The following is a 144,179-nucleotide window of genomic DNA, read 5'->3' as shown; positions in this document are numbered from 1 at the left end:
AATCAAGTAGATGATCGATCGTTAAACACATCGTTATAGACAAATACAGACAGATACAGACATAAGCATGTTAAGACCATAAGACCATAAGACATAGGAGCGGAAGTAAGGCCATTCGGCCCATCAAGTCCACTCCACCATTCAATCATGGTTGATTTCAACTCCATTTACCCGCTCTCTCTCCATAGCCCTTAATTCCTCGAGAAATCAAGAATTTATCAATTTCTGTCTTGAAGACGCTCAACGTCTCGGCCTCCACAGCCCTCTGTGGCAATGAATTCCACAGACCTACCACTCTCTGGCTGAAGAAATTTCTCCTCATCTCTGTTCTAAAGTGACTCCCTTTTATTCTAAGGCTGTGCCCCCGCGTCCTAGTCTCCCCTGCTAATGGAAACAACTTCCCTACGTCCATCCTATCTAAGCCGTTCATTATCTTGTAAGTTTCTATTAGATCTCCCCTCAACCTCCTAAACTCCAATGAATATAATCCCACGATCCTCAGACGTTCATCGTATGTCAGGCCCACCATTCCTGGGATCATCCGTGTGAATCTCCGCTGGACCCGCTCCAGTGCCAGTATGTCCTTCCTGAGGTGTGGGGCCCAAAATTGCTCACAGTACTCCAAATGGGGCCTAACCAGTGCTTTATAAAGCCTCAGAAGTACATCCCTGCTTTTGTATTTCAAGCCTTAACATCGCATTGTTCTATGAATGGATACATTTCCTGCGTCAGTGACCATCAATGGTTTTTAGTTTCGGCCTATTCATATAGTAATTTACAGTAATTGGTTTTCCTGCAGTTATGTATTGCCGATCCCATCTGTAGTTAATCTCATTATCTATCCCTATTGTCCTTATCTTTAAGCCCTGGCTGGCTTCCTGTAAGATTTGATTCCTGCATGTTTAACTTTGGATATCTGTCTGTCTTTTATGTTTTAATCTCAGGTGGCTGTCTGTACTGAAAGTCAGTGTCCGTTTAATGTCTCTTTCCCAGGTGACTGTTTGTGTGCCAGGCAACCATCTTATGTGTACCCATCTGTATATTTTTCCTCCTTCACATACTATGGTTTCTGTCAAGCAACTGCCAAAATTGATAGAAAATGAGGTGACATTGATTCTGTTTTAATTATTGCCTTTCAGAGCCTCACAACCCTGGGTGTAAAATGTTTGCCGAAATCTTGCTGGCACTTACGCTGGTAGGATCTAATGGTCCCGCTGACTCCATACCCCTGCCATGAGTTTCTCAGCGGCAAGGGATATATTCAACAGGAAACCCTGTTGAAAATGGTGGGACCATAAGATCCCACCACCAGCAAGCAGCACACTGCTTCCCACCATCACAAAACACACAGCGGAGAGGGAGAAAAATCCCACCCATTTGTCCTGTTCTCTGTCATAAATCTTATATGTTTAATCTGATATTTATAATGCCAATATGTATATATATATTTATCCTTATATCAGTAACTACATCAATATTTAAAATTTTAGATTTTAATTCGGCGGTGGGAAGCTGTTTAAATAAGTTTAAATGTAATTTTTACTTTTAGCTAAAGGTGTAAAACTGTTAAGTGTGATTTCCTCTAACAAGTAGCGTAAGGAGCATTTCTGTAAACATCACAGGATGATGCTGACCTACATACATTGAGATGTTAGGTAATGATAAACTTTTGCAGAGTTGTTCTAAAATGTGCTGCTGAGTGAACCTCCAATTTATGCATATTTAACATGCGATAGTCTGATCTATTCACCTGCCTTCTGATCACAATGGGTCAAATTGGTTGACATTGGATGTGTGAAATAGGTTCATAGCGAATTAGCAGATGATTATTTTTAAACAGATCTGTTTTTATTTTTCATTGACTTATTACCAAAATGTTTCATTTCAGAACAAGTAAAAGTGACAACAGTGAGACTACAAAATGTGTATCCCAAAAGAATTTGCTTGGTATAGCTTGGTAAACTTCAGTGGAAAAGCAAACCAGCCATGGTGGTGCAGACTAATATCATCCCCTTTAAGCTGTGTGACAGGGTGATGACGTCTAAGGGATGGCTAGATTTTTTTGATAATGACACAGCTGTTTGAAACTGGCTTTGGTTTTTGTATAAAACTTACACCCATTGTTTTGTAGGTAGCTGACTGATATATGAGTACATCTTCACCTTCACCACCTCAATAGTAATTTGGCAGGGAAGTGTAGCTTGCTCAAGATTTGTCTATCTCTATGTATCAATTGAATCACTCACATATGTTGTTTTAAAGCAAACTAAGTTTACTCTTTTATTTGTTTATGGGATGTGAGAATCCCTGGCAAGGCCTGCATTTGTTGCTCATCCCTAATTATCCTACATAGAACATAGAACAGTACAGCACAGAACAGGCCCTTCGGCCCACGATGTTGTGCCGACCTTCATCTGAAACCAAGATCAAGCTATCCCACTCCCTATCATCCTGGTGTGCTCCATGTGCCTATCCAATAACCGCTTAAATGTTCCTAAAGTGTCTGACTCCACTATCACTGCAGGCAGTCCATTCCACACCCCAACCACTCACTGAGTAAAGAACCTACCTCGGACATCCTCCCTATATCTCCCACCATGAACCCTATAGTTATGCCCCCTTGTAATAGCTCCATCCATCCGAGGAAATAGTCTTTGAACGTTCACTCTATCTATCCCCTTCATCATTTTATAAACCTCTATTAAGTCTCCCTTCAACCTCCTCCACTCCAGAGAGAACAGCCCTAGCTCCCTCAACCTTTCCTCATAAGACCTACCCTCCAAACCAGGCAGCATCTTGGTAAATCTCCTTTGCACTCTTTCCAGCACTTCCACATCCTTCTTATAGTGAGGTGACCAGAACTGCACACAATATTCCAAACTGTACAGGTCCTGTACAGTTGCAGCATAACCCCAACCCCGTGTTAATAAAAGCTAACACACTATAGGCCTTCTTCACGGCTCTATCCACTTGAGTGGCAACCTTCAGAGATCTGTGGATATGGACCCCAAGATCTCTCTGTTCCTCCACAGTCTTCAGAACCCTACCTTTGACCCTGTAATCCACATTTAAATTTGTCCGACCAAAATGAATCACCCCACATTTATCAGGGTTAAACTCCATCTGCCATTTTTCAGCCCAGCTTTGCATCCTATCTATGTCTCTTTGCAGTCTACAACAGCCCTCCACCTCATCCACTACTCCACCAATCTTGGTGTCATCAGCAAATTTACTGATCCACCCTTCAGCCCCCTCCTCTAAGTCATTAATAAAAATCACAAATAGCAGAGGACCAAGCACTGATCCCTGTGGCACTCCGCTGGCAACCTGCCTCCAGTCCAAAAATTTTCCAACCACCACCACCCTCTGTCTTCGATCAGATAGCCAGTTACCTATCCAATCGGCCAACTTTCCCTCTATCCCACACCTCCTTACTTTCATCATAAGTCGACCATGGGGGACCTTATCAAACACCTTACTAAAATCCATGCATATGACATCAACTGCCCTACCTTCATCAACACACTTAGTTACCTCCTCAAACAATTCTATCAAATTTGTGAGGCACGACTTGCCCTTCACGAATCCGTGCTGACTATCCCGGATTAATCCGCATCTTTCTAAATGATCGTAAATCCCATCCCTAAGGACCTTTTCCATCAACTTACCAACCACCGAAGTAAGACTAACCGGCCTATAATTACCAGGGTCATTTCTATTCCCTTTCTTAAACAGAGGAACAACATTCGCCACTCTCCAGTCCTCTGGCACCATCCCCGTGGACAGTGAGGACCCAAAGATCAAAGCCAAAGGGTCTGCAATCTCATCCCTTGCCTCCCAAAGAATCCTAGGATATATTTAATCAGGTCCAGGGGACTTATCGACCTTCAGTTTATTCAAAACTGCTAGTACATCCTCCCTCCGAACATCTACTTCCTCCAGCCTATTAGCCTGTAACACCTTCTCTTCCTCAAAAACATGGCCCCTCTCCTTGGTGAACACTGAAGAAAAGTATTCATTCATCACCTCGCCTATCTCTACTGACTCCATACACAAGTTCCCACTACTGTCCTTGACTGGCCCTAACCTCACCCTGGTCACTCTTTTATTCTTCACATAAGAGTAAAAAGCCTTGGGGTTTTCCTTGATCCGACCCGCCAAGGACTTCTCATTGCAAACCTCTATTGCAATTATATCCTTTCTTCAGTAAGGAGACCAAAACTGTACACAGTACTCCAGATGTGGCTTCATTAAGGTGCATCAATAAGCCTAGCGTTTCTTAACGACAGCATAAGAATTCATGAAAGTTGTTTCCCCTGTGCCTTTGAAGTATATGATTGTGAGTTATGCTGTACACCACAGGGATTGTCATTTACTCCATTGCAGAGTGCAGTGTAGATAATGGCACCTGAGTAGTGGTTGCCTTGCTATACCTTGTTGTGCGATCAAAATGCTCAGACAGCAATCTTCACATTTAAGCAGAAAATATGAGTTTCTTAAAGCTTTCTGAGAGAAAATGACATTTCAGGTTTACACAGATCTGAGAGAGATTTAGCTCATGTATTTTCAGTTCTTGAGCAGAAGTTGAGTTGAATCAGAGCGGAAATACACTTATTGGTAATCTCTGATCTGCTGCTACTGCAACTTGTGTAACTGAAACCATTCGTTCTTATTACCCATCCACTATTACTCACTCTGTGGTTTGTGCAGGGTGTCTGAGTATGTAACTCCACTGGTTATCCGTAAGTTAGTGTTTGGGGTGTAGAGTGTTCTGCAGTATAAGGTTTTCTTGGGGCCACCAGCTCTTGTGTTCTGAGAAAAAGGAACAGAAAATTGAAACACTGCCTCATTTAGTTACCTGTGATGTTGCTCATTTTCTGCATTGTGCCTGTGCTGCAATCACATAGTGACAAACATCAGGGCCTGGCATTTCCATGGAGTAGTAATTAGAGTCAGATTTGAACTTCCCAGGCAATTGCTGTGCACTCCTTACCTGGGGCATGAAGGCAGTGGGCGGGGGCTGATTCCCCGTCACATCGTTTGGGTACTACCCCAGTTACAATGCCCTGGAGTTTGAAAGTTATGGGCCGAGGTTACTCGCCACAACCATAATACAGTAGCTTGGATGGATTATTATTTGTTTTTTGGAGCAGAAACTTCATAAACTGCCCAGCTTAATGGCCAAACTTTATGCTAATGAAGCACTGTTGACAATTTCTCTGCACCATTGCAATATCATTGGGAAGTTGCTGGGTTGGATGGAACTGGTGACAGCTCTTACATGCTGTGCGACTCCTCAAACTGGAGGAGAGCTCCCACACTACTAACATATTACTTCCTGTGTACATGTCATCCCAATGTACACATGACCACCCAGTCTACATCTGCTTCATTTCTGTAAGGACAACCGGTACTACAGGCATATGACAATGTTGGACAGTGGCACCAGGTCATTAACTAGTCACAATGTACAGCACACAAACTTGGGCTGTTTACCTGGTGCAAAACCGATCTTGTCATTTCCCTGCTCCCCTTTTTAAAGAAAACAGCCCATATGTGCATTGAGTCAGTAAATCATCCTGGCGCTTGGGATTTGATCTGCTCAGGAGCCCCAAACATGCAATTGTGCCAGTTGGCTGTGCTTGGGATACACTCAGGACGTTGTCCACTAGGTAGGTGGCCTCAAGTATTCTTGTGATGCGTACAGTGGCTAGACTGCAGGGCTTGTTGCATTGGTGTCTGGAGAGGCGTCCATCTCCACCAATGCAGGGGGTACAGATTGTGGGCTTGGTCTGTTGGACACTGTGGTAGTTGGTGGTACTGGTTGAGGTACCTGTAAAAAATGACTCCGGTTCCTGACATAGAGAGCACTGCCTGAGACAACCACATAACTGTTTGGTTGTGGGCCATGACTGTGGACCACTGCCAATTTATCATGGCCACTTGTGGTCTGCATAAGTTAGTGTTTGAGGTGTTTGGGGTGTTAATGTTTGGGACCACTGCGTGGTCTGTTTCTAGAATGCAGAGTCTGCAAGTGTTGCTGACATTATACCTTTTTCCTCTTTGTCGCCATTTCATGAGGGTTCCACTCACATTTGTTTCCACTCTGGGTAGAAAAGGGCCTTAGGGACAGGAATCATGGTTCTGGTATGTCTGGAGAACATTCTCTGTGCTGACAAGGGCAGGTCCTCCCTTGACAAATCTGCAGATTGAGTAGTGCGGCATGGAAGTCCGTGTTGTTATGGAGACATTTTTCCAGAACTTTGCTGAGCGTACTGCCCACTCTGCCAAATCACTGGACTGTGGGTAGAGGGGGCTGCTTGTGATATGTTCAAAGTCCCATATGTGTGCAAAGTCCCTGGAGACAAATTGCCGGGCGTTGTCCACCATTATCCGCTGGGGAATGTTATGTGTAGTAAAGTGTCTCTTCAGCTTTCCAACAGCTATGTTGTTTTTCATGTCAGGCAGATAGTTGACATCATACCAGCCTGAGTATGAATCAACATGGACAAGATGCGAGGCGGAATTTTCCCAAAAAATGAATGTGTTATTTTGAGTGAGAAAACCAGTGCGATCTGCACCAGTGTGTCCGATCGCAATCATCCTACACTTAGTGAACTGAAAAAACCCCAAATGAAACACGCCATGGGGTTCCCAGCCATGTGACTCACCCAAACTGGCTCGCAGCTGTGCATGGGTAGATGCATTTAAACGCACAACCTGCACTCTTTGCCAGTCATGCAGGAGGATGGCAGCATGGAGAATAGCTCAATGTTTCATAGAGGCAGACCTGACAAAGTGCCTGGATCAGTGTAAGAGAGATGTGGAGATGCCGGCGTTGGACTGGGGTAAACACAGTAAGAAGTTTAACAACACCAGGTTAAAGTCCAACAGGTTTATTTGGTAGCAAAAGCCACACAAGCTTTCGGAGCTCTTAGCCCCTTCTTCAGGTGAGTGTAAGAGAGGCAGGCCACCCTGTACCCCCGCGTGGGTGGAAGACCCAGAAGAAGGGAAGCAAATGCAGCCTGGGATGCAGTGGCTTCAGCAGTCAGCATCTGACACTGAGGATTATCATCCAATGTCACAAGAAAATGAATGAGCTTGTTGGAGCTGCAAGGGTGAGTGTCCATCTGTCAGATCCTGGCATCTGCCCCATCTGTCGCACCTGGAATGTCCAACTCAATCCACTTCCTAACATCCTGTGGCCTACCAGCACCCGATCCCCCAGCATCGTCCTCAAATCCCCCTGGCACTCCTCGTCACAACCCCTTCCTGTCAGGCACTGTGCCAACATAAGCCACCTGTTCCACCTTGGTGGGTGGAATTAACTATCCACTATCTGGTGAGCACCACACAGCTGCTGATGCACAGGAGGTGGGAATGTCTGAGGGATCGGACAGGCAGAGGTTTGCTGGATCCCAGGAAACAGCTGGCCCCAGCCAGATGCCTAGCCCCTGGACAAGGTTCTCTCAAAGCTGCTGGAGGTGCAGAGGCAAAGCTGGGGACTCAAGGAGGGGGGGGGGGGGTGTCAGCAACATTCTGGCAACTGAAGCTGCTTTGAGGAGCCCCGCAGCCTTCAGGCGCAGATGTTGCCAAAATTGTGTAGCACCCAGGTCAACACTGCAAGGGTGGCAATCTCAGTGGAAAGCCTGCAGCAGGAATTTGTTGCCATGGGTGGCAGGGTCTAAGGCATGGCCAAGTGGCTGAGGACCATGGCTGCAGGCTTCGAGAGCATGGCCCAGTCACAGAGGGCAATTGCAGAAGGGCTCCAGAGCTTGGTCCAGATGCAAAAGTCCATTGATGAAGGCTCTCGTGCCATGGTGCAGATGATGTTGGACCTCCAGAACTGGCAGTGCCAGGTAACACAACAGCATGTGCCAGTTTGGGCTGAACTCTATGGCGCTCATGTAGACAATAAGGGTGGCTGTAAGAAGGCTCTCATTGAGGAACACTTGTAGTATGATTTCTGGGTGTAGCCACGCGGATGCCTGGTGCAAACTAACCTCCAGGAATGGCATGCAGTTCAGACAGAAGGAAGCACTTCAGAGTTTATGCGTTGTGAGGAGCTGTGTTAATATCTGAAAAGATCCCTTGATTGAGGCAACAGCTGCCAGACCTGGTGCTTATAACTGTTGTGGAGCCTGGGATGGAAGGTCAAAAATAACCCATAGAGTCTTTCAAGCAGATAGAGAATAGAGTAGCCAGTGTGACATTAATGGGCTTGCAATTGGCATCAAAGGCAGCCCCTCCAGGGCCTCTCAGCAGCCAGTGAGAATACTCGTCACATGAGCCTCAACACAGCGGTGGTCCCCCACCTGTCGACCTCCAGTCCCACCAAGTACCCTCAAGCCCCTGCACCCTTGAAGGCCCCTCACTCCCCACCATGGCAGTGACTGACCCCTTTGCACCCTGGAGGGTGGTGCTGAGCGGTATTCACCTCCTCGCTCACCTTCGCAATCCATGGTGCCTGGGCCTCACTTCAAGGGACCAGTAGTGATTTGTGCACATGTGACTTCCTGCTGGTGAGTTGGGAACATTCTCCGAGGGTGGGGGGGCATGCCGAACTCGCTAATGAGATTGAAATCAAGTCAATCTCATGCTAATCAGCTTTGCGCTCTTTCTGGGCAATATCCAGTTTGCGTTAGCAGAAAAGGAATTGGGAAGATTGCAAACCATTTGATGCCAGGCACAAAGCCTATCTTTGGGCCCGCACACAATTTTCCTGGGTTAGCATGATCCATGCCAGGCGCAATGTGGCTGGAAAATTGTGGCTGCTTTTTGCCATTCTATTCCAATATATCTTCACATGAGTGACCATGGAATGCCTGGGACCTCATGGAGATGCAGTGGTTCTTTGGTTTGAAGAGGCTTGTGCATGTTGCATGGTGTACATCTGGAAATGTCTGTCTCTATGTCCATGTACGTTGAGCGCTAATACATGGTTTCCTTTTCCCTACACTTAGCTGCTTCCAAACCTGGGTGACCTTGTTGGAGTTTTTGGGCATAATATCTCTGCAGGGAAGTAGGATGATGAATGTCCCTTGTCCAGAGTTGAGCAGGTTAGATTGGTTGGCTATGCTAATTTGTCACTTGGTGTCCCAGGATGTGTAGGTTAGATGGATTAGTCATGAGGAATATGTGAGATTACAGGGATAGGGCGGGGGAGAGGACCTGGGTAAAATACACTGTCAGAGAGTGTAGATGGGATTTAATAGTAGAAGGGACTAGATTAGGAATTAGTGATAGGAATCAACTTTCATAGAAATTCATAGAAATCCTACAGTGCAGAAAGAGGCCATTTGACCCATCGAGTCTGCACCGACCACAATCCCACCCAGGCCCTATCCCCATATCCCTACACATTTACCCACTAATCCCCCTAACCTACGCATCTCAGGACACTAAGGGGCAATTTTAGCATGGCCAATCAACCTAACCCGCACATCTTTGGACTGTGGGAGGAAACCGGAGCACCCGGAGGAAACTTAATATCAGTAAACAGCTGTTCTATATAAGTAACTGAATTATATAAACATTTTTAATATGTTATAAGACTTTTTTAAAAGGGTTTCTTTATATGAAAAAAATTAATGTTGAATATTCACTCAAGGCCAATGTGCAAGATAAATTTGAACTCAAATTGCTCAGTTCTGGTCGCCTCATTACAGGAAGGATGTGGAAAAGATTGAAAGGGTGCAGAGGAGATTTACAAGGATGTTGCCTGGATTGAGTGGTATGCCTTATGAGGATAGGCTGCGGGGTAGGTACAGGGGAGATGTCAGGGGGAAGTTTTTCACTCAGAGGGTGGTGGGCGAGTGGAATCGGATGCCGTCATTGGTGGTGGAGGCAAACTCAATAGGGTCTTTTAAGAGACTCCTGGATGAGTACTTGGGACTTAATAGGATGGAGGGTTATAGGTAGGCCTAAAAGGTAGGGATATGTTCGGCACAACTTGTGGGGCCGAAGGGCCTGTTTTGTGCTGTAGTTTTTCTATGTTTCTATGTTTCAAATGAAAGATGCAGCAAATTAATAAATAGGCTAAGAAACACAATGGACTTTTTGATTAAGAAACTGAAACATAAAGTATGAAATATTCTGGGACAAAAGCCAGACTGCAAGGTCAATATCAGATATAAAAAAAAACAGTTAGGAAAATTATTAACACATTATAATTTGTAGTTGAGAATTCTGATTAATTCTAAATACCTAACATGAGGATAATTGGCAGCTAATGTTTTAATATGTGGTTTGAGAATAATACAAAATATTTAAGTAACATCTTAATAATATTTCTAAGAAATGAATTTGTATCATGCCAGTAAAATGAAAGATGTATTCATGAAAGATACCAGCACAAGTCAGGCACAAACAATGCAGCAAAGTAAATTACCCATGCATATCCAGGCTGGGGGATAATGCCAAAAGATAAAGGTGCCTTCATTTGGTATTAGAACCAGTTTAAATTGGTTAGAGAAATGCTGAATCATAAGAAGCCATTTTTGGGAGAGAACTTTCGTAAAACAGACAGACAAATGACAGACATATATTTGAAGGTGTCGTAAAATAATTTATTGAAGGTCATCATTAGATTGACAGAACAGTGAATGAATGAAATTGCTTTTAATTAAGTGATGGGCTCATTAATCTGATAACAAAAAGTATAACTATTTTACTTTTTGGCATGAAATCTGAGAACTGCTGCTTCACAGCTCCAGGGTCCCGGGTTCGATTCCCGGCTTGGGTCACTGTCTGTGTGGAGTTTGCACATTCTCCTCGTGTCTGCATGGGTTTCCTCCGGGTGCTCCGGTTTCCTCCCACAGTCCAAAGATGTGCGGGTTAGGTTGATTGGCCATGCTATAATTGCCCCTTAGTGTCCTGGGATGCCAAAAGATAAAGGTGCCTTCATTTGGTATTAGAACCAGTTTAAATTGGTTAGAGAAATGCTGAATCATAAGAAGCCATTTTTGGGAGAGAACTTTCGTAAAACAGACAGACAAATGACAGACATATATTTGAAGGTGTCGTAAAATAATTTATTGAAGGTCATCATTAGATTGACAGAACAGTGAATGAATGAAATTGCTTTTAATTAAGTGATGGGCTCATTAATCTGATAACAAAAAGTATAACTATTTTACTTTTTGGCATGAAATCTGAGAACTGCTGCTTCACAGCTCCAGGGTCCCGGGTTCGATTCCCGGCTTGGGTCACTGTCTGTGTGGAGTTTGCACATTCTCCTCGTGTCTGCGTGGGTTTCCTCCGGGTGCTCCGGTTTCCTCCCACAGTCCAAAGATGTGCGGGTTAGGTTGATTGGCCATGCTATAATTGCCCCTTAGTGTCCTGGGATGCGTAGGTTAGAGGGATTAGTGGGTAAAATATGTAGGGATATGGGGGTAGGGCCTGGCTGGGATTGTGGTCGGTGCAGACTCGATGGGCCGAATGGCCTCTTTCTGAACTGTAGGGTTTCTATGATCTATGATTTGAAAGCCTGCTAGTGCATTCGCTGTGTAGGTGGAACCATTGATCTCCCATTTTGGCCAAAATGAGATTTGTCTTGTCCTAATTGTATGTTTGCCTGAATATTTTTAAATTTGTAATGTTTTTGATTCTAACATTTCAATGTTTTAATAAAACTAGTTTAATTGAAGAATTTCATTGAACTGAACAAACTTTTTTGGCTTTGTGAAATGAAATGTTTAATAAAAAGATTTAATCTTTAAATTAATCAGGCCACCTTCCCACAACAGAGAGTCAGTGCAGAGTTGATCGGCCATATGGTCTCTTCTGCACTGTAGGGATTCTATGAATATCTGACCATGCAGTATCAGTCCATCTTGCACAGTTAACCTCTCTCTCATAGAGTCACTACAGTACAAAAGGAGGCTAGTCGGCCCATCGAGTCTGCACCGACTACAATCCCACCCAAGCCCCATCCCCGTAGCCCTCATTTACCCTGCTAATCCCCCTGACAATAGGGTCAATTTAGCATGACCAATCAACCTAACCCACACGTCTTTGGACTGTGGGAGGAAACCGGAGCACCTGAAGGAAACTCATGCAAACATGGGGCAAAAGTGTGTGGTGATATAAACAGGGCCTAGCTTTAAGGCTGATAAAATTGGATATCCTAAATTAAAGAATTAGGCACATGGAAATCAAACACAGTCAAACCGCAGGCAGGCCAATTGTACAATACACAAACGTGTCTGGGCCTGACCCATCAACCACCCATCAAAGGTCGTTACACTCTACTTGAGACTTAGCAGGAGATCATGGCCCCTCATTGAAATGCATCGGTCTATTGTTAGAAGCCCAGATCGGGCCAGACTTTCTGTCACCAAGAGATCCTGTAGAAACCTTATCTGATAACAAGTTTAACAACATGGAGATGGACACCTGGGGGCGGACCCTGGTGTCCTGTCAGGCAGACATCAAGAAACCCACTGGGTATTGGAACCCCCTCCTGGGACCTCATTGGCCAGAAGCCAGAGAAGTTTCTGGAAAGGCAAGCAGGCTGGGGGATAAAGGGACACATTTTCAGACACACAGGAGTGAAGACTCGACAGGGGAGACAGCTGTGTCCATTCGGAAGACTGACCAGAGAAGGAAGGAAGGAAGAAGCGGCCATCGAGACTCACCTTCGTGACGACAGACCAGAGGGACTCAGAAAATCGGACCTGCAGTTCAACCAAACCATCTTTACGGGTAGTATACTTGAATCTGCTGGGGTATCCTCTTGTTTTATGTGGGTAATTTAAGGGTTAATAGTGTTATTTAATAAACTTGTTGAATCTTTACTTGTGTTTGTCCTTTGTCCACCTTGCAAATAAGGGCACCGGGGTAAAACCTTGGAGTAAGTAAACTGGTTGAAAGTATCTGAGAATTAACAGGTACAACAGTGGCACCCCAGATGGGACTTCGATAAGAAGTGACACGTTGCTCCGAAGTCGAACCTTCAACCCGGTATTCTCCAACACTCCGTCTGAGCCTGAATTAAGAGGGCAGATGCCCCACGTGACGGCCAGTCTTAAGTGAGTGAAGGACTAATACAGATTCAACCAGTAAATTGGGCCATAAACCCGGTGTCTGTAACACAAGGTGGACAAACTGTGTAGTCAGAACTAGAACAGTCTAGGGAATTTGGGTAAAATCTACGGGAGGGAATTTAGTACCTTACCTATACTCAAGTGACGAATCCTAAAAGGAAACAATCATGGCCAGTCATGCTGCATGGGAGGACCTCTGGGATTGGGGTTCAAATGTCCAAATCCACCCATGGGTCCGCATTCTGTCACAACTGGCCGTAATAGAAATCCTACTTATGATAGTGTACCTAACCATCCTCACATTTAAGTGCGCCCGGTGGAAGACCGCGCGCATACAACAATTGGAAGCGGAGGTAAGCACAGGGGAAGAAAGGAACCAGATTAACATGATACACATGAGCCAATTCCAGGCTCAATGTGATAAAGCCTACCTAAAGGCACAGCGTGCTGTCCGTGAGAGAGAGGCTGTGCTGCAACAGGTAGAGGAAGTTAAATGTAAATGCAGCGACCTACAGGCTGCAGTAAAAGTTTTGCACCAAGCAGGAAAAGTAAATACAGCCCGTGCAACAGACCACTCCAAATGCCTGCACGAGATTGAAGATTTAAAAGCACAACTAGCCATAAAAAGGGGTGTAATGTGTGCATACACGACTGAAACAGGGGATAGTGACCCGGGGTAGAGTGGGGGGATTTAGAAGAGGATGCCTGCCATTATGCAACAGCTAGCGTCACTGCCGACTGGGGATCCCCACCTCCCTTCCCAGTAGTGGAACCAACGGCACCACCTAATCCAGCCCCCACCTGGGGAAACTCAGTCTCAGCTCCTAGTCCTTTAACCAGCCCAATAAGCCCAGTCACTAATCCGGCTCCTGTACCGATGAATCCGGTCACCACCCAACGACAGGACGGACAGAACCACAATGTGACTTATGTAACTCCATACACCATGACACAGCTCACTGACATAGCTAAAGCGATTGGAGTATTTGAACCCTCCGGGGATCCACATGCTCTCTTTGACCAGGTTACCCAATATCGTATTTTAAACGGTCTAGATGAGGCAGAAGAGGTTAAACTTATTCTGTTATGTTTAAGTCCTGCCATCCGTTCCGCCCTACCCGAACCCCAGAACGTGGCCGGGGGAACCCTACCAGAAATGAAGGCAGCCGTTCTGGCCGCCATGGGCTACAATAGGGATGACCCGGTACAAGGCTTAAACAATTGCCAACAAAAGAGAGGGGAGCACCCGACAGCCTATGCTGGCCGACTATGGAACCAATTTGTTGCGGTTTTTGGCCAATTAAATCGAGTCCAATTAAATGCACACCACCGGCCCACATGGATCCGGACCCTGATAGCACACGCCACCGAGGGGAGTCGGAAAGCCTGTGAGAATTTTGATCCCGATGATAATACACACACAGAAGCCTGGGCCATCCGCAAAATGACTCGTGTGTGGGAACGGGAAGTCAGACAAACAGACACCCCCAAGCCCACAAAACACGGATTGATGAACCCAATCCACACAGACCTGGCCCCGGTTTGGCGTAACGAAGGGGGAGGTGGAAACAGGGGACTGGGAAACTCACCCCCATATACCCCTGCCAATCATCGATACAGAAAACCGCAGCCCCGCCCAAAACCCCGATATATCCCCAACCCCAGGTACAGGGAACAAGACAAAGCCACGTCCAGATATCCACCCCCACAAGTGCAGTGTTACAACTGTGGCCAGATCGGCCATTTCGCCAGGGAATGTAGAGCCCCGCCCAGCCAGACCCCACGACCGCCCCAACGATTTCACAGAGGAGAACCCTAGCGCCGTGGCTTACTGGTTGGCCTGGGATAGCCGACTCCGGTCGGTGCGTAGTGCCTTAAGAAGGGGAACAGAGACTTCCCCGGGAATTATAGACCGGTGAGTCTCACTTCTGTTGTCGGCAAGATGTTGGAAAAAATTATAAGGGATAGGATTTATAGTTATTTGGAGAGTAATGAATTGATAGGTGATAGTCAGCATGGTTTTGTGGCAGGTAGGTCGTGCCTTACTAACCTTATTGAGTTTTTTGAGAAAGTGACCAAGGAGGTGGATGGGGGCAAGGCAGTGGACGTGGTATATATGGATTTTAGTAAGGCGTTTGATAAGGTTCACCATGGTAGGCTTCTGCAGAAAATGCTGATGTATGGGATTGGGGGTGATCTAGGAAATTGGATCAGGAATTGGCAAGCGGATAGGAAACAGAGGGTGGTGGTTGATAGTAAATATTCATCATGGAGTGCGGTTACAAGTGGTGTACCTCAGGGATCTGTTTTGGGGCCACTGCTGTTTGTAATATTTATTAATGATCTGGATGAGGGTATAGTTGGGTGGATTAGCAAATTTGCTGATGACACCAAAGTCGGTGGTGTGGTAGACAGTGAGGAAGGGTGTCGTAGTTTGCAGGAAGACTTAGACAGGTTGCAAAGTTGGGCCGAGAGGTGGCGGATGGAGTTTAATGCGGAGAAGTGTGAGGTAATTCACTTTGGTAGGAATAACAGATGTGTTGAGTATAGGGCTAACGGGAGGACTTTGAATAGTGTGGAGGAGCAGAGGGATCTAGGTGTATGTGTGCATAGATCCCTGAAAGTTGGGAATCAAGTAGATAAGGTTGTTAAGAAGGCATATGGTGTCTTGGCGTTTATTGGTAGGGGGATTGAATTTAGGAGTCGTAGCGTTATGTTGCAACTGTACACAACTCTGGTGCGGCCGCACTTGGAGTACTGTGTGCAGTTCTGGTCCCCACATTACAGGAAGGATGTGGAGGCTTTGGAGAGGGTGCAGAGGAGGTTTACCAGGATGTTGCCTGGTATGGAGGGGAGATCCTATGAGGAGAGGCTGAGGGATTTGGGATTGTTTTCGCTGGAAAGGCGGCGGCTAAGAGGGGATCTTATTGAAACATATAAGATGATTAGAGGTTTAGATAGGGTGGATAGTGATAGCCTTTTTCCTCTGATGGAGAAATCCAGCACGAGGGGGCATGGCTTTAAATTGAGGGGGGGTAGTTATAGAACCGATGTCAGGGGTAGGTTCTTTACCCAGAGGGTGGTGAGGGATTGGAATGCCCTGCCAGCATCAGTTGTAAATGCGCCTAGTTTGGGGGCGTTTAAGAGATCCGTAGATAGGTTCATGGACGAAAAGAAATTGGTTTAGGTTGGAGGGTCACAGTTTTTTTTTTTAACTGGTCGGTGCAACATCGTGGGCCGAAGGGCCTGTTCTGCGCTGTAATGTTCTATGTTCTATGTTCTAACCCTGACCTATGTCATTAGAAGGATCTGCCAGACAATGCATCACAACCCCGGTGGATGCCTCCGACACCCCTTTCAGCCTCTACCCCCAATTAGACTGCGGACTGGAAGCATGACTGTGTCACACCTCCCCAACTTGGGTCTGCAACACTGAATGGGATAGTGTAGGGAGACCCCTTGTAAAAGGCAAAGTAGGAGGCCGCCCCATCGAGTTCCTATGGGACACAGGGGGATCCCGTACCACTCTTAACGCATCCCGTGACCTCCGCTGCACTTGGTCTACCAGGAAAACAATAATGTTAAGTGGCTTTACGGGACATTTACAGGAAGGCTTGGAAACAGACCCATTAGAATTTCGACTGGGTAATATCATATGTCATCACCCAGCTATCTTGGTTAAACTCCACCCAGAGGCAGAGCACATTCTAGGCTCCGATCTGATGAGGAAATGCAACCTGTCGTTTGACCCTGCTAACTGTTGCATTTGGCAAATGCCAACCACCTGTCCATCCCCAGTCAAGGTAGCCACCGGCAGATACGTAGACCGAATATCGACCTTTGGAGAATTGTGGATCAGGCCCACAGAAATGACGGAAGACCCTGAAGCACAGGGTATATTAGCCAAACACAGACAGGCATTTGCCAGTCACAAGCATGACTGCGGCCGAATAACAGGGGAGGTAATCATAGGAGGTCCCGGCCCTAAACCCCAAAGACAGTACGGCTTCCCTAAGCAAGCCGAAAGGGAAGTGGCCAAGGTGATTAGCAGTTTATTAAAAGAAGGAGTCCTGCGCCCTGTTGCTTCCACTAACAACTCCCCCATATGGCTGGTAAGGAAACCGGACGGTTCCTGGAGGCTCACAATCGATTATCGAGCCCTAAATCAGACCACCCCCATCACAGCTCCCACAGTGGCGACTAGCCCAGAAGCCATGATGAAACAAGCCCCACACGCAAAACTTTTCAGTGTTGGACATCAGTAATGGCTTCTGGTCAATTCCCTTAGATCATCACTGTCAATACAAATTTGCCTTCACGTTCCAGGGACAACAGCACACCTGGACGTGTTTACCACAAGGTTTTCATAACTCCCCCTCCATATTTCACCAGCGCTTAGCAAAAGGCTTGGAGGGATTCTCCAGACCAGAATGTTTGGTACAATACGTAGATGATCTCCTCTTACAGACTGAAACAAGAGGGGAACATCTAAAGTTAGTGGATGAACTGCTGAACCTCCTCACTACATTAGGGTTAAAGGTAAATCCCTAGAAAGCCCAGATCATGAGATGACAGGTCTCTTACTTGGGTACAGTAGTGACTGAGGGAAAGCATGAGATAGAAAGGAAGCAAATCGAATCTGTAACACACCTTCCCTTACCAAAGGATGTGAGCTCCCTGCGCTCCTTTCTGGGCTTAGAGGGGTACTGCCGCAACCACATAGACGGTTTCGCCACTAAAGCCGCTCCCCTGTCCGAACTTTTACGGAAAAACACCCCGTGGGTCTGGACTGCGCGACACACACAAGCAGTCTCAAACCTCAAACAATCCCTTGCACAAGCCCCTGCCTTACAGGTACCCAACCCGGAACTCCCTTTTGCCCTTGAAGTAGCGGCCACTGACAGCACACTAGCTGCCATGCTCCTCCAAGAACGGCACGGACGACTCGGCCCAATTGCTTACGCTTCCCGCATACTAACTCCGGTTGAACGAAGTTTTTCGGTGTGCGAAACCCACTTATTATCAGTTTTCTGGACAGTGCACCGCTTTAACTACATAGTCAGCTTGAACCCCCTCACTATACTTACAGAACACACCCCCATACAACTACTGCTGAACGGCCGAATTAAAGATGGGACGGTTAGTCAAAACCGTATTGCACGGTGGACACTCATGTTACAGGGTCGAGACATTGCGGTCAAACACACCTGGGTCCCCACATTCCTGGCAGACAACCTAACCTACGTCGGGGAGCCCCATGAATGCCAGGTTCCGGCAATAAAAGACCCCAAGGAGCCATTTTTGCCAAAACAAAAGGGGGGAGGAGCCAGGGGAATCAGCCAAACCCAGTCTCAGGACAGTTTAAAAAATTTTGTCGATGGGTCATCCATGGTGGAAGAGGGAAACAGGAGGACAGGATGTGGGATATACGTGGAAGACCAAGAAGGCAAGCCCCTGAGGGAGATAGCCTTAAAACTTCCAGCACACATGAGTGCACAAGCTGCAGAACTGGCAGCGATAGCATACGTAGTCAGCCATCCTGAGCTGTTCCCCACACCCGCGGACATACACTCCGATAGTATGTATGTCTGCAACAGTTTAACAGACTTCATGCCCCTATGGGAAGTAAGGGGATTCATATCTGCAGATGGGAAACCTCTACCATCAGCCCCACTGTTAAGATTTATTTTCCAGGCTGCCCAAGACCGCGAGTATGGCATAATTAAAGTAAAGGCCCACCACCGCACCTCCCCACTTGGGAACATAAGGGCGGATGAATTAGCCAAACAGGGTGCTCAAGAGGGGGAATTTTGGCAACCAATAATTACAGAGCGAATTGAAGGTGTGACTGTTAACCAGACCAAGGTTGAAGACCTAAAACAAGCCCAGAGCAGTGACCAGGACCTGAAACAAATTCAGGAAGGGGCAAACCCGCCTCCTTTGGAAAATGGCGAGACGCAATATCGGTACAGGATGGGCTTGTCCTGAAGGACAGCCGATATGTGGTCCCAACCAAGGACCGTAACCAAATCATTTTCCAAACCCACGATCTACAGGGCCATCAAGGGGCAGGAACTACAAGTGAGCGAATCAAAGGATTGTGTTGGTGGCCAAACCTAGAACATTATTACGTCAATATTTGTATCATCTGCGCACAGAACAATCCTGATAAATATGCCCACAAAGGGGAACTGAGGCATACTCGCCCTGTGGAAGGTCCCTGGACAAATCTCCAGATTGACTATATTGGTCCCCTACCGCCCGGAGTGGCAGGTTACAAATACATCCTGGTCATCGTAGACACTTTTAGTAAATGGGTGGAAGCTTTTCCAACCCGCACTAACACGGCCAAGGTCACAGCTGACATCCTAGTGCAGCAGATATTCACTAGGTGGGGCCTTACCAGCAGTATCAACTCAGACCAGGGCACTCACTTCACTGCCCAGGTAATGCAACGCGTAATGGAATTGTTCGGTACAAAGCAACAATTCCACATTGCTTACCACCCCCAATCTAGCGGTGTAGCAGAGAGGATGAACCGTACCCTCAAAGATATGATCCGTAAGACCGTTCAGCAGAACAATCACTCCTGGAACAAAGTCCTTCCCTTCATATTAATGATAGTGCGCAATTCCGTATCTAGTTCCACCGGATTCACTCCCCATGTCCTCATGACTGGGCGACCTATGCGAGGAATTGAACCTTTACTCGGGCTGGATCTGTCCGGGCCCGAAGTCACGGCCCTCACCCACGAAAATGCCGTGAGAGCCATCCTAGAAAACATACAGGCCGTACAACAGGCTGCAGCCGTTAAGATAGGCAAACGGAAGCAGCAAAGTAAGGCCTATTTTGATGGTAAGGTAAAACCCATCGAATATGAGGTTGGGCAACAGATAATGCTTAGAGTCTTCCAGCCAGGAACGTTCTTGTCCCCCAAATATGCCGGACCCTATCCAGTGGTAGACAAGGCCAGCCCCTCGGTATACAAGGTCATGGTAGACCACAAGAAAGCCGGGTGGTATCATGTGAACCAAATGAAGGCATTCGGCTCCCAGCAAAATTTTCATCAATACCATGTCACCCTGGAAGGAGTCTTTGAGTCACAAGGAAGCCCCAACCCTCACCCCACAGCACCGGACCTAAACCACGGTCCACAACCTGTACCCCAGGTTATCAACCCCCACCCAGTATCCCCAGGAACAGCACACGCAACCTCGGTCCCCGCCCCAATTTACAGGGCTTCAGGAATAAAACCCCGGCCCAGGGGACCCCGACGGAAAGGATGGGGAACCCACAAACCTTACCCCCTGGTACCGGGAATCCCAGAAAAGTTTGACCCGGCGCTCACTACCAGAGGTGGTAATGCAGTGAGTACCTGGCAGCCAAAGCCCGCCCACATCGGTTCCCTCCACTAAGAAAGAATCAGGACATCACAGTCCAGATTGTAAATAGCTTTATCCGTCCACTCCACATATCACCCAATTGAAAAGGGTTTCTTATCTGCCCACATTATGCTGCATCATAATCTTCCGACACACCACAGTTTGGTTGGGAGATGAAGAATCTATTGTTATACCGTGCCATAGTCCTCCAACAACAAGGACACGTGCCATATACCCAACATTTTATTTTCACGCTCTGCAAACTCCTTACCCCACTACTCTTCGTATGACACGATTGGGCCTATTATTCCTTTACTTATTTCTTTGGTTTTATTTTATAAAAAAGAGGAGTCATACGACATTCTACTAAAGAAAAGGAAAAGAGAATCAGATATTAATAAGAATTAACAGGTGCTACCTTGATCTTCCCCAGAATGAACTACATACTTCCCTGTTATCTGGGACTCCTTGTCTCAGACCGAACCACAGACACCACACCAACCAAAGACCAGAAGATCAGCCTACGATACCCCGGATATACGTGGTTCACCCCACGCCCGATGGAAGTACACTCGTCAGAGGTCAACCTTTTGGCACCCCTTAGAAACTTTCTGGAAGGGGACTACAGAACAATATCTAAAGAACGTAAACTCTTGCAGAATAAAAGACTTGATTTAGATGCAGCAAAAGCAAGACTGAAGAAGGCAAAGGTCTCAGAGGCCCGTTCAGCAGCAGAACAGGAAATACGAATTACACAAAGTGAATTTGATCGCCAGGCAGAGATCACAAGACTTTTGCTTGAAAGAATTAGCAGTACACGTGCTCATCACCTTCGTTGCCTGCATGACTATGTTGATGCCCAGTTGACCTACTACGCTCAGTGTTACCAGTATATGGTTGATTTACAGAAGCAACCTGGAAGTTTTCCAACGACGTTTTCTTCCAACAACAATCAGACTACTCCGGCTTCCCTATCATTCTAAGGAATTTCGGCAAGGGCCTTCCGACATCGGGAGAGGCTCTACAATCAAGAGCCTTGATACTCTCCCATCTTGGTCACTTGTCATTTTGTACTGTTTATTGCTTTGTTTTGTATATACCCAATTGCTTATTGTTTTTCTAAAATGATTTTACTTCATTTAAATTTGTTAGTACTATTGTGGGTTAGGGATGATACTGTCAACTCCAGATTCGGGGTACTTGCTTGTTCAGATGGTTTGGTGAGAATTGTGTGATCCGGTTCGCTGACGCTCATTGGATCAAGAGGAGGGAATGTGGTGATATAAACAGGGCCTAGCTTTAAGGCTGATAAAATTGGATATCCTAAATTAAAGAATTAGGCACATTGAAATCAAACACAGTCAAACCGCAGGCAGGCCAATTGTACAATACACAAATGTGTCTGGGCCTGACCCATCAACCACCCATCAAAGGTCGTTACACTCTACTTGAGACTTAGCAGGAGATCATGGCCCCTCATTGAAATGCATCGGTCTATTGTTAGAAGCCCAGATCGGGCCAGACTTTCTGTCACCAAGAGATCCTGTAGAAACCTTACCTGATTACAAGTTCAACAACATGGAGATGGACACCTGGGGGGCGGACCCTGGTGTCCTGTCAGGCAGACATCAAGAAACCCACTGGGTATTGGAACACCCTCCTGGGACCTCATTGGCCAGAAGCCAGAGAAGTTTCTGGAAAGGCAAGCAGGCTAGGGGATAAAGGGACACATTTTCAGACACACAGGAGCGAAGACTCGACAGGGGAGACAGCCGTGTCCATTCGGAAGACTGACCAGAGAAGGAAGGAAGGAAGAAGCGGCCATCGAGACTCACCTTCGTGACAACAGACCAGAGGGACTCAGAGAATCGGGCCTGCAGTTTAACCAAGCCATCTTTACGGGTAGTATACTTGAATCTGCTGGGGTATCCTCTTGTTTTATGTGGGTAATTTAAGGGTTAATAGTGTTATTTAATAAACTTGTTGAATCTTTACTTGTGTTTGTCCTTTGTCCACCTTGCAAATAAGGGCACCGGGGTAAAACCTTGGAGTAAGTAAACTGGTTGAAAGTATCTGAGAATTAACAGGTACAACAAGTGCAAACTCCATACAGAGGCTGGAATTGAACCTGGGTCTCTGGCGCTGTGAGGCAGCAGTGGTAACCCACGGGGCATTACCGGTGTCACAGGGATCACACATGTAATTGTGCAGAGCTCCTGGGGAAGCTCTATTGACATCAATTCTGAATCATCGTGATGTCAATGTATTCCTCATGATCTGCTTGGTCAGTAGTGGGTAGGAAAGCCCTGGAGAGGGCATCAGCAAGGTACAGCTCCTTACCATGTTTGTAAATGACACTGAGGTTAGAGTGTTGTAACTTGAGCATCATCCACTGCAGACGTGCTTACACAGTACACAGAGGCTTTTTAAGGTGGCAAAGTGGAACAGTGGTTAGCACTGTTGCTAACCGCCTCGGGTAACTGTCTGTGCGGAATTTGCACCTTCTTCCTATGTCTGCGTGGATTTTCTCCGGGTGCTCTGGTTTCCTCCTACAGTACAAAGGTATGTAGATCAGGTGGATTGGCCATGGTAAATGCACAGTGTTATAGGGATTGGGCAGGGAGAATGTGGGTCTCTCTTTTGGAGAGGTGTAGATTAGATTTTTTAAAAATTCATTTACAGGATGTGGGTATCACTGGCTGGGCCGGCATTTACTTCCCATCTGTAATTGTTCTCCATTTCAGAGGGCATTTAAGAGTGGATCTGCTTTGGATCTGAAGTTACATGTAGGCCAGATCAGGTAAGGAAGGCAAATATAGATAGGCTGGAAAATTGAACAGAGAAATGGCAGATGGAATTTAATCCGGACAAATGCAAGGTGTTGCATTTTGGTAGATCCAATTCAGGTGGAATCTGTAAAATAAATGGCAGAAGCATCAGGAACATAGACACACTGAGAGACCTGGAAGTACTGGTCCAAGATCCTCAAAAGTGGCAGCACAAGTGGAAAAGGTGGTGAAGAAAGCACATGGCATGCTTGTCTTCATCGGCCAGGGCATCGAGTACAAAAGTTGGCAAATTATGTTACAGTTATATAGAACATTGGTTAGGCCATATTTGGAATGCTGTGTCCAATTCTGATCACCACACTACCAGAAGGACATAGAGGCTTTGGAGGGAGTACAGAAAAGATTTACCAGTATGTTGCCTGGTATGGAGGGGGGTATTAGCTATAAGGAGAGAAACATAGAAACTAGAAGCAGGAGTAGCCATTTGGCCCTTTGAGCCTGCTCCGCCATTCATCTTGATCATGGCTGATCATCAAATTCAATATCCTGATCCCCCTTCCTCCCATATCCCTTGATCCCTTTTGCCCCAAGAGCTATATCTAATTTCTTCTTGAAATCAGACAACATTTTGACCTTAACTACATTCTGTGGTAGTGAATTCCACACATTCACCACTCTCTGGGTGAAGAAATTTCTCCTCACCTCAGTTCTAAAAGGTTTACCCCTTATCCTCAAACTATGACCCCTAGTTCTGGACTCCCCCACCATTGGGAACATTCTTTCTGAATCTATCCTGTCGAACACTGTTAAAATTTTATAAGTTTCTATGAGAACCCCTCTCATCTTTCTAAACACCAGTGAATATAATCCTTACTGATATAATCCTAACCGAATTGGATCTACCAACTGGTTAGGTGCATTGACCCAAACAGACGCCGGAGTGTGGCGACTAGGGGAATTTCACAGTAACTCCATTGCAGTGTTAATGTAAGCCTTACTTGTGACTAATAAATAAAAAACTTTAAACTTTTAATCTCTGCTCATATGACAGGCCTTCCATCCCAGGAATCAACCTGGTAAACCTTCGCTGTACTCCCTCTATAACAAGGACATCCTTCCTCAGATAAGGACACCAAAACTGCACACAATACTCCAGGTGTGGCCTCACCAACACCCTATACAATTGTAGCAAAACATCCCTATCCCTATACTCAAATCCTCTCGCTATGATGGCCAACATACCATTTGCCTTCTTTACTGCCTGCTGTATCTGCACGCTTACTTTCAGCGACTGATGCTCGAGGATTCCAAGGTCTCATTGAGTATCCACCTCTCTCAATTTACACCTATCCTAGTAATAATCTGTCTTCTTATTTATTGCTACCAACGTGGATACCTCACATTTATCCACATTATACTGCATCTGCCATGCAGACACCCACACACTCAGCCTGTCTAAAGCATCTCTGAATCCTCCTCACACTCACCCTCTCACCAACTTTGTATCATCTGCAAATTCAGAGATGATATAAACAAATTCAGTTCCCTCTTCCAAATCATTAAGATATAGCATGAACAGTTGGGGTCCTAGCACAGATCCCTGCAGAACCTCATTAGTCACTGACTGCCAATCAGAAAAAGACCCATTTATACCAACTCTTTGCTTCCTATCTGCTAACCAGCTTTCTATCCATCTCAAGACATTACCTGCAATCCCATGTGCTTTAACTTTGCACAGTAGTCTGTTATGTGAAACCCTGTCAGAAGACATTGAATAAACTGGGATTGTTCTCCCTGGAAATACGGAGGCTAAGGGACGACCTGATAGAAGTTCATAAAATTATGAGGGGCATAGATAAGGTGAACAGTTGGAAGCTTTTTCTAAGGGCTGAAATGACAATTACAAGGGGGCAAAGTTCAAGCTAAGAGGGCAAGGTTCAGTAGAGATGTGTGGGTGAAGTGTTTTACACAGAGGGTGGTGGGGGCCTGGAATGCACTGCCAAGTGAGGTGGTTGAGGCAGATGTTAGTGACATTTAAGACTTATCTGGACAGATACATGAACAGTCAGGGAATAGAGGGTTGGTTTAGATAGGACAACATGATCAGTGCAGGATGGTGGGCTGAAGGGACTGTTCCTGTGCTGTACTGTTCTTTGTTCCCTGTACCATTCTTTGTTCTTTGTTCCTTTCCTAAAGGACATTAGTGAACCAGATGAGTCTTTACAACAATTGACAATGGTTTCATGGTCATTGTCAGATTTTTAATTCCAGATTTTTATTGAATTCAAATTTCACCATCTGCCATGGTGCGATTTAAACCCGGAACCCAAGATCTTGCCCTGGGTCTCTGGATTACTAGACCAGTTACAATACCACTCCTGTGTTATTGACATGTCATTTCCTGTGTACACATCAACCTAATGTACACCTGACCACTCAGTCTACATTTGGCTGTTTAGCCTTGTTATCAGGTAATCTCCTATGCCGGTTTTATAGCACTGAATTTATTACTGCTCTCCAAAACAACAGACTCAAGGTGTGAGATAAATATATATATGTAGTATGTTGGGTTTAGGGTGCGGACTGTCCTTTTAAGAGCATGGGTCAGGTGACCCCTGGACTATTAGCTCCACCTAATGTGGGGGTGACCCCTGGCCTACTAGTTCTGCCTAGTGTGGGACCATGTTGGGCGGTCTTAGACCTGACTGTGAATCAGTGCACACCTGAAATAACAGCTCCGACTGTTCAAGTTATCAAGCCTAGCTTGTGATTCTTTATACCCCTTAGTCCACAGCAGCCAACATATTAACTGGCAACGAGACTGCTTTGCGGCCTACATATTCCACTGGCGTTTCATTCTGGCAAAGGGGGAGGAGATCGTGCATCATCCCGGGACTTCGAAGAACGGCACTGAAAAAAGGAGAAAGAACCACAGTGTAGTGACCCTGTGAAGAACAGGTAGGAATATTCAGACCATGTCACTTCAGTCTGAACTGTTCGTTCAGGGGAGGGAGGACTTGCCTGGGAGCCAGCTGAAAACATCGGGGGAAGTGTGCACCAAAGATATTTGGACCCCATGTGGCTATTGGCGGCAGCAGAAGGAGGTTTTGGGCCTAGACTCATGTGGAAACAGATGCCAAGGGGACATGGGAAGCGGATGCCAAGGGGAACTTGGGCTGTGGGTGGCTGCCAGCAACAGTGGGAGGAGGCTTTGGGCTTACACGCGCTTTGCGCAAGGCTGTAAAAATTTGAGAAAGTGTTAAGAGAGCAATGGTGTGGTTGTCATGTCACTTGGTCGTTTCCCCTGTTTTTAATCGAGATATTTTAGCTTCTGTATTATAGATCAGTTTCACAACTTGATCTGTACTCCCTGAATACAGGGAGCACATATATGAATACTTATATGTTTTGAAAATGTGCCCAGAATTGGAAACAAAGAACCATTCTTAAGACTTAAGTGAGAGTATGAATAGGAGGATTAGGCAGATGAAGGCGTGGCTTGAGAGCTGGTGCAGGGGGGCAGGGATTTAGATTTTGGATCATTGGGATCTTTTCTGGGGAAGGGCTGACCTGTTCAAGAGGGATGGGTTACATCTGAACTGGAGGGGGACTAACATCCTGGCGGGGAGATTTGCTGGAGCCACTCAGGAGGGTTTAAACTAGTTTGGCAGGGGGGTGGGATCCAAAGCAGTAGGGAGACAGAAGAGAAGTTTGAGAACAGCACAGAAGTTAAAGAGAGCACATTAAGTAGGAAAGGCAGTGTCAGTAATCCTAGTACCAGACAGATCAGGCAAAAGCAGGATAGAGAGCAAGGGAAGTCCAGATTAAACTGCATTTATTTCAATGCAAGAGGCCTGACGGGCACAGCAGATGAACTCAGGGCATTGATGGGTACATGGGACTGGGATATAATAGCAATTACTGAAACATGGCTAAGGGAGGGACAAGACTGGCAGCTCAATGTTCCAGGGTACAGATGCGATAGGAAAGATAGAACAGGAGGTAAGAGAGGAGGGAGAGTTGCACTTTTGATTAGAGAAAGCATCACGGCCATACTGAGAAGGGATATATCCGAGGGTTCGGCCACTGAGTCAATATGGGTAGAACTCAGAAATAAGAAGGGGGAAATCATTTTGATAGGGTTGTACTATAGGCCCCCAAATAGTCAGCAGGAAATTGAGGAGCAACTATGTAAGGAAATTACAGAAAGCTCCAAGAAAAATAGGATGGTAGTAGTTGGAGATTTTAACTTTCCCAACATTGACTGGGACTGCCATAGTATTAGAGGGTTGAATGGAGAGGAATTTGTTGAGTGTATTCAGGAGGAATTTCTCATTCAGTATGTGGATAGCCTGACTAGAGAGGGGGCAAACCTTGACCCCCTCTTGGGAAATAAGGAAGGGCAGGTGACAGAAGTGTTGGTGAGGGATCACTTTGGGACCAGTGACCATAATTCTATTGGTTTTAAGATAGCTATGGAGAATGATAGGCCTGGCCCAAAAGTTAAACTTCTAAATTGGGGCAAGGCCAATTTTGATGGTATCAGGCAGGAACTTTCAAAAGTTAATTGGGGGAGTCTGTGGAAAGGCAAAGGGACGTCTGGTAAGTGGCACACTTTCAAAAGTGTGTTAACCAGGGTTCAGGGTAAACACATTCCTCTTAGAGTGAAGGGCAAGGTTGGTAGAAGTAGGGAACCGTGGATGACTCGGGATATTGAGGCCCTGGTCAAGAAGAAGAAGGAGGCACATGAGATGCATAGGCAAGGGATCAAGTGAATTCCTTGAAGAGTATAGGGAGTGTAGGAGTAAAGTTAAGAGAGAAATCAGGAGGGCAAAAAGGGGACAGGAGATTGTTTTAGCAGATAAGGCAAAGGAGAACCCAAAGAGCTTCTACAAATACATAAAGGGCAAAAGAGTAACTCGGGAGAGAGTAGGGCCTCTTAAGGATCAACAAGGTCATCTATGTGCGGATCCACAAGAGATGGATGAGATCCTAAATGAATATTTCTCATCAGTATTTACTGTTGAGAAAAGCATGGATGTTAGGGAACTTGGGGAAATAAATAGTGATGTATTGAGGAGTGTACATATTACAGAGAAGGAGGTGCTGGAAGTCTTAAAGTGCATCAAGGTAGATAAATCCCCGGGACCTGATGAAGTGTATCCCAGGACATTGTGGGAGGCTAGGGAGGAAATTGCGGGTCCCCTAGCCGAGCTATTTGAATCATCGATTGTCACGGGTGAGGTGCCTGAAGATTGGAGAGTGGCAAATGTTGTGCCTTTGTTTAAAAAGGGCTGCAGGGAAAAGCCTGGGAACTACAGGCCAGTGAGCCTCACATCTGTGGTGGGTAAATTGTTGTAAGGTATTTTGAGAGACAGGATCTACAGACATTTAGAGACGCAAGGACTGATTAGGGACAGTCAGCATGGCTTTGTGAGTGGAAAATCATGTCTCACAAATTTGATTGAGTTTTTTGAAGGGATAACCAAGAAGGTAGATGAGGGCAATGCAGTTGATGTTGTCTACTTGGACTTTAGCAAGGCCTTTAATAAGGTACCGCATGGTAGGTTGTTGCATAAGGTTAAATCTCACGGGATCCAGGGTGAGGTATCTAAATGGAAATTGGCTACTTGACAGAAGTATTTTTCAAACTGGAGGCCTGTGACCAGCAGTGTGCCTCAGGGATCGGTGCTGGGTCCACTGTTATTTGTCATTTATATTAATGATTTGGATGAGAATATAGGAGGCATGGTTAGTAAGTTTGCAGATGACACCAAGATTGGTGGCATAGTGGACAGTGAAGAAAGTTATCTCCAATTGCAACGGGATCTTGATCAATTGGGCCAGTGGGCTGACGAATGGCAGATGGAGTTTAATTTAGATAAATGCGAGGTGATGCATTTTGGTAGATTGAACCAGGGCAGGACTTACTCAGTTGCGGGGACTTTAGGGCATTGGGGAGAGTTACAGAACAAACAGATCTAGGAGTACATGTTCATAGCTCCTTGAAAGTGGAGTCACAGGTGGACAGAGTGGTGAAGAAGGCATTCGGCATGCTTGGTTTCATCGGTCAGAACATTGAATACAGGAGTTGGAATGTCTTGTTGAAGTTGTACAAGACATTGGTAAGGCCACGCTTGGAATACTGTGTGCAATTCTGGTCACCCTATTATAGAAAGGATATTATTAAACTAGAAAGAGTGCAGAAAAGATTTACTAGGATGCTACCGGGACTTGATGGATTGAGTTATAAGGAGAGGCTGGATAGACTGGGACTTTTTTCTCTGGAGTGTAGGAGGCTGAGTGAACTTATAGAGGTCTATAAAATAATGAGGGGCACAGATCAGCGAGATAGTCAATATCTTTTCCCAAAGGTAGGGGAGTCTAAAACTAGAGGGCATAGGTTTAAGGTGAGAAGGGAGAGATACAAAAGTGTCCAGAGAGGCAATTTGTTCACACAGAGGGTGGTGAGTGTCTGGAACAAGCTGTCAGAGGTAGTAGTAGAGGGGGGTACAATTTTATCTTTTAAAAAATATTTAGATAGTTACATGAGTACGATGGGTATAGAGGGATATGGGCCAAATGCAGGCAATTGGGATTAGCTTCGGGGTTTTAAAAAAAGGGCGGCATGGACAAGTTGGGCCGAAGGGCCTGTTTCCATGCTGTAAACCTCTATGACTCCAGCTTCCACCCTAAACATGTTAAAGAAGCCATCCCCTACGGACAAGCCCTCCGTATACACAGGATCTGCTTGGATGAGGAGGATCGCAACAGACACCTCCAGACGCTGAAAGATGCCCTCGTAAGAACAGGATATGGCGCTCGACTCATCGATCGACAGTTCCGACGCGCCACAGCAAAAAACCGCACCGACCTCCTCAGCAGACAAACACGGGACACGGTGGACAGAGTACCCTTCGTCGTCCAGTACTTCCCCGGAGCGGAGAAGCTACGACATCTCCTCCGGAGCCTTCAACATGTCATTGATGAAGATGAACATCTCGCCAAGGCCATCCCCACACCCCCACTTCTTGCCTTCAAACAACCGCACCACCTCAAACAGACCATTGTCCGCAGCAAACTACCCAGCCTCAGGAGAACAGTGACCATGACAACACGCAACCCTGCCACAGCAACCGTTGCAAGACGTGCCGGATCATCGACACGGATGCCATCATCTCACGTGAGAACACCATCCACCAGGTACACGGTACATACTCTTGCAACTCGGCCAACGTTGTCTACCTGATACGCTGCAGGAAAGGATGTCCCGAGGCATGGTACATTGGGGAAACCATGCAGAAGCTACGACAACGGATGAATGAACACCGCTCGACAATCACTGGGCAAGACTGTTCTCTTCCTGTTGGGGAGCACTTCAGCGGTCACGGGCATTCGGCCTCTCATATTCGGGTAAGCGTTCTCCAAGGCAGCCTTCATGACACACGACAGCGCAGAGTCGCTGAGCAGAAACTGATAGCCAGGTTCCGCACTCATGAGGACGGCCTCAACCGGAATCTTGGGTTCATGTCACACTATCTGTAACCCCCACAACTTGCCTGGACTTGCAAAATCTCACTGGCTGTCCTGTCTGGAGACAATACACATCTCTTTAACATGTGCTTAATGCTGTCTCCACTCACATTGCCTGTACCTTTAAGACTAGATTAGCTGTAAAGACTCGCATTCCAATCATCATTCATTATTCTGTATATTGAGTTTGTGTCTTTATATGCCCTGTTTGCTGTTTGTTAGCAGATCTCCCACTCACCTGACGAAGGAGCAGCGCTCCGAAAGCTAGTGGCATTTGCTACCAAATAAACCTGTTGGACTTTAACCTGGTGTTGTTAGACTCCTTACTGTGTTTACCCCAGTCCAACGCCGGCATCTCCACATCATGACATACATCTAATTTCCATTGGTGGGATTTTGTAGTTTGTGCAGGGCTGAAGAATTACCTTAAAAAAAATAAGTTTTTTTGGCTGTTTATGCATGATTTGTTAAGATGGCAAACAAATGCAAGTCTTTCTCTTTATTAGAATATGTTACATGATAGTGGGTAAATGTTTCCAATTACAAGTTAGCTTTGTGTTTCTGAATATCACAAGCATGTTTCCTCCCTACACCACTGATGCAACTGTGTACCAACTGCAAGATGGCTAATGTCCTTTGGGGAAGGACAGCTTCTTTACCTGGTCTTACCTACATGCACTTCAGACTCACAGGAATCTGGTTGACTTTTAAATGTCCTCTGATATCTCCTTGAAGGCTGTATTGTTGTATTCAATCACTACAAAGAAAGCAAAAAGAAATGAAGTCGATGGATCACCTGGCATCAACCTAGTCACCAGAAACAACTACAGCAAATCCAGCCATGTTGACCCTGCCACGCCCTCCTTATAACCATCTGGGGGCTTGTGCCAAGTTTCGGAGAGTTGCCTCACCAACTGGTCAAGCAGCAGCCTGATCTAGTCATACTCTCAGAATAATACCTTACAATTAATATCCCAGATACCACCATTCTGGGTACGTCCTGTCTCACCAGCTAGACAGACCTAGCAGGGTTGGCATGGCACAATATTTGAGCTGTCTGAACATTGAATCTGGATCCTATGAGGCCATGGCACCAGGTCAAGCATGGGCAAGGAAAACCCATGATTATCACATACCATCCCTTCAGCTGATGAACCGGTACTCCTCCATGTTGAATACCACTTGGAGGAAGCACTAAGGGCGACAAGGGCGCAGAATGTAATCGGGATGGGGGAATTCGATCTTCTTCATCAAGTTTGGCTCAGTTGTACCACTGACTGAGCTGGTTGAGTCCTGAAGGACATTGCTGCGACACTGGGTCTGTGACAGGTGGTGAAAGAACCAACAAGAAATTAAAACATATTTGACCTCATCCTCACCAATCTGCGCCGCAGATGCACCTGTCCTTGACTGTATTGGTAGGGGTGATACCGCACATTCTTTGAGGCGATTCACATTGTGGATACCCTCCATCATGTTGTGTGGCACTACCACCATGCTAAATGGGATAGATTTCAAACAGGGAATTCAAGACTGGGCATCCATGAGGCACTGTGGGTCATCAGCAGCAGCAAAATTGTACTCAACCTCAATCAGAAACCTCATGGCCTGATTTATTTTCCACTATGCCATTACCACAAGCCAGAGGAATCAACCTGATTCAATGAAGAGGGCATGCCAGGAGCAACACCAGGCTTACCTAAACAAAGTGAGGTACCAATCTGGTGAAGCTACAAGACAAGACTACTTGTGTGCCAAACAGTATAAGCAGCTAGGGATAGACAGAGCGAAGCAATTCCACAACAAATAGATCATATCTAAGATCTGCGGTCCTGCCACATCCAGTCGTCAATGGTGGAGGACAATCAAGCAACTCACTGGAGGAGGAGGCTCCACAAATGTTCCCATCCTCAATGAGGGAGGAGGCCAGCACATCAGTGCAAAAGATAAGGCTGAAGCATTCACAGCAATCTTCAGCCTGAATGGAATACATGATAAACGGCAAGATACTGGGAAGTATGGAGCATCATAGGGACTGTGGTGTGCTTGCACATACACCCCTTAAGGCAGCAGGACTGGTGGATAAAATGGTTAAGAAGACGTGGTATACTTGCCTTTATTAACTGAGGTATAGAGTTTAAGAGCAGGGAAGACATAGGTAAGACACTGGGCCCTATTTTACCATTTGGAGTCTAAGGGCCGGATCCGGGCGTAATCCGAGCCCGGAATCCTCTTTGCAGCGCGCCCATACGCTTTTTGCCGGCTCCGGTCCGATCCGCGCAGTGGGCGGGGCTTAGCACTGCTGGAACGATCAAAGCTCTGAACTGCGCATGTGCAGTTCGAAAAAAAATCTGAAGCAGCGCGCCCGGGTGCGAAAGGAAAAAATAGCAGAAAGAGCAGAGAGGGGAGGATGGACTTGGGAGAATCTTGCAAACTGAAAATAATGTAGCATCTTCTTTGTGCTGCCTAATTATTGATGGAATCTATGGGAAGATATTTCAAAATATATATCCCCCCATCCATATTTTGAAATATTTTCCCAAATTTTTGACTGTCAGGTTTTTAGTTCCTGTGATTATAATTTTGACATTATCTTCCAAAGGGAATTCTTCTAATTTTGTGCAATGTTCAGATGAAAACAAGATGAAAGAAAGGATCCAAGGCTGCTCCAGAGGCAGGTTAGCTGCACCCAACGTTGCCCATGCAAATCACATTCATAAGTAGGGGCACATCTGCCATGGAATGTGAGAGAAGAGTTGCCAATACAAACTTCTTTTCACTATAGAACATAGAACATAGAACATTACAGCGCAGAACAGGCCCTTCGGCCCACGATGTTGCACCGACCAGTTAAAAAAAAAAACTGTGACCCTCCAACCTAAACCAATTTCTTTTCGTCCATGAACCTATCTACGGATCTCTTAAACGCCCCCAAACTAGGCGCATTTACAACTGATGCTGGCAGGGCATTCCAATCCCTCACCACCCTCTGGGTAAAGAACCTACCCCTGACATCGGTTCTATAACTACCCCCCCTCAATTTAAAGCCATGCCCCCTCGTGCTGGATTTCTCCATCAGAGGAAAAAGGCTATCACTATCCACCCTATCTAAACCTCTAATCATCTTATATGTTTCAATAAGATCCCCTCTTAGCCGCCGCCTTTCCAGCGAAAACAATCCCAAATCCCTCAGCCTCTCCTCATAGGATCTCCCCTCCATACCAGGCAACATCCTGGTAAACCTCCTCTGCACCCTCTCCAAAGCCTCCACATCCTTCCTGTAATGTGGGGACCAGAACTGCACACAGTACTCCAAGTGCGGCCGCACCAGAGTTGTGTACAGTTGCAACATAACGCTACGACTCCTAAATTCAATCCCCCTACCAATAAACGCCAAGACACCATATGCCTTCTTAACAACCTTATCCACTTGATTCCCAACTTTCAGGGATCTATGCACACATACACCTAGATCCCTCTGCTCCTCCACACTATTCAAAGTCCTCCCGTTAGCCCTATACTCAACACATCTGTTATTCCTACCAAAGTGAATTACCTCACACTTCTCCGCATTAAACTCCATCCGCCACCTCTCGGCCCAACTTTGCAACCTGTCTAAGTCTTCCTGCAAACTACGACACCCTTCCTCACTGTCTACCACACCTATGGTTGAGTTCCCAGATTTAGTAATCTCCTTGAATCTTATTTCCAACCAAGTTCCACCACGGGGACAATTCTTCCAAGTTCACCACATGACTCTGAACATTTGAGCACCTGGCTCATGGCTACAGAGACATCAGCAATCCAGTTACAGATCACAAATGCATTATACAGGTCACTAATTGCTCACTAGGACACTGCAGTTTAATTTCCTTTCCCATAGATAATTAGGCATCACAAAGAAGATGATACATTATTTTCAGTTTGCAAGATTCTCCAAAGTCCATCCTCCCCCCCATCCTCCCCCCCCCAACCAGAGATCCGTCTGAGCCCGCCCCCCGCCCCCCCCCCCCCCCCCCCCTCCTCTGGCGGACGCGACCGGAAGGCTAGGAAGGTGCTGCAGGGTCTCGAAGGACTGCAGGTTGGAAGGATGGTGGAGGGAGACCAGCGATCGAGGTAGGTTGGGGGTGTGCTCTGCCGAGGGGGGCCTGCCTCCCAGGGGGGTCTGATCCCGGGGGGGGTCTGTCGGCGGGGGAGCCTGCCTCCCAGGGGGGTCCGATCCCGGGGGGGGGGTCTGCCGGGGGGGGGCCTGCCTCCCGGGGGGGGGGGGGGGGGGGGGGCTGCCTCCCAGGGAGGTCCGATCACAGGGGGGGTCTGCTGGGGGCCTGCCTCCCGGGGGGTCCAATCCCTTGGGGGGGGGGGTTCTGCCGGGGGGGCCTGCCTCCCAGGGGGGTCTGATTCGGAGGGGGGGTCTGCCGGGGTGGTTAGCGGGGGGGTATGCGAAGGATGGTCGAGGAGGATGGGCTTCGGAGGTTCCCCTGCAGAATAGAAATCCGCTTCGGATTTTTATTCTGCAGGTTGCTTACAGCCCAGATCCGGAACGGACCAGAAGACGGTAAAGTGGGATTTGGCGGTAGAGTTGGGCGCACGGTTCATTAAGTCAATTTAAATGCACATTAATGCATTTAAATCGTTGGGCCGCCTGATTTGGGCGTGGACTGGACCCGCGCCTGAATCAGGTGTTGGTAAAGCCGCGATCTGCTCGGATTCGGGTGCAGATCGCGTTAAAGGCCCGACACCCGAATTTACTGCAATTACGTGCCCGAAAACGGGGGCGAATGTTTGGTAAAATAGGGCCCACTGTGCGCAGTTCTGGAATCCACATTATTGGAGGGAAGTGATAGCATTGGGAACATTTACCAAGATGTTGCATGGAAAAGAGTTTTCATTATGAAGAGAGAGTGTATAGACTGGAGTTGTTTTCTTTGGAGCAGAGGAGACTGAGGGGTGACATGATTGAGATACATAAAATAATGAGAGGCATAGATAGAGTAAACAGGAAGAAAGACTTCCCCTTGGTGGGGGGATCAATGATCAATGGGCATAGGTTTAAGGTAAGAGGCAGGAAGTTTAGAGGGGATGTGGGGAAAACTTTTTCACCCAGAGGGTGGTGGGAGTTTGGAACTCATTGCGTGAAAGGATTGTGGAGGCAGGGAGCCTCATAACATTTAACAAGTATTTAGGTTTAGACTTATGATGCCAAGGCCTACAAGGCTATGTGCCATGTGCTGGAAAATGGATCTAGAATAGTTAGGTGGTTGTTTTTGACTGATGCAGACATGATGGACTGAAGGGCTTTTTCTGTCCTGTTGACCTCTATGATTAAGTGCCGAGTGGATGATCCATCTTGGCCTCCTACTGAGGTCCCAGCATCACAGATGTCAAGTCCTCAGCCAATTCAATTCACTCCATGTGATATCAAGAAACACTAAAGGCATTGGATACTGCAAGGCAGTCTTCAATACTGTTGCCCTGACAATATTTTGGCAACAGTATTGAAGACTTGTGGTCCAAAACCTGCCACGCCCTAGCCAAGCTGTTCCAGTATAACTGTAGCACTGGCATCTACCTGGCAATGTGGAAAATTGCCCAGGGATGTCCTGTACACAAAGAACAGGACAAATCCATCTCGGCCAATTATCGCTCCATCATGACTAAATGACAATCATGTCTAAAGTGATGGAAGGGGTCATCAACAGAACTATCAAATGGCACTTACTCAGCAATAACCTGCTCACGGATGCTCAGTTTTGGTTCCGCCAAGATCACTCAGATCCTGACCTCATTACAAACTAAGTTCAAACATGGACAAACGAGCTGAATACCAGAGACAAGGTGAGAGTGACTGTCCTTGACATCAAGCAGCATTTGACCAAGTGTGGCATCAAGTAGTACCAGCAAAATTGGAGTCACCATCTTGAATTGGAAACATATCGGAGTTCCTTCACTGTTGCGGGGTCAAAATCCTGAAATTCCCTCTCTAACAGCACTATGGGTGTACTTACCTCAAGCACTGCAGCAGTTCAAGAAGGCAGCTCATCACTACCTTCTCAAGGGCAACCAGGGATGGGAATAAATGCTGGCCTAGCCAGTGACGCCCACATCCTAGAAACATAGAAACATAGAAAACTACAGCACAAAACAGGCCCTTCGGCCCCACAAGTTGTGCCGAACATATCCCTACTTTTTAGGCCTACCTATAACCCTCCATCCTATTAAGTCCCATGTATTCATCCAGGAGTCTCTTAAAAGACCCCATTGAGTTTGCCTCCACCACCACTGACAGCAGCCGATTCCACTCGCCCACCACCCTCTATGTGAAAAACCTCCCCCAAACATTTCCCCTGTACCTACCCCCCAGCACCTTAAACCTGTGTATAGAAACTGTTAAATCCTGTTAATGAATTTAAAAATGCATAGCAGCAACTCAACAAGGTTTCTCTAAAACCGCAACCTCTAATCTAGGAGGACAAAGACAACTGAAGCAAGGGACACCACCACCTCCAACTTCTCCTTGAGGTCATACAACATTCTCACTTGGGAATGTATCACTGTTCATTCATTGTCATTCAGTCACAATCCTGAAACTGTCCACCTAACAATACTTTTGGAAAGCCTTTTGCACACAAACTGCAGAGATTGAAGAAGGCTGTTCTTCAAGATGGTCACCATCTTCCCATGGGCAATTTGGGATGAACAATATGTGCTGGCCTTGCCAGTGATGTTTACATCCAGTAACTGAATGAAAAGTCTTTCCAAGGAGAATTGGGTCAATACTTGAACAGAAAGAAAATACGGGGCAGGGGGAAAGAGCATTCAAAATATTGGCACAAATCAACGGACCAAAAGGTCTCTTTGTGTTGAATGATTTTATGATTAAAATTAACCACTTTCTCAAATATCACCCCAATTCTTCCTTTATTGTTTCCACATGATTTGCACCATATTTTACACATTCACTGATCTGATTAAATAAAAATAGTAACTGTTGGAGACTTTGACAATATTAGAATAAAAGAGGCAGGTGAGTGTTTCAAGCACAGTATTTTGTCATACAAGCATATGAATAAAGGAGCAGGAATAGACCATTCGGCCCCTCGAGCTTGCTCCACCATTCAATATCATGGCTGATCTGATAGTAACCTGCATCAAATCGGCATCCCGTCTACCCCCGATGATCTATCACTCCCTTGCTTACCAAGAATATATCCACCTCCGCCTTTAAAATATTCAAAGACTCTGCTTCCATCATCTTTTCAGGAAGAGAGTTTCAAAGATTTACAACCCTCAGAGAAAAGGTTTCATCTCATCTCCATTTTAAATAGGCAACCCTTTATTTTTAATCAGTTCTAGATTGTCACCCGTTATTGCTATTATCTTGCAATCTATGAAACCCAGGTGGTTTTTGCAGCAGTGTTAAAGTTGACTGTGGAGGAATAGTGCAAATGTGCTGGTTACTTCCTTTCTGATCAGAGCAGAGATTGTTATCAGGCGTGTATTTGACTTCTTCTGAAAATGAACGACGTATTCTACCTTATTATATGTCTGTTCCTCAGCACAAATGGTAAGTTTCCAAACATGCTTTCTTTCAAAAACTCAAATATTCAGATGGTAAAGAAAGAGACATTTTCTTGCGATGATGATGATCATTTTAATTCTTTGATCAGAACAGGCTTTGATTGAGGTTTGAACAAGTGTAGATTTCAGTGAACGGTAGCCTTCAATTATGATCGGAACAAAATGTTTTTTGCAACAGACTGCATGAATGTTTACAATAATCTAATGCTTTATACTTTGAGGTAAAATTCATATCAGCAGTTACTGGGCAACAGGGAGTTTCAGATAAAATATTGCAGATGCTGGAAAGCAGAAAAAAACAGGAAATGTTGGAATATGTCTGACAGCACCTCTGGAGAAAGTCTTAAGTCTGTTTCTCTCTTTACAGGTGCTGCCAGTCCTGCTGGGTATTTCCAGCATTCTGTTTTTTATTTTAGAGAGATTCAATTTATAACAATCAGACCAGTCATAGTTCTGACTATCTAGCTGAGCAGAAGTTCGAAAAACAAGTTTATTGCAAAAAATCAATGTTGGTATTGGGTGTCAAATTCTTCTTTACTTTGTTTCTTTGATTTTTATCCAAGGGATGCCTTGGGATTTATGCATTCAATAGTGTTTGTCCTTACATACCAACCTTTTGATTAAAATTACTGACACCCTGGACTGAATTTTGTCCAAAGTATGAATATCAAGGTGACAGCACTCGGAAGTTTTAGTTCAGACGGGCAGCATGGTTGGTGCAGGCTTGGAGGGCCGAAGGGCCTGTTCCTGTGCTGTAATCTTCTTGTTCTTTGTTATCCCAGAGGTTGTGTAACCCAAGTGTTCTGTTTGACTTTGAGCTGATGTTCTTTCCTGTGTCAAGATCATCTGTTTCCAACTGTGCACTATTTCCCATCCTCTGCTTATTACCTTGGCCCATTCCTGGTGAAATCCTCGTTGATGCTTTGCTGAGCTCAATGTCTCCCATCTCCTGTCCTGAAGAAGTTATATGGACCCAAAACTTTGGGTGGGATTTTCTGGTCATAATCGCCTCAAGACTGGAAAGTCCCGTCTGAGGTCATCAGACCTCTGCATGATCCTGTCCTGCCTGCTATGGTTCCCATGGCAGGTGGGATGGGAAAATTCCACCCATTATCTCTAATTCTCTCTCCACAGATGCTGCCAGGTCTCCTGCGTTTATCCAGCATTTTCTGTTTTATCTCCCAATTCCTCCTCCTCTGAAAATGGAGGTTATGTTCAGTCTTCTTAGATGTCAGTTCTTCAGTATAAACATTCATTTCAAACACTTAAAATTTTCAGATTGTAAAGAGGGATTTGTCCAAACTTCCGCTTCTTGCACTATAATTTTCTCTAACTCATATCCCTTCAGTAATTCTATCTTCACCAAATATCATGGGCATCACATTAAACTCAAGATTTTTGTCTTCAATTAGAAAACTTCCCAGAGCCTCACCACATCCTACCTCAGCAAATTATCTCAGTCAGTTACCAGGACATCCCCTCTGCTCTTCCAAATATGGTCTTCTTTGCTTCACCTTAATGTTGATTCCACCAGTACAGCATTCCACCCTGGAACTCTCTCTAAATCCGCCTGCCTTGCTACCTATTTCCCCATTATCAAAAGCCCCCACAGTACCTTGGTCTTCAACCCTGTCTTCAATGTCTCAACTTTTACTTTACAATGACTCAACATCTGTTCAGCCTCCTTGAAGTGTTTTGAGTATTTCCACGCTATTAAAAAGAACTATATAAATGAAAGCTGAATTTGTTCTTCTGAAGCAGACACACTGAAGGCAATTTTGTAATTTTGGATTGGCCACACATTCTGTATCTCTCTCAATTTTTTTATTTCCATGTCCTATGTTGTTATGAAAAGTTACAATTACTTACACTGTGTGAGAGCCAAATAAAGTTATTGTGCCTCTGATTGTTCCTTTTCCAGTCAGCATGGGGATGGGGAGGGCAGTGATAGGTGGTTGTCTTGTCTCCACTCAATGTCTGCTGTGATTAATGGTTAGAATAGAGGGCACAACTCCATAGCTGGCATTTTCTTTGACGTAGCATGGCAATGTGCTATTCTTGATATGGCGCAATATACCAAAGTGTGATGTGTAGTGTCATGTCTAGTTTCTTACACATCAAACAAAATGCATGGGTTATGCACGTGTTTGTGTGTTTGACAGTAAGAAATGAATTAGTTTAAAAACAGTTTAGGAATGTTTAACAGAGAGTAATATGAAAATTGTTGAGTTTATTAGGCTTTAATTCTGATTCCTTGATGATCAATTTGCAACAATCTTCATTCAGCCCTTAAGAATTTGCAACAATCTTCATTCAGCCCTTAAGAATTCTTTATATGGAATAAATGAGAAATGTGAATTGGATGCTACTTCACTCATTTAATTACTCTGCAACTGTGTAATATTTATCCTTTGACTGAATTTGATTGAGTTAAACATGAACAGAGCTGCGCAAATTGTGCTATTTAGAATAATTGACATTTGAAAGTTGACTTTTAGTTTTTCCCTGATGAGTTTGCATTTTTATTATTAACATCTTAGGACAATGAAGATGATATATGATCAAAAAGGAAATCCTCCTTGGAGGCAGAGGGACATAGCTGAGATAATAAACCTGTTCTTTCTGCAAAAAGGATGTGGCTAATGTAAAATCAGTGGCTGGAGCAATTGTTGGATGATAAAAATAGATGAAGTGTTAAAAATGGTTGGGAGTTCCTCGAAGTAGAAAACTCTTGTTCCAAATGGAAAGCACACAACTGGAGATTCTGATGGCAATCTGGAAATCCTTTTTGGATTTTGGAGTGATGCCAGAGAACTGGAGGATTGTGAATGTTATGCCCTTATTTAAATAGGGAATTAGGTAAACTCCTCAACTACAACTAATTATTTTCTGTTTTTATTTTGATTTTTATATTTGAAATACAATGAGATAGGCTGAGAATTAAGTACAGGTCTTCCTATAGAGTGTTGTGGGAAAATCACAATCAGAGTCAGACTTAAAGATTCAACATGCAGTTTTATTGGACAAAGCTTTGGGAGAAGCGCTGGGCTCTCCGCAGTGCGCGCAGTCACCTTCTCAACTTTACAATGGCAGTTGAGCATCTTTTATACATTTTCAAATAATAGATAAGTACGGACATTAGCCGTTAGCACATCGTTATACAAATAATAGACAAGGATGGACATTGACAGTTAACACATCGTTACACATAGAGTAGATACATTTATGCATTTATGTCCCTCATCAATGACTGATCTCGTTATCAAAACTCATTGTTTTGGTTCTGCTTTATCTAAAGCTAAGATGCCTCAAGGTCTGATCTATTTCCTGCAGTAATTTAGACACTAACAGGTTTTAACTCGCTGTGCAATGTCTGTGCCCAAGTCAGCACATCTTAATGTCTTTTCCCAGAGTCCATTTTGTGCCAGGTAACCATCGTGTATGCTTTAATTTTGAGTTTACTCCAACAAGAGTTACCATCATTCATGGAATCAATGGATAGCAAACAGGAGTGCAAATTCTGGATAATCTTGTTTCCTTCAAAAGGCACTGAGCTCAACTAGAACACCCACTCCATCATCCTGCCTGAGTTCAACAATCATCGTCTCCATCAGTCAACTATCAGTGGTACTTCTGTTTGTATTCTTGAAACACACTTATTCAATATATATTAGTAAGGCCATAAGTGTGTACAGTTCTGGTCACCATATAATAGAAAGGATATTATTAAACTAGAAAGAGTGCAGAAAAGATTGTCTAGGATGCTACCGGGACTTGATGGTTTGAGTTATAAGGGGAGGTTGGATAGACTGGGACTATTTTCCCTGGAGCTGAGGAGGCTGAGGGGTGATCTGATAGAGGTCAATAAAATAATGAGGGGTATAGATCAGCTAGATAGTCAATATCTTTCCAAAGGTATGGTAGTCTAAAACTAGAGGGCATAGGTTTAAGGTGAGAGGGGAGAGATACAAAAGGGTCCAGAGGGGAAATTTTTTCACAGAGGTTGGTGAGTGTTTGGAACAAGCTGCCAGAGACGGGTACAATTTTGTCTTTTAAAAAGCATTTAGACAGTTACATGGGTAAAATGGTCTTTAGAGGGATATAGGCCAAATGTAGGCAATTGGGACTAGCTTAGTGGTTAAAAAAAGGGTGGCATGGACAAGTTGGGCCGAAGGGCCTGGTTCCATGCTGTAAACCTCTATGACTCTAGACATGATGGTAATTCTGGTTAATAGCCAATGTTGTTCCCTTGTTTAAGAAGGGAAGCAGGGATAATCCAGGAAACTATAGGCCGGTGAGCTGATGTCAGTGATGGGGAAGCTTTTGGAGAAGATACTGAGGGACGGAATATATGCACATTTGGAAGAAAATGGACTAATTGGTGATAGGCAGTATGGTTTTATACGGGGAAGGCTATGTCTCACCAATTTGATTGAGTTTTTTGAAGAGGTGACAAAGATAATTGATGAGGGAAGAGCTGTGGATGTCATTTATATGGACTTTAGTAAGGCGTTTGGCAAGGTCCCACATGGCAGACAGGTACAAAAACTAAAATCACATAGGATTTGGGGTAGGCTGGCTAAATGGATACAGAACTAGCTTGGTTATAGAAGCCATGGTGAACAATCACTGAAACAACTCTACGATGACATCAACAAGTTCCATTCCACCATCAGACTCACCATGGACTACTCTCCGGAATCGGTTGCATTCTTGGACACATCCCCGGATGGCAGAGATCATTGTGGAGGGCCTGTAACCGGTCCTCCTGCACACTGGCACATGTTCCACGCGACAGGGCATCTGAGGGCTCATTGAGCTTCCCCGGACGGTACATGATATCATAGTTGTAGGTGGAGAGTTCGATTCGCCACCTCAAGATTTTATCATTCTTAATTTTTCCCTTTAACGTGTTGTTGAACATGAAGGCCACGGACCGCTGGTCCGTGAGCAGGGTAAACCGTTTGCCAGCCAAATAATGGCGCCAATGCCGTACGGCCTCCACAATGGCCTGAGCCTCTTTCTCCACAGAGGAGTGCCGAATTTGAGGGCCTTGGAGGGTGCGAGAGAAAAAGGCGATGGGCCTGCCCGCCTGGTTAAGTGTGGCGGCCAGGGCGAAATCAGATGCATCACTCTCCACTTGAAAAGGGATGGACTCATCAACAGCGTGCATCGTGGCTTTCGCGATGTCGGCTTTTATCCCTGCAAAGGCTAGGCGAGCCTCTGCTGTCAGGGGAAAAGAGGTAGATTTTATGAGCGGACGGGCTTTGTCCGCGTAATTGGGGACCCACTGTGCATAGTACGAGAAGAAGCCTAAACATCTTCTCAGTACTTTGATGCTAGTGGGTAGGGGAAGTTCAAGGAGGGGACGCATACGGTCTGGATCGGGGCCGATGACCCCGTTTTCCACCACGTATCCGAGGATTGCTAGGCGGTGCTTGCTAAATACGCACTTCTCCTTGTTATAGGTCAGGTTCAGGAGAGACGCAGTGTGTAAAAACTTCTGGAGGTTTGCGTCGTGGTCCTGCTGGTCATGGCCACAGATAGTGACATTGTCCAGGTACGGGAAGGATGCCCGTAGCCCGTTTTGGTCCACCATTCGGTCCATCTCACGCTGGAAGACCGAGACCCCATTAGTGATGCCGAAAGGGACTCTTAAAAAGTGGTAGAGACGGCCATCCGCCTCAAAGGCCGTGTATTTGTGGTCCTCTGGGCGAATGGGGAGCTGGTGGTAGGCTGACTTCAAGTCGATGGTGGAGAACACCCGGTACTGCGCAATCTGGTTGACCATGTCAGATATGCGCGGGAGAGGGTACACGTCCAGCTGCGTGTACCTATTAATGGTCTGACTATAGTCTATGACCATCCGGGGCTTGTCTCCAGTCTTAACCATCACGACTTGTGCTCTCCATGGGCTAGTGCTAGGTTGAATGACCCCTTCCCTGAGGAGCCACTGAACCTCAGATCTAATAAAGATCCGATCCTCAGTGCTGTAACGCCTGCTCTTAGTCGCGATGGGCTTGCAGCCTGGCATGGGATTTTCGAATAGGGAAGGCGGGGTAATTTTGAGTGTTGAGAGGCCACATGTGGAGCGCGCTCGACAATTTGGAGGCTGCTGTTCTCCCACTGAAAGTGGAGGGAGTGGCCCATCGTACTGCAGGGTCACACTCTTCAGGTGGACCATAAAGTCTAGCCCCAGGAGTACCGGAGCGCAAAGGTGCGATAACACGAGGAGCCTGAAGTTCTCGTAGACTGTGCCCCGCACCGTTAAGGTTACCACACAGCTCCCAAGAACGAGGACAGATCGGGACCTCGACGCCATGGAGATTGCCTGCCTGACAGTTTGCACACGGAGAGCGCACCGTTTTACTGTATCCGGATGGATGAAGCTCTCCGTGCTCCTGCTGTCAAACAGGCAACGCGCCAGGCGCCCGTTTACCTCTATGTCCATCATGGACTTGTCGAGTTTGTGAGGCTTGGCCTGGTCCAGGATGATTGACGCCACTGTTGGATCCCGAGCGTAACTGCAGGCAGCTGAGATAGCCGACGACGAGGACCCCTGCTGGTCCCCTGCGGCCGGTGTCGACCAAAGTGGCTGCGCCCATGAATCGCACGTGGTCGAGGATGTTGAAAACGGCGGCACCCGCAGGTCGCACGTGACTTGCGTCATCATCATAGGAAATGGCGGCGCCCGTGGATCACACGTGGCTGAAGACATCGATGAGGCCGGAGACGAGGAGATGGATCCTGGGGAGTCGCACGCAGCACTGCTGGGCTTGGAAGGAGTCTTTGCTCGGCACACTTTTGCATAGTGCCCTTTCTTTCCACAGGTGGAGCAAAACACCGTCCTGGCCGGACATCTTTGGCGAGGATGCTTCGCCAATCTGCAGAAATAGCACCGTGAGCCTCCAGGAGCTGCCGCAGCCGTCAGGTCTGAAGTTGGGAGCATTATCACGCAGTTCCAAGGAGCCGCCGAGTACAGTTGAGGCGGTGGCTGTGCTTGCCACGCTGTTCCCACGTGGTCGGTGGGGTAGGTTTCGAGACTTCTGGAGGCCGTTTCCATTGCATCGGCCAATTCTACCATCTTAGCCAGGTCCAGGTTACCCTGCTCTCGCAGCCGCAGGCGAATATAGAATGAGCCGATTCCCGCCACGAACGCGTCCCGAATAAGGTCGTTGGTGTATTGAGTAGCCGACACCTCCTTGCAGTTGCAGGCTCTGGCTAGCTGTTGAAGTTCGCGCAAGTACCGTCCCGTAGTTTCGCCGGGCTGCCGCCGTCGAGTGGCTAATAGGTGACGAACATGAATTTCGTTCGGCTGTTTATTATACAGCTTCTTGAGTAATTCGATAGCATCTTTGTAATTTTGGGAATCGTGAATTGTTGCATACACAGTGTTGCTCACCCTTGCGTGGAGGACCCGCAATCTGTCGGCATCGGACTGGACTACTGTCGAGGCCTCAACGTAATCCTCGAAGCACTTCAACCAATGGTCGAAAGCATTTGACGCCCCAGCGACACGCGGATCCAAGGTTAGCCGATCGGGCTTTAGCGTCTGCTCCATTTTTTTTTCGAACAAAATTTTCAGTATTTTGTTGCGAAAAAAATTGATGCGCGATTGATTCACACGGGAGGCTAGGACTTACCCGGGAATAAAGGCTTTTATTCACAACAAGATTGGATCACACTACTTAACAATATTATCCCAGACTAAGGTCTACTAGAAAGTAGCAGTGACCTTTATACTCCTGTAAGAAAGCGGAGCCGAACGGAGTGTACCACATAAACAATAATAACAGGTGGAACACCCAAACCCTAACCCCAACAGTAACAAGAGTAACATATGTACAAGTACCCATAGTGGTAACCATCTATGGTTCACCACAAGAAGCCAACCCCTACGGACATGCCCTCCGTATACACAGGATCTGCTCGGATGAGGAGGATCGCAACAGACACCTCCAGACGCTGAAAGATGCCCTCGTAAGAGCAGGATATAGCGCTCGACTCATTGATCAACAGTTCCGACCCGCCACAGCGAAAAACCGCACCGACCTCCTCAGAAGACAAACACGGGACACAGTGGACAGAGTACCCTTCGTTGTCCAGTACTTCCCCGGAGCGGAGAAGCTACGGCATCTCCTCCGAAGCCTTCAATATGTCATTGATGAAGACGAACATCTCGCCAAGGCCATCCCCACACCCCCACTTCTTGCCTTCAAACAACCGCACAACCTCAAACAGACCATTGTCCGCAGCAAACTACCCAGCCTTCAGGAGAACAGTGACCACGAAACCACACAACCCTGCCACAGCAATCTCTGCAAGATGTGCCGGATCATCGACACAGATGCCATAATCTCACGTGAGAACACCATCCACCAGGTACACGGTACATACTCTTGCAACTCAGCCAACGTTGTCTACCTGATACGCTGCAGGAAAGGATGTCCCGAGGCATGGTACATTGGGGAGACTATGCAGACACTGCGACAACGGATGAATGAACACCGCTCGACAATCACCAGGCAAGACTGTTCTCTTCCTGTTGGGGAGCACTTCAGCGGTCACGGGCATTCGGCCTCTGATATTCGGGTAAGCGTTCTCCAAGGCGGCCTTCACGACACACGACGGCGCAGAGTCGCTGAGCAGAAACTGATAGCCAAGTTCCGCACACACGAGGACGGCCTCAACCGGAATATTGGGTTCATGTCACACTATTTGTAACCCCCACAGCTTGCCTGGACCTGCAGAGTTTCACTGGCTGTCTTGTCTGGAGACAATACACATCTTTTTAGCCTGTCTTGATGCTCTCTCCACTCACGTTGTTTGTATCTTAAAGACTTGATTAGCTGTAACTATTCACATTCCAACCATTATTCATGTAAATTGAGTCTGTGTCTTTATATGCCCTGTTTGTGAACAGAATTCCCACTCACCTGAAGAAGGGGCTTGGAGCTCCGAAAGCTTGTGTGGCTTTTGCTGCCAAATAAACCTGTTGGACTTTAACCTGGTGTTGTTAAACTTCTTACTTGGTTATAGAAGACAGAGAGTAGCAGTGGAAGGGTGTTTTTCAGAATGGAGCTCTGTAGCTAGTGGTGTTCCCGCAGGGTTCAATGCTGGGATCTCTGTTGTTTGTAGTATATATAAATGATCTGGAGGAAAATGTGGGGGGTCTGATTAGTAAGTTTGTGGATGACATGACGATTGGCGGAGTTGCTGATAGTGCTGGGGATTGTTAGAGGATACAACAAGATATAGATAGATTGCAAACTTGGGCACAGAAATAGCAGATGAAGTTTAATCTGGACAAATGCAAGGTGATGCACTTTGGAGGATCAAATTTAGGTATGAATTATACTGTAAATGGCAGAACCCTCAGGAACATTAACATTCACAGGGATTTGGGTGTGCAGGTCCACAGTTCCCAAAAAGTGGCAACACAAATGGCGAAGGTGATTAAGAAAGCATATGGTATGCTTGTCTTCATCAGCTGCGGTATTGGGTATAAAAGTTGGGAAATCATTTTGCAGCTTTTTAAAATCTTGGTTAGGCTGCATTTGGAGTATTGTGTGCACTTCTGGTCACCACACTACCAGAAAGACGTGGAAGTTTTGGAGAGAGTGCAAAGAAGGTTCACCAGGATGTTTCCTGGTCTCGAGGGTGTTGGCTATGAGGAGACGTTGAATAAACTAGGATTGTTTTCACTGGAAAGATGGAGGCTGAGGGGAGACCTGATAGAAGTCTACAAAATTATGACAGGCAGATATGGTGGATAGTCAGAGGCTTTTTCCAAGGTTGCAATTGTCAATTACAAGGGGCACAGGTTCAAGGTGAGAGGGGGAAAGTTTAAGGGAGATGTGCGAGGGAAGTTTTTCACGCAGAGATTGGTGGGTGCCTGGAACACGCTGCCAGAAGAGGTGGTGGAAGCAGGCACGTTAGCAACATTTAAGAGGCATCTGGATGGGTACAGGAATAAGGAGGGAATAGAGGGATACGGATCGAGTAAGGGCAGAGGGCTTCTTTTAGTTTATTTCGGGCATCATGAGCAGCACAGGCTTGTAGGGCAGGAGGGCCTGTTCCTGTGCTGTACTTTTCTTTGTTACTTGTTAATTGTTGACTTCCCTCTTTTTGTTGATGTATCATTTTATTAACAAAACAAAATGATGTGGATGCCTGATATAAAAATAGAAAATGCTGGAGATTCTCAGCAGGCTTAACAGCAGTCATTTAGAGAGGAACAGTGTTCAATATTGGTTAATGACTTTTCATCAGAACTTTCCTTTTTACAAATGAAAAGCCTTAAATACCTCAAATACACACTATTGATTTAAATTGGACCATATACATGCAATATTACAGGGTACTTTACATAATGATAATTTAAAATAGCTTCTGACAACAACATGCTTCAACACATTGTAATTGTGGCCTTGTGGTAGAATTGTAGCATGCTTACACCTGGGCCAGAGGTAAGATTAAAGTCCCACTTTCCAACTTGATGGCCATGGACGATGCATTCATATTGTGGCCAAACAGGTTGATTATCAATGTACCTTCCAATATACCTGATGGCAGGTGATAAAAGTGGGAGGGTTTTCTTGTCAGCCATACTGGAGAAGGCAATGGTAAACAACTGTAACACTTTGCCAAGCTTAATCATGGCCCATCCAATCAAAGTCCATAGTCACCAATGTCCCTTTCGGGCATGGCACCTAAAGGAGGAGGAGGACTACAATTTCTTTAAGACCTTCAATATAAAGAAATGTCACAACACAAATTGCCATAAGGAAATCATTTTTTGGGTCAGCATGGTGGCACAGTGGTTAGCATTGTTACCTTCCAACGCCAGGAACCCAGGTTCGATTCCGGCCTCGGGTGACTGTGTGGAGTTTGCACGTTCTCCCCGTGTCTGCGTGGGTTTCCTCTGGGTGCTCCGGTTTCCAACCGCAGTCCAAAGATAAGCAGGTGAAGTAGGTTGACCATGCTAAATTGCCCTTTAGTTTCCAAAGATGTGTAGGTTCAGTGAATTAGCCATGGTAAATGCGCAGGTTACGAAGACAGGGCAGAGGGGAGGGCCTGGGTGTAACGCACTTTCGGAGAGTTGGTGCAGACTTGATGGGCCAAATAGTCTCTTTCTGTACTGTAGAGATTCTTTCGTTCTTTGCAAAAGAAACGACATTCAAACAGGAAAGGAGAGATTCGGATGCGTGAGTTAAAGTTTGATTGAAGAAATTGATCTTATGAGGATTTTTAATGGTGCATAGTGAGTTATACAGGTTGGTGTACATAGAAAGCTGCAAACAGAAGAATTGAGATTGCTAAACATCCTACCATGAGAGAGGAATGCTCAAGGTTCGAGGCTCAGAAGAATCAACTGTTCAGGAGGGGATATAAGTCTGAGGAAATTGTAGAAAAGGTGGACTGATTCCATAAAACGATTTAAAGATGAGGCCATGACTTTGGACTGGAAACCAATGTAGGTCAGCAAGATCAAGACAATAATGTTAATGCAGGGCAGAACAAATGAATTAAGATCAACAGAATTATTCTGTTCTAATAGAACTTGTGTCATTGTTGAAGATGTGATATTATAAGCTAAGAAATTCATGCTAACAAAATATTTACATTATATTAAACTACTTCAAGATATTTGATATTAATATTAAGTTATTTCTGCAGGGAAACAAACACATCATCCACATGGACATAGAAATGGCATGGGCTCACATTGTGAATTAATTGAAAAAGCAGCAATCAGCTGGTTTAGATGGCAGGTGGAACACAACGAAACAATACAGTTCCTTGTTGTAAGCTCGACGAAGAGCTCTTTAGAAAATGTCAACTGTTCGAAACGCATCAATGCCTCTCTAACCAACAGAGTCAACTTCCAGCAGCTTAGTGCTGAAAAACAAAACTTTTGTGTACTTACAAACACCTGCGCAGCTGAAGGAAATCAAATCAATTTGACAATTCTGAGTAAGTTAATTGCAATAATACATTTCACTTCTCCTTGTCATTGTATTATAATCAGCGGTGTGAAGATAGTGTGAAGATAAGATTTTCAAATGGTTTTTGAACAATTTCTTGAAAATGGACAGACTCACTGAGTTTAATATCATTGTAACTGGACTAGTAATCTAGACATCCAGGGTAATGCTCTGGGGACCCGGGTTCAAATTCCACCATGGCATATTTAAACTCAATCTGGAGTTAAAAGTCTAATGATGACCATGAAACTCCAGCTGGTCACTAAAGTCCTTGAGGGAAGGAAATCTGCCGTCCTTACCCGTCTGGCCTACATGTGACTCCAGACCAACAGCAATGTGGTTGACTCTTGTGCCCTCTGAAATGGCCTAACAAGTCACTCAATTGTATCCAACAGCTACAAAGAAAACAAAAAGGAAGAAACTGGACAGACCACCTGGTTTCAACCCAGGCACGTGAAATTATGTCAACAAATCCAACCTTGTCAACCCTGCAAAGTCCTCCTTACTAACATAAGAACATAAGAACATAAGAAATAGGAGCAGGAGTAGGCCATCTAGCCCCTCGAGCCTGCCCCGCCATTCAATAAGATCATGGCTGATCTGAAGTGGATCAGTTCCACCTACCCGCCTGATCCCTATAACCCCTAATTCCCTTACCGATCAGGAATCCATCTATCCGTGATTTAAACATATTCAACGAGGTAGCCTCCATCACTTCAGTGGGCAGAGATTCACCACCCTCTGAGAGAAGAAGTTCCTCCTCAACTCTGTCCTAAACCGACCCCCCTTTATTTTGAGGCTGTGCCCTCTAGTTCTAATTTCCTTTCTAAGTGGAAAGAATCTCTCCATCTCTACCCTATCCAGCCCCTTCATTATCTTATAGGTCTCTATAAGATCCCCCCTCAGCCTTCTAAATTCCAACGAATACAAACCCAATCTGCTCAGTCTCTCCTCATAATCAACACCCCTCATCTCTGGTATCAACCTGGTGAACCTTCTCTGCACTCCCTCCAAGGCCAATATATCCTTCCGCAAATAAGGAGACCACCACGTGGCTAGTCCCAAAATTGGGAGAGATGTCTTATAGATATATAACCTTCAGTTATCCAGACTTGAAACGTTGACTCTATTCTCTCTTGACGGATGCCATCAGAACTGCTGAAATTTGGCAGCATTTTCTGTTGTTTGTTTGTCAGCTGCCTGACATTGTCTTACTCACAGAATCATACCTTACAGATAATGTCCAAGACACCACCATCACCATTCTTCAGCATGTCCTGTCCCACCAGCAGGACAGACTTAGCAGGCCAGACACTGAAATTGCCCTGGGTGCTCTGAACATTGGAAAAAATTATAAGGGATAGGATTTATAGTTATTTGGAGAGTAATGAATTGATAGGTGATAGTCAGCATGGTTTTGTGGCAGGTAGGTCGTGCCTTACTAACCTTATTGAGTTTTTTGAGAAAGTGACCAAGGAGGTGGATGGGGGCAAGGCAGTGGACGTGGTATATATGGATTTTAGTAAGGCGTTTGATAAGGTTCACCATGGTAGGCTTCTGCAGAAAATGCAGATGTATGGGATTGGGGGTGATCTAGGAAATTGGATCAGGAATTGGCTAGCGGATAGGAAACAGAGGGTGGTGGTTGATAGTAAATATTCATCATGGAGTGCGGTTACAAGTGGTGTACCTCAGGGATCTGTTTTGGGGCCACTGCTGTTTGTAATATTTATTAATGATCTGGATGAGGGTATAGTTGGGTGGATTAGCAAATTTGCTGATGACACCAAAGTCGGTGGTGTGGTAGACAGTGAGGAAGGGTGTCGTAGTTTGCAGGAAGACTTAGACAGGTTGCAAAGTTGGGCCGAGAGGTGGCGGATGGAGTTTAATGCGGAGAAGTGTGAGGTAATTCACTTTGGTAGGAATAACAGATGTGTTGAGTATAGGGCTAACGGGAGGACTTTGAATAGTGTGGAGGAGCAGAGGGATCTAGGTGTATGTGTGCATAGATCCCTGAAAGTTGGGAATCAAGTAGATAAGGTTGTTAAGAAGGCATATGGTGTCTTGGCGTTTATTGGTAGGGGGATTGAATTTAGGAGTCGTAGCGTTATGTTGCAACTGTACACAACTCTGGTGCGGCCGCACTTGGAGTACTGTGTGCAGTTCTGGTCCCCACATTACAGGAAGGATGTGGAGGCTTTGGAGAGGGTGCAGAGGAGGTTTACCAGGATGTTGCCTGGTATGGAGGGGAGATCCTATGAGGAGAGGCTGAGGGATTTGGGATTGTTTTCGCTGGAAAGGCGGCGGCTAAGAGGGGATCTTATTGAAACATATAAGATGATTAGAGGTTTAGATAGGGTGGATAGTGATAGCCTTTTTCCTCTGATGGAGAAATCCAGCACGAGGGGGCATGGCTTTAAATTGAGGGGGGGTAGTTATAGAACCGATGTCAGGGGTAGGTTCTTTACCCAGAGGGTGGTGAGGGATTGGAATGCCCTGCCAGCATCAGTAGTAAATGCGCCTAGTTTGGGGGCGTTTAAGAGATCCGTAGATAGGTTCATGGACGAAAAGAAATTGGTTTAGGTTGGAGGGTCACAGTTTTTTTTTAACTGGTCGGTGCAACATCGTGGGCCGAAGGGCCTGTTCTGCGCTGTAATGTTCTATGTTCTATGTTCTAACATCGATTCAGGACCCCATGAAGTCTCATGGCACCAGGGCAAGGAAACTGCCTGCTGATCACCATGTACAGTTCCCCACACATTGAATCATACAGTGCAGAAGAGGCCCTTCGGCCCATCGATTCTGCACGACGCGCGCAAAATACCTGACCTCCTACCTAATTGTGTGCAGTTTTAGTCTCCTTTCCTGCTCTCAAGGGAGTGCAGCGGAGGTATATCCCAGGCTGATTCCGAGGATGGTGGGACAGATGTGTGAGGAGGGATTGACTAGGTTAAGATTGTTTTCGCTGGAGTTCAGACGAATGAGGAAGGATCTCATAGAGACCTATAAAATTCAAACAGGACTAAACAGGGTAGATACAGGGAGGATATTCCCAATGGTGAAGGAGTCCAGAATCAGGAGTCACAGTCTGAGGATACAGGATAGACCATTTAGGAAGGAGATGAGAAATTTCTTCACCCAAATGAACATTTGTTCAAGGTAAGGGGGATACATTTCACCCAAAGAATGATACGCCTGTGGAGTTCATTTGTGACTGACTCGTCAAGTAAGGGGAACAGCTGCTCCTTGTCCACTCTGTCCATGCCCTTCATAATCTTGTACACCTCAATCAGGTCACCCCTCAGTCTTCTCTGCTCCAACGCAAACAACCCAAGCTCATCCAGCCTCTCTTCATAACATATTCCATCCCAGGCAGTATCCTGGTGAATCTCCTCCGCACCCCAGTGCAATAAGACTATAAGACGTAGGAGCAGAATTAGGCCACCCGGCCTATCGAGTCTGCTCTGCCAGTCAATCATGGCTGATATTTTTCTCACCCCTATTCTTCTGCCTTTTCTCCATAACCCCTGATCCCCTTATTAATCAAGAACCTACCTATCTCTGTCTTAAAGACACTCAATGACCTGGCCTCCACAGCCTTCTGCGGCTAGGAGTTCCACAGATTCACTACTCTCTGGCTGACGAAATTCCTTCTCATCTCTGTTTTAAAGGATCGTCCCTTTAGCCTGAGGTTGTGCCCTCTGGTTCTAGTTTTTTCTACTGGTGGAAACATCCTCTCCACGTCCACTCTATCCAGGCCTCGCAGTATCCTGTAAGTTTCAATAAGATCCCCCCTCATCCTTCTAAACTCCAACGAGTACCGACCCAGAGTCCTCAGCCGTTCCTCATACGAGAAGCTCTTAATTCCAGGGATCATTCTTGTGAACCTCCTCTGGATACTTTCCAAAGCCAACACATCCTTCCTTAGATATGGGGCCCAAAACTGTTCACAGTACTCCAAATGGGGTCTGACCAGAGCCTTATACAGCCTCAGAAGTACATCCCTGCTCTTGTATTCTAGCCCAATCACATCCTTCCTACAATACGGTGACCAGAATTGCACACAATACTCCAGCTGTGGCCTCACCAAAGTTCTATACAACTCCAACATGACTTCCCTGCTTTTGGAATCTATGTCTTGATTGATAAAGTTAGGTGAACCATATGCCTTTTTACCATCCTACTAACATGTCCTTTCGCCTTCAGAGATCAATGAACAAACACACCAAGGTCCTTTTGTTCCACAGAACTTCCCAGTGTCATGCCTCTTCACTGAATATCTCCTTGTCAAATTACTCCTTCCAAAGTGTATCACCTCACACTTTTCAGGGTTAAATACCATCTGCCACTTATCTTTTCATTTGACAATCCTGCCTATACCTCCTTGTAGCCCAAGACACTTAACCTCACTGTTAACCATCCGGTCAATCTTTGTGTCATTCTGCAAGCTTACTAATCCCCCCACCCCCCCCCCCCCCCCCCCCCCACACACACACACACATTGTTATTGATGTTAAGAAACATAGAATAGAAACATAGAAAAACTGCAGCACAAAACAGGCCCTTCGGCCCCACAAGTTGTGCCGAACATATCCCTACCTTTTAGGCCTATCTATAACCCTCCATCCCATGTTGTTTATATAAATGAGGAATAATAGGGGATACAACATTGATCCCTGTGGTACGCCATTGGACACTGGCTTCCAGTCACTAATGATGTGGAGATGCCGGCGTTGGACTGGGATAAACACAGTAAGAAGTTTAACAACACCAGGTTAAAGTCCAACAGGTTTATTTGGTAGCAAAGGCATAGAAAGCTTGTGTGGCTTTTGCTACCAAATAAACCTGTTGGACTTTAACCTGGTGTTGTTAAACTTCTTCCAGTCACTAAAACAGCCTTCTGTCATCACCCTCTGTTTCCTGCAACTGAGTTAATTTTGAATCCACTTTATCAAATTATCCTGTATCCCATGTGCATTTGCCTTCTTTATAAGTCTCTCATGTGGGACCTTGTCAAAGGCTTTGCTGAAATCCATTTAAGATACATCAACTACACTACCCTCATCTACACACCTGGACATCTCCTCAAAAATTTCAATCAAGTTTATTAAGCATGACCTCCCTTTGATGAGGACATGCTGTCTATCCCTGATGTAATGAGATGATCCATCTCAGCCACCACTGGAGATCCCCAGATGTCAGTCTTCAGCCAATTTGATTCACTCTACATGATATCATGAAACAACTGAAGGCAACGGAGATCTCGAAGGCTACAAGCCCTGACAATATTCCTGACTTGTGCTCCAGAATTTGCCATGAACCGAGCCCACCTGTTCAAGTACAGCTCAACACTTACTTCTATCTTGCAATGTGGAACATTGCCCAGGTATGTCCCGTACACGAGAAACAGGACAAATCCAACCTGGCCAATTACTGCCCCAGCCGTCTACTCTCGAGTTTTTTAAAATTAATTCATGGGATGTGGACATCATTGGTTGGCCAGCATTTATTGCCCATCACTATTTAATCATGAGTAAAGTAATGAAGGGGTCATCAAAAGTGCTATCAAGCAGCACTTACTCAGCAATAACCTGTTCATGGAAGCTCAATTAGGGTTCTGTCAGGGTCACTCAGCTCATGACCTCATTACAGCCTTGGTTCAAACATGGACAAAAGAGCTGAATGCCAGACGTTAGTTGAGAGTGATTGCCCTTGGCATCAAGGCAGCTTTTGCCCAAGTATAGCATCAGGGAGTCCTAGCAATATTAGCGTCAATGGAATCAGGGGTTAAACCATCCACGGATTAGACTCCTAGCTGGCACAAATAAAAATGGTTGAGGTGGTTTGACATCAATCATCTCAGCTCCAGGATATCAGTGCAGGTGTTCCTCAGAGTAATGTCTTAGCCCCAACCATCTTCAGCTGCTTCATCAATGACCTTCCTTCCATCATAAGGTCAGAAGTGGGGATGTTTGCTGATGACTATACAACGTTCAGTACCATTTGTGACTCTTCAGATACTGAAGCAGTCCATGTCCAAATGCAATAAACCTGGACAATATTCAGGCTTGGGCTGACAAGTGGCAAATTATATTCATTCCACACAAGTTCCAGGCAACGACCATCTCCAACAAGAGTGGATCTAACCATCGTCCCTTGATGCATTAACATTGATGAATCCCCCACTATCAATATCCTGGGGGTTCCATTAACCAGAAACTAAACTGGACTCGCCATATAAATACTGTCACTTCAAGAGCATGGTGAGGTGCGGAATCCTGCAGCGAGGAACTCACCTCCTGTTTCACCAAAGCCTGTCCACCATCTACAAGTCAGGACTGTAATAGAATACTCTCCACTTGCCTGGATGAGTGCAGCTCCAACAACACTGAAGATGCTCAACACCATCTAGAACAAAGCTTGATTGCTACCCCTTCCACAAACATTCACTCCCTCCACCATCAACAAACAGTGGCAGCTGTGTGTATTGTGTACAAGATGCACTGCAGGAATTCACCAAGGTTCCTTAGGCAGCACCTTCCAAACCCACAACTGCTGCCATTTAGAAGGACAACTGCAGCAGACACATAGGAACACCACCACCTAGAGGTACCTTCCATGTCACTCATCATCCTGCCTTAAAATTATATTGTCATTTCTTCTTTTTCACTGGGTTAAAATCCTGGAAATCTCTCAAAATGGCACGGTGGGTGTACCTACTTCTCAGGAACTGCAACAGTTCAAGAAGGTAGCTCACCAACACCTTTTCAAGGACAACTAGGGATGGGCGATAAATAAAAACTGTGATGAAGGGTCATTCAGACTCAAAACGTTGGCTCTAATCTCTCTCCACAGATACTTTGATTTGATTTATTATTGTCACATGTATTAACATACAATGAAAAGTATTGTCAGACCTGCTGCAATTTTCCAACATTTTCTGTGATTGTGTTGATGAGCAATAAATGCTGGATTACCTAGAGATGCCCACATCCCACAAAATATAGAATTAAAAAACATTATGTACCTGCCAAGTGTTTGCCAAGTATGATAAACTAAGTAACACAGCTGTGATAGCCTAACCTTAAAATTTAAAAATGCACTCACAAGGCCTCGAGTTATGGATTTGCTGTGATCTCTTTTCACTCCACTTCTGGAACACTTCAATATTTTCAGGAAGTTTTGATTCACTTTCAGGAAGTAGGTACTAGTGTGAACTTGCTGGGCTTCAGTAGAATAACCCAATGTATGCTACACATGGCAGGGACTAACTTGTTGGTCATCTCCCTTGCTATGTAATTGAGAGCTAGTTGTATCATAAAAAAATCTTTGAAATATTTTGAAGGTTAAAGAAGATATTGGAACATTGCATATTCCTGAATAATACGTGCACATTTCTGGATAGTAATGGTAATAATAATGTCAAGATAAATTAGATCATTGGAAGTATACATTTAAATGGATTTAAGATGATAATTAGAAAGTAAGCAATACTTTTCATCAGAAAACTGAATCCCATAGATGTAATGAAATGCTTAATCCTTGAACAATATTATAATCTTCATTTTGTTTTCAATGATAAATAATGCCCTAATTGGTTGCTCTTTCCAGTTCCTCCAGATTTTTATAGAAAGGAGCAAAGTGAGGATCCACTTGTGAGAATGTGCAGTGCTGCTAAAGGTGGCCTGGCACCCAATATTATATGGGTGTCACCAAAGATTTCAAAGACAAGAAGAAACCAGGCAAATCAACAAAATCCAACTAGGACAGTTAGCAGAAACTACAAATTAGCAAAACATAACAAAGGTTTGAAGAATGCAACCTCTCTGATAAAGCATCCAACGCTTGCTGCACCAGTGAAACTGTTTGTAAGATGTGAGTATACCGTTTTATAATCTGTTATTTCACATTGTATCATAGAGTGGGAATGCTTTAGCTAGTAATTTGGATTCACCGTAATATGGCAATGTGAGGAGGGTTAAGAATTACTCCCATAACCTTCCACTCCAAATCTGACCGTAATAGGGTTTTTCATGAATTTAGTGAAGATGAAGCACTGCCTGTGCTTAACCATGTATGTGCTGATCGTAAAGAAACATGTCTGGCACTTTAAAATAAAAAGTAGTTTGTTTTTAATTGAGATAATAACACACAGATAAGGACATAAAAACATTCAAAAAGATAAACACACATCTGAGCTTCACAACACAAGTATACAGAATTACAAGGCATGCAGTTGGCACTTTCTTAACCAAATTGAAGTTCAATGCTAATAGGTTAAAAAAAAAGTGTTCACTGCAATGAGTTCTTGACTGGTGATTGTGGATGTGGCAAATTTTTCTCCACGGTGTTCTTGAAGTTCCAGAAGTCGAAGCCCAATTACAATTACCAGAGACAATTTATGTTTAAAAACTATGTCGATGATGTTTGCACCGGAGGTAATGATGATAAATCACAATCTATGTTCTGCAATTTTAACTGGAATAGAGATATGGCCTTAACTAGGGAGTAATGAGCTAGTTACTGATTCATTTGCAGTTCTTCCAGAACCTTACACAACAAATTGCATCTTGTAATAAAAGGGATCTCAAAAATGGTTATTCTGTTCACATGATCTGTCTCTCTATAATGGTTTCAGGAGGCACTTGCTTGTCTGATGATTGGACAGATTACAGCTTCTGTTTCATGGCTAAGATTCTGTATTGTCCTGGCCATTACCTCCTGTGTAGACATTAGACATCTTGAAAAGATAGGAAGAATACCTCTCCATACAGCTATCAAGAATCAATTCTTGAGAGACAGGTTAAACTGTCACTTAGGAAGGCATGGGTTGATCAGAGATAGTCAGCATGGATTTTGTTAGGGTAAGATCGTGTCTTACTAATTTAAGTCTGAGTATCGCGCTCATCTGATGGACTATAGGACACCGGCCATCCCACGCTATGATTCAGACTTCACAGTACTCACAGATAGTGTGCAAGCACAGGTGTCAAGATTAGGTGAATGTTATGCATAAGAACATTTTGGGAGGTTTTTGTAAAATTGAATTTTTAAGAGTAGATCTTGTGCTGCATTTTGATGCTAAAAATGATCTTGTGCTTGTAAAGATTGGAGATCACTGCAATAGGAGATTTCCCAATGTGTGCGCTGTGGGACAGCCTGGTTGGCCCACATTCTACTGTCATATCCAGAAGCCATATTTAAAAAGGTGCCCACACAGCAACCTACCCAACACTCAAGGAGGAGATGGCCCAAGTAAGGTGCTCCAGCACCAAATTCAGTCATACTTTCTTGGGTGTCTTGATGAACAAAGTGGAGGCCAGGATAGATGTGATCTATTGAGAGGATGAGCAGAGGAGGCCAAGTAGGTAGACAACCCCGGCATGGGAGGAAGTCTCCCGGGCAGTTAGTGTGCAAATCAGCAACAGAGTACTGCCCTGCACTGCAGGAAGCGGATGAATGATCTCATCTGCTCCGCCAGGACACTCAACTGCTCACAATCACTAAATGTTAGAAGGGACATGGGCCTCAGTGGCAACATGATCAGAAGATGCCTCATAGCCTTACTTCAGTCCATCTAATTTGTGGATGGAGAGGCCACTGTGGATCCCTGACACTTCCACACAGAAAGTTCACATGTTGCGGGGAGGCAGAGAAAGAGGTGGGGGAAGGGAGGTTAGGTGTTCAGGACACCCGCAAGCACTGTCAATGACATGCCTCTGTGAGCCTTATCCTTCTATCTATATGGATGCACTGCCCTGAAGAGTGCTGTTGCAGATCTTTATGGTCAACCAGCAGTGTATCAATCACATGGTATGTAGTTCAATGGGCTATTTGTAACACTGGAAACATGAGAGAGATACCTGAAACCCAATTATTCGCACCTCCATCTTCTCTCTGTGCGGGAAAAGTTGAGGCACAATAATGGAGAGAGCCGGAGAGAAGATGGGAGGGGGCCAACCAGACCTGAAGAACCTCACCGATTTTGAGTGGGCAGCCCAGCTGACTGGGTAGGAATTGACTGAGCCTGAGGAGATGGAGAGATTAGTTTGTATCCTCCAACTAGTAAGGATCCATGCACGTCACATAGAAACCAAAGGGTTCCTCCAGATTGGAGACATCTCATGCAATAACTTGCACTCTACTCCCTAACCTGCAGGAAGAGGGCCAGGCAGGAGGAAGAAGCTCTGTTCAATACTCATACAAGCTCCCAGAGGGCATTACAGAAAGTGCACCTGTAGAGGCGTCATAGCAGTCACCGGCACCCTCCAACAATGCAGAGACACACATCTCAGTGAATAGTAGTTTAGGAAGGATCTTATATTCTGGTGGTCACTGCATGAACACGTGTCTGCAGCAGGAGAAGGCAGGATCAACCAAAATCACTGGCATTCGGGGGGGGGTAATCGGGAAGAGGCATCTGTGATGTTAGAGTCAAGATGAGCCTCTAAGATTGGCTGTTCACAAGATGCTGGTGAGGCAGCAAGAAGTAGGGTAACATCAGGCATAGATGTCAGAGAACCTTAACATGGTGGCACTTGAAGTGGAAGAGTCTGTCCACCTGCTGGTTGATCAAGTGCTGCTGGCCTGTGCATGCATGGAGGTCGCCATGGGGAGGATGGCAGACTCCCTGGAGAACCTGGTCCAGCAGATTCTTTTGGAGATGAGTGCAGACCTGAACTCCATCGTTGTAGCCATGAGCCAACTTGGGCAGTGGCTGTGCTGGAGGGAGATAGGGCAGCTTGACCTCCCTCCAGGTGTCACTTTTCCTCAAGGAGTCCAACAGTGGCCCTCAGGCACCCAGAGGGAGAAGGAGCTGTGGTTGAACAACCCTGGGATGTCTACTCAGAACTCTGAGGGTGTCTGACCCTTCTGAATCCCCATTGTCTGTTACCCCTTCAACTTCACCCAGTGTAACCACAGAGGGAGCAGCTGCCCCACAGCACGTCAGCCAAAGTAAATCCAGGCTGTGGGTCTCCAGAGGGCAGCCGCCAAGGTCATCCAAGGCAACATGTTAAACTGGTCAGCTGCTGCCTCCAACTTTGCTATGGATGTTGGGTGAGAATCAAGAAGTGATAGGGAAAGAAAAAATAAGTTTGGATTTCACATGGCATCACAATGATTGTTAATCTTAATCTTATCACACTTTTTGTAGACTTGCATTTCATTGGAGATTTGATGTGGTTTATTTGCAGTTAGCCCCCCACCAACCATCTTCCAAAGGACACACCAGGCTGGGTCCATGTCTTCCAGGATCAGGCATGTGCAAGGAGGCAGAAGTCTGCCTTTGCAAGCTGCACACACTGAGCCTTTGTCCTTCACACACTTAGCTGTCCCATGGTCCCAGCTTTGTCAGTATTCCATGTTGGGATGCCCAGACCTGCACCTCTGAGGATCATCCCCAATGATCCAACTCCCTTACAGCATCTTGAGATCTCCAACTCTAGGCTTTGCATAGTTGCTTACAGCCATGGTCGTAGTCCGGTTTGAGGTGGAGTCCAATACATTTTCTCCTCCACCCATCACCAACAGCTTCCACTCCCATACCATTGGCTGCCAGAAATCACTTTGACCTTCCCACAGTTACCCTTTAATCCTTCGCCATGATCCTCAATGTTGAAGTCCCGAAAAGCTCACCACAGTTTATCTGTCCCCCCTCATTCACTGACCCTCTGAATCTGCTGCATATTTGCTCTCCTCTCCAACAACCTTCAATGCCCCTACACCCATTGCAGGAGCCTAATCCCCCTACTCTCTCAGCTCCAAATACCCCTTTTTATCCTTGCCATCCCTTCCTGTCACTGATTCCCTGAGTATGTCCCTGAGAAGACATCTCCCCATTCCCCATCAGCACCCAGCTGTCCACCTGCAGCTTATAGATCCATTTCCTGGAAGAAGCTGCTGCTTGAAGATTCACTTCTTGCACAACACATCTCAGGTCAATACATGATGCAGCTCCATTTTTCTTTTTACAAGTACCTAATATGGCCAGTGCCCACTTACACCCAGGCCTTCCAGTCACCATACACAAATTCTGCCCGCCAACCCCCAAGAACAAGCATTTTCCTCTTACTTTCCTTGCAGAATCATACAACTTGGATCTTGGAAAGTGCCCGAGACCTGTGGGGTGGGAGGACATGGGTTGTAAGGGGACCAGAAGTGGGGCTTCCACTGACTGGCACTGTGGGTTTACCAGGTCCACTAGGAAGGCTGTCTAAGCACCATGAAGATGTCAGCAATGAGCTGCCATGCACCCTGAGCCTCCTGAGGCTTTGTGGTCACATCGGTCAGGATAGTTGGTTGTCTGCCTGAAGACCCTCTGTTTGGGGTCTCACCTCCTTCCAATTGCATCTTGTTTCTACCCTCTCAACTGCGTGGGGAACAAAGAATACAGCATGCTGCTGCTGGTGTTACTAAAGAGGAGAATGTTGGAGATGTATAACCTGCTCCCATGCTGGGGTGAAGGCTGGCGGCTAGGAAATGCAGTTGAGAGTGGGGAAGTGCCTTCCAGGCAGTTGACAATTATCTGTAAAGCTGAGATAACAATATCTGACAGAATCAACGCTGTACTGCCTGGCCATGTCTGCAGCTCTTCAGTGCAAATGATCAAAACCATCATAGCCTGTCACTCACGGCAGTCTTATCGGCAAAGCTCTTGCCTTCTCCTACTGCAGGAAACTGTTCCACTCTCAGGGAAAGGGATCCCATATGGAAAATCCCTCTTAATTGCCTTCCTGACTTGGCTACAAGGTTTCATGACTTCTCCATCAACTGGCCTCAGGATGATGAAAGGAGATGGGAGGATTGGTGGCACAGTGGTTAGCACTACTGCCTCACAGCACCAGGGACCCAGGTTTAATTCCGGCCTTGGGTGACTGTCTGTGTGGAGTCTGCACGTTCTCCCTGTGTCTGCATGGGTTTCCTCCGGGTGCTCCGGTTTCCTCCCACAGTCCAAACATGTGCGAGTTAGGTTGATTGGCCAGGTTAAATTGCCTCTTAGTGTCAGGAGGATTATTAGGATAAATACAGGGATAGGGTCTGGATGAGATTGTTATCAGTGCAGGCTCGATGGGCCAAATGGCATCCTCTTGCACTGTAGGGATTCTATGACTTCTATTCTTCTATATCAGGCTACCAGCCTGATGACACTTTTTCCAATTATCCCATTGGACCACTTCAAAACCCACTTCCAGTGAGCTGAGAAATTTCACTTCATTAAATCACGTGCAGTGGAATTATCTTCAAAGTGAAATTAAAGTGGAAGGAGGAACAAAAGGAATTTCACACACACACAAATGACGCCATTCTCCTTGAATGGCAAAGTACTGGAAAAGAATGATTAGCTACCTGTACGAAGAGAAAGATTAGAAACCAACAGCAACAGTTCATACAAAGACTAATGCCAACATTCAACTGGTTTTCAGTCTCTTGTATATTTTTGGTAACAATCTGGAGGATACAACATAATGTGGAGATGCCGGCGTTGGACTGGGGTGAACACAGTAAGAAGTCTCACAACACCAGGTTAAAGTCCAACAGGTTTATTTAGTAGCAAATACCATAAGCTTTCAGAGCACTGCTCCTTCATCAGATGGAGTGGAAATCTGCTCTCAAACAGTGCAAACAGACAGAATCAAGTTGCAGAATACTGATTAGAATGCGAATCCTACAGCCAGCCAGGTCTTAAATGTACAGACAATGTGGGTGGAGGGAACATTAAACACAGGTTAAAGAGATGTGTTTTGTCTCCAGACAGAACAGCTAGTGAAATTCTGCAAGTCCAGGAGGCAAGCTGTGGGGGTTACTGATAATGTGACATAAATCCAACATCCCAGTTTAGGCCGTCCTCATGTGTGCGGAACTTGGCTATCAGTTTCTGCTCAGCGACTCTGCGCTGTTGTGTGTTGTGAAGGCCGCCTTCGAGAACGCTTACCTGAAGATCCAAGGCTGAATGCCCGTGACTGCTGAAGTGCTCCCCCACAGGAAGAGAACAGTCTTGCCTGGTGATTGTCGAGCAGTGTTCATTCATCCGTTGTTGTAGCGTCTGCATGGTTTCCCCAATGTACCATGCCTCGGGACATCCTTTCCTGCAGCGTATCAGGTAGACAACGTTGGCCGAGTTGCAAGTGTATGTACCGTGTACCTGGTGGATGGTGTTCTCCCGTGAGATGATGGCATCCGTGTCGATGATCCGGCACGTCTTGCAGAGGTTGCTGTGGCAGGGTTGTGTGGTGTCGTGGTCACTGTTCTCCTGAAGGCTGGGTAGTTTGCTGTGGACAATGGTCTGTTTGAGGTTGCGTGGTTGTTTGAAGGCAAGAAGTGGGGGTGTGGGGATGGCCTTGGGAGACGAACATCTCCCTCGAGAAGAGAATGTTGAAAGGAGATCTGATAGAATTGTTCAAAGTCATGAGGGGTCTGGACAGAGCGGATGGGGAGAAATGTTCCCCTTTGGTGGAAGAGAACAAGAGGACATTGATTTAAGGATGATGGCAAAAGGACCAAAACTGATATAAGGTAAAGCTGTGTGAAAAAGCTTTTTCTCACAATATGTTTGATTCTTTTGCAAATCACTTTAAATCTGCGCTCTCTCATTCTTGATCCTTTTATGAGGGGAATAATTTCTCCCTATCTATTCTGTCCAGCCCCCTCAAGACTTTGAACATCTCTATCAAATCTCCTCTTAGCTTTCTTTTCACCAAGGAGAACAATCCCAACCTCTCTAATCTATCCTCATAACTGAAGTTTCTAATTCCTGGATACCATTCTTATAAATTTCTACTGCACTCTTTCCAATGCATTCACATCCTTCCCATAGTGTAGCACCCAAAACTGTACACAATACTCAAGCTGAGGTCTAACTGGTGTCTTGTACAAGTTCAACATAACCCTTGTACTTGCTCTTGTATTCTGCCCGTTAATAACACCCAGAATACTGTATGTTTTATTAACTTCGTTCTCCACCTTCCTTCTGTCACCTTCAATGATGCATGCACATATGTGTTGTGCATTTGGAGACATGACACTCTTCCAACCTCTGGAGAGTGGCATCCAAGTTTCGAAGGTGTTCCTCTTCGTCTCTTCCAGTGTCTAGGATGTCATCCAGATAGCATTGGACTCCACTCAGTTCGCTCAGGATTTAATCCTGAAAATGTGCTTGCAAAATATCCACAATTTGCTTGTATGTTTTATGTCTGGTTTATCAGGTTGCACTAGACTGCGGAGGAGATTAATGGTTTCCCACCCACCCCCCATCGTGCTCAAGAAAGTAGGCACCATCATATATTTCTCCATTTTGTTCGCCAGTGCAAAATAGTCAAAACCCCACCTGGCATAAGAGCTCCATTCTTCCACATTTTCGTCAAAAGTTCCAGCGATGCCAAAATCTCCCACCATTTTTTACTAATCCAGGTTTCCTGTATGAACACCTTGCAACCATGCTTCTAGCAGCTACCTCAATTTTCTTCATACACAAGGCATTAATTTGAGCTTCAGCCTGTTTTGTGCTACAGCTACCTCTATTATCTGTTTGCACTGTATCCTTTACTCACATCCACAGTAGAAATCATAGAAATCATAGAACAGTACAGCACAGAACAGGCCCTTCGGCCCACGATGTTGTGCCGACCTTCATCTGAAACCAAGATCAAGCTATCCCACTCCCTACCATCCTGGTGTGCTCCATGTGCCTATCCAATAACCGCTTAAATGTTCCTAAAGTGTCTGACTCCACTATCACTGCAGGCAGTCCATTCCACACCCCAACCACTCTCTGCGTGAAGAACCTACCTCTGATATCCTTCCTATATCTCCCACCATGAACCCTATAGTTATGCCCCCTTGTAATAGCTCCATCCACCCGAGGAAATAGTCTTTGAACGTTCACTCGATCTATCCCCTTCATCATTTTATAAACCTCTATTAAGTCTCCCCTCAATCTCCTCCGCTCCAGAGAGAACAGCCCCAGCTCCCTCAACCTTTCCTCATAAGACCGACACTCCAAACCAGGCAGCATCCTGGTAAATCTCCTCTGCACTCTCTCCAGCGCTTCCACATCCTTCTTATAGTGAGGTGACCAGAACTGCACGCAATATTCCAAATGCGGTCTCACCAAGGTCCTGTACAGTTGCAGCATAACCCCACGGCTCTTAAACTCCAACCCCCTGTTAATAAAAGCTAACACACTATATGCCTTCTTCACAGCTCTATCCACTTGAGTGGCAACCTTTAGAGATCTGTGGATATGGACCCCAAGATCTCTCTGTTCCTCCACAGTCTTCAGAACCCTACCTTTGACCCTGTAATCCACATTTAAATTAGTCCGACCAAAATGAATCACCTCACATTTATCAGGGTTAAACTCCATTTGCCATTTTTCAGCCCAGCTTTGCATCCTATCTATGTCTCTTTGCAGCCTACAACACCCCTCCACCTCATCCACTACTCCACCAATCTTGGTGTCATCAGCAAATTTACTGATCCACCCTTCAGCCCCCTCCTCTAAGTCATTAATAAAAATCACAAAGAGCAGAGGACCAAGCACCGATCCCTGCGGCACTCCGCTAGCAACCTGCCTCCAGTCCGAAAATTTTCCATCCACCACCACCCTCTGTCTTCGATCAGATAGCCAGTTACCTATCCAATCGGCCAACTTTCCCTCTATCCCACACCTCCTCACTTTCATCATAAGCCGACCATGGGGGACCTTATCAAACGCCTTACTAAAATCCATGTATATGACATCAACCGCCCTACCTTCATCAACACACCTAGTTACCTCCTCAAAAAATTCTATCAAATTTGTGAGGCACGATTTGCCCTTCACAAATCCGTGCTGACTATCCCGTAGCCCATTAATTCTTTGGAGCACGTATGAAAAGTTTCTTTTCCGATTTTCGCTCACGAAAACTTTTTCTTTGAGTGGCTCAGAAAGCACACATACAAGTCCTTGTCACCAGTTTTGTTGTATATTTGGAGACATGACACTTGGGAGCACTTTAATGAAAACAAACCAAACTCTATTCATGTTATCTAATCTCTTCCATGGCTGCTGCTTCTCTCTGTTTCCCATTCTACATCTCATGACATCACTTATGTTTGCATACATTACTACATTACCGCAGCAGGCTTCCATAGTGAGCCAATAGGAACAAATACATAACAATATGCACTCAGGTCCCTCAACCCCTGCACTCCTTTAAGAATTTTGTTTTGTATTGTCTCTCTATGTTCTTCATACCAAAATGCATCACCTCACACTTCCCCTGATTGAACTTCATCTGCCACCCAGCTGCCCAACTTGCCTATGTCCTTTTGAAGTCCTACAGTGTCTTCCTCACAGTTTACAATACTTCCAGGTTTTGTATCATCTGCAAACTTTGAAAACTGACTCCAAGATCTGGATCATTAATATGTATCAAGAAAAGTAAGGGTCCCAATAATGACGCCCGGAAAATCCCACTACAAACCTCCCTCCAGCCTTAAAAATATCCATTGGGCATTACTTGTGTCCAAGTTGCTGCTCATATTAGGAAGCATTTTTCCTTTGACATTGGATCCTTACAGGATTCATGGCCTCAACTGCTGGGAAGGAAGATGTTTTCACCATCAGTGAAGAGCTTTCTGCTTCTCTTCCATCATTTGCTCATCTGATGATGTTCCAAAAGTCTGAGGTGAATGACTGTCCTGGTAAAAATTTCAATGAGCAAACATATGGAATAGTATCCAGATGGTGGAAACAGGTATCCTTAATTCATTTTAGGGAAGAAGATAACATAGTGGTAACGTTACAGTACGTGTAATGCAGAGGCCTAGGCTAATGCTCTGAGGACATGGGTTCAAATCCCACCACGGCAAATGGTGGAATTTGAATTAAATTAATAAATCTGGAATATAATGTTAGTTTGACAGACACCAATACTGAGACTATTATTGCTTACTCTAAAAACCCATCTAGTTCACTCATGTTCTTTTGGGAAGGAAATCTGCTATCCTTACCTGGTCTGGCCTACATGTGACTCCAAGCCCACAGTAATGTGGTTGACTCTTAACTGAAGGAAGTCACTTAGTTCAAGGGCAATGAATTCTGGCCTTGCCAGTGACGCCGATCAAATAATAAAGGGATGGCACAGTAGCACAGTGGTTAGCTCAGTGGCCTCAGCTCCAGGACCCAGGTTCGATTCTAGACTGTCTGTGTGGAGTTTGCACGTTCTCCCAGTTTACTCCGATTTCCTCCTACAGTCCAATGATGTGCAAGTTAGGTGGATTGGCCCTTAGTGTCCAAGATGTGTAGATTAGGTTTGATTTGATTTATTATTGTCACATGTATTAACATACAGTGAAAAGTATTGTTTCTTGCGTGCTATACAGACAAAACATACCGTTCATAGAGAAGAAATGAGAAAGTGCAGAATGTACTATTACAGTCATAGCTAGGTTGTAGAGAAAGATCAACCTAATACAAGGTAAGTCCATTCAAGAGTCTGACAGCAGCAGGGAAGAAGCTGTTTTTGAGTGGGTTGGTACATGACTTCGGACTTTTGTATCTTTTTCCCGAAGGTGGAAGAGGGAATATCCGGGGTGCGTGGTGTCCTTAATTATGCTGGCTGCTTTGCCAAGGCAGTGGGAAGTGTAGATAGAGTCAATGGATGGGAGGCTGGTTTGGGAATGAATTGGGCTACATTCACAACCTTTTGTAGTTCCTTGCGGTCTTGGGCAGAGCAGGAGCCATACCAAACTGTGATACAACTAGAAAGAATGCTTTCTATGGTGCATCTGTAAAGGTTGGTGAGAGTCATAGCTGACATGCCAAATTTTCTTAACCTTCTGAGAAAGTAGAGGCGTTGGTGGGCTTTCTTAACTATAGTGTTGGCATGGGAGGACCAAGATCTGGACATCTAAAAACGTGAAGCTCTCGACCCTTTCTACTTCATCCCCATTGATGTAGACAGGGGCATGTTCTCCTTTACGCTTCCTGAAGTCGATGATAATCTCCTTCGTTTTGTTGACATTGAGGGAGAGATTATTGTTGCCGCAGTAGTTCACCAGATTTTCTATCTCATTCCTGTACTTTGTTCCGTCATTGTTTGAGATCCGATCCACTACGGTGGTGTCGTCAGCAAACTTGAAAATCAAATAGGTGGATTAGCCATGGTAAATATGTGGGGTTATGGGAATAGGGTGAGGGGAATGGTGGGGTGGGGGGTTCGGTGGGCCTGGATAAGATGCTGTTTCGGAGATTTGGTGCAGACTCCTTCTGCACTGTCGGGATTCTGTGGTTCTATGGATTCAAATGCAAATGAGATGGCTTTGTGGTCTAAAATGAGGAACAGTTGATATAGAAGCATAGAAACCCTACAGTGCAGATTTATTGTTCCACAGGCTCTCAACCACTGAGGTTTATTTCATCCCACATCTAGGTCTGTTGTAGACTAATACCATGAGCAGTCAACACCTTTATCATTCTAACATTTAACTGCAAGTACAGTAAACATTGGCCTTGGTGAATTTCTATGTCCTAGTTCTTGCCAGAATGAGATTCCATGATGCAGGATCAGCTTGAGACTCTGTCACTACAATAGATCAGAAATTTGTGAATGTGTTTTTCTGATGTAGAGTTTTATCACCTATCCATGCACTTTTTATTGATTGGTAAAGCTGTTTGTATTGACTGATGAACCCTTTCTTTCACAGGTCCTTTTGACATTAAAATTAAAAAGAAAAATCAGTGTTTTAAAGGGAAGATAAAGAAATGTATCTTCAACACTACGGACAGCGAGCAAAGCATTCAGTTTAACATAACTGGTTTTGCGGAGCAGGTTAACTTAAAATGTTCAAAGTAAGTGAAAGTAGTGAATTGATACATTTACCCAATGCATATATGAAGGTTTACTTCATGTTATTGTACTAAAGCTGAACTTATAAATGTTCAGAAAGGTTGAAACAAATATGAAGGATTCATGATAGAGTTTGCAGATTGAAAGTTGTGGCAATCAATACTTACTGGGTGGTTATTGCATACTGCTGCTTTTACTAAGCATTAACAACACATACTGGTAATATTCTGTGTTTTGTTTCTGCTTGATGGCATTCACTTTCAGCCTCTGTATGGTATTCTGTACTGGAGCCTTTCACATTCAGTGCAGCTATAGTTTATTAATCTGTTACGCGAATGTGGTATAAAGTGAGATTTATGTTCTGCTAATTTATATTCTGTTGGGTGGCACGGTGACACAGTACTGAGCACTACTATTTCACAGCACCAGGGACCCGGGTTCGATTTCAGCCTTGGGTGATATGCAAGTTAGTGTATTGGCCACGCTAAATTGCTCCTTAAGTCTCCCAAGATGTGTAGGATATAGGGGGATTAGCTGGGTAAATGTGTGGACTTACATGGATAGGGTAAGGTACTCTGTGTAAGGTACTCTGGAGAGTCGGTGCAGACTTGATGGGCCAAATGGCCTCCTTCTGCACTGTAGAGATTATATATCTTTATTTACCTATATAAATTTCCTACATTAATAAACTCATCATAGAAATCATAGAAACCCTACAGTGCAGAAACAGGCCATTCGGCCCATCAAGTCTGCACCGACCACAATCCCACCCAGGCCCTACTCCCATATCCCTACATATATTACCCACTAATCCCTCTAACCTACGCACACTAAGGGGCAATTTTAGCATGGCCAATCAACCTAACCCGCACATCTTTGGACTGTGGGAGGAAACCGGAGCACCCGGAGGAAACCCACGCAGACACGAGGAGAATGTGTAAACTCCACACAGACAGTGACCCAGCCGGGAATCGAACCCAGGACCCTGGAGCTGTGAAGCAGCAGTGCTAACCACTGTGCTACCGTACTGTGCTGGGTCAGGACGAGGTTGTACATTTAGGCTACTGTGCTACCGTGCCGCCCCATAAAGGTGTTATCTTTACTTTGCATATTCTAGATCAACTATTCAAAAGTGGAGGACAAGAGAGAGAGATAATTTATTCCCCCAAGGATCTCTTAATTTAACTGAAGATATATAACACTTGATCCAATTTTCAGGCCATCAAGAGAGCTAACATCAGTTGATGCTTAGTTGATGCACACTGCCTTTTCTGATGATACAATCAAGATTAGGGACTTGCTATCAGGAGAATCAAGGATGTTAACCCACATCCTGCTTCTAAATACCAGAGGGGATTGAATTTCAGTGTTCTGGTTCTCTGTTATATTCACAGCAGAAGATCCAGGAAAGCCTGGATTGCTAGCCATCCATTTCTCTCTTGTCTAAAAATCTTATTTGTGTTCCACAGGGGCTCCTTGTTTTGCACCATTCATACTCCTAAAGTTCAAAGGCAACCAAATAGAAGCACGTTCTCCTTCTAATTTTAATCTCGACTAAGGCCTACAAATGGCATATCCTCCCTTCATGGGCTCTTATGCTTCGATAGATTTCTTGGTGCCTCTTGTGCTGCTGCTGCATGAGTTGAATTTCTCCTTCTGTCTCAGCAGGATTCCAATTCATAGAAACGTAGAAAAACTACAGCGCACAACAGGCCCTTCGGCCCCACAAGTTGTGCCGAACATATCCCTACCTTTTAGGCCTACCTATAACCCTCCATCCTATTAAGTCCCATGTACTCAATCCAGGAGTCTCTTAAAAGACCCTATTGAGTTTACCTCCACCACCAATGACGGCAGCCGATTCCACTCGCCCACCACCCTCTGAGTGAAAAACTTCACCCTAACATTTCCCCTGTACCTACCCCCCAGCACCTTAAACCTGTGTCCTCTCGTAGCAGCCATTTTCACCCTGGGAAAAAGCCTCTGAGAGTCCACCCGATCTATGCCTCTCAACATCTTACATACCTCTATTAGGTCTCCTCTCATCCTACGTCTCTCCAAGGAGAAAAGACCGAGCTCCCTCAGCCTATCCTCGTAAGGCATGCCACTCAATCCAGGCAACATCCTTGTAAATCTCCTCTGCACCTTTTCAATCTTTTCTACATCCTTCCTGTAATGAGGCGACCAGAACTGAGCACAGTACTCCAAGTGGGGTCTGACGAGGGTCTAATATAGCTGCATCATTATCCCCGGACTCCTAAACTCAATCCCTCGATTGATAAAGGCCAGCACACCATACGCCTTCTTAACCACCTCCTCCACCTGCAGGGCCGATTTTAGAGCCCTATGGACCTGGACCCCAAGGTCCTTCTGATCCTCCACAGTACTAAGAGTCTTTCCCTTTATATTGTACTCCTTCATCCCATTTGACCTGCCAAAATGGACCACTACGCATTTAGAACATAGAACATAGAACATTACAGCGCAGAACAGGCCCTTCGGCCCACGATGTTGCACCGACCAGTTAAAAAAAAAAAAAACTGTGACCCTCCAACCTAAACCAATTTCTTTTCGTCCATGAACCTATCTACGGATCTCTTAAACGCCCCCAAACTAGGCGCATTTACTACTGATGCTGGCAGGGCATTCCAATCCCTCACCACCCTCTGGGTAAAGAACCTACCCCTGACATCGGTTCTATAACTACCCCCCCTCAATTTAAAGCCATGCCCCCTCGTGCTGGATTTCTCCATCAGAGGAAAAAGGCTATCACTATCCACCCTATCTAAACCTCTAATCATCTTATATGTTTCAATAAGATCCCCTCTTAGCCGCCGCCTTTCCAGCGAAAACAATCCCAAATCCCTCAGCCTCTCCTCATAGGATCTCCCCTCCATACCAGGCAACATCCTGGTAAACCTCCTCTGCACCCTCTCCAAAGCCTCCACATCCTTCCTGTAATGTGGGGACCAGAACTGCACACAGTACTCCAAGTGCGGCCGCACCAGAGTTGTGTACAGTTGCAACATAACGCTACGACTCCTAAATTCAATCCCCCTACCAATAAACGCCAAGACACCATATGCCTTCTTAACAACCTTATCTACTTGATTCCCAACTTTCAGGGATCTATGCACACATACACCTAGATCCCTCTGCTCCTCCACACTATTCAAAGTCCTCCCGTTTATCTGGGTTGAAGTCCATCTGCCACTTTTCCTCCCAGTCTTGCATCCTATCTATGTCCCTCTGTAACTTCTGACATCCCTCCAGACTATCCACAACCGCACCAACCTTCGTGACAGAAGTCCAGTTGGGAATACACCTTCTGATGAATTTCAATCCAGGGAAATTGGGTTGAATCTTTAGTAGGGTGTGGAGGAAAAGCAGAAGCCATTATCCTGGAGCTAGAAACAAAATCCAGATCAGAGGGTTAAGATTAGGTAGTACTTTTTCCCATTTCTTCCTTTCTGCCATACATTTGTATTACACCAATATAGTTGTTTGTGTGGAGAAGAGAGACAATGAAAAGGTGTAAACAGGCACTGTTCCTTTCAAATTTATACTAATAATAACTGGCAAATAATTAATCATTACACAGGTTTTGTATATTGTGAAAAATCATTAGTCACATCAGTAGTTAAAGTGTTAATTATTGATTTCAAATCAGTTTGCAACTTGGTATAAACATTCCCAAGTAATGCTATTTTTTCCAAGAAACATGTGCTATATTTAACATTAAACAAACCCAAAATTGAGATCAAGTCACTCAACACCCCATTTTTGTAAGGTGTTGCCAGAGCACCAGTCTGTTTCAATGAGGCCACATTTTAATACGCAGATTGCGATTCTGTGAGCTGCAGAGAGTGCTAATTGAAATGTTGAGGTACAAATGGATGGAATATATCATTCCATCTATTTGCACTAATGGCAAGCAGCCTAACCAATGTTCCCAAAAGGAATTGCTGCAAATCTCCAAAAAATTGTCCTAAAACCATTTACACTTGTTGCATTCAGATGTGCTCCTCCTGGCCCCATCACATTGTTCTGGGACAATGCAAAAACATGCATTTTGTTCCCCAGCAATTCCCACACCCCAGCTTGCTGACTGCCTGTTTCGACTTATAGGTTAAAATCTGCTCCATGGAATCAATGGAGTATAGCTCAAGCATAGTATTTGAGTAATACTTACTTCAGAAAAAGAGTAAATGGGAGTGATTTTGGTGAAAGGGTGAAAATAGACACAAATGGGTGTCATGCTAATAAGACATGCCTGTTTGAGAGTCTGGATTTAGCAAGCACTTTTAGTCCTAATTGCTAATTATTATAACTTGAACTTGACTGAAGGGGCTAAGTAACTTTTGCGTTCAATTGTTGATTAGAACAACTTTCATTGAGCAGTCTATGTTAGTTCCCTGCACCCACTTCCATTGAAGATGTGGTTTGCAATGTCTGGCACACAGCTGCAAGTTGTGGATGGTTTAGAAACTGAGGGATAGTGTGCAACAGGTTCTTGCATATAACACTGGAGGTCCTGAGGAAGAGTTCTACAGAGGAGGGATGCCCTGTACCTAGTGGGAAGAGAGGTACCACCTCACTCTTCTGTTCTTGCTGTTTTACTCTCCCGCTGCTGTTAGTACTGCTCTATCTGATCTGATGTTTCTCCTCCATTTCACCTGAAGACCAAGTTGTTGATGGCTAGTATTTTTCTCACATCTGGTATAAAGTGTCTAATAATGTAGAATAATACAGCACATTCTCACATTCTGTTTAAAGTCTCAGAGAATTTCCAGACTGCACATAGGTAAAGTTTTGATGTATCCTCGGAAGTTCCTGATGTATACTAAAAACGTTTTTCAAATCTCCAGCAGGAAGTGAACAGTAAAAGGTTATATAGATTTAAGTAGCTCTCAAAATCCTATGCAATAACTTAATCCCAATAATTTGGCTATTGTTGGTTCAAATGTTGGTCACCAAAATGTCATCCGGTCTCCATAATGAGCATTAGCAGATAATTTAATTGGCTAATCACGCCCTTAATCATCATCGATGTGGCCATTGCTTGCACAGACTTTATGTTGTTGGCCACCTCTGTGAGCTCTTGTGCCTAAAGTATCCAGAAAGGTTACCATCATTATCTTTTGCTTTGTTTTTGCAAAATAGAATGACTTAAGGGTTACCAAAACTGGTGAAATCAATGGTTTGTGAATCTTGTTAGTTGAATATTCATTGTGCTACTTCCTGGCAACAGAATTCATCCATAGAGCAGCCTCCATTGCTGGAAAGTTGTGTGCTCTGAATTTTAAATTAAGCCTAAACCTGTTGGGATGAGGCATTTGAGTGTGGAACTTCACTGACAAGCCAGTAGACTGTGTCAGAGGAAATTGTGCTCTGGTCAAACTGCATCTTGAATCCTGTGTCCATTTAAAACAAAAACAAAGAAGCTATTCAAGTCATGGGTGGCACGGTAGCACAGTGGTTAGCACTGCTGCGTCACAGCTCTAGGGTCCTGGGTTCGATTCCCGGCTTGGGTCACTGTCTGTGTGGAGTTTGCACATTCTCCTCGTGTCTGCATGGGTTTCCTCCGGGTGCTCCGGTTTCCTCCCACAGTCCAAAGATGTGCGGGTTAGGTTGATTGGCTATGCTAAAATTGCCCCTTAGTGTCCTGAGATGCGTAGTTTAGCGGGATTAGTGGGTAAATATGTAGGGATAAGGGAGTAGGTGGGATTGTGGTCAGTGCAGATTCGATGGGCCGAATAGCCTCTTTCTGCACTGTAGGGTTTCTATGATTCTATAAAGTCCTGGGTGAAATGAAAAGTGAATGATCTCAAGTGTGAAAATTCTGAGTAATGAGGAAATAATGAAAAGATCAGGACATCTAAAAGCACTTTCTAGCTAATAAATTAACTGTGAAGTTGTAATTAGGAATTGTGGCAGCTAGTTTTAACACAGGAAATAGCAATTAAGTAAACGGGCATACAATATGTTTTTACTGTTGGCTGAAGAATAAATGTTGGGTTAGGTAAATGGGAAAATCCCCCTACTATTCTCTGAATATTATAATGGGATATTCTTATGTCAACTGAAAAGATAGATAGGGCTTTGGTTTAACATCTAAAAGATCATCAGCGGGATTTTTGGGCCCCCTCGTGGCATGTTTCTCGACGAAAATCCTGCCTGCTATCTCTGACAGTATAGCATTCCCAAAGTAGTGCATTGAAGTTGCAGCTGTTACAGACAGGAGGGGAGGTTAATTTAAACTGCCCTCGTTTCTCCTCTCACTACCCACCTATAAACAGGAAAGTTTTTTGATTTTTATTTCCCCTTTTATAAATGTTCCCCACCCTAAAATTTGGAGCATTCCCATCAAATGAATAACTTTCCCATCACATTCGAAGTGAGGTAAATTGAAAGTGTTGTTTTACTTTTACACGTATGTACGCTTATGTACATACACACACAGTTTTACAACATCCTCCCTCTTTTTCAGTCACATAATAAACAAGGGAGAAGGCAAAGAGAAGAGGGTAAAGGACACAACCACATAAAATATAATTTTACATGAGTCCAGAATCTGAAGTCTAATGGAATGGTTTTTCAGAGGGGAGGTTGAGTGTTGCAGGGTGATCCTGTCTTTCCAGAAGCGAGACTTCCACAATGAGAAAAAGCATATGGAGGCACAAGTTCCAATATTACAGCAGTTTACAGTTTTGATGAGGGACAGGGTTCTTTCTGCTACCACCTTCTTAATGGTTAAGATTATGGACAGTGCAGGCTGCAGCCTGGAGTCCTGTTCTCATCGGAAGTCAAACAGTAACTAGTAGCTTGGGGGACGTCATGTGACATACATCCTGGGAGATGTGGTGGGAGGTATTTTCCCAGGGCCGGATTCTTGAGATGTTTCATAGGTGTCAGGATTCCTTCTGTTCTTGGAGACACTAGTATAAGAGAACCCTTGTTGAAACCATTGTGTTAAAACAGGTAATACTAAGGCCATTGTTGGAGAATGGGGGTCGGGGGTACAGATTTTCTACTCCCATTTTCATTGGCTGGGATCGGCAATGGGAGTGGAAATTCCCGGAGATGTCCAAATCGCATTTCACACCAAAATAAAGGAGTGACGCAATTATCCCCCCCCCCCCCCCCCCCCCGCCAGTATTCCCATAATGGGAATCTTGATGTGCAATGTCAGGGACCTCATTACAATGGATTTCCTCCGGGTGCTCCGGTTTCCTCCCTCACTCCAAAGATGTGTGGATTTGGTTGATTGGCCATGGTAAATTGCCCCTTCGTGTCAGGGGAATTAGGAGGGTAAATATGTGAGGTTACGGGGATTGGACCTGGCTGAGATTGTTGTCGGTGCAGGCTCGATGGGCCAAATAACCTCCTTCTGTCCTGTAGATTCTATAATTCTATGAATAAATCTGCATCTATTTATCTGGCCTCTGCATCTAATAATCAGGCCTCTACACCGAATGATGCCCCCTGTTATCCTTTACATCAGTGTGAGTGCAGGGTGACGTGAATTATAACAGGGCTCCCACAGTGTGCACCTACCTGGTAGACCCACTGGAAAAGATCAGGTGAGTGCATCCTTCAGAGGGTAGAGTGTCATGTCTGGGCAGTACCTTAGCACTGTCAACTGGCACTGCCAGCAGCTTCAACACCAGTTTTCCACAGTTTGAAATACTGGAAAAATTCCACCCTAAGATTTGCAAGCAGCTGCTATTGTTCATAGCTGACTGTTGCAGAGATCCTTTCTGCTAGGTCATTGTATTGACTAGACTAGAATTGTTGAGCAACACAAGGAGTGTTACATTCCAGCGTGTTTGAACTGTTAGCAGCTGTGACATAGCCTATATACTCAAATCTCAAAAGTATGATTTGAACCGATGAACTTCAAAGTCAGCAACAAAATGGAGTGATGTCTTTCAGGCTAGAGAAGCATAAGCTGAATCTTTCAGACCACCCACAGGTAAATTAAGGTGTCATGCCTTTGGCAGCATACTCACCATCAGTCTAACTGACTCTGCCTCTGCTACCATTCTATAGATGTTGTTGGAGGTTTTGGGTGGGATATCGGCCCTTTTCTCAATTGAAGACCTTAAGTGAACATTTAATGCCCAATTAAGGGCTTCATTCGGCCATTGTTCCAATACAATCAGTGGTGGGAGAGGCCAATGCCCAATGTTAGGTAGAGGGATATGGGCCAAACGCAGGCAAATGGGAATAGTTCAGTTTAGGAAACCTAGTCAGCACAGACGAGTTGGGCAGAAGGGCCTGTTTCCATGCTGTATATCTCTAACTCTATAACTCTGAAAGGGGAGAGGTGTCTTCTTCCCAGGCCTCTTGTGCTAATCGGAGGCACCCCCAACAATTTCACCTCTCCATATCCACCCTCCTCTCCATGCCATATTTGATTTGGTTTGATTGATTTGATTTATTATTATCACATGTATTGGTACACAGTGAAAAGTATTGTTTCTTGCATGCTATACAGACTAAAGTATACTGCTCATAGAGAAGGAAAGCAGAGAGTGCAGAACGTAGTGTTACAGTCTTAGCGAGGGTGTAAAGAAAGATTAACTTAGTGCGAGGTAGGTCCATTCAGAAGTCTAATGGCAGTAGGGAAGAAGCTGTTCTTGAGTCAGTTGGTATGTGACCTCAGACTTTCGTATCCTTTTCCCGATGGAAGAAGATGGAAGAGAGTATGTCCGGGATCCGTGGGGTCCTTAGTTATGCCGGCTGCTTTGCCGAGGCAGCGGGAAGTGTAGACAGATGATGTGCCTGCCGCACAATCTGTTTTAACCCTTATACGGTGGACAAGGAATTGCAAGTAGACTTGTTAGTACAAGAATATTTATTTAACTACACAATCAATAATCACCCACCCAACCAACAATTTCTTACAGAAATACTAAAGTTCAAGTCCAATACTAGACCTTGATTTAACTTTGTGTGACTGGCAAGTACCCAAGCAGATATTGGCCTTCATCTGTGCACTGGTCTCTGTAGTCTTCTGCATAGTCTGGTCCTTTGGTCTGGTCTGACACTCTGGCTCTGGTCTTCCTTCCTTCTCAGGTGTGGTGGGTCCCCTCGTGGTGGTCGTTGCTGGCGATGGCCACCGTTATTGTAGCTCATCCATGGGGTGAGAGAGAGAGAGCTTCTTAGTTGCGCAGCACCCTTTATACCCTGTTGGTTTTCGCACCCCTTTTGGCCATTGCCAATCAATCGATCAGGACTTGATCACTCTGATCGATAAAGTCCAATCGGGTGCTGCCACACCAATCTCTGGGTGTGTCCCCAACGGCCATGTCTGTAGGTGCTGGGGGCACGTAGGACACATACCTCCCTCCCAAATAAGGGGTTACGGCGCTGCTATGTCTGGTAAACAACCCAGTTTGACCAGAAAGTCCCCTTTGTCCTGGAGATGGCCCATATCCTGTGTATTCAATCGTCTGAGCTGCAGCCTGTTTATCTTTTAGGCTGCAGTCTGCTGTTTTAGTTCTTACCCAATTGTCCCAGAGTGCTTTATAAACCGCCATTTTAGGTGGCCCGTTTGGCCATAGTTCTCCCTTTGATCCTGAACACGAAGCGTGATGGATCACAAACTCAGGACCAGTATCTGTCAGGAATTCCCCAGTCACTCAGCAGTCAAGCAAGGCCCAGGCATTGGCATGTACAGTAATAACTCATCCCTACAATATATTTACATTCCAGAAGCAACAGACAGCAACACTCTACAAATACAAACAGCCACATATTCTAAACACAATTATTACAATAAGCTAATTACAAACCAAAACATTCAAACAAACGTTACAATAAAGTATTCGTGAATCCGAGGCACATTTCGATAGTAGGATTTCCAACTGTTCATTAGTACAAATCGCAAAATGGCAGGTTTCCTGTAAACATTGCTCTACTGAATTAGAGGGGACAATGGTTCTGCATCCGGGTGATCCTCTTTTTCCATCGGCCTAATTGGACTGTGAGACTGTTAGATATACCAGGGTGAACAAAATCAGTACTACCGCCAGGTGTGACATTATGTGAACAAATGGGTGGATTTGGATGTTTGACTCCCAGTTCCAAAGATCATTCCACCAGGAGGTGACTTTAATTTCCATAATTCCCTTTTTCACCTCTTGGGTTTGCTGTATTACTTTGGTGAAGGTTCTGTGGGCTGCAGCCAATTTTACCCGAATCTGGTTCAACTCCTCCAGCAGGGGTTTTAGGCTTGTGTCATATTTCTCATGGTACTCCCCTAGAGACTGGCTGGTCGTCAGTGATGTTCAAATCTACCCTCTCCCTCTTATGAATGTCTATTAGTTGAATGAGACTCACCCTGGCTGGTATGTCTGGTTTGATGTAGAATGTAGTGTTAGTAATGTTACAATGTGTCGCGCCATACTGATATTGTTTCAGGGAGGTGGTGAGACAGTATCTCCCTGCTCCCTTGTAAGCCACCCGAGTTATGTCTGTATCCAGGCTATGAGCTTCTACTGAGCAATTCAGGCTAGTGTTTGTTCTGAAGCCACACAGTGCATGCTCATTTAAGCAAACCGGGTATGAACATGTGATTATTTCATCAGTTTGCTGACATCTGTCCAGAGTAGTGCCTATGAGTCTCCCTTCTTTCTCCACTGTGTACGGTAAAGTGCCGTCGTGCCCTATGCAGATATCCTCATGGATAGTCCCTATATTTTCCACTTCAAAGACCCTCAGTCTGACCCAGTCGTCAGTGATTATGGGGAGCCCTAAGATCATTCCCAGGGCTTTCCCTGGAGTCCCTTTGCAGTCGTCGTTGAACCAGACTTTGGTCAACTGTCGCGTCTGGCAGCCAGATAACTCGAGGTGTTTCTTACCCGTAAATAGGTGTTCCATCTGTTCGTCACTAATCCAGGATGGAACCTGTCCACAGTGTACCTGCTCTAGGTTTTGCCTTAGCTGTTCTATCATCCACTGTCCGGATGCACTACATAAAGTCCGGTTCTGTTGTCGGTCATCATCCTCTAATTTTTCCCTGATAATTTGATTGATTGTCTTGGCGTGTTCTTCTAATACAGCTGCTGGCTGCGTTCTCAGTCAGTTCCTCTTCAGCATCTCGCTGATTGTCCTCATTGATGGAACTTCGGGCCTGATTTTACCATTTTCATTCTAAGTGCTGAATCTGAGCGTAATTCAGATCCGACTCGGGAATCTGCTTTCAGGCGCCCCCATACACACTCGGCCTGAAAAAAAAATTGCGGGTCTGAATCGCATTGTGGGCGGGGCTTAGCGCGGCCGTAACGATCGGAGCTCTGAACTGCGCATGCGCAGTTAGAAAAAAATTTGAAAAAGCACGCCCATATCAGATCGCTACCAGGCCGCAGGAGGTGGATAAAGCGGCTCGGGTGCAAAAAGCGGGAGCAATGGGCCCCATAGACATCACCCCCACCCCCATAACATCACTGTCCCCCTTATCCACCCCCCCCGCTACCCAGACCGATCGCAACACCCTGCCCCCTACCCCCCACCGACCACCCGCAGAGTGGCAGCAGACCCCCCTGCCCCCCCTCCCCCCACCAGAGATCCATCTGCCCCCACCCACCACCAGTGAGCGATCGGGCCTCCCCCCTTCCACCCCCCCAGCAGAGAAACATCTTACCTGCCTCCCTCCTCCCCCCCTAGAGAACGATCTGGCCTCACTCATCCTCCACCACCACCCGCCCCACCAGATGTACATCTTGCCCGCCTCCCTACACCCTCACCCAGAGAATGGTCTGGCCTCACTCACCGTCCCCCCCGAGGAACATCTGACCCACCTACGCCCCCTCCCCACCAGACAACTATCAGCCCTCCCCGCCCCCCCACCACCAGACAATGATCAGCAAACCCCCCCACCACCAGAAAACGATTAGCCGCCCCCGCCCTCCCCACCACCACCAGACAACGATCAACCCTCCCCCCACCCCCCCCCGGCAATGATCGCGCCCCCTCCCCCCCAACCAGAGATGCATCTGACCCGCCTCCTCCTCCTCCTCCTCCTCCTCGCCCCCCCCCCCCCCCCCCCAAACCAGATAACGATCTGGCTTCACTCCCCAGCCCGCCCCCCCAACCAGAGAATGATCTGACCCGCCTCCCTGCTCCCCCCCCCCCCCCCCCCCCCCCACTGATCTGAGTCAGAGAGCCGTTGGAAGCTCTAAACTCGCTCTTCAGAAGCTGGAGCGCACGATTCAGACTTTTATTTAGCAGGTCCATTTTGGCGCGATTCTGGATTGGCGAATGCAGTGGTAAAGGGGGAAATGCTGATAAAGTTGGGCGGATGGTTCATTAATTCAATTCAAACGCATGCAAATTCATTTAAATCGCCGTTGCGCCCGTTTCGGGCGTGAATCGGATCGCCGCCATTCCCAGGTTTCGGTAAAGTGGCAATTAGCGTGAACCCGGGCGCGGATCGCGTTAATGGCCTCACACCCGACTTTGCCACATTTTCGCACCCGAAAACGGGCACGACGCAATGGTAAAATCGGGCCCTTAGTGTCTGTTTAACCTGTTGGGTCAGAATCCTAAGTTTATTGTCCACGTCGGCTACATCAAGGGTGTTGATGGTTGCTACCCCTGCCCTGTATGCTGTGGCCATGTCATTGACTAACTCCCTCTTGGCTCTTTCCTGTCTTTCGTCCATTCCTATCTTCCGTCCTAACAGTTTGCGAGTCAAGTGGAAGTATAATCTTTTAAGTTGGGGGAGACCACCACTCTGGCAGTTGGGTCCCAGCTATATCCACCACCATAGGTATCAATTCGTGGTGGATGTTGTCATACAGGGTTTTCCCTGTGTGTCAATCCATTCTGTGGTCCGGGGGTGGCTTCAGGACAAATTGAGTGGGATGGGTTTGGGGTTGGCTTCGGCCCAGTTCTTATTTCATACAATGCAAAGTTCCCCTCTATGAGCGTCCCGGGGCACCGCTGCCCGAGCTCCAATCCTTTTTCTGGGCTGTTGGCCAGACATCCAATTTCAGGGCACCCATTATTTGAAAATCCCCACCAATCCCTTGCTACGGTGACACTCGCATAACATTCAGTTGAACTGCCATTTGGTTTTTTGTATATCAGCCGCTGGTTGTTACACCCAAATATTATACTCTTATCGGGATGCACCCATAACACACCATCCTCACATTCCCCCATGTCAGGTGGGACAAACCATAAATAACCGGGATACCAAAAGTTAATCTTGCTTGGGATGTCCTGTGTGCTTATCCCGATGATGAGGCCAATGAGGTAGATTGTAGGTTGCATCTTTGTTGTCGTCCATTGTTGTCCTGAGGAGATCAATGTAATTTGTGCTGTTATCGCATCCAATATTTGATGTATATACATGTATTTAAACTGTTCATGCCCCCCCGCTTTTTTTTTGTTTAAACATTATCAACAGTGGTGTGGTCCGGGATATGTCGATTGTCGCTTCGTGTCGTAGTTTTTTAAAATTCTAATTGTGAACCACCGTCGAGCAAATTTTTGTTCAGATTGATAAATGGACGAGTCATGGAGTGATAAGAAAAGAGCTTGTTTAACTGGCCCGCAAAATCAAGGCGGCCTATTTTATTCTAGTAGCAGTCACCATTAGCCCGAGGGATTCGAATAGCACTGGAGTCGGTCTGTAATGACCTGAAGAGGTGTCCGTCCCATGAGCGTCTTGGAGTTTGAAGGCAGAACACATTTAAAATTTAGCACAAGTGCCTCTAAGAATTGAAAATGTAGCCCAGTTGCCTCAATGATTTTAAAATTTAGCCCAGTCGCCTCAATGATTTTAAAATGTAGCCCAGTTGTCTTGGCGCTTTTAAAATTTGGCCCAGTCGCCTCAATGATCTCAAAGTTTGGCACACTTGCCTCAATGATTTGTCTTAACTGGAGAAAGGTGGCCAAAGAACACAGCTTCGGACTGTGTGAATAACCCAGTTAATTGTACTAGCAGCGTACAGATGGTATGGGAATGAGTCGGTTGGACTTAACCGTGGACATTTTACTGTCGGTCGGTCATGGTGGACCTGCAGATGGAGGGGTTTTAAGTGGGTGCTTCCATCAGAGGTTCTTGTACCTTGCATTGGTCTGCATTGTAGGCTGAATTTCATCATTTGGAGCACCTTAGATTCCTTCATTCAGCATTTCCATTAACAAATTGCCCAACAGAGACTCATCCTCTGAATCATTTGTCTCATGAGGCTCCATCATTACCTCCTCACCTGGCCTCCATACCCATGTCTGTTCGTTGGACCGCATTTGTGGGGTCTGCATTTGGATATGGGCTCGGGGGGTCCTTTATTCTCATCTTACATTCTAATAATCTATGTGTCTGGTCCCTTACCCAGGTGGGGGATGCAGCACCGGGTGTCCCTATCAAAATAACCCAGTGTCGTTTAGTCAGGGCGTCACTGTTGGGTCTGGAGTAAGTAAGGCTTATATTTATATTTCGGCCTGGGTATTGAGTTTAAAAATTGGCAAATCATGTTGACGCTTTATAGAACCTTAGTGAGGCCACACTTGTGTTCAATTCTGGTCGCCACACTACCAGAAGGATGTGGAGGCTTTGGAGAGGGTACAGAAAAGATTTACCAGGATGTTGCCTGGTATGGAGGGCATTACCTAGAGAAACATAGAAAACCTACAGCACAATACAGGCCCTTCAGCCCATAAAGTTGTGCCGAACATGTCCCTACCTTAGCGATTACTAGGCTTACCTATAACCCTCTATCTGACTAAGTTCCATGTACTTATCTAAAAGTCTCTTAAAAGACCCTATCGAATCTGCTTCCACCACCATTGCTGGCAGCCCATTCCACGCACCCACCGCCCTCTGAGTGAAAAACTCAACCTATCGTCATAAGGCATGCTCCCCAACCCAGGCAACATCCTTGTAAATCTCCTCTGCACCCTTTCTATAGCTTCCACATCCTTCCTGTAATGAGGCGACCAGAACTGAGCACAGTACTCCAAGTGTGGTCTGACGAGGGTCTTATATCGCAACATTATCTCACGACTCCTAAACTCAATTCCTCGATTGATGAAGGCCAGTACACCATATGCCTTCTTAACCACAGCCTCAACCTGCACAGCTGCTTTGAGCGTCCTATGAACTCGGACTCCAAGATCCTTCTGATCTTTCACACTGCCAAGAGTCCTACCATTAATATATTCCGCCATCCTATTTGACCTGCCAAAATGAACCACCTCACACTTATCAGGGTTGAACTCCATCTGCCACTTCTCTGCCCAGTCTTGCATCCTATCAATGTCTCACTGCAACTTCTGACATCCCTCCACACTATCCACAACACCTCCAACCTTTGTGTCATCAGCAAACTTACCAACCCATCCCTCCACTTCCTCATCCAGGTCATTTATAAAAATCACAAAGAGTCCCAGAACAGATCCCGGGGACACTCCACTGGTGACCGAGCTCCATGCAGAATATGACCCATCTATAACCACTCTTTGCCTTCTGTGGGCAAGCCAGTTCTGGATCCACAAAGCAATGTCCTCTCGGATCCCATGCCTTGCATGGGGCACCTTATCAAATGCCTTGCTGAAGTCCATATATACTACATCTACAGCCCTTCCTTCATCAATGTGTTTCGTCACATCCTCAAAAAATTCAAGCTATGAGGAGAGGTTGGAGAAACTTGGTTTGTTCTCACTGGAGCGACGGAGGTTGAGGGGAGATCTGATAGAAGTTTACAAGATTATGAGAGGCATGGACAGAGTGGATAGTCAGAAGTTTTTTCCCAGTGTGGAAGAGTCAATTATTAGGGGGCATAGGTTTAAGGTGCGAGGGGCAAGTTTTAAAAGAGATGTACGAGGCAGATCTTTTACACAGAGAGCGGTGGGTGCCTAGAACTCGTTGCCGGTGGAGGTAGTGGATACGGTAGTGACTTTTAAGAGGCGTCTTGACAAGTACATGAATGAGATGGGAATAGAGGGATATGGTCCCCGGAAGGGTAGGGAGTTTTAGTTAAGTCGGGCAGCATGGCCGGTGCAGGCTTGGAAGGCCGAAAAGCCTGTTCCTGTGCTGTAATTTTCTTTGTTCTTTGTTATTGGGGAATCCATAATGCTGCGAGTCGCGCCAGTCCTCTAGGGTGCGCAAGTCTCCTAGTTATGTCTGGGTCGATCAGTACCCCTCGGGGCACTTCAGGTGTGGACGAGGCTCTGGGCTGTAGTGTGGTTGGGGTAAAGGTCTGGTCTGAACCTGAAAGTGGATGAGAAGGTGTCCGGGAAAATACATTTCCTGGGTGAGGCCATTCCGGTCACCTTGTGCCATCCTCCCCTATCTCTAATGTGAGATGGTGGAAATGAGTACTCTGAGTCCCGTAAGCTTTCAGTTGATTGACGTGGAACCAACCGGCTTTCCTGTTGGCGATCAGGACCTTATACACTGAGGGGCTTATTTTGTCAGTGATGGTGTGCAGGCCTGCATATCTCGGGGACAAGAAAGAACTGGGGTTGTAGAGGAAAATCATTACCTGCTGGCCAACTGTATATTCGACCTTTTATCGAAATATGCCTTGCTCTGTTTCTTTTTAACTCCTAATCAGACAGTCGCGGCCAACTGGGCTGCTTTAATGTTTTCGGTTAACTGCTGGATGGCTTTCTCGTGGGTGAGCGCTGTGATAGCAGGCTCAGTTAAATCAAACTCCAATAAATATTCAGCTCTCCTAATAGGTCAGCCAGTCATTAATATGTGGGGGGTGAATCCAGTAGAACTGGAAACAGTGTTGTGTACCATCATGAGGGCAAAGGGAAGCACGGTATCCCACGTTGTGTTGTTTTGCTGCACTGTCTTTCTAATGATCCCTTTTAGTGTTCGGTTCATGCGCTCTACGATTCCACTGGATTGTGGATGGTAGGCGATATGGAATTTCTGCTGGATGCCGAACATAGCCATAACGTTCTGCATCACCCGCCTGGTGAAATGCTGCGGGGAAGACCACATCGTGTAACCACCTGCTGGACTAATATCTTTGCGGTGGCCTTAGCTGTGTTGGATCTAGAGGGGAATGCCTCAACCCATTTGGTGAAAGTGTCTATTATTAACAGGATGCATTTAATCCATTCCCATGTGGCGGTAATGGGCCGATATAATCAATTTGGAGGTTTGTCCAGGGGCCTTCTACTGGGCGTGTGTGCCTTAGCTCCGCTTTCCTGGCATACCTATCAGGGTTGTTCTCAGCACAAATTAAACAATTGCCGATATAGGCGACGTTATCGTGCAGTTCAGGCCACCAACATAATTCTTTTAATCGCTCGATTGTTGTCTCTATGCCCTGATGGCCATGTCCGTCATAGTACTGGTTGATGAACTGATTTCTGTCTTGGGTAGAGACTACGTAAGTGCCTGCCTTTAATATCAAACCATCCTGAATCTGTACTTTGTCCTTCTATTTCTCATATGGGGTTGGGTAGACTCCTTCTAAAATTTGTTTTAGGGAACTGTCAGTGCGCTGCACCTGGACCAGGTCAGCCAAATTAGTTTGGCAGATGGCCACAGCGTTTACTTGCTCTCCTATGGGTGGCTGCCAAAACTGTCCCGTACGGGCACTGGCCTTGGCTAATGCATCGGCCTTACTGTTGCCAGGTGGGGAGGTCCTGTGGTGGCTTCTAACCTTAATAATTCCACATGTGTGCCCTTCGGTGGCACATGTTTTAATAAGGGGGCTGATGGTAGGGGCTTCCCGTCCGCAGAGACGAAACCTCTGGCTTCCCATAATGGTAGGAACTCAGTCAGACTGTTGCACACGTACATGCTATCGGAGTGTATGTTGGCGGGGGTTGGAAATAGGTCTGGGTGACTCACTGTGTATGCGACTGCTGCTAGTTCGGCAGCTTGAGCACTCAAATGGCTGGGTAGTTTGAGGGTGAGTTCTATTAGTGGCTGTCCCTGTTGATTTTCCACATAAATGCCACATCCTGTGATTCTGGTCCCATTCTCTATGGTGGATGAACCGTCTACATAAATTCTCATGGCTGAGTCTGTCCGTTGGGTGGCTGTCTGTTTTGTTCCTGATCGTGTCTCCTGTTGTTTCGGGATAAACGGACCTGTGAGGTCCTTTGTGGCTATAACCTGACGCTCATGCGGATGATCTCCATAATTTAAATTATCTGCCAGGAACGTGGGCATTTTGGTTCGCTTTGCAGTGATGTCCCTACCCTGCAGTAGTCGTGTCCAACGGGCAGCGCGGACCTGGCTTACTGAGCCGTCTTTCAGGCGAATGTCCAACAGAAGCTGGGTTGGGGTGTGTTCGGTGAGAACGGTTATTGGGTTCAGTCTGGTGATATTGGCGAAATTCTGCACGGCCCAAAATACCGCGAATAGGTGTCGTTCGCACCCGGAGAAGCCCTGTTCGACTGGGCCTAATACTCATGAGGCATAGGCTACTGGGCCTGGTCTACCGTGTCTTTCTTGTAATAATACTGCCAAAAGAGTGTGGTCGGTGGCTGCAACCTCTAAGGCGTATGGTAGATCTGGGTCAGGGACTAGTAAGGCTGGCGCTGTGGCAAGGGCGCGCTTTAAATCGATGACTGCAGCTGTGTGCTGCTCAGTCCGCTTCCAGGTCGCGTTTTTCTTTAGCAATTCGGACAGTGGGGCTGCTTTGGTTCCGACAGGACCCTACTAGACCTAAGAAAGATCGAAGGGCACTCACATCTCGGGGCAATGGGAGGTGCACTATGGAGTCTATTCTTTTTTGTTCGATCTCCCTCTTCCCATGGGTAATCACTGTACCCTAGGTATATAACCTTGGGTTGCAAAATTTGGGTCTTTTTCGGGTTGACTTTGCAGCCTAATGATTGGAGCAGTGCGAGTAATTCATCCAGCAATGTTACATGCTCCTCTTTGGTGTTAGTCTGTAACAATAAATCATCTACATATTGGACCAAGCACTCAGGTCGGGAAAACTTTTCTAGTCCGGTAGCTAGTTGCCTATGGATGATGAACGGGGAATTATAGAAACCCTGTGGTAGGCAAGTCCAAGTGTATTGCTGTCGCTGGAAGGTGAAGGCAAACATGTACTGGCAGGACCGATTTAAAGGGATGGACCAGAAACCGTTACTGATATCCAGTACCGTGAAAAACTTTGCCTGGGCTCCCTGTCTTATCATGGTGATGGGGCTTGTGGCTAATGTGGGGGCCGTGAGTGGGGTAACCTTATTTAATTCCCGATAATCGATCGTTAACCTCCATGATCCATCTGCCTTTTTCACAGGCCATATCGGCGCATAATTTGTTGACGCTACTTGTCTCAACACCCCCTGCTGTAATAGACTATCAATTACTTTGGCCACCTCCCCCTCTGCCTGTCTGGGGAAACCGTATTGTCTCTGTGGTTTCGGGTCCGGCCCTTCAATTAACACCTCCCCAGGTATCTGGCCACAGTCATGTTTATGCTGCACAAACACCCCATTGTTTCTTTGAAGCTCCTCCCTGATGGCCGGATCACTACTAATTGTTAAGGGATCAAACCAGAATTCCCCTATTGTGCTAACCCTATTAGCATATGTCCCGATTGGAACGATTGATGGCGCTCTGCTAATCGTAGCCATCTGCCAAATACATCAATTAGCCGGATCAAAGGAAAGATTACATTTATTCGTATAATCGGACCCAAGAATGTGTTCAGCGTTTGGGGGAAGGTCAACTAACACCACCGGATGGATTGGAGGATTGCGAATGTGGTTCCTATTTTCAAGAAGGGGAAGAGGGATAGCCCAGGAAATTAGCGACCGGTGGGTCTAACCTCAGTGGTTGGGAAGCTGATGGAGAAGATCCTGAGGAACAAGATTTATGAGCATTTAGAGAGGTTTAGTATGCTCAAGAATACTCAGCATGGCTTTGTCAAAGGCAGATCGTGCCTTACGGGCCTGGTGGAGTTCTTCGAAAATGTGACTAACACATTGACGAAGGGAAAGCAGTAGATGTGGTTTATATGGACTTTAGCAAGGCGTTCGATAAGGTCCCCCATGCAAGGCTTCTAGAAAAAGTGAGAGGGCATGGGATCCAAGGGGCTACTGCCCTGTGGATCCAGAACTGACTTGCCCAAAGGAGGCAGAGAGTGGGTATAGATGGGTCTTTTTCTAAATGGAGGTCGGTCACCAGTGGTGTGCCCCAGGGATCTGTTCTGGGACCCTTGCTGTTTGTCATTTTCATAAATGACCTGGATGAGGAAATGGAGGGATGGGTTGGTAAGTTTGCCGATGACACGAAGGTTGGTGGGGTTGTGGATAGTCTGGAGGGATGTCAGAAGTTACAGAGGGACATAGATAGGATGCAAGACTGGGCGGAGAAGTGGCAGATGGACAAAATGCGTAGTGGTCCATTTTGGCAGGTCAAATGGTATGAAGGAGTATAATATAAAGGGAAAGACTCTTAGTACTGTAGAGGATCAGAAGGACCTTGGGGTCCGGGCCCATAGGACTCTAAAATCGGCCCCGCAGGTGGAGGAGGTGGTTAAGAAGGCGTATGGTATGCTGGCCTTTATCAATTGAGGGATTGAGTTTAGGAGTCCGGGGATAATGTTGCAGCTATATAAGACCCTCGTCAGACCCCACTTGGAGTACTGTGCTCAGTTCTGGTAGCCTCATTACAGGAAGGATGTGGAAAAGATTGAAAGGGTGCAGAGGTGATTTACAAGGATGTTGCCTGGATTGAGTGGCATGCCTTATAAGGATAGGCTGAGGGAGCTCGATCTTTTCTCCTTGGAGAGACGTAGGATGAGAGGAGACCTAATAGAGGTGTATAAGATGTTGAGAGGCATAGATCGGGTGGACTCTCAGACGCTTTTTCCCAGGGTGGAAATGGCTGCTACGAGAGGACACAGGTTTAAGGTGCTGGGAGTAGGTACAGGGGGAAGTTTTTCACACAGAGGGTGGTGGGCGAGTGGAATCGGCTGCCGTCCATGGTGGTGGAGGCAAACTCAATAGGGTCTTTTAAGAGACTCCTGGACGAGTACATGGGACTTAATAGGATGGAGGGTTATAGGGAGGCCTAAAAGGTAGGGACATGTTCGGCACAACTTGTGGGGCCGAAGGGCCTGTTTTGTGCTGTAGTTTTTCTATGGTCACACGCCATGCTGCCTAGGCGGACCTGTACAGGGGTTGTAATGCATCCCTCCTGAATGTGTCCTGTGAATCCACTGAGTGTGATTGTGCCCATAGTTGGCCAAGGGATGTCTGTTTTTAATTTTGATATATTCAAGGTAGTTCGGGAGCCTCTGGTATCCCAAAGGAATTCTATGAGGTGGCCTCTTACCTCGCCATTAACTAGGAGTCTCCCTACGCTTTCCCAGCTGGTGCTACAGACCCAGGTTGGGAAAGCCGGACACCGTCAATCTAGGGTTCCATAGCTGGGGACAGTTGGATATAGTGGTGGGCTAGCGCTCACGGTATGCATGGGATGACCGGGACCTTTTATCGGTGGTGGGCGGTGCTCTCTCTCGCACCTAGGAGCTGGCCTAACTGGTGGAGCCGATGGTCCTGGTAGTCTCAGGGATCGTGTATATTGTGGTGGGGGCCTCCTACAATCTCGGGCGAAGTGTCCTGGCTGCCCGCAATTAAAACATGTCCGTCTATCTCTCCTCGGGACTGCTGTGTAAGGTGGAGCTGTACCTCTCTGGTGTTGGGGATCCCCTCTACCCTCGTTTCTCCATACTGGACCCTGGCTAGCCCTCATCGGAAGCATTCTCGCCTCCCTTTCTAACCATGACATTGGGGATCCCTGAACTTCCAGTTCCCAGACTCGAGCTAACTGTCGGAGAACCCATGCTTCATTATGTGTGGTCACTGCGGGATCAAAATTAGCGCAGGCTTTCTTTCCTTCCTCTGTGGTGTGTGAGACTAATGTCCGAGCCCATTTGAATGAATCAGCTTCATTTAATCTAGCCCGATCTAATTCCCCACACACTCCTGTGAAGTGGATCCATAAACGACTGGCAAAGGGATGTTCCCCTTTCCTCTGTCTACATTTATTTAACCCATCTACAGGATCCCCTTTATTAAACCCTACCGTGATTAATATCGCTTCCTTGATCTCATTTAAGGTTCCTTCCCCAACATTTTGAAGGACTGGCAGGACAGACGGTACAGACTTGCTTAAGCACATGACTATCAGCTTCACTTTTCATCTTACCCATGCATTATCTTCTGCTGCCTAACATCCTCCAAGAAACGGTGTGGGTCAGCCGATGGTTCAAAGGTTGTGATTTTATTTGCAATCTCAGCCAACTGTGCCACCATAAACAGGGTCGTGTATGTAACAGCTGGGTCCTGAGACTCTCCTACCCGACGTTCAGTCGTCACTGGGTGCATCGGTACTGGAGGTGAATCTGGGGGTGCGGTGGGTATGACTTCCCCTGGGAAAGATGGTGGTGGACCCCAATCCTCGGTTCACGTAAAGTAAAGTTTAGCATTCTCCTTTAACTCTCCCCAATCTGCATCCTCTACCTTCTCTTCCTCTACTGTCCCGAAGGTTCACATAAATCCATTTTGAACCAATAATAGAGATTTCAGCCGTGAAATTTCTCGCTGGCATTTGGAGTGGTCAGCGGTTGCCTGTCTCTGTTCTTTACTGGCTTGATGCTCTTATTGGTGCCTGTAGATCAGTGCACTTGGCTTCCATTCGTGCCACTGCCTGCTCGGCTTCACCTTTCGCCAAGACAGCGCGCTGGGCGTATTGGTACGCTCTCTCATACTGGGTTTAAAAATTGCCCAGATGTAATAAATTTGCCTGGTTGGTTCTCTTTAATTCATCTACCTCTCTATCCTTTTTGGCTCTTATTTGTTCTATCCTTTCCTGCTGCTGTTCCTTTAGTTTCTCAATCTCCTCCTCCTTTTCCTCCTGTGCCTGCTTTGATTCCTCCAGTTCCTTATGAACTGTGTTTAATTCCTTTTCTGTTCCTAGCAGCTGTCCTAAGCAGCTCACAATGGCAGTCGGTTTCTCACATTTGCCTGCCCGTTTTCCCTGAATTTTCCTCAAATCGTCCCAATACTTCTGCCCTCGGGATCCCGGTCCCGTCTCAGTATTGGCACAAGATTCTGCCCATAGGGGCCACCCTTTCTTCTTAATATATTCTCCGATGTGCCCCATATGGGACACTTCTCTGTCTCTCTGCTGTTTCCTGCCATTCTATATTCAACGACAAGGGGTAGGGAGTTGATCGGACTGCGGATACGGCTTTGGGCTATCTTCCAGTCCTAATCCCTCCGGATTCTAATGTAAATCTATGGAGTTTACCCTATCCTCCTTGTTAGTAACAACACATGCACAGTGACAATTCCAGAAAGCATGTAATTTGTCCAATAAGGAGTTTATACCTGTTGGCTCTGAGTTTTAAATAATCGTTCAATATAGACTCTCCACTCTCTTTAGTTTACTTGAAATCCTGGCCGTCACATGGGGCATTTGCTGTCTTAATTCGGGCTCCGACTAAATCTCCAGGAGTATTAGGTTCTGTGGGATTCGATATAGGAGCAACAAAGTTACTTCTTGTCGATGTCCCACCAGAGTCGCCAATTTGTTGTGCTTGCCGCACAGTCTGTTTTAACCCTTATACGGTGGACAAAGAATTGCAAGTAGACTTCTTGTTAGTACAACAATATTTTTTTAAATACTCAATCAATAATCACCCACCCAACCAACAATAAGTTCTCTTACAGAAATACTAAAGTTCAAGTCCAATACTAGACCTTGACTTAACTTTGCGTGACTGGCAAGTACCCAAGCAGATATTGGCCTTTATCTGTGTGCTGGTCTCTGTAGTCCTCTGCATAGTCTGGTCCTTTGGTCTGGTCTGACACTCTGGCTCTGGTCTTCCTTTCTTCTCGGGTGTGGTGGCTCTCCTCGTGGTGGTCGTTGCTGGCGATGGTCACTGTTGTTGTAGCTCATTCGTGGGGTCAGAGAGAGAGAGCTTCTTAGTTGCGCAGCACTGTGTTATACCCCGTTGGTTTTTGCGCCCCTTTTGGCCATTGCCAATCAATTGATCAGGACTTGATCACCCTGATCGAGAAAGTCCAATCGGGTGCTGCCACACCAATCTCTGGGTGTGTCCCCAACGGCCATGTCTGTAGGTGCTGGGGGCACGTAGGGTTCACACCTCCCTCCCAAATAAGGGGTTACGGCGCTGCTATGTCTGGTAAACAACCCAGTTTGACCAGAAAGTCCCCTTTGTCCTGGAGATGGTCCATATCCTGTGTACTCAATCGTCTGAGCTGCAGCCTGTTTATCTTTTAGGCTGCAGTCTGCTGTTTTAGTTCTTACCCAATTGTCCCAGAGTGCTTTATAAATCGCCATTTTAGGTGGCCCTTTTGGCCACACAGAGTCAATGAATGAGAGGCTGGTTTGCATGATGGACTGGGCTTCATTCACAACCCATTGGCATTTATTGCGGTCTTGGGCAGAGCAAGAGCCATATCAAGCTGTGATACAACCAGAAAGAATGCTTTCTATGGTACATCTGTAAAAGTTGATGAGAAAGTTGGTGGGCTTTCTTAACTATAGTGTCGGCATGGGGGGACCAGGACAGGTTGTTGGTGATCTGGACACCTAAAAACTTGAAACTCTCAACCATTTCTACTTCGTCCCCATTGATGTAGACAGGGGCATGTTCTCCACAATGCAACATGCCTCCCATCCTCCTCACTGGGGTTCCATCAGCCCAGTCCTTGAGTGATCCTAGGCTTACCTCAATGTTCGGGTCCATTGCTGAGCACCGCTTCGTGACTGCGCATTGTCTCTGCTGATGTGCAGAGCTGACTGGCTGGCAGAACTTCCTCCTGGAGATTATCTGAAGTCCTGCTGCATAATAATTAAAGGATGATCACCTGAGAAATTAAAGGGTCATAAACCTGGTAATTGGAGGTAAACTCGCACCGGAAATTTATGCAGAGAATCTGCCCCCAGCATAAAATCCAGCCCCTGGACTTTAAAGGATGTGTTTGAGAAATAAAATAATTGAGGTAATGGATTAAGCAAATGTGGATTAGCATTTTAAATTAAATGTGGCTTTAGCCCAGGAATAACCAGGTACATTTATCTGGAAGTTCTTCATGTAAAAAGTGTCCATTTGCAATAGATTCTCATTATGGGATGGAATTATTTAAAAGCAGGCTTTTTCCGCTGAGGCTAGGGGAGAAAAAAACCAGAGGGCATGGGTTAAGGGTGAAAGGAGAAAAGTTTAAAGGGAATATTAGGGGGGGCTTCTTCACGCAGAGAGTGGTGGGAGTGTGGAATGAGCTGCCGATAAAGTGGTAAATGCGGGGTCACTTTTAACATTTAAGAAAAACTTGGACGGGTTCATGGATGAGAGGGGTGTGGAGGGATATGGTCCAAGTGCAGGCCAGTGGGACTAGGCATAAAATGGTTCGGCACAGACAAGAAGGGCCAAAAGGCCTGTTTCTGAGCTGTAATTTTCTATGGTTATTTGGGTATTATAGGGCTCTCTGAATGAAAGAGCTATAATGTGTTCAATGGATTTTGTGCTCTCCTCAACCCAAGATTTTTTTTAACGTAACACAAACGTATTGACTGAGACTTACAGATTGAAAGAAATCATTTTTCAAGCAGCAGCATTAATCAAAATATATACATTCAAAATTATTTCAAATAGTTTGTAATGGAATCTAAAATGTATATTTGTAAAATATTGTTAATTTAAAATTATTTGAATTATTATCTATTATTTTCCAAGACAAAATGATTCGCTTCCTGAAGGCATTGAACTGGTCAAAAATAACCTCAAATTCAAGGGACCTATGAATGAAAGTTATGCTGGCATGTATATGTGCGTAGCATCCTATCAACACTGGAAGAAGAAAATTGAGATCACTTCAGATGAAAGTCAATGTACGTATTTACATTTTACCAAGAACAATCTTGTTTTGGTTTAGAGTGGCTTGGATAAAGATCACAGGGTTTTGGAACACAGACACAAACTGATCTATTTCTATGAAAAAGCTTGACGTTGTACTTACAGCATCATTATACATAAAACTTCAAGTTGTATATCTGGGAGATGTAAAAATAAAATGGCAATACTCCCAGATGTCAAATAGAAAATTGTGGAGGTTTCCAAGAAGATTTCCGTGTTGATAGACTTGGTTCCTTGATAGATTTTGCATTCTGTTTGCTAGTTCTTAATAATGCTATAGGATAACACCATTGAATGTTGCAAGCCATTGTATTATTAATTTAGTTACAGAATGGATTGCTGTAGACATAAAGGGCCAAATTTTCACAGGGCTGGAGAGACTCTGCAGACCTTTGAAAATGGTGGATTATATACAATTCTGGGATTCTTGTCCCCATTCCTAGCAGCCCCAATTTTGGATAATGTGGGAGGAGTTTAGGCAGCCCTTCATTCTCGACTTGGTCAGTTCCATTATGGGTGTACGAATCTCTTAGCTCCTCACAATTTTCATGGATTGGGGGCAGGTTCTGAAGGAGGTTCAGAAGAGTCATGAGCTATAGCCTGTAATGTGGGAACTTGTTGAAAGATAACTTCAAAATATTTGACCAGTTTCCTCTAGCAATCCATGTACCCCACTCCCCTCCTCCAATGGCCTCTCATAACCTCCGTGCCAACCCATGCCCCTCCATTCACCCCCAATGGTTCCTCATTCATAGCACTTCCATGCCCATTCAACCAGTATATATTTTAAAGAACAAATGAGCCCTATAGTAAGGATGATAAGCATTGAAAAACATCCGTTTGAACTTTATTTGAAAAACTGCTGTTACTGCAACCCTATAAATGTATAAATCAAGCAGATCGTTAAAGTATCAACAGAAGAAACTATAAGAACTTGACAGCTCTATCTGGTGTAAATAAATATTGAGTCATTGACAAAATAGACCTAAGAAAAAAACGTCAATCATGTTTCCCTTAAGTTTTTCAACAAACTAATGGAAGACTGGTCTCTCAGCCAAGCATGCACCCACACCTCCTCTCCCAGATTAAAGATCCCAATGTTCAAGGTACTTTTTCACAAGGCAGATGTTTTGAGCCAGACTCTGGACTCCTGCTAACCATCTTAAAGATGAAAATCCAGACAAAATGTAGGATCTGACCAGTGTATCACCTTGAAAAACATTTGTCCAGCATGTTTTGAAACAGATCTTTAATATTATTTTGTTAGTCCAATGTAATCAGAATTCTGAACAGTATATTGGATACTGAGAGTGATAAACCAAATCATGACTTGGTTAATGTCACAATACAATTTTTAAAGCAACATTTTCAATGGGTCTTTCAATTGTTTAGTGACTCCAAAGACAACTTGCCTTATTTGCAACGACTGGTTATTAGGGATATTCATTACAAAACAAGTAATTTCAGTATAATTCTCAGGGATTCCAATAAATTTACATTGGGGGTTACCATCAGATCAAAATTATTCAGAGTGTGAGGTACTAGCACAAATAACCCCTCCAATGCTTTAGAGATCTGGTTGCAAAGATAAACCATAAAGACTGTGATGGCTGACTTTGGGTGAGAAACCAAGGTAAGAAGACTGAGATGATTGCATTTACCTTCTTTGGCCCACTGTTCACTCCAATCTCATGTTCTGCTTGGTCTCCCAAATCACCCACCTACTTCATATCCTTGATGATTGCCTGATTCATTACGGTTTTAACACCATTCCAATTTGCAATGCCAAAGTCTCTCAAGCTATAATTTCTACTCTATGATGCCTGATTTTCAAACTTTCAGATGATTATTGTCCTCTAAACTACTAGTGATTCAAATTTCCGATATACCAGGAGAGGTCCCATCAGTCTCTATCACTTCCTTGATTAATTCCACTGGCTGCAAGCATGGACAAGTCATGGACTGTTGGGGACAAGTTTTAACATTGAGGCAACTACAATGGCGTTTTGCCATGTTCACAACAATCTTAATCCATCCTTAAGAAAGATTATCTCTTTCCCCTTGAATATACTCAGTTATCCTATCATTGATGCTTTCTAAAAGGATGGAAGCTGCTATTAATGTTCCAATAATCAAATTAATCACCATCTATCTAGGAATGGCAGCACAGTGATTTTGTTAATGATCTGTTCGCCTGGGAAATAGCTTGTTTCCCATATATGCTCTCTGTTTCTCAATTTTCAGATTTTGTAAAAGAGCATGTAAAAGCTTTTGTAAAAGATCTTACCAAAAAAATTCCATCCAAGTGCAAAACTAGCATGAAAACTGGAGAGAATCATACCCTTTTTTGTGCGAGCTCCTAGACGTAATTTTATGGCACTGGGGGGAAAAAAAATGAGGCAAGGTGTAAAGGGAGTGGGCAGAGCCTATGCACTCCGGGAAGCTGGCTGCAGACTGCTAAGGGCTCCTTTACGCAGGCGCTTCAATCTCCTAGTGCACTGTGTACAAGTCTATACAGTGCACTGGGAGATCTGTCACTACTCCCATTCCACCGGACACCACTCCCCTATTATTGGAACGGTTTGGTCTAAGGGTTCTCCACCTCTACTAACAGTTTTTTTCTGTTGTGCAACTTAATGTTCTCAGACATTACTGAGTCCCACTTCCTCAGCTTCAGGCAGGGTGTGTATTATTTAAATTAGATCTGGGAGACAGAAACAGTGGCAAGAAGTTGAGGGTAATGCAGACTTGGTGGCAAAAAGAGACCAGGCTTGGGTTTGGCAGTACTTGAGAAGGGTGTGAGGCCTGGAAGTGCACAATTCTAGAAGAGATTAAATAATGAGGTGCCAGTGTACTTGCACTTTTGCTTGTCTAATAATATTAAGTCAAAGCTGTGAAATTAGGTGGGTCTGTCAGAGGTCAGAATGGGTTACTGGGATATATCAGATTATGCAAGGGAAAACAAGTGAGTTAATTCTGCATTGGAGAAACTTTTATGCATTTATTATGTTATAAACATTCAGAGTAAATCGTAGAATCACAAAGAACTGATCTGACAATCATATTTCACTGAAAAGTTCATTCGAATAAAAATTGTAATTTTTGTGGCCAAAGTAACCACAACAAAAATGCTTCTAGAATTGTATTGCTCCTTGATTATATGATTGTAAGAAGATTTCGGTTGCTCAGGGAAGGAACTAACATTTATACTCTGACTCATCTAATGTTCAGGATATCCCATGTGTTCAACAGCAGTAAATTGCTTCAGAGGTGTAATTACTTTAATATAGGAAAACTGGCAGTCAATTTACACATAGCCTAAAATGAATAATTTATTCATCTCCTTGTTTTGATAATTTGATTGAATAGGCATCCAATTAGGGGAATGAACCACATCTGGAGTTTGATAGGTGACTGGGTAAACAAAGTTTGTTGAAGATGTTGCTATTTTGGAGGTTTTAAAAAGGGCTTACCTTGGAGGTTTCAGCCTCATTGTTCCACAGGAGCAGGCTGAGGGTAAGGGAGTGTGTTTCTGCATTTGATTTATTTATTTATTTTTCAGTTAAATTTGTGTTAAAAATCGGAGGGTTTTTTTCCAAAACAGGAAGTAGGCCCAGGAGAAGCCTGGGAAGGTTTTTGGGGGGTTTAAAAGCAGGCCGCACTTTTGAGCAGGCAGTGGAGTGAGTGGGAAGCAGAGTGAGAGCTGACGGGCTTTGGCTCATCGGGCTTCGGCGTAAACAGGCAGAGGTGGGGTAGGTTTAGACAGGAAGAAAGGGGGAATTATGATTGTGAGGCCAGTTTGTTGTTCTCAGTGTCGGATGTGGGAGGTCCTGGAGTCTCCTAGCCTCCCGGACGTCCATATCTGCGCCAGATGCGTCGAGCTGCAACTCCTAAGGGACCGCGTTGGGGAACTGGAGCTGCAGCTCAATGACCTTCGTCTGGTTAGGGAGAATGAGGAGGTGATAGATAGGAGTTACAGGCAGGTGGTCACACCGGGGCCACGGGAGGCAGACAAGTGGGTCACGGTTAGGAAGGGGAAGGGGAAAGGTCAGGTACTAGAGAGTACCGCAGTGGCAGTGCCCCTTAAAAATAAATACTCCTGTTTAAGTACTGTTGGGGGGAGCAGCCTACCTGGGGGAAGCAACAGTGGCCGTGTCTCCGGCACAGAGTCCGGCCCGGCAGCTCAGAAGGGTAGGGAAAGGGAGGATGAGCAAACTGACCACAGCACAAAGGTACAGGGAGCCATCCAAGTGGGGGGAGAAACAAGAGATGTAGTAGAAATTGGGGATAGTACACTTTTGGATGCTGTTGGGGGGGACGACTTAGCAGGGGTAAGCCATGGTGTACAGGTCACTGGCTCAGAGTCTGTCCTTGTGGCTCAGAAGGGAAGGGGGGAGAGGAGTAGAGGATTAGTCATTGGGGACTCCATAGTTAAAGGGACGGATAGGAGATTCTGCGGGAACGAGAGAGACTTGCGGTTGGTGTGTTGCCTCCCAGGAGCCAGAGTCCACGATGTCTCGGATTGTGTTTTCGAAATCCTTAAGGGGGAGGGGGACCAGCCCCAAGTTGTGGTTCACATAGGCACTCAAGACATAGGTAGGAAAAGGGATGGGGATGTAAGGCAGAAATTCAGGGAGTTAGGGTGGAAGCTTAGGGCTAGAACAAACAAAGTTGTTATCTCTGGTTTGTTACCTGTGCCACGTGATAGTGAGGAGAGGAATAGGGAGAGAGAGCAGTTGAACACGTGGCTACAGGGATGGTGCAGGAGGGAGGGATTCAGATACCTGGACAATTGGGGCTCTTTCTGGGGTAGGTGGGACCTCTACAAACAGGATGGTCTGCACCTGAACCAGAGGGGTACTAATATCTTGGGGGAGAAATTTGCGAATGCTCTTCGGGAGGGTTTAAACTAATTCAGCAGGGGGGTGGGTACCTGAATTGTAGCTCCGGTGTACAGGAGGTTGAGAGTAGTGAGGTCATGGATGAGGTTTCAGAGTCGCAGGAGTGTACTGGTACACAGGAAGGCGGTTTGAAGTGTGTATACTTCAACGCAAGGAGCATCCGGAATAAGGTGGGTGAGCTTGCAGCATGGGTTGGTACCTGGGATTTCGATGTTGTGGCCATCTCGGAGACATGGATAGAGCAGGGACAGAAATGGTTGTTGCAGGTTCCGGGGTTTAGATGTTTCAGTAAGTGCAGGGAAGGTGGTAAAAGAGGGGGAGATGTGGCATTGTTAGTCAAGGACAGTATTACAGTGGCAGAAAGGACATTTGATGAGGACTCGTCTACTGAGGTAGTTTGGGCTGAGGTTAGAAACAGGAAAGGAGAGGTCACCCTGTTGGGAGTTTTTTATAGACCTCTGAAAAGTTCCAGAGATGTAGAGGAAAAGATTGCAAAGATGATTCTGGATAGGAGCGAAAGTAACAGGGTAGTTGTACTGGGGGACTTTAACTTTACAAATATTGACTGGAAACGCTATAGTTTGAGTACTTTAGAGGGGTCGGTTTTTGTCCAATGTGTGCAGGAAGGCTTCCTGACGCAGTATGTAGATAGACCAACAAGAGGCGAGGCCACATTGGATTTGGTACTGGGTAATGAACCAGGCCAGGTGTTAGATTTGGAGGTAAGTGAGCACTTTGGTGACAGTGACCACAGTTCGATTACGTTTACCTTAGCAATGGAAAAGGAAAGGTATATACCAAAGGGCAAGAGTTATAGCTGGGGGAAAGGAAATGATGATGCGATTAGGCGAGATTTAGCTGGCATAGGTTGGGGAAGGAAACTGCAGGGGATGGGCACAATTGTAATGTGGAACTTGTTTAAGGAACAGCTACTGCATGTCCTTGATAAATATGTACCTGTCAGGCAGGGAGGAAGCAGACGTGTGAGGGAACCGTGGTTTACTAAGGAGGTTGAATCTCCTTGAATCTCCAAATCAAGGATTTGGGTACTTGGATCATTGGGACGTCTTTTGGGGCAGGTGTGACCTGTTTAAAAAAGACGGGTGGCACTTGAATCCCAGGGGGACCAATATCCTGGCGGGAAGGTTGGCTAAGGCTACTGGAGAGACTTTAAACTAGAAAGGTTGGGGGGAGGGAATCGAAATGAGGGGACTGAGAGCGAGGAGGTTAGCTCGCAAATAGATAAGGAATGTAAACAGGGTAAGAGGGAGGTTAGACGAGTGATGGAGAAGGGAAGTGCTCAGGCTGAAGGTCTGAGATGTGTCTATTTTAATGCCAGGAGTGTAGTGAATAAAGTGGATGAGCTTAGAGCGTGGATTGCTGCTTCGAATTGTGATGTGGTGGCCATTACGGAGACTTGGATGTCTCAGGGACAGGACTGGGTGCTTCAGGTGCCGGGTTTTAGATGTTTCAGGAAGGACAGGGAGGGAGGCAAGAGAGGGGGGGGAGTGGCACTGTTGATCAGGGATAGTGTCACGGCTGTAGAGAAGGTGGACGCCGTGGAGGGATTGACGACGGAGTCTCTGTGGGTGGAGGTTAGGAACAGGAAGGGGTCGGTAACGTTGCTGGGTGTTTTCTATAGGCCGCCCAATAGTAACAGAGATGTTGAGGAGCAGATGGGGAAACAGATCCTGGAGAGATGTAGGAATAACAGAGTTGTCGTGATGGGAGATTTTAATTTCCCAAACATAGATTGGAATATCCCTAGGGCTAGGGGTTTGGATGGAGAGGAGTTTGTTAGGTGTGTCCAGGAGAGTTTCCTGACACAGTATGTGGATAAGCCTACTAGAGGAGAGGCTGTACTTGATCTGGTGCTGGCTAATGAACCTGGACAGGTGGAGGATCTCTCGGTGGGTGAGCATCTTGGGGATAGCGATCATAATTCTATCTCCTTCATGATAGCATTGGAAAGAGATAGGATCAGGCAGCCTAGGAAAGTGTTTCTCTGGAGTAAAGGGAAATACAGTGTCATCAGGGAGGAAATTAGACGGGTAAATTGGAAGGAGGCATTCTTGGGGAAAAGTACCGAAGGAAAGTGGAGGATTTTCAAGGAATGTTTGTCTGGAGCTCTGCATGACAACGTTCCGATGAGACAGGGGGGTGTTGGTAGGGTACGGGAACCGTGGTGCACGAAGGTTGTGATGAACCTGGTGAATAAGAAAAGAGAGGCGTACAGAAGGTTCAGAGAGCTAGGAGGTGTTAAGGATTTAGAGGAGTATACGGGATGTAGGAAGGAGCTTAAGAAGGAAATTAGGAGAGCGAGAAGGGGTCATGAGAAGGCCTTGGCGGGTAAGATTAAGGAGAACCCCAAGGCTTTCTACAAATATGTCAAGAGTAAAAGGATGAGATGTGAAGGCATAGGACCCTTAAAAGGTGAAGGGGGAAAAGTTTGTGCGGAACCGTTAGAAATGGCGGAGCTGCTTAATGAATACTTTACCTCGGTATTCACGGTGGAAAGGGATCTGGGTGGTTGTACTGCTGGTTTGCGGTGGACAGAAAGGATCGAGCATGTGGACATAAAGAAAGAGGATGTGTTGGAACTATTGAATGGCATCAAGGTTGGTAAGTCGCCGGGACCGGATGGGATGTACCCCAGGTTACTGTGGGAGGCGAGGGAGGAGATTGCGGAGCCTTTGGCGATGATCTTTGCATCGTCGATGGAGACGGGAGAGGTTCCGGAGGATTGGAGGATTGCAGATGTGGTCCCTATATTCAAGAAAGGGAACAGGGACAGCCCGGGAAATTACCGACCGGTGAGTCTAACCTCAGTGGTTGGTAAGTTGATGGAGAGGATCCTGAGAGACAGGATTTATGATCATCTAGAGAAGTTTAGTATGATCAAAGGTAGTCAGCACGGCTTTGTCAAGGGCAGGTCGTGCCTTACGAGCCTGGTTGAGTTCTTTGAAAATGTGACCAAACACATTGACGAAGGAAGAGCGGTGGATGTGGTCTATATGGACTTCAGCAAGGCGTTCGATAAGGTCCCCCATGCAAGACTTCTTGAGAAAGTGAGAGGGCATGGGATCCAAGGGGCTGTTGCCTTGTGGATCCAGAACTGGCTTGCCTGCAGAAGGCAGAGAGTGGCTGTGGAGGGGTCTTTCTCTGCATGGAGGTCAGTGACCAGTGGAGTGCCCCAGGGATCTGTTCTGGGACCCTTGCTGTTTGTCATTTTCATAAATGACCTGGATGAGGAAGTGGAGGGATGGGTTGGTAAGTTTGCTGACGACACCAAGGTAGGTGGTGTTGTGGATAGTTTGGAGGGATGTCAGAAGTTGCAGCGAGACATAGATAGAATGCAAGACTGGGCGGAGAAGTGGCAGATGGACTTCAACCCGGATAAGTGTGTGGTGATCCATTTTGGCAGATCCAATGGGATGAAGCAGCAATATAATATGAAGGGTACCATTCTTAGCAGTGTAGAGGATCAGAAGGACCTTGGGGTCCGGGTCCATAGGACTCTTAAATCGGCCTCGCAGGTGGAGGATGCGGTCAAGAAGGCGTACGGCGTACTGGCCTTCATTAATCGAGGGATTGAGTTTAGGAGTCGGGAGATAATGCTGCAGCTTTATAGGACCCTGGTTAGACCCCACTTGGAGTACTGCGCGCAGTTCTGGTCACCTCATTACAGGAAAGATGTTGAAGCCATTGAAAGGGTGCAGAGGAGATTTACAAGGATGTTGCCTGGATTGGGGGGCATGCCTTATGAGGATAGGTTGAGGGAGCTTGGTCTCTTCTCCCTGGAGAGACGAAGGATGAGAGGTGACCTGATAGAGGTTTACAAGATGTTGAGGGGTCTGGATAGGGTAGACTCTCAGAGGCTATTTCCAAGGGCTGAAATGGTTGCTACGAGAGGACACAGGTTTAAGGTGCTGGGGGGTAGGTACAGAGGAGATGTCAGGGGTAAGTTTTTCACTCAGAGGGTGGTGGGTGAGTGGAATCGGCTGACGTCGGTGGTGGTGGAGGCAAACTCGTTGGGGTCTTTTAAGAGACTTCTGGATGAGTACATGGGATTTAATGGGATTGAGGGCTATAGATAGGCCTAGAGGTGGGGATGTGATCGGCGCAACCTGTGGGCCGAAGGGCCTGTTTGTGCTGTGGCTTTCTATGTTCTATGTTCTATGTTCTTGTGAAGAGGAAGAAGGAGACTTATGTAAAGATGAGACGTGAAGGCTCAGTTAGGGCACTTGAGAGTTACAAGTTAGCCAGGAAGGACCTAAAGAAAGAGTCAAGAAGAACCAGGAGGGGACATGGGAAGTCTTTGGCAGGTAGGATCAAGGAAAACCCTAAAGCTTTCTATAGGTATGTCAGGAGTAAAAGAATGACTAGGGTAAGATTAGGGCCAGTCAAGGATAGTAGTGGGAAGTTGTGCGTGGAGTCTGAAGAGATAGGAGAGGCACTAAATGAATATTTTTCATCGGATTCACACTGGAGAGGGACAGTGTTGTCGAGGGGAGTACTGAGATGCAGGCTGTTGGACTGGATGGGATTGATGTTCATAAGGAGGAGGTGTTAGCAATTCTGGAAAGGGTAAAAATAGATAAGTCCCCTGGGCCGGATGGGATTTATCCTAGGATTCTCTGGGAGGCTAGAGAGGAGATTGCAGAGCCTTTGGCTTTGATCTTTGTGTCGTCATTGTCTACAGGAACAGTGCCAGAAGACTGGAGGATAGCAAATGTTGTCCCCTTGTTCAAGAAGGGGACTAGGGACAACCCTGGTAATTATAGACCGGTGAGCCTTACTTCTGTTGTGGGCAAAGTATTGGAAAGGATTACGAGAGATAGCATTTATAATCACCTTGAAAGGAATAATTTGATTAGGGATAGTCAGCACGGTTTTGTGAAGGGTAGGTCATGCCTCACAAACCTTATTGAGTTCTTTGAGAAGGTGACCAAAGAGTTGGATGAGGGTAAAGCTGCTGATGTGGTGTATATGGATTTCAGCAAAGCGTTTGATAAGGTTCCCCATGGTAAGCTTTTGCAGAAAATACGGACACATGGGATTGTGGGTGATTTAGTGGTTTGGATCAGGAATTGGCTAGCTGTAAGAAAACAGAGGGTGGTGGTTGATGGGAAATATTCATCCTGGAGTTCAGTTACTAATGGTGTACCGCAAGGATCTGTTTTGGGGCCACTGCTGTTTGTCATTTTTATTAATGACCTGGATGAGGGCGTGGAAGGATGGGTTAGTAAATTTGCGGATGACACTAAAGTCGGTGGAGTTGTAGACAGTGCGGAGGGAAATGGCAGGTTACAGAGGGACATAGATAAGCTGCAGAGCTGGGCTGAGAGGTGGCAAATGGAGTTTAATGCGGAAAAGTGTGAGGTGATTCACTTTGGAAGGAGTAACAGGAATACAGAGTCCTGGGCTAATGATAAGATACTTGGTAGTGTGGATGAGCAGAGAGATCTCGGTGTCCATGTGCATAGATCCCTGAAAGTTGGCACCCAGGTTGATAGGGTTGTTAAGAAGGCGTACGGTGTGTTAGCTTTTATTGGTAGAGGGATTGAGTTTCGGAGACATGAGGTCATGCTGCAACTGTACAAAACTGTGGTGCGGCCGCATTTGGAGTATTGCGTACAGTTCTGGTCGCCGTATTATAGGAAAGATGTGGAAGTGTTGGAAAGGGTGCAGAGGAGATTTACCAGGATGTTGCCTGGTATGGAGGGAAAATCATATGAGGAAAGGCTGAGGGGCTTGAGGTTGTTTTCGTTGGAGAGAAGAAGGTTAAGAGGTGACTTAATAGAGGCATACAAGATGATCAGAGGATTAGATAGGGTGGATAGTGAGAGCCTTTTTCCTCGGATGGTGATGGCTAGCACGAGGGGACATAGCTTTAAATTGAGGGGTGATAGATGTAGGACAGATGTCAGAGGTAGGTTCTTTACTCAGAGAGTGGGAAGGGCGTAGAATGCCCTGCCTGCAGCAGTAGTGGACTCGTCAACATTAAGAGCATTCAAATGGTTATTGGATAAACATATGGATGATATTGTAATAGTGTAGATTAGAGGGGCTTTAGATTGGTTCCACTGGTCGGCGCAACATCGAGGGCCGAAGGGCCTGTACTGCTCTGTAATGTTCTATGTTCTATGTTCTATTACAGTGGGAAATACAGGGCTAAATGCTGAAGCTGAAACTTGGCAAAGAAAAGAATGTTTATGTTCAGCCCAGGAGATCTCCTACTATTCAAGAGAATAATATAACTATGGAGAGAAAAATGAATTAAAGATGTCCATGTTCATTTTTGAATGGAAAACATTTATCACCTGTGTGTCATGATGGCAGCAGAAAAGGAATGTAGTGTAACACTGGCAAGGGTGTTGCATTATGCTGGGATCTTTGTAGGCAAGGAGTTTAAGCACACTTTAACATGGGGGTTCAGGTAAATAGCATAGTGACTGCATATTTATTGTTGCAAAGTCTGCTCTACATAAGCAAGCCGCTTCAAAATCATACAGAAATCAAGCAAACACAAAACCTAGCTCTTTGTTGAGTGCTATTTTTACATTGATTATCTTCCCTATATATTTGACCAGACAGCCAAGTTATCTGCTGGTATAATCAAATCAAAGCAGATAGAAAGTCTGCTTAGTCAGTATTCAAAACGTTAAGGACCGAGCAGGGTTAGGTTCTCGTCCAGTCCCCGTCCATATTTCAATTCAAGGTCACAAGCCGAAGTCCAAAAGCCAAGTAGTCAATCACCTTTCCTCTCAGGTTGCTCACCAGGTAGTCAAACACCATATCCATTTACTTCTGCAGGCACTAAGACAGCAACCCCCCCCCCCCCCCCACCGCAATTCTTCTTTTGAAACCAGCCTCTGCTTCCTGTTTAAGTGTGATGCCTTCTTGGAAATGTAGTGCATGTCACCTGCTCTGTAGTTTTGGCTAGGAAGAAATGGAACATCCGCACAGGGAGGCACTGTCCCTTCTCAACTCTGCCCACTACTGTGTTACGGTAGCTAAAAATGAAAAAAAAACATTAAAAGACTGAAGTAAAAGAACAGAATTAAGAGAGTAAGCTATTTCCTTCAATCTCTATTGATCCTTTTGTGGATGAAATTAGTGGTTCAATTCTCAAGTACAGATGTTAGTCAATTCTAACAGTCAATTTCCCCAGAGTGGTAAATTGTTACTAACACTGAGACTTCTTGGGACAGTCCACCTGTAATTTTTTATTGATCAGGTTGCAGATGGGAGATGGGAGCATGTGCCAGGACCATGCTCATGACAAGGGCAGAAAATTATACATAAATGGAATTTAAGGGGATTGGGACATTATTCCAGAAAGTGTACTGGACTAGCAACTCAGGATTCAACTCCCACCAGGGCGAGTTGCAAAATTGAATTCAATGAACCTGGTCATTTGTGAGTTAGTACTGAAAAACTGACCATGAAAATTGTTCAATGGTTGTAAAAATCCAGCTGTGCCATTAACAATCCAAAGGGAAAGGACTGTGGGTGGCATGGTGGCACAGTGGGTGGCACTGCTATCTCAAGCCAGGGACCTGGGTTCAATTTCTGCCTTGGGTGACTGTCCGTCTGTGTGGAGTTTGCACGTTCTTCCTTTGTGTGTGTGGGTTTCCCCTGGGTGCTCCGATTTCCTTCCACAGTCCAATGCAGGTAGGTTGATTGGCCATGCTAAACTGCCCCTTAGATATATAGGTTTGGGGAATAGCGGGGTAAATATGTGGGGTTAAGAGTTTATGAGTTGGTGCAGACTCAATGGGCCAAATGGCCTCCTTCTGCACTGTGTAAGGATTCTATGATCTGTGCAACTGTGGTTGACTGAGAGAAATACTTGTTGTTTACTGTTATCAATGGGGAAAATTGTACAGTAGAACATTAATTTACCAAAATACTTGTAAAGTGCAGTAAAATAGTTAAACAGATGGTTGTAGTATTAGTGTTCTGCTCTCCAGTGTGGTAATGCAGTGGCATTTTGAGAGGCATTAAATCAATCAGTCACTAATGTGTGCAATTGGGCCCAAGCAGTGATTCACTGCCCTCAAACACAAAATCTATGAAATAAGAAGAAGGTAGTAGTTTATAACTATAGCAACTGATGGACATGATCTGCTTATGTCATTTTAGAGTGAAGTCTTGATCTTGCTAATTTTAGTCAAAAGCTTGATAAGATAATGTGTGGGATGTAGGTAGCAAACACTGATAAACTCATCCAGATTATTCAGAAGGATTTGAGAAAATTAGCTGCTTGTTGAGATTCTTCTAAAGTGATTAATGATGAACTCGTTTAGTAGTCTGCAACCATACAATCAAATCATCAATATTTTATGGAGTTTTACAAAGGGGAAGATTTCAAAGTAACAGCCCAGGCTCATAGCGATAGTTAATACACCCAACCCTTCTCACCCCTTTAAACTGCTTGTAAAATAATCAACTATTTTTGTAAATCCCTCTATGCTTTCATCCCTCTCTGCCTCAGTAACCCCTTTTAGTTTGAGAGTGCTCAAAGATCTCTATCTGCTCCACTGATTCCGGCCTCTTGCACATTCCTGACTTTTATTGCTCCAATACAGGCAGCCATGGCACTAGCTGCAAAACCCTAATCTCTAGAATTCCTTTCATAAATCCCTCTATATCTCTCATCTCCTTTATGCTGCTCCTTAAAACATACCTCTTTGACCAGGGTTTTGTCCATTATCCATTTTATGTGGCTGTGTGTCAAATTATGAAGCACCTTGTGATTTTTACCAACTAAAGGTGTTTTGGATTGCAAGTTGGTTTTTTTTTACCCTTTAAATCCATGCAATAGGATCAGATATCCTGCCTCACAAAAACAGCCAGCTTTCAGTGACTGGCATATGACACGTTGCACATACTGATCTCAGATTTATCAGGCACAGGGTTCTACACTCTGGACGGCCATAATGCCCATTGCATTTGGTTCCTAACTGAGAGCTAATCCTGTGCATATTCTACAACATTGTGCTAACAAATGTAATAAGTATGGAGGATTAAGAAGAGCCTGCGATAAAATTGAAAATTAGCATCAGAGGATCACAGCGGAACTTTAATTTTCGAAATCATGTTAGGAAGGGGAGGGGGAATTTCATTTGAGAAAAGACTGTTTGATGAACTTAAGATCCGTACCTTTATATTTTCAATTTATATGTGCAGGATGGATAAAATGAACTATTTGGAAGGTATGTGCAGGTTGTGGTGAACCATAGTTGGTTACCACTATGAGTGCTGAGCCATGGATGGTCAGCTCTATGGGTGTTTGTAGATATGTTTCTGTAATTACTGTTGGTGTTAGGGTTAGGCTGTTCTACCTGTTGATATTGTTCTGTGGTACACTCCAGTTGGCTCCGCCTACCAGGGGAAGTATAAAGGTCACTGCACTGCCTGGTGACCCTTTAGTCTGGGATTGTATTGTATATAGTGTGCTCCATTCTTGTCAGTAATAAAAGCCTTTATTTCCCAGGTACAATCTAGCCTACCGAGTGATTTAATCGCGCATCACAGGTTCAGTAAGTTTCAGGTGGGAGATTGATGAGAAATATTCCCTTATTAACTAAGAGAGCCGGGTACAGATTCTAATGAAGTGTAATTATTGCAATGTAAATTATGCTCCATTAAAAGGAGTTGGGTGAATCAAAGCAGGACAGGTTTTAAAGTTCAAAGTACAGATTAAGTCATTTGAATTCTGAGTGGAGAAGAAAGGCTCCAATTCTGGGACCATGGGAAAGTCAGTTACAGAATGCAGGTAATTCATGCTAAATAAGGTGGAGGTTTTTGAGCTTGGATCTGTGGGTGAGGTATTCATAGAATCCCTACAGTGCAGAAGGAGGCCATTCAGCCCATTGAATCTGCACTGACCACAATCCCACCCAGGCCCTATTCCTGTAACCCCACATTTACCCTGCTAATCCCCTGACACTAGGATCATATTTAGCATGGCCAATCAACCTAACCCGCACATCTTTGGACTGTGGGAGGAAACTGGAGCAGCCAGAGGAAACACATGCAGACATGGGGTGAATGTGCAAACTCCACACAGATAGTGTTTCGAGGCCAGAATTGAACCTGGGTTCCTGGCGTTGTGAGGCAACAGTGCTTGCCACTGTGCCGCCCAATGTGATACAAACTGGCAGTGGAGGAGTTATCATGGTACAGATTAATAGTGGGTTGGATATCTTGATACAAACTGGCAATGGCATTGCCTTAGCTAAGCCATTTCAGGTCGAACACAATAGGGACAATTTCAGTTGGAAAAATAAATAGAATGGCTAGAGTTGGGGTTGGGAGGGTCAGTTAAAATGAATATGAGCTAATAATCAACTAGCCTGTCATATTGACCTGAGGATCCTTCCTCCACATCCCTCTCCCCGAAACCTCTACTCTCCCACATCCAGGGGAACTCCTCAATCCTGAGACTCCAGTCAGTGATGGTCCTTCCAGCAGCAGCCATAGCCTCCACTGTCCACTCATTGTCCACAATGCCACCAATTTGGTGTCATCTGCAAACTTACTAATCATGCTTCCTCAATTCTTATCCAAATCATTAATATAAATGACAAATAACAGTGGACCCAACACCGATCCCTGAGGCACATCGCTGGTCACAGGCCTCCAGTTTGAAAAACAACTCTCTATAACCACCCTCTGGCTTCTGTCATCAAGCCAATTTTGTATCCATTTGGCTACCTCACCCTGGATCCCATGAGATTTAACCTTATGCAACAACGTACCTTGCGATACCTTGTCAACGGCTGAAGTCCATGTAGACAACATCAACTGCACTGCCCTCATCTACCTTCTTGGTTATCCTTTCAAAAAACTCAATCAAATTTGTGAGACATGATTTTCCACTCACAAAGCCATGTTGACTGTCTCTAATCAGCCCTTACCTCTCTAAATGCCTGTAGACCCTGTTTCTCAGAATACCTTCTAACAACTTACGCACTACAAATGTTAGGCTCACTGGCCTGTAGTTCCCAGGCTTTTCCCTGCAGCCCTTTTTAAACAAAGGCACAACATTTGCCACTCTCCAATCTTCAGGCACCCACCCTGTAACTGTCAATGAGTCAAATATTTCTGCTAGGGGACCCGCAATTTCCTCCCTAGCCTCCCAGAACATCCTGGGATGTACTTCATCAGGTCCCAGGATTTTATCTACCTTGATGCACTTTAAGACTTCCAGCACCTCCTTCTCTGTTATGTATACACTCCTCAAGACATCACTACTTATTTCCCCAAATTCCCTAACATCCATGCCTTTCTCAACAGTAAATACTGATGAGAAATATTCATTTAGGATTTCACCCATCTCTTGTAGATGTGCACATAGATGACCTAGTTGATCCTTAAGAGGCCCTGTTCTTGCTTTCATCAGCTGGGGCATTGATGCTGATACAGAAAACCTTGTTTAGGCCACATTTGGAGTATTGCATGCAATACTGGTCTCCACATTATCAGAAGGACATGGAAGCTTTGAAGAGAGTGCAAAGACGTTTCACCAGGTTGTTGGTCTTGAGGGTGTTGGCTGTGAGGAAACATTGAGGAAACAAGGATTGTTTTCGCTGGAAAGACGGAGGCTGAGGGGAGACCTGAGAGAGGTCTACAAAATTATGAGAGGCATAGAAAGGGTGGACAATCAAAGGCTTTTCCAAGGGTGCAAATGTCAGTTACAAGGGGGCACAGGTTCAAGGTGAGAGGGGGAAAGTTTTTAAGGGAGATGTGTGGGAGAAGTTTTTCATGATGTGGAGATGCCGGCGTTGGACTAGGGTAAACACAGTAAGAAGTTTAACAACACCAGGTTAAAGTCCAACAGGTTTATTTGTAGCAAAAGCCACACAAGCTTTCGGAGCTCTAAGCCCCTTCTTCAGGTGAGTGGGAATTCTGTTCACAAACAGAGCATATAAAGACACAGACTCAATTTACATGAATAATGGTTGGAATGCGAATACTTACAACTAATCAAGTCTTTAAGAAACAAAACAATGGGAGTGGAGAGAGCATCAAGACAGGCTAAAAAGATGTGTATTGTCTCCAGACAAGACAGCCAGTGAAACTCTGCAGGTCCATGCAACTGTGGGGGTTACAAATAGTGTGACATGAACCCAATATCCCGGCTGAGGCCGTCCTCGTGTGTGCGGAACTTGGCTATCAGTTTCTGCTCAGCGACTCTGCGCTGTCGTGTGTCGCGAAGGCCGCCTTGGAGAACGCTTACCCGAATATCAGAGGCCGAATGCCCGTGACCGCTGAAGTGCTCCCCAACAGGAAGAGAACAGTCTTGCCTGGTGATTGTCGAGCGGTGTTCATTCATCCGTTGTCGCAGCGTCTGCATAGTTTCCCCAATGTACCATGCCTCGGGACATCCTTTCTTGCAGCGTATCAGGTAGACAACGTTGGCCGAATTGCAAGAGTATGTACCGGGGACATCCTTTCTTACAGCGTATCAGGTAGACAACGTTGGCCGAATTGCAAGAGTATGTACCGTGTGTACACGGTACATACTCTTGCAATTCGGCCAACGTTGTCTACCTGATACGCTGCAAGAAAGGATGTCCCGAGGCATGGTACATTGGGGAAACTATGCAGACGCTGCGACAACGGATGAATGAACACCGCTCGACAATCACCAGGCAAGACTGTTCTCTTCCTGTTGGGGAGCATTTCAGCGGTCACGGGCATTCGGCCTCTGATATTCGGGTAAGCGTTCTCCAAGGCGGCCTTCGTGACACACGACAGCGCAGAGTCGCTGAGCAGAAACTGATAGCCAAGTTCCGCACACACGAGGACGGCCTCAGCCGGGATATTGGGTTCATGTCACACTATTTGTAACCCCCACAGTTGCGTGGACCTGCAGAGTTTCACTGGCTGTCTTGTCTGGAGACAATACACATCTTTTTAGCCTGTCTTGATGCTCTCTCCACTCGCATTGTTTTGTTTCTTAAAGACTTGATTAGTTGTAAGTATTCGCATTCCAACCATTATTCATGTAAATTGAGTCTGTGTCTTTATATGCTCTGTTTGTGAACAGAATTCCCACTCACCTGAAGAAGGGGCTTAGAGCTCCGAAAGCTTGTGTGGCTTTTGCTACCAAATAAACCTGTTGGACTTTAACCTGGTGTTGTTAAACTTCTTAGAAGTTTTTCACACAGAGCGTGGTGGGTGCCTGGAATGCGCTGCCAGAGGATGTGCTGGAAGCAGGCACATTGGCAATATTTAAGAAGCATCTGAATGGGTACATGAATAGGGAGGAAATAGAGGGATATGGACCGAGTAAGGGCAGAAAGCTTTTTTTAGTTATGATCCGTACAGGCTTGGAGGGCTGAAGGGCCTCTTTCTGTGCTGTACTTTTCTTTGTGCTTTGTTGTTTGTATTGGGATACAGTGAAAAGTATTGTTTTTTGTGAGCTATACAGACAAAGCATACTGATCATAGAGTACAGAGGGGAGAAGGAAAGGATAGAGTGCAGTTACCACCAGGGTGAAGAGAAAGATCAGTTTCATACGTGATAGGACCATTCAATATTTTTAATATTGTTTTTGGTTTTTCTTCTAAGCCAGGTAGAATGAATTAATTTTCAGTTAGTGCTCGAGGGAAGTAGAGTAGAAAAAGTCTGTTGCGAGTGTTAGAATCAAACGTTTAGGGGACAAAATCATAATGCAGAAACCAGTATCTCTTAGCCTTTATTGATTGAATGGACGATTGGTAAAAGTAATAACCCTTTAAGTAATGCTCTGTGTGTTTTACAGTGGTAAATGGTATAAGAAAGGATTTTAATGACTGTGTTACTAAAAAAAACTTTAAAACAATTAAGGCAAATAAATGAAGTGCTGTGGATGAAGGATTTAGTTATTGTGATTTATTGTTACAGGGATTCCTACAAGAGCTGTCCTAATAGCCATAAGTGTGAGCTTCGCAGCAAGTGCCTGTTTTTGCTATGTTTTGAGGTGGTAAGTAGGTATTAATTACAGATTTATGGAACCAGTAGTAATCTGAAGTATTACACATTTATTCTATTAACTTTGAACATTGCTTCAAAAGGTTCTTTCGAATCGAGGGTCATTGGCCTGAGCTCCAGACCTGTGCAATGTCCACAAAATACCATCTTCCTCTGCAACACTCCAGTAGAGGGGTATTTTTTCAATTATCTCCTGAAGCAGGCTTCATTCAGTGACATCGCATATTGGAAAATTCCCCAAGTTTCTAGAGATCATCTTCCATTCATTGTAATTTACAAAAATCAATTGTAATTGATTGAGTTCAAAATTTCCCAATATCTATGGATCAGTCCTTAAATCACAGAGAGTGAATATATCTCAGCCCTGTGGCATAATATACAGCTGCAGTGTGAGCACCAAGGCTAAATGATGAACTGGAGGATTGAATTTGAGTTCCTGAGCTGCCAACAGGAAGCAGCACTCAGCGGGGACACAAGCCTGGAAACTAAGGCATTGAGCCCTTGACTTTCCATTCCTTGAATTTAATGAGCTGAAAATCACAGGCTGTGAAGCTGCGGAATCCCACCAGGCTCTTCCTGTGAGTACCATCCATTGTTGGCAGTGCAGGAGTCTGCACTTAGCCCCTAAAGCTACTGAAAATGCTGACAACTTTTGTATGCTTTGATCTATAACCAGTAACTGGCTCCAAATACCAAATCAGGCCATCTAGGATCAAAGAGAAGAATAAAAACAGGAACAGATTACTCCAGACTGTGTTTGCTCATTAGCAGTAGGTGTGTGAGGCTGTTATACAAAGCACTAAGCTTCAAAATGTCACATCTGCAGTTTAAATGTGGCTGTTTGTGGTAACTGTTTTAACATATGTCTGTTACACATGTGGAAAAAGAAATTGTTGAACATATAGGGTGCGATCGTACCACCTCATCCCGCCCGTCAAATAGTGTGGTGAGGCCAAAAAATAGCGTGTAATACTAAAAATCAGATTCATAAAGTTTATTTATTAGTCACAAGTAGGCTTACATTCGCACTGCAATGAAGTTACTGTGAAAATCCCCTAGTCACTACAGTCCGGCACCTGTTCGGGTACACTGAGGGAGAATTTAGCATGGCCAATCCACCTAACCTGCACATTTTTGGACTGTGGGGGGAAACCGGAGCACCCAGAGGAAACCCACGCAGACACGGGGAGAATGTGCAAACTCCACACAGACAGTGACCCAAGCCGGAAATTGAACTCGGGTCCCTGGCGCTGTGAGGCAGCAGTGCTAACCGCTGTGCCACCGTACCACCCGGCATCAAGTGGTTTGCTATCTTCCCAGCTACTTTTTCCTGGCGTGAACCATTTAATGCCAAAATGGGCGGGAAGCTCATTAGCATTCATTTGAATTGGTTTCAGTATCATTAGCGAGCTCAGCATGGCTGTTTCATCAGCGAGATGTCACGCCAGTGCGAATCACTGCTGCTTTACAAAAGTGTGGCTCAGACACAGCATAGTGAAGGAGAGTGAGGAGGTGAATGCCATTGAGCACTAACCTCGGGAGTGCAAGGTGAGCGGCTCTCAGCTGCCTCCATGTTGTAGGGTGGTGGGCTTGCATGGGTGCATGTGTTGCTGTTGGCTTGGGGCCCGAGTTGCACGCATTCCACCTGGTCACTGAACGACTCCCGAGGGGTTTCACATGCTGTTGAATCCCAACCCCACGAATGTCGCATGGGTCACCCTGCTGTCTGTCTGCTGGTCAGGCTCTGTTGCTGACATCCCATCCCAGACCCCACGAACAGTAACAAGCACCTGGTCTGGCAGCTGTTGCTCCAATCAAGGGAGTTCGGCAGGGGTTAACACGGCTCCTCACACTGCATGGACTCTGCAGTGCTGCCCTCGATGGGAAGCCCATCTCGTGATAGTCACATGGGTGCTTCTCCACCATCTGTCTGAACTGCTGAAAGCCACTGCACCAGATGTCCAGGTGGTTCATTCATGTCTATGCTTTGAGTTCTCACTGGAGATCCTATATGCTCTCCCATGCCTGCCATGACAAGGATGTGTCAACGGTAGGTAACACATTGAGGTGGCACATGGCATCAGAGATGGTGTCCAGTTGCCAGTGTCCAGACTCATGGGGACACAGGTTGCTGGGAGGGAATGAGGGGCCCGGGATGGATAACCTTGCACACTGTCTCTGTCCCTCTCTTCCCCACCTCCACAGAGCAAATATGGATTTACGTTGGAGCTGTTAGACCTGGTAATGATTCTCATGCTGCTGGCTAGGAGGAGGGAGATGTCTGCCAGCTGCAAGGCCAGCCCAGGTCAGTGGCCGCAGCAGGAGTGTAGGGGACGAAGGAGATGGATACCCAGGGTGTACAGGACCCGTATATTCTTCAATGGGCTGCTGGACACCATGTGCCACTGCAGGCTTCGGCTCAGCAGGGAGACAATGCAGCACCTGTGTCAGGTCCTCGCAGACCTGGCACCTTGTGGGACACCCACTCCAGGTGGCAGTGATGGCCTTTGGGGTCCTCGACTTCTATGCCACCAGGTCCTTCCATGCCACCTCAGTGGAGATATGGCATCTAAGATAAAGGAAAGAAACTGCGGACGCTGGAATCTGAAACAAAAACAGAAAATGCTGGAAAATCTCAGTCGCTCTGACATCATCTGTGGAGAGAGAATAGAGCCAACGATTCCAGTCAGGATGACCCTTCATCGGTGAACAGTCATCTCTGCGGGTAGTGAATCACAGACTGAGGAGTCATTGCTGTGGGGTGCCAGAACATTTAATAATGATTATTTACAGTGCATACTGCCCTAACCCTGACTACAATGTGTGCTTTCACATTGTGCTTTCTGGTGACCCCACAACGTTTGGCATCCAGCAGACGGCTCAACTCTCCCTCCCTGAACCTTGGTGTTGCTCTTGTGGTGCCACCTTCCTGGCATTACTGGCTATGAGTCTATTGTTAGTGCATAAATACCGCCGGCATCATGGCATCAGGATCCACCTGATGGGTCCCACATCACATCTCCCTCCACGGCCCACCCTGCACAACCCACCTCCTGTGCCAGTCTACGCATCCCCCCCCCCCCGCCCCCCTCCCACACCACCGCCAATCATCCCCCCCTTTGAATACCCCCCATCAATCATCACCTGTCTGCAGAGTTCCCCACTGCAAAGCTCCCCCCTTGCCTCCCCCCCCCCCCCACCCCCCCATCATAGCCCCACCCCCACTCAGGCTCCATCCCCATGGCACTGCCCCAGCACAGTTATGGTGCCCAGTGGGCAGTGGCCAGGGTACCATGGGCACTACCCGCCATGCCCCTTCTTAATAGCGCACAGTTGTGGCCACTTTAAGCGAGTCAGGTGCCTGGAGGGTCCATTCTGGCATGAAGCTCATCGAGGCTCTTTCATTGTACTAACTGTTGAAAGATTGCAGTGCAGGGAAGGTCAAAAAGACCGGTGTGTAGGACTCCCATTTTCAGACTTTTATGACACTTTGCTTTCCAACGAGTGACAAAATGGGAGAGTTTCAGACCTGTTTTTTGGGCGAGTTTAAAAATGCAACCTTATGATACTCTGTCACTTTTTTGTACAGAAATGCAATTCTCACCAGTTTTGGGAGTGGGAGGGGGTGGTGGGGGGATAGTGGAGCCTAAGCTTGTTGGTGAAGTGGGCTACAGGCTGCTTGGGGCACCATTGCAGAGGCATCCCGATCTCCGAGTGAACTGGGGAGACCTCTTGCCCCCCACTCCCAACCCCCAAGGACATCGTCCCCGATCATCAGTGGCAACATTATCCCATTGCAACAAGGACCGCCAGCATCATGGCATCAGGATCCACCTGATGGGTTCCACATCACATCTCCCTCCACGGCCCACCCTGCACAACCCACCTCCTGTGCCAGTCTACCCACCCCCTCCACCACCGATCACCCCCCCCTTTGACTGCATGACTTAGAGAGTAAACTTTCCAAATGCAGTGCCCCTTTGAATAACCCCATCAATCCCCACTGCAAAGCTCCCCCCCCTTGCCACCCCCCCCATCACAGCCCCACACCCACTCAGGCTCCATCCCCATGGCACTGCCCCAGCACCAGCCATGCCCCGACTACCCACGGGCTTCAATGGTCTCTGTGCCCCCTCACTGGCAAGGCCATCACGCCTGGTGTCCTCCACTAGTGGAGACCAGCTGTACTTCTCACCAGTATGAAAATTGACTTGCGAGGAGGTAAGAATAAGTGAGTCCGGGTGATGCCGTGCCGAGTGCATTAATGACGTGCTAAGCATGTCATTGTTACGCAAATCGGCTTTGTGCCCTTTTTGGACGAGAAGTTGATCCCACCGGTAAAACAGTGACAGTAGCTCTGCATGCAGAGAGAGCAGAGCAAGAACCCAATTTTCCTGATTTTTAAAAAATAGTGGGATCACTTCGCTTTCTCAAAGCAAACCTGATCTACTGGCATGATGAGCTAGTATGATTGCGCCCTTATAATCTGTTTGGGAAAATCCCGCTCACTGTTTCTACTAGAAGTTCCAAGAGGTGACATTTTAGAGTCAATTTTCTGAATGATCACCGTCTCTTGTCTGCAGAGAGAAAATGAGGAAATCAGGAACCCACACAATAAATTAGCTCATGGTTATTCATGAAAATGAATTGGCAGAATGTGAGCTTTCTGTTCTTCCTCCAGAAAGTAATGTTGAAAATTCAGTTATGCACAGTGCATAATGCTCAAAATGTTTAAATGAGTGGTGAATTTATGTTCCGCACTGCATTTGGAAAGTTTACTCTCTAAGTCATGCAGTTAATTAGTTGAACTGGAGTATTCCACTCAATAGATTGTATTAATGAAAAGTTGCAACAGCTATGTGTTGTTAAACTTTCATGATCGCAAAGTGAGCCACAATTCTCCCAAAAATGTTCTAAGTGTGGAATTCACCGGAAAACGGGTAAATCATGCTGTTTTTTTCAGTGCAACTTCATACTAGAATCTCCCACAGTCTGTGCAAAGCAGAGGTCACAATCAAGAATATCATTAAACGCTCGGGAGGTGGGGCCTTTTCACGCCACAGGCTGACAGTTCTGGGCCTCTGCACATGCACAGTGGCCCCTATCTGTCAGCCTGCAGTTTGCTGGCCAGCTCGATTGCTGGCCAGCCCGGGACCCTCAGAGTACCCTGCCCCCTAGGCGCCGCTCCCTTGGCACGGTCCCATGCACGGTGGGCAATTCCAAGGTGTCCCCTGGGCATGGGCATTTTGTCCCTTGGGCAGTGCCAGGGGTACAGCTGGCATTGCCAGGGTGCCCATGCCCAGGGGCCACCAATCCCCACCACCCAAGCCCCTGGGGGGGGCCCCGATTTCCCCCCCCCTCTTCACTGCACCGGGGTCATCCTGCTAGTTCCCCAAAAGTGGGGAGCTAGTCTGATGTAATAACTGGAAATGAGAAAATGGCTGAGGCATTGAACAGGTATTCTGTGTCGGTCTTCACAGTGGAAGACACAAATAACATGCCAAAAATTGATGACAGGAAGGCTATGGCAGGTGAGAACCTAGAAACTATCATTGTCATGAAAGAGGTCGTGTTGGGAAAGTTAATGGGGCTATAGGTAGACACTTCTCCTGGTCCTGATGGAATGCATCCCAGGGTACTAAAAGAGATGGCGGGAGAAATAGCAAATGCACTAGTGGTAATTTACCAAAATTCGCTGGACTCTGGGGTGGTTCCCGCAGATTGGAAAACAGCAAGTGTAACGTCACTGTTTAAAAAAGGAGATAGACAAAAGGCAGATAATTATAGGCCGGTTAGCTTAACTTCTGTAGTAGGGAAAATGCTTGAATCTATCATCAAGGAAGAAATAGCGAGACATCTGGATATAAATTGTTCCATTGGTAAGATGCAGCATGGGTTCATGAAGGGAAGGTCATGTTTGACTAATTTGGTGGAATTCTTTGAGAACATTACATGTGCAGTGGACAATGGGGAACCTGTGGATGTGGTTTATCTCGATTTCCAGAAGGCATTTGACAAGGTGCCGCACCAAAGACTGCTACATACGATAAAGGTGCACGGTGTTATGGGTAATGTACTAGCATGGATAGAGGATTGGTTAACTAACAGAAAGCAAAGAGTGGGGGTGAATGGGTGTTTTTCTGGTTGGCGATCAGTGACGAGTGGTGTGCCTCAGGGATCAGTGTTGGGACTGCAATTGTTTACGATTTACATAGATGATTTAGAGTTGGGGACCAAGTGTAGTGTGTCAAAATTCACAGATGACACTAAGATGGATAGTAAGAAGTCTCACAACACCAGGTTAAAGTCCAACAGGTTTAACCTGGTGTTGTGAGACTTCTTACTGTGCTTACCCCAGTCCAACGCCGGCATCTCCACATCATGACTAAGATGGATGGCAGAGCAAAGTGTGCAGAGGATGCTGAAAGTCTGCAAAGGGATACAGATAGTCTAAGTGAGTGGGCGAGGGTCTGGCAGATGGAGTACAATGTGGGTAAATGTGAGGTCATCCATTTTGCTAGAAATACGGCAAAATGGACTATTATTTAAATGGTAAAAAATTGCAGCATGCTGCTGTGCAAAGGGACCTGGGTGTCCTTGTGCAAGAATCACAAAGAGTTGGTTTGCAGGTGCAGCAGGTAATTAAGAAGGCAAATGGAATTTTGTCCTTTATTGCTTGAGGGATGGAGTTTAAAAACAGGGAGGTTGTGTTGCAGCTGTATAAGGTGCTGGTGAGGCCACACCTGGAGTACTGTGTACAGTTTTGGTCTCCTTACTTGAGAAAGGATATACCGGCACAGGAGGGGGTGCAGAGGAGATTCACTAGGTTGATTCCGGAGTTGAAAGGGTTGGCTTATGAGGAGAGACTGAGTAGACTGGGGCAATACTCATTGGAATTCAGAAGAATGAGGGGAGATCTTATAGAAACATATAAGATTTTGAAGGGAATAGATAAGATAGAAGCAGGGAAGTTGTTTCCACTGGCGGGCGAAACTAGAACTAGGGGGCATAGCCTCAAAATAAGGGAAAGCAGATTTAGGACTGAGTTGAGGAGGAACTTCACACAAAGGGTTGTGAATCTGGGAATTCCCTGCCCAGTGAAGCAGTTGAGGCTACCTCATTGAATGTTTTTAAGGCAAGGATAGATAAATTTTTGAACAGTAAAGGAATTAAGTGTTATGGTGAGCGAGTGGGTAAGTGAAGCTGCGTCCACAAAAAGATCAGCCATGATATTATTGAATGGCGGAGCAGGCTCGAGGGGCCAGATGGCCGCCTACTGCTCCTAGTTCTTATGTTCTTATTCTGTTCTTATGTTCTAACCCCGCTAGAGTGAGATGCTAGCAGGCCCGGAGAATTCAGTCCTGGGCCCACTAATTACATTTAAATTGTATTTAAAATACTATTTAAATATTAGCCCCACCTCCCAGCCGATTTCTGGCGTCATGCAGACGCCGTCAGAAATCTGGGCCTGGGAGAATCAATCGCGGCGCGAAGGTTCGGAGGAACCCCACAAATCGGCCGACACGCGGTTCTCCAGGCCTGTGGTGCTGAAAGATTAGTGCAGTGGTTCAGTGGCAGAGCCAGTGGAGGTTTGTGGGTTGGGGTGAATGGGGGAGGGGGTCTCTGGTCTCTCGTTTCATATCTCTCCCCCTTCTGCGAAATCATCCAGGTTTTGAATTTGAACTGTCCCAAGTCAGCCAACCCTAATTTTGCCATTGATCCTTTCAACTCAGAAAGGGTACAAGGTGTCTTTGGAAAGCAATAAAGTTACACAGAAAAGGCCTTTTTCCCATAGTCCTGAAATTAAGATAATTATTCAATTCCCTTTGGAAAGCCATGATCAAATTTGTCTCCACCATTAATCATGTAGTACATTCCAGGTCTAAAACATATTTCTATCAAATCTCCCCGTCGCCGCTCCAAGGGGATAGTCCAGCTTTGCCAATCTAAGTAACTGAATTGTTTCATTTGCCAGAACCATTCCGATAAATCTTTTCTATACCATCTCTAATGCCTTCACATCTTTCCTAAAGTGTGGATAAAATACTCCAGTTGTTAAATAAAGCTTCACTTTGCTTTCCCAATCTTTCTCCTACCCCTGTAATGCTGAGCCAACTGCAGTGTCGTGGACCTGTGTCTATGGATGCACTCTCCAGTGGAATGATCACACTCACCAGGATTCAGAACTGAATACTAATTGGAGAGAAAGTTGTGCTCTGGACACTCCTTCGCTACTTGCCTGCTCCTCCTTGACTGCCTGATGGTCACCCATTCCCTCTCCACCTGCACAGCTTTCAGTTGCAGGGTGACCACATCCAGAAACATGCAATCCATTTGGCTACCAGTCTTGCAGCTGCAGCTGCCACTCAAGCTCCAAGACCTGAAACTCAAATGCCTTCAGCTGACAACACTTCCTGTACCTGTGCAGATGACACCAAGATTGGTGGCATAGTGGACAGTGAAGAAAGTTACCTCCAATTGCAACGGGATCTTGATCAATTGGACCAGTGGGCTGACGAATGGCAGATGAAGTTTAATTTAGACAAATGCGAGGTGATGCATTTTGATAGATCGAACCAGGGCAGGACTTACTCAGTTAATGGTAGGGCATTTGGGAGAGTTACAGAACAAAGAGATCTAGGGGTACATGTTCATAGCTCCTTGAAAGTGGAGTCACAGGTGGACAGAATGGTGAAGAAGGCATTTGGCATGCTTGGTTTCATCAGTCAGAACATTGAATACAGGAGTTGGGACGTCTTGGTGAAGTTGTACAAAACATTGGTAAAGCCACACTTGGAATACTGTGTGCAATTCTGGTCACCCCATTATAGAAAGGATATTATTAAACTAGAAAGAGTGCAGAAAAGATTTACTAGGATACTACCGGGACTTGATGGATTGAGTTATAAGGAGAGGCTGAATAGACTGGGACTTTTTTCTCTGGAGCACAGGTGCTGAGGGGTGACCTTATGGAGGTCTATAAGATAATGAGGGGCACAGATCAGCTAGATAGTCAATATCTTTTCCCAAAGGTAGGGGAGTCTAAAACTAGAGGGCATAGGTTTAAGGTGAGAGGGGAGAGGTAGAAAAGTGTCCAGAGGGGCAATGTTTTCACACAGAGGGTGGTGAGTGTCTGGAACAAGCTGCCAGAGGTAGTAGTAGAGGCGGGTACAATTTTATCTTTTAAAAAGCATTTAGATAGTTACATGGATACGATGGGTATAGAGGGATATGGGCCAAATGTGGGCAATTGGAATTAGCTTGGGGGTTTTAAAAAAAAAGGGCGGCATGGACAAGTTGGGCCGAAGGGCCTGTTTCTATGCTGTAAACCTCTATGACTCTGTAATTGTCCAGAACATGAGAAGCATCCTGGAATGCCACGTGCCAAAGGATGTGCACCGATTAGACTCAGGATCCCTGTCATGTTTCTATTTAATAGACTGAAGACTTAAAGAGACTTATAAAAAGTTATAATACACGTCAGCACAAATCCCTTGTACTGGCAACGCTTTCGTTTTTTGGCCTTTCTGATACTTATGCCCACTTGGTGCTGTTCCAGTTACTCACATGCATCAGATTAGCCATTGTTTGAAGTGCACTAATGAAGTCATTTTGAGTCAATTTCTTTTTGTATACAGTTTAGCAAACCAATTGGAATAACATCATTATTTCAATTACATATATTGCACACCCTTAGTTCCTGGCAGACCAATTACAGAATAAGCTACTACTGAGCTTGGTAATACTACACATTTTGCAAATATTGTAAGAATTCACAGTGCTTCATGAATCAGATGCATATTACAGAAGTCCAAGTGTGGATGTCAACTGCCTGAATTCCTAATATGCACTCATGGCTTGCGAAGCACAAATTCGAAAAAAGCTGTCTACATGTTGCTAGTCTTGAACCATCTCTTTTCCTCATTGCTTCACTATGGAGCAGAAAGGTTCCAGTTCACTGTCTGTGTGGAGTTTGCACATTCTCCCTATGTCTGCGTGGGTTTCTTCTGGGTGTTCCAGTTTCCTCCCACAATCCAAAGATGTGCGGGTTAGATGGACTAGCCATGTTAAATTTCCCCTTAGTGTCTGGGGGACTAGCTAGCGTAAATGCATGGGATTAAGCAGATAGGGCCTAGGTGGGATTGTGGTTGATGCAGACTCGATGGGCCAAATGGCCTCCTTCTGCACTGTAGGATTGTATGATTTTATGAAACTCGCCAGCTTAGGAACTACTTCCACTTGTGATAATAATGACATTGGTGCACTTCAATTAGTTCAGAGAAGAGGACTATCTTATTGAGAGGGAAAGGTGGAGAGGAAAGAAATGAAAGCAGAAGAAGGAAGATATGAAAGAAGACTGGGGTGGAGGAAGGAAGAAATTTCCACTCAGCACCTTTGAACATCTCTGAGAAATGCCCCCAAGTGCTGTACACCAAAATTGACTATTTTCAAGTACAGTCATTGTTTAAATGGAGACAAATGTTAATAAGGACTAGAGAGAGGACTATAGGCTGAGTAAAGAGACTGCACAGCTCTGTAGTTTATTTCACTTCCAACCAAATCATACCAGGTTTGATTTCCCTTCTTGGCTGTTGCGGTAGAAAGTGGAGGCCATGGTGTCTCCGTTCCAGACGATAAAGTAAGAAGTATGTTAATGAAGGGAATGCCACAGATATTGTTTCATATGGACTTTAAGAAAGCGTTTAACAAAGTATCACACAAAAAGCTAATGAACACAAATAAGGCCCATGGAATAGGAGTGATGTGTCAAATTGGATTAAAAAATAGACTTCAGGGCAGAAAGCAGGAAGTCATGGTAAATGTTTGTTTTTCAGACTACAGGATGGTAAACAGTGGTGTTCTCCAAACAGTGAGGATACTACCAACTGATTGAAACGAGACATGAATAGGACAAAATATGCAGACAAATCTTAGATGGAATTCAACACAAAGATGTATCTTAGCACTAGGGCGAGGGAGAGGCAACAGAGACTTAATGGCACCATTCTAAAGACTGTGAAGTACAGAGAGACTTGGGATAGTATGTGCATGAATCTTCCAAGAATGCAGAATATATTCAGAGACAAATAAGGCAAACCGTAAAATGCCTGGGCTTTGTAAATTGATAATTTCAGCAGAACAGCAAGGAATCTTTGCTGAAACTTTATAAGCTCTGGTTTGACTGCAAATGGAGTTGTGCCCAGTTCTGGCCAGCACACTTTAGGAAGGATGTGAGGGTCCTCGAGAGGGTGTTGAGAAGATTTGCCAGAATAGTTGTAGGGATGAGGGATTTTAGTTACAGGTTTAGGTTGGAAAACCTGGGATTGTTCTCCTTGAGTAAAAGAGGTTGAGGGAAGATTTGATTGAGGTGGGATTATGACAGTTTTAGATATTGTGGACAAAGAAAAATTGCCGCTATTAGCTGATGATACTAGGATTAGGGACACAGGTTTGGGGCAAAAGATGCGAGGTGGGTGGACATGTGAGAAAGAACCTTTCTAATGCAGTGTGATTAATGCCCTGGAACATGCTACCTATGGTGACAGTGGAGATGATGAGCAATTTCAGAAAGAAATCAGATAAACATTGAAGGAAATAAATTTGTAGGAAAATAAACTTGTAGGGCTATTGGGAATAAAACTGATTAGCTTGTTGAACAGAAAGCTGGCATAGGCATGATAAACTGAACAACCTCCTTCTGTGCCATAATGTCCCTAAATTTTTTCAGGTGTTCCCTCCCTTTAACCATCTCCCTCTATTCAAAGGCACATTTCCACCTTTTAACCATTCTCTCATTAACAGACTTTGTTTATCCTACCATTGCCCCCCCCAATTTAAATAAAGGAGCCTGACAATTCACAGACTCCTTTTTAATTCTTACTCATTGAGACACAACCTCCCTCTATACCACTCCAGGTTTTTTACTCACCTCTGCCCTTTTTTCATCCAGTTCATGCTAACGTTCGGATCTTCTTGCTTTCTCTGATTCATTCCAACACTTTTAGCCTGATTTTCCTCTTTCATGTTGGCATCTTCCAAATTTTGTCACTCACCATACTGCCTGGGTTTGCAAAATCCTATTAACTGTCCTGGCTTGAGACAATTCACACCTCTTCATCCCTCTCTCCACACACACTGTGCGTATCTGTAAAGACTTGATTACCTGTTAAGACTTGCATTCCAACCATTCTTCACATTGCAATCTGTAATTACCTTGCAATCGTGTCTTATTTGTGAACCTACCTCTACTCACCTGATGAAGGAGCAATGCTCCAAATGTTTGGGATTCCAACTAAACCTGTTGGACTTTAATCTGGTGTTGTGAGACCTTTTAGTGTGCCCACAATCATATAAAGCATAAAGGACAAAGGATGAAATCGTTGGAGCCAATCCTTTCACCCCAGGACATTGCAGCAGGACTTCCTCAGGCAGTTTCCTCGGCCTTAAGGTCTTTAGCTACTTCCCTTCAACACAAGGTCAAAATTGTGGATTTTTGCTGATGATTGGATAGCATTCAGTACTATTCGCTATTCCTCAGATACTGAAGAAGTTTGTGTAACAAGACCTGGACATCACTTACGCTTGGACTGATAAGTGAAAAATACCATTTTCACAACACAGATGTTAGACAATGACTATTTTCAACAAAATGTAACTTATCTATCTTCCTCAGACATTCAACAGCATTAGAGAAAATGCTGGAAACTCTCAGCAGGTCTGGCAGCATCTGTAAGGAGAGAGAAGAGCTGACATTTTGAGTCCGGATGACCCTTTGCTGCTTTGACAAAGGCTCGTCTGGACTCAAAACATCAGCTCTTTTCTCTCCTTACAGATGCTGCCAGACCTGCTGAGATTTTCCAGCATTTTCTCTTTTGGTTTCAGATTCCAGTATCCGCAGTAATTTGCTTTTATTCAACAACATTACCTTTGCTGAATCCCCACCACCTACATCTTGGGAATTATCATTGGGCCATAGACTTAACTGGACCAGCCATATAAATACTGGGCTGAATTTTACCATCCTGCCCACCATGGGAATTGTAGCGGGTGGGACACAGATTTTGCAAAGGTGGCTTTAGGAACAGCGTGGCCGGAAAATCCAGCACTCTATGTTTACCACAGCAGGTCAGAGACTGGCAATTCTGCAATGAATAACTCAACATCTGACTCCCCAAGCCTGTCCACCATCTAAAAAGCACAAGTCAGAAGAATGATAGTATTCTCTGCTTGCTTGGATGAGTGCAACTCCAACAACAGTCCAGAAATTTCACAGGACAAAGCTGTCCACTTGATCAGCACCCACTAATAACCCACAGTGATATCATGGGCACCATCTACAAGATGCACTGCGGCAACTCGACAAGGCTCCTTCAACAGTACTTCTACCACCTAGAAGGACAAGAGTGACAAACACATGGGAACACCGCCAGTATCAATTTTCCCTCCAGTCTTACACCTGAACTGCTCCCTCACTGTCACTGGATCTGAGATCTGGAACTTCCTGGGTGTACCTCCACCAGAGGAACTATAGCAGCTTAAGAAGGCAGCTCATTGTCACCTTTAGGGATGAGCAACAAATTCTGGTGATGCTCACATCCCAATGATAAAAAAGACAATGAGACTCCTCCCAGCAAGAAAATCAAAGCGTTGAAATACACCTCTAAATACATGACTCTTGGGCAACAGGGTAAGCTTGGAAGCAGGTTTCTTGACCTTTCAGGCAAGGAGGGACAAATAAATGACAATGTTAGAACCAGTTTACCAATACACAATACCACTGGCTGCTGCTATCAAGGAATCTCAGATTGGCTGTCCATGATTTTCATTAAAGGAGAGGGTGGGATTTTCCGGCCGCACTCGCCCCAGAACCAGAAAACCCTGCCCAAGGTTGGCAGATCTTTGCGCGCTCCGCACCACCCCCCTGCCCTGCCCCTCCCCACCCCACCCATCTGCTCGCTACGATTCCTGTGGCTGGCGGGACAGGAAAATTCCCCTTGTAGTGTTTCATTCTCAAATTTATCCCCAGTGTTTATTTTGCTTGAATCACTGGCGTGTGCTTTCCAATTCTGCAAATCACAAGAAGCAATCAGTCAGGCATTAACAATCTGCTGATGGGGAGAACATAAATCATTAATGGCAGAAAGGTGAACTTTATCAGAACAGTGGTTAAACTTTTAATAACTGTGAGCAGAAAAATCAAATGTTCAGCCCTTCAGGGAGTAACCACATCAAACACAGCTAAAAGGCTTTGAGATGAGCTAATGCCTCCAACTTGCTTACCCCTGCTGCATGAAATGATGGTTCATGGCAGCAATGATAAATGACATGTGTGGCACCGAGTCCCTTTAAAGGACATTCCCTGAGGGAGGAGTCATGTGATCCACGAGTCCAATCAGGAATGGAGTTGGGGATTCACTGGGCTCTCTCGGGACTTGTCCCAGTGGTTGGACCCTCGGGCTCAGAATGGAAAGACCGTTTAAAACACTATGTAAATAGATACTTATAGTTATAGAAATCATACAAACCCTACAGTGCAGAAGGAGGCCATTCGGCCCATCGAGTCTGCCCCGACCACAATCCCACCCCACATATTTACCCGCTACTCCCTCTAACCTACGCATCCCAGGACTCTAAGGGGCAATTTTTAACCTGGCCAATCAACCTAACCCACACATCTTTGGACTGAGGGAGGAAACCGGAGCACCCGGAGGAAACCCACGCAGACACGAGAAGAATGTGCAAACTCCACACAGACAGTGACCCGAGCCGGGAATCGAACCCGGGACCCTGGAGCTGTGAAGCAGCAGTGCTAACCACTGTGCTACCGTGCCGCCCTAAATTGGAGGGAGTGCAGAGAAGGTTCACCAGGTTGATACCAGAGATGAGGGGTGTTGATTATGAGGAGAGACTGAGCAGATTGGGTTTGTACTCGTTGGAATTTAGAAGGCTGAGGGGGGATTTTATGGAGACCTATAAGATAATGAAGGGGTTGTAATAAATCGTTGTGTTTTATAAATTAGTTGATGTAGTAATCCTTGAAATTATTATAAAGTGTTTTACTTAATCTGATACATACATATATAGACGATCTGGAGGAGGGGACTGAGTGTAGGGTAACAAAGTTTGCAGACGACACAAAGATAAGTGGAAAAGTGAATCGTGTGGAGGGCGTAGAAGATCTGCAGAGAGATTTGGACAGGCTGAGTGAGTGGGCGAGGATCTGGCAGATGGAATATAACGTTGACAAATGCGAGGTTATTCACTTTGGAGGAAATAATAGCAAATTGGATTATTATCTAAATGGAAAAAAATTACAACATGCTACTGTGCAAAGGGACCTGGGGGTCCTTGTGCATGAGACGCACAATCCCAGTCTGCAGGTGCAACAGATGATCAAGAAGGCAAATGGGATGTTGGCCTATATCGCAAGGGGGATAGAATATAAAAGCAGAGATGTCTTGCTGCATCTGTACAGGGCATTGGTGAGGCCGCAGCTGGAATACTGTGTGCAGTATTGGTCCCCTTATTTGCGGAAGGATATATTGGCCTTGGAGGGAGTGCAGAGAAGGTTCACCAGGTTGATACCAGAGATGAGGGGTGTTGATTATGAGGAGAGACTGAGCAGATATGGTTTGTACTCGTTGGAATTTAGAAGGCTGAGGGGGGATCTTATGGAGACCTATAAGATAATGAAGGGGCTGGATAGGGTAGAGGTGGAGAGATTCTTTCCACTTAGAAAGGAAGCTAGAACTAGAGGGCACAGCCTCAAAATAAAGGGGGGTCAGTTTAGGACAGAGTCGAGGAGGAACTTCTTCTCTCAGAGGGTGGTGAATCTCTGGAATTCCCTGCCCACTGAAGTGGTGGAGGCTACCTCGTTGAATATGTTTAAATCATGGATGGATGGATTCCTGATCGGTAAGGGAATTAGGGGTTATGGGGATCAGGCGGGTAAGTGGAACTGATCCACTTCAGATCAGCCATGATCTTATTGAATGGCGGGGCAAGCTCGAGGGGCTAGATGGCCTACTCCTGCTCCTATTTCTTATGTTCTTATACCACTGTGTCAAAGAAAGGCTCCAGTTAAGGTTACACAAACTCTCAGGCGAGGGAGGAATGTTAAGGAAATTTGCTGTGAACAATATTAGTGTGAGCTGAGTGGACAGGACATCAATATGGAAGAACATGGGAACAGAAGAAGGTCATTTCACCCATTGAGCCTATTCTTCTATTTTTGTTAACCTTCACACTCCTGTATTTTAATACCAATTCTGCATAACTTCCCTCTGGAGAAATTGAGCTCTGTTATTTAAGTGCTAAACACAGTAAGAAGTCTCACAACACCAGGTTAAAGTCCAACAGGTTGGACATAAACCTGTTGGACTTTAACCTGGTGTGGTGAGACTTCTTACTGTGTTTACCCCAGTCCAACGCCGGCATCTCCACATCATTTAAGTGCTATGCAGTCTCCTAAAATTCCAAAATAGTGTCTGAAATACAGATGCAAACAGCCAATGGGAAGTTTGCTGGACAATCTTGAAAGAGGGGTTTCTTGCATGCACCTAATAACTGTCGGCAGATCAGACAGATTATGGTCTCAATGTGTGCATTGCTGATATGACACCAAAGCTGGCATTTTTTGAAAGTCAAGCTTCAGTTCCCATCTTTATTAACCTTGCACAGCTTAACAGGATGATAAATGACATGTGGTCCTTCACAGTACCAGGGACCTGGCTTCGATTCCCGGCTTGGGTCACTGTCTGTGTGGAGTTTTGCACATTCTCCCCATGTCTGCGTGGGTTTCCTCCGGGTGCTCCGATTTCCTCCCACCGTCTAAAGATAGAACATAGAACATAGAACAGTACAGCACAGAACAGGCCCTTCGGCCCACGATGTTATGCCGAGCTTTATCTGAAACCAAGAACAAGCTATCCCACTCCCTATCATCCTGGTGTGCTCCATGTGCCTATCCAATAACCGCTTAAATGTTCCTAAAGTGTCTGACTCCACTATCACTGCAGGCAGTCCATTCCACACCCCAACCTCTCTCTGCGTAAAGAACCTACCTCTGATATCCTTCCTATATCTCCCACCACGAACCCTATAGTTATGCCCCCTTGTAATAGCTCCATCCACCCGATGAAATAGTCTTTGAACGTTCACTCTATCTATCCCCTTCATCATTTTATAAACCTCTATTAAGTCTCCCCTCAGCCTCCTCCGCTCCAGAGAGAACAGCCCTAGCTCCCGCAACCTTTCCTCATAAGACCTACCCTCCAAACCAGGCAGCATCCTGGTAAATGTCCTTTGCACTCTTTCCAGTGCTTCCACATCCTTCTTATAGTGAGGTGACCAGAACTGCACACAATATTCCAAATGTGGTCTCACCAAGGTCCTGTACAGTTGCAGCATATCCCCACGGCTCTTAAACTCAAACCCCCTGTTAATAAAAGCTAACACACTATAGGCCTTCTTCACAGCTCTATCCACTTGAGTGGCAACCTTTAGAGATCTGTGGATATGGACCCCAAGATCTCTCTGTTCCTCCACAGACTTCAGAACCCTACCTTTGACCCTGTAATCCACATTTAAATTAGTCCTACCAAAATGAATCACCTCACATTTATCAGGGTTAAACTCCATTTGCCATTTTTCAGCCCAGCTTTGCATCCTATCTATGTCTCTTTGCAGCCTACAACAGCCCTCCACCTCATCCACTACTCCACCAATCTTGGTGTCATCAGCAAATTTACTGATCCACCCTTCAGCCCCCTCCTCTAAGTCATTTATAAAAATCACAAAGAGCAGAGGACCAAGCACTGATCCCTGTGGCACTCCGCTAGCAATCTGCCTCCAATCCGAAAATTTTCCATCCACCACCACCCTCTGTCTTCGATCAGACAGCCAGTTATCTATCCAATCGGCCAACTTTCCCTCTATCCCACACCTCCTCACTTTCATCATAAGCCGACCAAGGGGGACCTTATCAAACGCCTTACTAAAATCCATATATATGACATCAACTGCCCTACCTTCATCAACACACTTAGTTACCTCCTCAAAAAATTACCTTAGTTACCTCCTTAAAAAGATGTGCGGGTTAGGTTGATTGGCCATGCTAAATTGACCCTTAGTGTCAGGGAGACTAGCAGGGTAAATAAGTGGGGCTACGGTGATAGGGGCTGGACGGGATTTGGTTGCTGCAGGCTTGATGGACCAAATGACTTCCTTCTGCACGGTAGGGTTTTTATGATTCTATGACCCTCCCTCTCCGCCAACATCTCCACAACCCAACTCCTTCCAGCATTTATAGGTTAGCTCCTTGATTATTTCTTCTGGGTACTGGGGCAATAGTATAAATTTTTGAAGTTATCCTATATTTACCTACATTTTTAATCATCTACAGCGAGCAGCCTGGCTAATACTAAAGTACATTTTTGGTCTTTTAAACGTGTCTGATGAGACAAGCTGTTTCTAGAATGGGTGACCAGATCTGGCTTCTGCTGGGAATAAAGCATGACTAGGAGAATGAAGAGAGATTATGCAGAGCAGAACAAGCTGCTTGAAGAGTGAGGCACAGGTGAAGAAGGGCTTTGAAGGTTAGAGAGAAATTTACTTTCCTCAACTCTGGCGAGGTCAATGTTTGATGCTTCTTTGCTTTACAAAAGAGATGGTGAATAAAATCTGGCAACTGTTGCAAACTCAAAACAAAGCAAGTACTGCATTGCCTGTGACATAACTACAGCTCTTAATATTTATGGTTTCGACACCTTCCAGGTTGCGAAGGGCGGTTGCTAAGGCTCATTTAACAAAGAGACAGTTTCCCTCTTGCCAAAGACCAGCAGGATAGCAAGCGCAAGGGTTTCCAAAGGCTGCATGTTCCCCCAGAGTGCAGGGTGCCAATGACTGCATGCAAATTTCTCTTGTGGCACCTTATGTGAATGCCACCATTTGCATGAAAAAAAATTCGCTCACTTGGAGGGAGCTCTTCAACAGACAGCAGCAAGGGCACTGACAGAGTGGCAGGTGTAAGGATGTGAATTTTGTCATCCTGAGAGTGGTTTGTGCTTTAAGGAGCCATTGCCACTCTCCTGGGGAAGCCCCCTAGCAAACCTATTGATGTGTAAAAGAGCTGATTGATGAAATGCTGCTGTGCCCTTGAAGCACCTTTGAATATCAAGAGCCACAGCAGCAATATGAAGTTACAAGGAAGCAATGTGAGCTTCTACTGTATCACTCAGATCTTTAATAGAAATTATATATCATATAGAAGCTGTTTGTATTGCAATAGAATCTATGATGTTGATCAGCAGATGCTGCACTAAGAGATGTTTCACAGGTGTGCTGTTGGATGTTGGAAATGCTGGACTCCAAGATCAAACACAACCCAGTACTTGGTTGGTTCTGGATTCCTCCATTCTCTTTGATATTATGAACAGTCTTTATTTTTTATTTGTCCTTGGAATTTGAGCATGCTGGCAAAACCAACATTTGTAGCCCATCCCTAATTTTCCTTGAAAAGGTGGTAGTGAGCTGTATTCTTGAACTGCTGCAGCCCATGTGGTGTAGGTATGCCCACAGTGCTGTTAGGGAATGAGTTCTATCATTTTCATTCAGCGACAATGAAGGAACAGTGATATCATTCCAAATCGGGATGGTGCATGGCTTGGAATGAACTTGTAGGTGGTGTCCCCATGTGTCTGCTTTCTTTGTCCTGCTAAGCGATAGAGTTTGTGGGTTTGAAGATTGCTGTCCATGGAGGCTTGGTGAGTTGATGCAGAGTATCTTGTAGGTGGTAAACAGTGCTGTTACTCTGTGTCCGTGATGGAGGGAGTGAATCTTTAAGATGGTTTATGGGGACCTAATAAAGTGGGCTGCTTTGTCTTTGATGTTTCAAGTTCTTGAGTATTGTTGGAGCTGCACTCAGCAATATGAAGCCATTTTGCCTCATCCAGGCAACTGGAGAGAATTCCATCATAATCATGGGGAGGCGATGGTGTGGTAGTATTGACACAGGACTAGAAATCAAGAGAACCACAGTAATGCGCTGGGGATCTGGGTTTGGGTGAAATATTAATTCAATAAAAATCTAGAATTAAAAGTGGGTTTCCTCCGGGTGCTCCGGTTTCCTCCCACAGTCCAAAGATGTGCGGGTTAGGTTGATTGGCCAGGTTTAAAAATTGCCCCTTAGAGTCCTGGGATGCGTAGGTTAGAGGGATTAGCGGGTAAATATGTGGGGATAGGGCCTGGGTGGGATTGTGGTCGGTGCAGACTCGATGGGCCGAATGGCCTCCTTCTGCACTGTAGGGTTTCTATGATTCTATGATTCTTCTATGATTCTAAAAGTCTGATGATGATCATGAAACAATTGTCGAACAAAGAACAAAAAAAATTACAGCACAGGAACAGACCCTTCGGCCCTCCAAGCCTGCACTGACCGTGCTGCCCGACTGAACTAAAACCCCCTACCCTTCCGGGGATCATATCCCTCTATTCCCATCCTATTCATGTATTTGTCCAGATGCCCTTAAAATCACTACCATATCAGCTTCCAGTACCTCCCCCGGCAGCAAGTTCCAGGCATTCACCAACCCCTGTGTAAAAAACTTGCCTGGTCCATCTCCTTTAAACCTTGCCCCGTGCACCCTAAACCTGTGCCCCCTAGTAATTGACTCTTCCACCTTGGGAAAAAGCTTCTGACTATCCACTCTGTCCATGCCCTTCATAATCGTGTAGACTTCTATCAGGTCGCCCCTCAACCTCTGTCGTTCCAGTGAGAACAAACCAAGTTTCTCCAACCTCTCCTCATAGCTAATGCCCTTCATACCAGACAACATCCTGGCAAATATTTTCTATACCCTCTCCAAAGCCTTCACATTCTTCTGGTAGTGTGGCGAACAGAATTGAACACTATATTCCAGTGCGGTCTGATTAAGGTTCTATAAGGCTGCAACATGACTTGCCAATTTTTAAAATCAGTGCCCTGGCCGATGAAGGCAAGCATGCCGTATGCCTTCTTGACTACCTTCTCCACCTGCATTTGCACTTTCAGTGACCTGTGTACCTGTACACCCAGATCCCTCTGCTTGGCTGTAAGTTTATTATGATAGCCAAGCTCTGCACACATGAGGACAGCCTCAACTGGGATTTTGGGTTCATGTCACACTATCTGTAACCCCCACGACTTGCCTGGGCTCGCAAAATCTCACTAACTGTCCTGGCTGGAGACAATTCACATCTCTTTAACCTGTGCTTCACCCTCTCTCCACTCACATTGTCTGTACCTGTAAAGACTTGATTACCTGTAAAGACTCGCATTCCAATCATTATCTTGTAAATTGAGCTTGTGTCTATAAGTATGCCCTGTTTGTGAACACAAGTCCTTACTCACCTGAAGAAGGAGTGACACTCCGAAAGCTTATGCTACCAAATGAACCTGTTGGACTTTAACCTGGTGTTGTGAGACTTCTTACTGTGCTTACCCCAGTCCAACGCTGGCATCTCCACATCATGACCTCCCCTGTAGCCAGTGAGGATACAAGATTTCTCTCAAGGCCCCAGCAATTTCCTCCCTTGCTTCTTTCAGTATTCTGGGGTATATCCCATCAGGCCCTGGGGACTTGTCTACCTTAATGTTTCTCAAGAACCCCAATGCCTTCTCCTTTTTGATCTCAACATGACTCAAACTATCTACACACCCTTTCCCAGACTCATCATCCACCAAGTCCTTCTCTTTGGTGAATACTGATGCAAAGAACTCATTTAACATTTTGCCTATTTCCTCTGGCTCCACGCATAGATTCCCTCCCCTGTCCTTGAGTGGGCCAACCCTCTCCCTGGCTACCATCTTGCTCTTTATGTATGTATGAAAAGCCTTGGGATTTTCTTTAATCCTGCTGGCCAATAACCCTTTTCAGCCCTCCTTACTCCTTGTTTAAGTTCCTTTCTACTTACCTTGTACCACACTTGCTTCGTGTGTTCCCAAACTCCTAGCTTTGACAAATGCTTCCTTTTTCTCTTTGACTAAGCTCGCAATATCGCTCGTTATCCAAGTTTCCCAAAACTTGCCATACTTATACTTCATCCTTACAGGGATGTACCGGTCCTGAATTCCTATCAACTTACACTTGAAAGCCTCCCACATGCCAGATGTGGATTTGCCTTCAAACATCTGCCCCCAATCTACATCCTTCAGTTCCTATCTAATATTGTTGTAATTAGCCTTCTCCCAATTTAGCACCTTAACTTGAGGACTACACCTATCTTTATCCATCAGTACCTTAAAGCTTACTGAATTGTGGTCACTGTTTCCGAACTGCTCCCCTACTGAAATGTCGACCATCTGGCCGGGCTCATTCCCCAATACCAGGTCCAGTATGGCCCCTTCCCTGGTTGGGCTATCTACATACTGTTTCAAAAAGCCCTCCTGGATGCTCCTTACTGACGCATCTTTGATTCACACAAAGACTAGTTGTTGCGAAACAACAGGCTTTTATTAACAAGAACAGAAGCACTCCCAAACCGATGGCCAATTCGAACTGAGGCAAAAGGGGCGGAGAGCAGGCACCTTTATACCCCAAGGAGGGCGGAGCCCCGGATTGAGGCAGCAGGGGCGTGCCCAGGCATATCCCATATGCAGACAGTATTACAGTGGTTCACCACATTCACCCCGTTTAAAAAAGAGTTCGGCGGGGGCGAGGTGGTGGAACAACAGTCACAAGTTATTGATTCAAGTTACAAGTTCAGTCTCTCCGGGGGCTTGATCTGCCGCTGCGACCACCGCGATGTCAGCTGTGGTGCCGGTTCAGGAGGCTGCAGTGATGGGTCAGACACCAGTCCATAACCGGTGAAGCCGACCGTAGCGCCTTCAGACTGCCGGGTGTGTGGAGGCTGCTCCTGGGGCTCAGGCGTGCCGTACACGGGGGCTAAATGAGCGTGCTACGACTCTGGTGCATCATGGACGACGTTGGGCGCTGGGGGTGAGGGGTCGTGGGACGTAGTACCTGCGGGGGCCAGATCGCGAATGGAGACCGTGTCCTCCCACCCGTCGTGATACGCCACATAGGCATATTGGGGGTTGGCGTGGAGGAGTCGGACCGTTTCGACCAGGGGGTCCGACTTATGGGTCCGCACGTGCTTCCAGAGCAGGACAGGGCCAGGGGACGTCAGCCACGACGGTAGTGAGGTCCCCGAGGAGGACTTCCTGGGGAAAACAAACATTCGTTCGTGAGGGGTGGCATTGGTAGCCATGCACAGTAGTGACCTAATTGAGTGTAGCGCATCAGGGAGGACCTCTTGCCAGCGGGAGACTGGAAGACCCTGAGACCGGAGAGCTAATAAAACGGCCTTCTAGACTGTCGCATTCTCCCTCTCCATCTGTCCGTTCCCCCTGGGGTTGTAGCTGGTGGTCCTACTCGAGGCTATGCCTTTGGAGAGTAGGTACTGTCGCAGCTCATCACTCATAAAAGAGGAACCCCGGTCGCTATGGATATAGCTGGAGAAACCAAACAGGGTGAAGAGGCTGTGCAGGGCCCTGATGACCGTGGCCGAGGTCATATCCGGGCAGGGAATAGCAAAGGGGAACCACGAGTACTCATCAGCGATGTTGAGGAAGTATATGTTGCGGTCAGAGGAGGGGAGGGGACCTTTGAAGTCAACACTCAGGCGTTCGAAAGGGCGGGTGGCTTTGATGAGGTGCGCTCTGTCTGGCCGATAGAAGTGCAGCTTGCACTCCGCGCAGACCTGGCAGTGCCTGGTTACAGACCTGACTTCATCGATGGAATAGGGCAGGTTCCGGGCCTTGATGAAATGGAAGAATCTGGTCACCCCTGGTTGGCAGAAGTCATCGTGGAGGGTCTGTAACCGGTCTAGGTTCGCGCTGGCATAGGTGCCCCGGGACAGGGCGTCTGGGGGTTCATTGAGCTTCCCAGGCCGGTATAAAATATTGTAATTGTAGGTGGAGAGCTCGATCCTCCACCTCAAAATCTTATCGTTCTTGATTTTGCCCCACTGCACGTTACTGAACATAAAGGCAACGGACCGTTGGTCCGTGAGCAGGGTGAACCGTTTGCCAGCTAAGTAGTGGCGCCAGTGCCGCACCACCTCCACGATGGCTCGTGCCTCTTTTTCGAAGGAGGAGTGTCGAATTTCAGGACCCTGGAGGGTGCGCGAGAAGAAGGCCACGGTCTGCCCGCCTGGTTAAGAGTGGCGGCTCGGGCAAAATCAGACGCATCGCTCTCCACCTGGAATGGGGTGGATTCATCCACGGCGTGCATCGTGGCCTTCGCGATATCCGCTTTGATGCGGTCAAAGGCCAGTCGAGCCTCCACCGCTAGGGGAAAAGATGTGGATTTGATGAGCGGACGGGCTTTGTCCGCATAATTGGGGACCCACTGGGCATAGAATGAGAAGAAGCCTAGGCATCACCTCAGCGCTTTGAGGGTGGTGGGGAGGGGACGTTCCTGGAGGGGACGCATGCGGTCGGGGTCGGGGTCGGGGCCGATGACCCGGTTCTCCACAACACAACCAAGGATGGCGAGGTGGCGCGTGTGGGATACAGACTTCTCCTTATTGTAGGTCAGGTTGAGGAGTGCCGCAGTGTGGAGGAATTTTTGGAAGTTGGCGTCGTGATCCTGCTGATCATGGCCACAGATGGTGACGTTATCCAGGTACGGGAAGGTGGCCCGCAGCCCGTTCTGGTCCACCATTTGGTCCATCTCACGCTGGAAAACCGAGACTCCGTTGGTGACGCCGAAGGGGACCCGAAGGAAGTGATAGGGACGGCCATCCGCCTCGAAGGCAGTGTATTGGCGGTCTTCCGGGCGGATAGGGAGCTGGTGGTATGCAGACTTCAAATCAATGGTGGAGAACACCCGATATTGTGCAATCTGATTGACCATGTCAGATATGCGGGGAAGGGGGTACGCGTCCAGCTGCGTGTATCAGTTGATGGTCTGACTATAGTCAATGACCATGCGATGTTTCTCCCCAGTCTTAACAACCACCACTTGGGCCCTCCAGGGACTGGTACTGGCCTCAATGATCCCCTCCCCCAGGAGGTGTCGCACCTCGGACTTGATGAACGCTCTATCTTCAGCGCTGTACCGTCTGCTTTTGGTGGCAATGGGCTTGCAGTCGGGGGTGAGGTGCTCAAAGAGCGAGGGAGGGGCAACTTTGAGGGTCGAGAGACCACAGGTGGTGCACGGTGGCTGGTCTGTTAGCTGTGGATTTTGGATGGAGATTGGGGGAAAGGCCCATTATACACCATAGTGACGCTCCCAAGGTGACACATGAAATCTAGCCCCAGTAGTATGGCAGCGCAGAGCTGTGGCAGCATGAGGAGCCTGCACTTGTCGTACACCATGCCCCGTACAGTCAGATTCGCTACACAGTACCCGAGGACATTCACTGACCGGGACGTCGAAGCCATAGAGATTGATTGCTGCATTGGCAGTACTGGCAGTGCGTAGCGCCTCACCGTGTTAGGGTGGATGAAACTCTCTGTACTCCCACTGTCAAAAAAGCAGTTAGTAGTGTGGCCGTTTACCTTGATGTCCATCATCGACCAGGCGAGCTGGTGAGGCCTGGACTGGTCCACCGCGACCAAAGCCAGTGTCGCGTTAGGCGATGCGGTGGACGGTTCCCAAAATGGCGGCCCCCGTGACTTGGCTGACGTCACCCAAGATGGCGGCTTGGTGAGATTACAAAAGTATGTCTCAGTCCTTTGGACACCACTTTAGTCCCCAAACGGTAATTATCATGTACAAACAATGGTGCCTCTGATCGCAACTGCGCACTCAATCAGGCTTAAGTTATGCTAAGTTTGAAATCATATTACTGATAAAATGTATTGAAGTATTTAAATCTTACATTTCAGGCATAGAAGACAACAACTGATTGTTATCCCCCAGGTGAGAACATATTATTCTCTGTTCTAAGGTATTAATAGTAAGGAGTCTCCCAACACCAGGTTAAAGTCCAACAGGTTTATTTGGTAGTACGAACTTTTGGAGCGCTACTCCTTCACCACCTGATGAAGGAGCAGCGCTTCGAAAGCTTGTGCTACCAAATAAACCTGTTGGACTTTAACTTGGTGTTGTGAGAGTTCTTACTGTGCCCACCCCAGTCCAACATCGGCATCTCCACATCATAGGTATTAATAGTTATTTTTGTTCAATGAATCAGACCTGGACTATTTTAACTTCTAATAAGGTCCCAGTCTGCTTCATGTCTGAAATGGTGGGATGAGTCTGCAAAAAATTGGGTGAATTATGGTTGCCTGCATGTTTGGGCTAAGAGTTCTGAGAGGATCTTATGGAAAGGAAGTGGGGGTGTCTGGAGGAAGAAAGGCCACTAGTTTCCTTATGGGACCAAAGAGGCATGCCTGCTGGTCCCACAGAGAAAACTGAAATAATTACTTTTCAGGGCCTCTTCACATCCCAATCTTCTTTCATTGTGGTTCAGCCTGGCAGGAAAACCAAAGTTGCTACCTTGATCAGGACAGAGTTAAAATTGCATTCGGCAATGAAAACATTAGATCTCATTTGCATATCTAAAGAAGGATTTTGGGTTAATGGTTTTACAAAAGCATTAGGGTTAGGTTGATTGGCCAGGTTAAAAAAATTGCCCCTTAGAGTCCTGGGATGCGTAGGTTAGAGGGATTAGCGGGTAAAATATGTGGGGGTAGGGCCTGGGTGGGATTGCGGTCGGTGCAGACTCGATGGGCCGAATGGCCTCCTTCTGCACTGTAGGGTTTCTATGATTTCTATGATTTCTAAAAGCCTATGTAAGAATTATATTTGAGGTGATCTGAACAATGCCAGAGCAGCTATGTTAACCTGGATAATTTCAATTGTCCATGACATGATTTCTTTATAGAAACTGTCTGATCAAAATGGCCGGGCAGATTGCTTACTGCCCAGGGGGATAGTCAAACTTGCCCAAAATATTCCTGGCTGGAAGACGTATTGGTTACTTTTGCAATTGATGATTTCAGCTGTCCTACTTGTTATTATCTATTGGAAGTGCTGAAATTAATTTATAATTTATATTTTTCAGCAATATTCCGTTCAAAACATTGGATACCAGACTTCCAGAGATGGCCTTCACTGCATTAAAACACAACAGGATGCTAGAGATGGTGCAAGCAATGTTAATACACCATATAATTCCCAAAAAACTATTGGCTCTACAAATATGATCCAGGAGACTCTGGGTGATGCTGATGTATTCAATGCTGCTAAACAAGATTCCAAACAGAATGTTAAATCTCTCAAGCTTGATACAAATGATCAGGAGTCTGCAGTTTAAGCAACACCAACAATGAGGTTCATTCCATTTCTGCAGTCCTGAAAGGCCAGTTTGATGTTTGTATGGAAAAGGAAGCACATTCATAGTGAAACCCCATGTGAGCCACTCCTGCTCAACTACAAGCAGATAGTTTTAAGGAGACATGGATACCAAGAGGACTGGGAGAACATTATCCCATGGTCCTGTCAGCCTGAAGTGGCTTGAGACACTGAAGGGACTATAAGAATACTTTTATAACTGCTTATTTTATTTCATTTTGTTTCCTTTATGGAGTTTCCTAAAGTCAAACCGCAAGATTGGACTAATCTGCAGATTATTCTATGTCATCTGCGTTTGCCCTTTGGGAGACTTTTCTCGAGCTTGCCTAACCTTATACCTTAGATAGGTTTTCCATCAAATGAAAACTGAAGACATATTCCAGTGATGAAACCGCTATTATATGTTTGATAGCTTAATGAGAAAGATATTGCTCATAATTCAAACTTTGTTTTTATATTTTAAAAGAAAATCAGCAGGTCTATATTGAAATGTCTCGCTACGATACTGTAAAACATGAACTGGGTGTTTAATAATGGTATTAGCTATCAGCTACCAAACTGTTGTGTTTTGAAGGATAATACCCCTGGACCAAAGATCACAGGCCCGATTCTCCAAAAAAAATTCTAAGTGCTGAATTGGTGGGAAAACTTGTGTAAATCACAATTGTTTTTTCAGTGGGAGTTCAGAGGTCACAATCGTGACAATCATTAAAAGGTTCGGGGGGATATTCACTCCGGAGTCTGACAGTTCCAGGCCTCTGCTCATGCACAGTTGCCCCAATCTGTCAGCCTCCTGTTTGCTGGCCAGCTCAATTGCTGGCCAGCCCGGGACCCCTGCACTGCTGCCCCTCTAGCCACCCCCCCCTGTCCATTCCCGGGCCACCCCCGATTCCATTCCCGGAGCACCGGGATCTGCAGCCACCCTCCCCACCCCCCCAGAAGTGACCATCTCCCCCCGGCAGGCAGACCCCCCCCCCCGGCAGGCAGACCCACCCCACCCCCAGAGGTAGACTCAGCCCATCCCAATCGTTGGCCTCCTTCCAACCCCGACCGATCCCCATGCAGAGTGGCAGTGGGACCCCCCACCAATTGCCCCTAAGCCTAATCCATAATAGGCCCCGCCCCCTTGGCACTGCCCAATGCCTGGTGGGCAGTGCCAAGGTGCCCCTTGGGCATGCACACTTTGCCCCTTGGGCATGCACACTTTGCCCCTTGGGCAGTGCCAGGGGGCACAGGCTGGCACTTCCCAGGTGCCCATGCCCATGGAGTATCACCCCCCCACCGCCTGACCCCCTGGGGGGCTCTGATTGCCCCCCCTTCACTCCAGCAGGGTCTCCCGCTAGTTCCCCGAACGTGGGGAGCTACTCTAAACCCTATCGGAGTGAAGTACTCCTGGCGGGGTGGGAGATGCTATCGGGCCCGGAGAATTCAGTCCCGGACCTGATAATGATATTTACATGAAAAGTAGATTAAAATCTCTTACCTGGTCCTCTCGCAGGTTTCCAATGTGGTCTCGACCATGCATGCTCTCTGGCGGTGGGAGATGCGCATACATTGGGAACGCATGTGCGAATTCTGTGGAATGGCTGACATGCGCATCTCCCAACCCGATGCGCCAAAAAATGAGAGCGTTGCGATGGGAGAATTGGGCCCCACAAAGTAGGTACAGGTGAAGAAGGTCAGCAAAGTCCGTCTTAGCTCATCCATTTAAAAGTTTTGTTTCTGAAATGATTTTGCCTTCAGAACTCAGTTGAAAAACCCATGCCAAATGTTGATCACACTTGAAGAAAATCATTCAGACATTAGTCCTCAATTTAACTTTTATTTGTGTCAACTTGGGTCCCCATGCTGACACCTCTAATTTATTGTAAAGTGCTTTTCTGCATTTACTTTATCACTCCC

The 144,179-nt window shown here is 45.8% G+C and overlaps 1 protein-coding gene and 1 long non-coding RNA gene across 2 annotated transcripts; both read left to right on the top strand.

Moving 5' to 3' along the window:
• Positions 1–38,229: 38,229 nt before the first annotated feature.
• Positions 38,230–58,163, top strand: LOC144499563 (uncharacterized). Its single transcript, XR_013498863.1, has 3 exons — positions 38,230–38,314; positions 50,008–50,304; positions 57,927–58,163. It is a non-coding gene; the product is annotated as an uncharacterized LOC144499563 (long non-coding RNA).
• Positions 58,164–60,825: 2,662 nt separating this feature from the next.
• Positions 60,826–142,415, top strand: LOC144499438 (uncharacterized). Its single transcript, XM_078221423.1, has 7 exons — positions 60,826–61,072; positions 67,878–68,000; positions 70,005–70,149; positions 95,863–96,017; positions 114,847–114,925; positions 140,807–140,840; positions 141,988–142,415. The coding sequence occupies exons 1-7, from the start codon at positions 60,826–60,828 to the stop codon at positions 142,237–142,239; spliced, it is 1,035 nt and encodes a 344-aa protein (XP_078077549.1). The 3' UTR covers positions 142,240–142,415.
• Positions 142,416–144,179: the final 1,764 nt, after the last annotated feature.

Source organism: Mustelus asterias, chromosome 10, assembly GCF_964213995.1.
Source record: "Mustelus asterias chromosome 10, sMusAst1.hap1.1, whole genome shotgun sequence".
In the NCBI taxonomy this organism is placed as follows: Eukaryota; Metazoa; Chordata; class Chondrichthyes; order Carcharhiniformes; family Triakidae; genus Mustelus; species Mustelus asterias.
Note: the sequence above shows the minus strand (reverse complement) of the source record. Positions and strands in the feature narration are given on the sequence as shown.

Bases quoted from the DNA above. Each gene is read 5' to 3' on its own strand.
- LOC144499438 (XM_078221423.1), top strand. From the start codon at position 60,826: ATGTCAGAGAACCTTAACATGGTGGCACTTGAAGTGGAAGAGTCTGTC. The intron at 61,073-67,877 runs GTGTCACTTTTC...GGATCCTTACAG, and splicing joins GCAGCTTGACCTCCCTCCAG to GATTCATGGCCTCAACTGCT. The intron at 96,018-114,846 runs GTACGTATTTAC...TTATTGTTACAG, and splicing joins CACTTCAGATGAAAGTCAAT to GGATTCCTACAAGAGCTGTC.